General features: G+C 36.5%; 8 protein-coding genes across 17 annotated transcripts; 2 read left to right on the top strand and 6 right to left on the bottom strand.

Annotated features, from left to right (window-relative positions):
• Positions 1-16,907: 16,907 nt before the first annotated feature.
• Positions 16,908-36,054, bottom strand: LOC113494464 (digestive cysteine proteinase 2). The gene is made up of 16 exons (XM_026872811.1): positions 35,913-36,054; positions 35,583-35,664; positions 35,009-35,096; positions 28,496-28,601; positions 28,083-28,206; positions 27,615-27,756; positions 26,823-26,938; positions 26,255-26,369; positions 25,563-25,643; positions 21,524-21,645; positions 20,661-20,762; positions 19,938-20,064; positions 19,375-19,480; positions 19,065-19,154; positions 18,684-18,781; positions 16,908-18,324 (listed from the first exon to the last, which is right to left on the bottom strand). The coding sequence occupies exons 2-16, from the start codon at positions 35,638-35,640 to the stop codon at positions 18,138-18,140; spliced, it is 1,662 nt and encodes a 553-aa protein (XP_026728612.1). The 5' UTR covers positions 35,641-35,664; positions 35,913-36,054; the 3' UTR covers positions 16,908-18,137.
• LOC113494463 (gastrulation defective protein 1 homolog) lies at positions 30,941-39,965 on the top strand. 4 transcript variants are annotated; one of them, XM_026872808.1, is made up of 6 exons: positions 30,941-31,348; positions 32,117-32,238; positions 36,715-37,221; positions 37,399-37,510; positions 37,738-37,933; positions 38,246-39,965. In XM_026872808.1, exons 2-6 carry the CDS (start codon positions 32,143-32,145, stop codon positions 39,372-39,374), a joined length of 2,040 nt encoding a protein of 679 aa, XP_026728609.1. In that variant the 5' UTR covers positions 30,941-31,348; positions 32,117-32,142; the 3' UTR covers positions 39,375-39,965. The 4 variants fall into 4 exon arrangements, with proteins under 4 accessions (XP_026728609.1, XP_026728608.1, XP_026728607.1 ...); XM_026872807.1 differs by having other exon boundaries at positions 32,074-32,238; XM_026872806.1 differs by having other exon boundaries at positions 30,941-32,238.
• A 384-nt stretch (positions 39,966-40,349) lies between these two features.
• On the bottom strand, positions 40,350-43,854 carry LOC113494465 (39S ribosomal protein L39, mitochondrial). Of its 2 annotated transcripts, none has more exons than XM_026872812.1 (8): positions 43,692-43,854; positions 43,437-43,616; positions 43,081-43,181; positions 42,533-42,674; positions 42,012-42,230; positions 41,568-41,681; positions 41,049-41,164; positions 40,350-40,506 (listed from the first exon to the last, which is right to left on the bottom strand). In XM_026872812.1, exons 1-8 carry the CDS (start codon positions 43,762-43,764, stop codon positions 40,435-40,437), a joined length of 1,017 nt encoding a protein of 338 aa, XP_026728613.1. In that variant the 5' UTR covers positions 43,765-43,854; the 3' UTR covers positions 40,350-40,434. The 2 variants fall into 2 exon arrangements, with proteins under 2 accessions (XP_026728613.1, XP_026728614.1); XM_026872813.1 differs by having other exon boundaries at positions 43,695-43,854.
• Positions 43,855-44,981: 1,127 nt separating this feature from the next.
• LOC113494461 (EKC/KEOPS complex subunit TP53RK) lies at positions 44,982-45,936 on the bottom strand. Its single transcript, XM_026872805.1, has one exon. The coding sequence runs from the start codon at positions 45,726-45,728 to the stop codon at positions 45,018-45,020; it is 711 nt and encodes a 236-aa protein (XP_026728606.1). The 5' UTR covers positions 45,729-45,936; the 3' UTR covers positions 44,982-45,017.
• Positions 45,937-46,497: 561 nt separating this feature from the next.
• Positions 46,498-73,883, top strand: LOC113494460 (coactosin-like protein). Of its 3 annotated transcripts, none has more exons than XM_026872804.1 (5): positions 46,498-46,824; positions 67,475-67,557; positions 68,766-68,876; positions 69,916-70,045; positions 73,143-73,883. In XM_026872804.1, the coding sequence occupies exons 1-5, from the start codon at positions 46,771-46,773 to the stop codon at positions 73,257-73,259; spliced, it is 495 nt and encodes a 164-aa protein (XP_026728605.1). In that variant the 5' UTR covers positions 46,498-46,770; the 3' UTR covers positions 73,260-73,883. The 3 variants fall into 3 exon arrangements, with proteins under 3 accessions (XP_026728605.1, XP_026728603.1, XP_026728604.1); XM_026872802.1 differs by lacking the exon at positions 46,498-46,824 and adding an exon at positions 65,213-65,737; XM_026872803.1 differs by lacking the exon at positions 46,498-46,824 and adding an exon at positions 65,217-65,692.
• On the bottom strand, positions 71,400-73,080 carry LOC113494459 (origin recognition complex subunit 5). The gene has a single exon (XM_026872801.1). The coding sequence runs from the start codon at positions 72,854-72,856 to the stop codon at positions 71,468-71,470; it is 1,389 nt and encodes a 462-aa protein (XP_026728602.1). The 5' UTR covers positions 72,857-73,080; the 3' UTR covers positions 71,400-71,467.
• A 436-nt stretch (positions 73,884-74,319) lies between the features above and the next one.
• On the bottom strand, positions 74,320-85,564 carry LOC113494458 (probable aminopeptidase NPEPL1). Of its 4 annotated transcripts, none has more exons than XM_026872800.1 (13): positions 85,353-85,564; positions 82,940-83,103; positions 82,258-82,440; positions 81,669-81,819; positions 80,985-81,154; positions 80,477-80,704; positions 79,821-79,966; positions 79,199-79,263; positions 78,775-78,866; positions 77,784-77,960; positions 77,178-77,288; positions 76,734-76,861; positions 74,320-76,642 (listed from the first exon to the last, which is right to left on the bottom strand). In XM_026872800.1, exons 2-12 carry the CDS (start codon positions 83,093-83,095, stop codon positions 76,754-76,756), a joined length of 1,587 nt encoding a protein of 528 aa, XP_026728601.1. In that variant the 5' UTR covers positions 83,096-83,103; positions 85,353-85,564; the 3' UTR covers positions 74,320-76,642; positions 76,734-76,753. The 4 variants fall into 4 exon arrangements, with proteins under 4 accessions (XP_026728601.1, XP_026728598.1, XP_026728599.1 ...); XM_026872797.1 differs by lacking the exon at positions 85,353-85,564 and adding an exon at positions 85,184-85,330; XM_026872798.1 differs by lacking the exon at positions 85,353-85,564 and adding an exon at positions 85,184-85,330 and having other exon boundaries at positions 80,483-80,704.
• Positions 85,565-88,255: 2,691 nt separating this feature from the next.
• On the bottom strand, positions 88,256-123,828 carry LOC113493943. The gene is made up of 25 exons (XM_026871987.1): positions 121,530-123,828; positions 118,286-118,384; positions 114,919-115,075; positions 114,107-114,236; positions 113,327-113,547; positions 112,850-112,947; positions 109,050-112,595; positions 107,972-108,064; positions 106,598-106,719; positions 105,023-105,157; positions 104,553-104,634; positions 100,746-100,912; positions 100,144-100,261; positions 99,433-99,512; positions 98,979-99,107; positions 98,537-98,633; positions 97,303-97,526; positions 96,667-96,879; positions 95,893-96,063; positions 95,437-95,550; positions 94,705-94,843; positions 94,222-94,336; positions 93,736-93,858; positions 93,381-93,501; positions 88,256-93,069 (listed from the first exon to the last, which is right to left on the bottom strand). The coding sequence occupies exons 1-24, from the start codon at positions 121,564-121,566 to the stop codon at positions 93,399-93,401; spliced, it is 6,513 nt and encodes a 2,170-aa protein (XP_026727788.1). The 5' UTR covers positions 121,567-123,828; the 3' UTR covers positions 88,256-93,069; positions 93,381-93,398.
• Between the last annotated feature and the right edge of the window lie 12,446 nt (positions 123,829-136,274).

The following is a 136,274-nucleotide window of genomic DNA, read 5'->3' as shown; positions in this document are numbered from 1 at the left end:
TCGCTTTTGGATCATGGAGTGAAGGAGTTTACACAAACAGGATATCAGTGCTATGGGTCGCAGCTTAGTATCTGCACCGCTGCTGGTTTTGAGTATTGGAACAATATAGATATCTCGCCATTGGAAGGGAATCGATGATGTTTTAAAAATTAAATTATATATTTCTATTAAATACTGTTTTGCAATAAAAGGCATCCTGGAAATCATTGAATATGTAATATTATCTATCCCGGGACATGTATCTTTCGTTTTGAGGCAGGCTTCGAATTCTTGTTTTGAAAACACACAATTTAAAGGTGAGTCTTCGTCATTAAGAAGGGGAGTTGGAGGCATCACGAAATCGGGGGTCAATGATTTTAAAAGTTGTTCTTTTCTTTCATCTGATGAACTAATTCCTGTCTGTCTAAAGCCCTTCATCCAGCGCATTTTCTTCCACATTGTACTTGAAGTCGTGTTCTCATCAATGCTATCGCAGAAGTTATGCCATGACTTAGATCGAGCTTGTCTTATTAGTTTTTGACATTGAGAAACTTTAACTTTTAACAATACTAAATTTCGAGGGATGGGGTTTTTCCTAAAGTTGACTAATGCTAAGCGTCGTTCAGCCACTATTTTAGAGATCTCTTGGTTCCAATATCTTTTTGGTTTAAATTTAGCAATTGGGTTGTGACACAGCTTAATGAACGGGATTGTTTTATCCGCGGCTTTATTAATTTGCGCAATTAGGAAATCATACATGTTTTGAACGTTGTCAGAGGGCGGCGAAGTTTCTAAAAAATAGCTGGAGATGGTTTGACAGTATTTGGCCCAATCTGCCTTCAAAAAATTTCGCTTTGAGGTGATATTGTAAGAGTCTTTATATTTAAAATTGATTTTAATTATTAAATGATCGCTTCCTAGACTTTCATTACTAACACTCCATAGACCATTAACAGCAATATCTGTAGTGCAAAATGATACATCAGGAGAGGTTTTTTGCAAAAAACCATTCACGAGTTTCATTCTAGTAGGGTCACCATTATTCAATGAATAATAATTGTTTTCTATTGCGGCTTGAAATAATTGATTTCCGCGCGAATCACTTTTATTAGACCAGCAGGGGTGGTGTCCATTAAAGTCTCCTGCAATAATAGAGTTAGTCGGAAATTTTGAAAATATATCTTCCCAGTCCTCTTGAGAGGTTCTCACAGAAGACGGACAGTATACCGATACTATATTGGTGATTAGTTTACAATTAATTATTTTTATATTAATTATTTCAATGCCTGCATTAGCCGCACTTATAGCAACTAACAATGTTTTTAGAGATTTGTGAGTAAAGACCGCCACTCCTCCGTACGAATCAAACCTGTCCTTTCTATAAACATTGTATCCACTTATATTGATGTGAGTTTCTGCATCTAACCAAGTTTCGCATAAAATGGCTATATGAATATTCTCCCGGTTCAGTAGTAATTCTAAATCAATTAACTTCGGCTTCAGACTCTGAGCATTCCACTGATAAATATTGATGTTACTATCAATATGAACATTATTATCCATCTATAAATAACATGCACAATCTACTTACAATGTCGTAATTCTTAAAATATGAAACAACAAAAACCGTAATTTCTTCTAGAACTAATTGCAATCCCTTCTTCAACTTCTGTTCCGTTGATGAATCCGATAAACATATCTCTTTTACCTTATTGTAAAAAATTGTCAATTTAGATACTTTCTCACTATCATCTTGTTTTTTTAAATTTCCTTCCGGTGTACTTTCAACTGGACGTATTTTTCCAAAAGAACTAGTTATATTCAAATTCTTAGTACCCATAAAGACGAATCAACAAACCCTAAACTGGTTTGCGTTTTACATTGCTTATTTTTTTTTATTTCACCATTATCATCATCGGCCTAGCCTTTTCCCAACTATGTTGGGGTCGGCTACCAGTCTAACCGGTTTCAGCTCAGTACCAGTGTTTTACAAGGAGCGACTACCCATCTGACCTCCTCAACCCAGTTACCTGGGCAACACGATACCCCTTGGTAAGACTGGCCGTCAGACTTTTCAAGCTTCTGACACTGTAACGTCTGTCAGAGATGTAGGAATAACAGCCGGGACCCACAATTTAACGTGCCTTCCGAAACACGGAGGAACTCGTTATGGCCGATTGTATCGTGTGTAGCTTAACCTGTGGTCGTTTATCTTGTGCAGTTATAGTTTAGCCACGAGCTCCTCCATACCATTAGAGACAATCATATATCACTACATTTGATATTTTTTGTTGCGATGTAAATACAGAATCTCTTATCTCGCTTAGCATTACTTTTATTTAAGTCCGAATCCAGAGTCAATTAAAATGTTGCAAACAACAGTACGATACAGACGACAAACATAATATAGCGTAACATAAAATAAAATGAAGTTATTATATTTAATGTTTATGGTTCTAACCATCGGTGTAGTAAACAGTGAACAAGGGAAACCGAGACTAAGGCATCACCATGTGATCAGGCGTCGAAATGTTGAAAGACTTACTGCAGCAGTTGAAAATAACACTAACAGTGATGGAGCAAATAAGGCAGCTACTAATGAAACCGAGAAAACCGTTGTTGTTCATAACAATATAAATAATTTAGAAACAACAATGAAACCACCTTTAAACAGTAACGAAACGTATGCTAGAGAGAAAATAGTGCACAATAAAGCTAAATATAATAAATGGAAAAGTCACGGCAAGAGGAAAACACGTTTCAATGTATTTAATGTTAATCTGTGTTTGGAATATACAGACAGAACTGCCGATAATAGTTGCGAGCCAGTCGAAACGAGCGCAACTTCTAGCGAAATATATGATTTTATAAATAATTAAATATATGATCAAGGAATGAAACAAGATGATAAAAATGCGCCATTACAAATGAAACCAGATACAGTCGTAGTGCTTTGAATCGATTATCTACGCATTACGATACCAAGAAATTTTTAATAATGTCCAGAATTAATAATGATTAGGGGAAATTATAACTTGTACTTATATCAATATATCAGAGAGGTAACGGTATGCTAAGGTAACCACAATTATTATTTTATTAGAAAATGTTAACAATTAATACAACCTATGATACTTAAACAAGGTAATGTAAATAAAATTAAATCACAATAAAATTTGTTTTATTTTGGACATTAAACTAAGATATCAATATCTTTTGGTTCTGATGCAGAAACATTAACTTAAATTATATGAGCAAGACTGTGACAAAGGAGAAACCCGATTCTGGGCCTAGCCGTTACACGAATGAAATATGTACCAAAAAATTCTACTATTTTTCTTAGTAAACCCATTTAAATCTTAGCCTCAATTACAATGGCCAAGTCTTAAAAAAAAGTACATTTTTATTTTTCTATTTAAAACAACCTTTGTGAACCGTAAAATAGTCATTTTGTTGCACATAACTTCATTTGCAAACACTAGCATAAAACAATAGAGTGTACCTAGAATATAATCGATTTAGCGGATATAACATTTTTAAAACTATATCATTATAAAATGAAAAAAGTTTTATGTAAGTGCGATTAAAAAGGAAATAAATAATTGAAAAAATCGATTTCAACGCATCGATTCAATTATTTCACGTGGATTGATCCCTAGTAAATGGAAAATGCCAATGTCAAAATTCCAGCTCTGTAACGCCAGGCCCAAGTTTCTATGGAGTTTGGTTTTCTCCTTTGCATTAGGTACTAAGATTTTCCCCTGTAACCCTTTGAACTGACATCGATAAGCCCTGCAAGATTCCGCTTTACAATGGAACTCCTCGTGCATTATTTCCCTGCAACTGCCACTATCAGTTCGCATCATGAAGACAGTTATAATTCTTCTCATATATATTGCCAATACCGAGTGCGGTCTTCTCAAGCAATTATTAGATCCGAAAAATGAAACTGGTGCTATAGTTACAAGACTTGTTGATGATTTAGGTAACATAATAACCATTAATAAAAGTGATTCTAAATTTATTAACAAAGATACTGATAAAACAAATCCTACTGGAGACAAGAAACAGGACTTCGAAGAGACAACACAATCGATTGCATCTGTCGACTCATCTAGAAATGATATAGACAAAATAGAAGTGAACGAAAAGGAAAAACTAAATGAAAATCAGAATAATACAAATCCAGTTACCAGCAAAGCTAACTCCGGTGTAAATAAAGAAGAACTTAGTTTTTTACCAGATGACAGTGGCAACTGCACGGTTTATAACAATTGCACTGTACTAACTGGGACTAGAAGAATGCTGTTCCGAGCCAATTTCTGTCCTGTTGGGACAGGCAGAGCTGATGATGGAACCTGTGTTGCAGAAGAATAAAGAATAATGGTTTGGTGGTTCCCAAAATCAGTTTTCCTGAATCCGAATTTCAAAAAGAAATAATTATTGTATTACAAGTGAAAGTTTTGTATTGAATGAGTATTACCGATGTTCTGTATAAGTAATATTTGTGGTCAAAATAATTACACAAAACTTTTATAAAATATTATAATTTTCAACCGCATTAAGACTTTTTTTCCTGTCCATTAAAAATATTTTAATTGATTTTACACGAGTATACAATACAAATACAGTCACTATAAATATGGTCACTTTTAAACATTACGTCAACTCTTCAAATTGTTGACCGATAAGGTTAATCCATTTACATCCAGTTTGGTTTATAAATACAAAACTCTGTAGAAATATAATTCAGTGTACATTCATCAACCATGAAGTGGCTTGTGCTTTGTTTATTTCTAGTTAGTGGTGAGTCCGGAGTTATTAAAAATAATTTAGACGATGACAAAGAAAGTGGTACTGCACGTTCGATTTTAATAACAAAACGTGCTAACATCGCCAATTCCACAGATATTCTAGATGATTTAAATAATGCTGCAATTAAATTAAATAATACCAATATAGAAAAACTTACAGCTGGAGCTACCAATCAAGACACAAGTGCAGATGACACGAATGATGACAGTAACAGTGGTGTGCGTGGAGGCATCTACCAAAGTGAAGTATCTACAAATAGTGTCGTGTTTGAAGGCGGCTGTCCAGCTGGACAAGAGAGGGCTGATGATGGATCCTGTTGCCCAGTAGAATAGAAACTAACGAAGATGATTAATTCGTTATTATTTTCTAGCGATGGCATCTAAGCATGTTATTCCAGAAAGTAAATATAATATACCTATTTTTATTAATTAAGTTTTATTTTATTTTTTGATTTTGATTTTGATTTTTCTCATTAGTTCTCTTTATTTTTAGACCTTCTTTTTAATACATATATCTTATGCATAATATAGTGATATCAATTGTATTTCCAATAAATAGTTTAGAATTACATAAAGTTTTTTTTCTAATCGTCATCCGCGCTTTTAAACTCGCTTTTATCCTTGTATTTCAAACACTCAAGTCTCATGCACAAAGTCACCCAGACTCAGAACAAGAATTCGTAAATCACACACATGGAAAGACTCGTTATTCGTAAGTGTGTGACATTCCACAATCATTTTTTTATGGGCTTCCGTGCAGACTTTTTAAACTTTCTATTATAAATCGCACCCCGTATTGCCCAGCCTTCACCGCTTCATTAGCGCTCTACTTGTTGGGAAAAAATGGCCGCGGTGCAACAAGCGCCACAGCTTAGGACGCTACCTCCCATTTAATAATAGTAAAAAAATAACAGTTAAATTAGGAGGCCGCCCTAAGCATTTGTTTAAAGGCCATGTAGTAAGTATGACTTAAAAATGAGATAAGATTTCTTAAGTTTACGCTAATGTTAGACATTGAAATGAAACTACTTTTACGAATTTTATAGCGGTTTAATTTTAGATTTTAGTTCCCAACGTTTCGACACCTTTGCAGTTCATGCATGGTCACGGGCAGTGCAGGAACTAAAATGTAAAATTAAACCGCGATAAAATCCGTAAAATTAATTTCATTTCAATGAGATAAGAGTTATAGACCAAGGTCAGCAGTACGACCAGTCACCACAAGTAGAACTCCACTAACTTACAGGAGAATTGTACTGTAGTAGGGTATTACTGAGGCAATTTCTGTGTTGTACCGGTACTGGCAGAGCTCATGATGGAACCTGTGTTGCAGAAGAAGGCATGAAGAATAGATCTGTTTGGTGGTTTCGAGAAGCAGTTGTTGTTAAACCGAATTTTAAAGAGATTATTTGTGTTCTGTATAAGGTAAACTTATGGTAAATATAATTATTCGAAGAATTAGATAAGAGTTATTGATATTTATGTCTGTAGCTAAATGATTTATAATGTCTTTGCGTTTAAATGCAATCAACCTATATTCTAAACATGCCACAGGACTTATTATAAAATTTCATTATTTTCAACCGCATTAAGAGTTATTTTCCTGTCCACTTATCTATACATATAATAAATCTGTAGAAAAGTAATTTTTGTACATTGAAGAAATTGAAAAAAAAAATAGCCAGCGTGTGAAAAGATAAGTAACAGAACACATTTCCATCATTTTTGAAATTTTTGTCTGTTTGTCTGTTTATCTGTTTGTTTGTGCGCGCATCACGTAAAATCTACGAATTCAATGCAGACAATGTTTATATACAAAAATTATACGCAACTTGAGGTATAACTTAGTTTTTATTTCATCGAAATCGGTTCACTCTATCAAAAGATATGATTAATTTAGTGAGTTCAAGAAGTGAAATATTACGTTACGCAATTCAGTATAGTACTTGCAACGACATCTTAAGACTAAAAATAGAACTAATGTTGATAGTTGAAATCCAAATCCGATAGATGGCGTTGTGCAAATGACGTCATTTTCTGAATCGCGATGTTAAGAGATTCCGCGCGAGAATCACGTCGACCGTGTTTACTTGAAAAATTGGGTTTCGTTTGGTGTCTTAAAAGTTCTGGAGTGTGTCGTAAAAGGTCTTAGGTTGCTTGGAAGATAATCGTTGTTCTAAATTGGTCGAAATATAAGTATTGGCTGTTTGGTTTCGTTTGGTCATTGGTTTGAAGTAGGAAAGTAGTATTTTATTTACTTCGTAGTTTGTATCTAATAGTGCCAATCGTTTTACAGTAACTTAGCCAATTCGTTGAGTCACGACAACGAACAGACGATTCGTTGTCATACTTAAGGCGCGTACGCACGTACGAACACGAACATAGCGAACACAAACACCAGACCCGAACATTTGGTTCGTACGTATGGACGGCATATTCGAACACGAACGCAAACATAGTTCGAGTCGAGTACGCGAACAACAGTCGTGAACTCTATCTTAGTAGCCATGACGGCGCCGTTGGAAGTGGTCGATTGTGAAGTAGCGGAGAATTTTTTGATGTTCGCAGTGATTCACGAAATGTTGTTTCCTAAAGCGGATCCTAGATGGAACCGCATTGCGATAACAGGCCCGCACCCCGCCCAGATCTAGGTATACGAACAGTTTTGTTGCGTAACATTATTTTATTAAAGCTCTTCGAACAGAGTGTTCGATGTTCGATAGTGATACGCACGTGCGAACCAAGTTGTTGCGTATCATGTAACTCAACAAATTTGTTCGTACGTGCATACGCGGCTTTAGACTGTTCGACGCACCGTTCTTTTACGTTTGTAGGCTATTCGGTCATAAGTGTTGTTGGTTTTTTTATTGCTTAAATTTTCCTTGAAAATGCCTCAAAGAAAAAAGCTAACCTTTCGCTGCATAGCCGAAATGCGAAAAGGATGAGACTTAGTAGGTCTCAGGAATCGGAAGAAGATCGTGAAGCACGGTTATCTGCTAACCGAGAGCACATCGCTCTTTCACGTGAATCTGAAACGTTCACCGAAAGGGAGTCACGTTTAAGTTCACAAAGAACACGGACCGCAACTTGGTGGTCTCAAGAGAGCATCGAGACGCAAACGACGTTGTTTTGTTCTCAACAACCACGCGAACGAAGTCGCGGGCACAGCTAGTCACAAATATATTAATAACGGTTTCACACGAATACAGATGTTATATAAATATTATCACTTTTAACTTTTAACAGTCAAACATTTACTCTTTGAACTGTAGAGAGATAAGGTGAATCCATACTGTGGTTTATAAATACAAAACTCTATAAAAATAATTTAGTGTAATATCCATCAACCATGAAGTGGCTTGTGTTTTGTTTATTTGTAGTTAGTTGTGAGTGTGGAGTTATAAAAAACGATTTTGATGGTGACAAAGCAAGTGACACTGAACGTTCGAATGTAATAACAAAACATATTTACATCGCCAATTCAACAGATATTCTAGAAGCTCTATACAATGCTGCAATGAAATTAAATAATACCAATAAAGAAAAACTTACAACTGGAGAGAATGATGACAGTAACAGTGACACTAGTGAGATTAATTCAAATAACTTATCATCAGAGTTTAGTAACTTGTTTCTTAGAAATTTTACAATAACTCTAAATGGAACAATGGTTACAATAAAGGAATACTTACCTAATGTAAATTGCACCAGAACACCGACCGATTTGAATACTGAAGTAAATACAACAGATGATGGGAATGCATGTGGCCCAATTAAAAACTCACAAGTTACCACGAGTTTCTTCGTAGGTGATAGCTGTCCATCTGGAGAAGACAGGGCTGATGATGGAACCTGTGTCTCAGTTGAATAGAAACAAACGACTGGGAATAACTCAATCGATCCCGAAGATGATAAAGTAATAATTATTTTTCAAGCGATGGGATCTCAGTGAGATGTTGCAGAACGCACTGGTCTCAAACTAAGCAAAGATTGTATTATGAGGACAAGACTTATGATAAACATACTTATATAATTGTAAAAATACTTAAACTTAAGGATCTATATGATCAAACATGTTGGAAGCCGATTTGAAGATCCTACACATCAAACTGATTAATGTGCGAAATTGCTATTTAGCAAGTGAATTTTTGACAAATCCATCAATCTTATTTTCTAAGCATGTTCGTGCTAAAATAAATTGTAGTTTTTAGGTAAACATTTGATATGGATCGTTTCAAAATCTTTGAATAGAACTATATCGTTGTGAACTATATATTGTTGATTTCCGAGGACTTTTTATCCAGTGAAAATTGTGTTATAAGTAGATAGCAAATCGCTGTAATGGTGCGTAAAAATTGAAAAAAATATGATTAATATATTATTATAATTAAAATAGGCTCTCATATTGCATTTAATTTATAACATTCCTTCTTTATTAATATTTTCATTAACTCTTAACTTTCATTATAATATGTTAAATTGCTGTTAAAGACATTTAAAACATCTCGTAAGATTGCAAAGTAAAGATGAAACGAAGGTTCAAAGTAAAATATGAAGTTGTGTCCGGGGGAATGAAGGAGTTTCTCTGGAACTTGTTAGTCTATCGTTGGCAAACTTTAAACTTTTGCAAAGATAAAAAAAACTAACAGAAACCGTTACTTTTTTGCTTTTTTAAGGTTATGCTTGAATGAGTTTATATTTTAAGGAAGTTTAAACGAGCGTTTAACATTCAGTGTACTTACGCATATTTTTAGTGGAATTAACATTATTATCATCTAGCATTGTCACATGACTTAAGAGTTATTTTCGATTCGTTATCATTCTAAGATAAGAGGCCAAAATATAGGTACATGTTAATTAATAACAATATCATCAAGAATTTAAGTTACGATCTTTTACTTCACCGTTTGTCAGTGGTGCCTTGAAATTATTAACAAAGTAAATATAACGATTGGGAAAAGTCGAACCCGCACCACGTTCATACCATGCCTATTTTACATTAATTTATTAAATTACATTTAACAAACAAAAAAGGTTTTGTTTAAGTCCATAAAACTGGTGTAAATTAAAGCAAGCTGAAATAAGTCAGGTATTTAGCAGGGCTACTGAAACGTCTAGAAGTTTCAAACAAAAGCACTTAAGGAACAAAACGTAGGCGGTCGAAGACGACTTTATTACCTAAGAGGAGGGGGTTCGATTCTCGGAGTTTAATCACAGGAAATTTAGGTAAAATGATTCATTTAAACTTTTGATTTATAATTTATGGTCTATTAGTAGATTGTATAAAAGGGTTTCGCAAAAGTTAAAAAAAGATTTTTTATAAAACGCATACGTAACAAATATATTTTTGCTAAATTAACCCAGCCACATTCCAAGTAACGATATTAGAAATTAATATTCTCATTTAAAATTAATGATAAACCTAAAAAACCCACTGAGATACAAACACATTTATTTGTAAACTCATGTAAACAAGAAGATAAAATTCACATTTTAAAAATCCCCGACGATTAAAACTTAAATCATCGAAATTTTTTATCTAAGAGCACTCGTAACACACCTTCATGCAAAATAAACCGAATGGAAATCGCTCAATCCATTCAGGAACTATGATGCCACAGACAGACTGACAGACAAACAGACAAATTTAACGTCAAATTTATGGCAACTTTCTGCGTCGGGTTGTTTTTTTTATAAAATGCTTTTTATATGTATGCACTAAAATAAAGTAGTAAAAATATACTCAATGCGTCTTTTGTTTATTCGCTCCTTAAACCATAAGAACCAACGCTTCGAGCGTCACCCTGTATAATACCGCATCACCCAAGATTTCTCTTAAATTATCGTTAAAAGCTTTTGGCGGGCTGAAACTGAATTTGTCCGCAAACGACCTATGACTTGATAAAAATGCTACAAAATTGAATTGCCGATACTACAGACTGTTGTCGAGTAATGTGGAGATTCTTCAAAATGTGGTACCTAGGTACGTAAACTACTACGTATGCAGGACGAAAATGATAGAATATGTAATTCCGAGTGAGAGCGAGACATATCGGGATTTGAATGCCGGATGATGGATGAAGGAAGGTGTCGTGTCCTGAAGACATCACGGTTCATGAGATACAGCCCAGGGCCGGACGCAGGGACAGTCAGCGAAGCCTTATATAGGTTCTTTCTTAATAAGATTCCGTTCTCACCCGTTGGGTGCGGAATCCTGAAAAGCAAATAATAATAATGTTCACCTAAAAACTCTCAATAAAAAAGCAGCGCGAAAAGCTTTTGATCAAATAAAAACATACATAAATTAAATATAAAAAAATACGAACTCATTTCTAAAATAAAAGAGTTATGCAAACAAACACACAGGGTTTTCATTCAATTATGATAAAACTTAATCAGATTGATAATTTCAATACGAAGCCAAATCGGAAAACTCATTGCAAATTTATTAACTCGACGGAGCTGAGTCACAGGCAGTTTAAATATTCAGGACTTTCGTAAAATGTCCAAGTTCCTCTTCAAATTTTGTTTTAAACGAAGTCTTTAACTGAGGGTTTAACTTAAGTAAGTATTTTATTAATGTTTAAATGATACTCACTATATTCCCTCTTTTTAAGTATAGTAAGATCTGTATTTTGAATACTACTAAATATTATATGCTTAAGGGATTAAAGCATGAAAATCAGTGTTACCTTACCTTTAAGAAATACTTAACTTAAACTATAAAACTGAACAAAACTAAGTATTTCAGAGCACGGGTTTCAAAGAATCCTCCCAGAGGAATCCGGATATTCAAACGGTTATCTCAATCACACAAGATGTCCAAAATCACTTGTTCCACTTGATTTATGAAGATAGATTTACTAACGATGTTCGTGACAAGCGCACGAAACAACTGCCGATGCACACAGCGCGAGGGTTTTCAGGATTTATATTGTTTAGCTAGCTTACCGCATTTTCTTTTATTCAACTTATTGTAATATAAAACTTTGCAGATAGCCAAGACAATTCCAGTCTTTGTACAAAAAATATTTGTTATTATTCTAGACATATTATTAAACGGCTAATGGCTCTTAACTAACTGCAACATGAGCGTAAAAATATTTGCTTCTCAAAACTATTCGTGAATATTTTACCATTAAATACTAAAATCATGGTTTGTTTTAATTGGAAATTTAATAAATGTTATTGATTCCTTTAATTAAATATATTTGTAAGTACTTAAGGTTTTGTATAAGTTAGAGATAGTAATAATGTTTTGTTTTGATTTCATTTACGTACATGTTGTTATGAGATGGTATCAAGCAGCAGCACGGCGAGTAATACTCGCTTGCTCGTACTCAAACCCCTAAAATACTACAATATACCTATTTTAATATTGATCATAGATAGCGATCGTGATTGAGCGACTCCTTGTGTGAAAATATAGGTATACTCTAAAACATTAATGAGTTCCAAGAACATCTTTGAGTAAAAAACCAAAGAGGCTCAGGAACTACCAATCAGATATTTTAAGCATGTACTTTATATTTTTTTGTCTTAGTAGGTAAATTAGTTAAGTAATTACTGAAAACATTTTGAATTTAAGACGCGTAGTATTTAGGGATCCATATACAAAAAGCAAATGATAACATTGACAGCACAGTGGTTGATGTCACTACGCCAAACACATAGCATAAATGCAATTACAAAAATGAAAAAACCGAATAAATTAAATATTTGTCGCGACTCCAAAAAACTTTTTTAACGCTTTTGTACATAGCGTTATGGATCACTTTGTACGCAAGTCCTGCCCACACTTGTCCAATTTTTAAATACCTAACCAGCGAGTGTAATCCGTTTAAATAAATCATGTCAGAAGCTGTCTAAGTTTGCCAAAGTCTATGTTACACCATCTTGAAGTAGCCAATTCTAAATTAATTTCAAACTTCCAACTGTTCTAGAACGTTCCACAATTTTAAATTCAATTTTCATGTAACCGAAGAACCGCGAAAATCTTTAACGAGTTTAAAAAAGAATTTTAGTTTTAAGTTTGGAACACTGTTAGAATAATTTTAGATAACATTTATATAAAGGATCTAGATATAGAAATATAGGTATATCTGTCTGTTTTGCTCAGCTGGTGTGTGTGGTGAATGAACCTCTTGCCTAGAACAAAAATCGATCAATAAAATCTGATTTACAGTCAACCACAAAAATGTTAAAGTTTAAATTTTGACAACTTGTATCACTGCTGTAATTCCATGGTGTACAATAAAGAATATTCTAATCTAATCTAATCTAATCTAACTTGAAAATAGATTATTTCTACCCGAGAACTTTACTAGTATTTTGATTTTCATGATTGGTTTTAACATAACGTGCAATGGATTTTTATTTATCATTTTGCCTGAAACATCCTTATTTTTCTTTGCATCATAAATCATGTATTGCCTTCCAGACAGCGCATTTTTCAAATATATTTGGAAGCTATATTGATCCTCGTATAGAGAAATTATTAAAGATGAAAGCTTTGCATACCTAAGTTATTGCCAGTGGGCAATCTGCCAGACGACCGCAGTAATTCATTTGTGCAGCAACTAAAACTGTTTTAAATAGATGTATGATGTATTTTAGGTAAAATGTAAGGAATCGCTAGTACCTACAAAAGATGTACTGAAGCTACTTAGCCTTAATTAATTTATTCTAAATAAATTTTTATCATAGCTGAAAACATATTTCTGGTCAGTCGTTATTATAAGAAAAGCATGGACATACTAAAATGACAACTAGAATTCGTTGATTGCCTAGTTTTCAGTTAGCAATAATTTATCACACTTTTATTATACATAAATGTGTAAGTTTGCGATTTAGATAAAATTGGAAAAATATGAGCTGACACCTTACATTGCCACACAGGCTACTTTTATCCGACTTCGTTAAAGGAGGGGATTTTTTTGCAGCTACAGCCAGCATCCAGGCGGGCGAAGCCGCGAGCAACACCTACTAGTATTATAATACTTCACCTTTATCTAAGGGAAACATGTCAGTACTAATGATAATATTAGTATCATCTAACATGTATCACAGAGATGACCATACAGGATTAACACAACCCCGTCCCCAAATACTGCGTTATCTGAAAACAGGGAACAAAGTAAAATGTGCATGGTGCAACCTTAGCGCCCAACTGGCAGAATTAAAAAAACAAGCTGTCAAATCTGACATTGACAAGGGCGGGAAACCGACCATTATTAATCTGTTCGATATTCCTATTTATGCCTCTGCTATGAAGAAAAATAATACAAAAATAGATAGAAATAAGTTAATGAAACTTGTCGATCGGTTATATTTACATGAATTATAAGTTTTAATAAGATTTGTTGTTTTATTGAAAGATGCCAATTGATTAAGTGAACATTCTAATAAATAGTATGTTCTTACAATTAATCATAATTTTTGTATGTTCAGTAACATAGCCCTAACTAGAGGCAAACTGAATGCTATTCCACGCAGTGTTAACCAGCAGTTATCTTCGACAGTGGCATTATTCCTATTAAAAAGTGGTAGTGGCACCCAAAGGGCAATACCAATGTAATCCATGCCCTACACATATTTGGACCACGATACGGACTACTTTCGATCATGGATCGTAATGAGATCTGAGGCTATACCATCACGGCATATGTAATAATATTATGGTTGTAGAAACGTGACAGCGCTATACACGGCGTAGAGCGTCATCTCTCTTCCAGATCAGTTATGATCAGATGAACGTTACCTCAATAGTTTTATTTAAAATAGTAAAATATTCGGTCTTGCCTGAAAATCGGAAATTATAATCTAATAATATTTCATCAAAGCATATGTACATATGCTTGCAACCACGTGTCAACCACAGACGGTTACGATCTAGCAATATATTAGATAACTAATCCGACAGGTAGGTTTTGATGACTTTTGTAACATTAATATCATGCATGGCAGCACGTTGATTACAGGCCACCCACATATCGACACTTGGCTGGTACCATGTACAAACGATTGAAAATACCAATATGTATTTTGATAATAACAATTTTTCAACCATACACTCAATCACTGCGTTTGTATCAATTAGATTCTAAAGAACAAGATGAATTGATACCGAAACTGAAACATCTGTTAGGAGTTCATAAGAGCGAAGATTCTGGAAGCCTCAAAAATGATCTTTTCGAGAGAAGAGAACAAACCAACGGGCGGGCGGAGCAGCCCTTCGGGAAGTCGATATTCGTAAAGAGGATCGTCCCGCACGGGTACCAGGCCTCCAACTATGAGTACGACTCGAAACTGAACACCCTCTATAGACCACTAGTCAGGTATCACATCAGGAAACCGATTGACCAACAAAACAGGGACATACTGAATGACATCGAATCCGGTCAGAAGGGGCAGGACGGCTTCAATGATGCGCTGGTTGTACTCGTGAAAAAAGACCAGAACGAAGATTATGACCTGAACGACCAAGACCGAGAGGTGAGGACAACGAGTAGAAGCGACAAGGAATTGTTGAGACAAATACAAAAATTCTTAAACACAAACGTGCGCAAACCAAAAGGTAAAAAGAGGAAATTAAAGAAACGTTTCAGAGGTCTCCTCGGGTCCCTGAAAAATGGTAATCTAGACTTGAGGTCCATGTTCGTGCAGAAGTCGGGAGAGGAGCACGACCCCTATGGCCCCGGCAAGGTGCCAGATTACCTGAAGTCCGAAGAAGCGCCTCCACCAAAACCAAAATTCACGATGCCTAAATATCCATACTGGAATTATTGGACGGTAAAATATTTATATGACATCTATTCCAACATTAGTAATATGAGCACGGACTCGTCATCTGAATACTAAAATGTGGACATTCATCTCACTCTCCATCTGAAAAGAAATGGGTCTGTAAAGTAGATACTACGCATATTTTTACCTATAACATAAAATTCTCTCTACGGTGTAGGAAATTGAACTCCTCCCAAACGGCTCGACCGATTCGCATGAAATTTTGTTTGCATATTGATTCACTGAGGACAAAATATGTTTTTCATAGCCCTATTTTTTATTCCCTTAATCTCATTTGTGTGGTAAACAAAGATTGCTGTGATCTCAATAATAATCAAAATCAAAAATTATTTACTGGAACAAAAACAAAAATATAACATTAATAAATTATGCGTTAGTTAAGAAAACTTAACACACCTCCGAGATGGGGAGTGCTCCGACATTGGAGATAATTTACATTAATAAAAGAAAATTATTAAATAGTTATTATGATCATAAAAATATTGAATAGGCACCCAGACTTGTAGGTCTATAAAATGTTTGTCCTCATAATTATTCACAGTCCAGTTACATTTTACACATTTTCTATGTAACATGAAGATTAAATTAGCTTCTTATTTTCCAGTACCAAAAGAATATAATTCAAGATCCATGCAAAGGCCACCTGATTAAAGTTGGCAACATGTGTATAAGTTCCATAGGACACCGCAAATCAATGGGCCCGATAAAGAAAATTGCTCCTATAAAATCAAGAAAATTTCATAAACCTTTAAACAATATTAATTTGAAGAAAAAGTAATGAGGTTTAAAATAAAGTTATTAAAAATACATTTTTTTTTTAGCGCTCTGTTTTAGTATTATGTTTATTGAAATTATTTATATTCTGCTAGTCAGGTGGACAGTCGCTCTGTTAGACACAGTATTCGGCCGTATCCTATGCTGATATGTCCTATTTCCGAAGCCGACTGTAAGGTTCTAGACAGGGCCCCGATTCTGCTAATTACAATGGCCGATGAATTAATCGCAAATTATTCCTATTTTCTTAAGAATTTTGCCAACACTATAATTGGAAGTTAATTGTATTGACCTTAAGTGAACCGTCCCGTACTGAATATCCAATTATGGTGTAGAAAAATGTAGATACGAAAATTGTCATTTTAAGCCAAATTTCATTCATTCATCGGCCATTATAAATAGCAGAATTGGGGCCCAGGCGGACCGCATTCCAACTGCAAATTGCAGTTTAAAAGCGTCACGACTGCAATCGAACTGCAAACCAAACGTGCAGTACGACTGTAAAAAGTTGGCAGTGAAAATAAAACAGCGATATTATTATAAAAAATGTATTACTTTTTACAAGAGAGCTAAGCTACACAGCTATTAGAATCTCGCATAAAGAGTATTTTATTACATTTCAAACAAATTGCTCCTCTTTCAAATGAAAGCAACATTATTAATCATACACAGTTCTTGCAATTCTTCATTTATGTACTAAAACAGCGTCGACAATGTTAGGACGCGGACAACCATGTCTGGAATATTAGTTTCAAATATTGGGGCGTATTGTTTGTATAAAACACAAAGTATTACATAATATCTTGAGATTCGAAAAACAAATATCAATGCTGCCTATTAGAAATCACTGGATTCGATTAAGATTTGTAGATTGATTATCTCAATCAATTTTAAGGCACTTCCCAATAAGCTAGCAAGCTGGAATTTTCAGGGTAGCTTCATACAGGATAACAATTATGCCGATGCAATTTACAACTATAGAAACGGCTGGACTGATTTTGATAACTAAAAACGTAAGTTTTCAGTTTTCGTTCTGTAACCCTTTATTTTTTTATTTGTTTTACTATGGTTAGTACATGAATTTAGGTAGTTTCGTGAAGTTAACGATCGCATGACCTTCAACCATGTGAACGTGTATCACTGTAGAAGACTGTTTTATTGGAATGATATTATATGAAAATTGGTCGGCCTACCATTATTTATAACATAGTTTTGTAGTTTACTGGTTGCTGAAGCAAGAAAGCGCGCTACAAAGCGTAGAGCGATGCTTTATATCTAGTATATGTCTTACTTAAAGTGTCGGGTGGCCACCGGTGTCCGAAACAAACCCTGTTCTAAAACTTGAGTAACTTAATTTAATTTTTGTCTTATATTCTACTTATCATGGAGATTAGACTGGGAGTTTATTAGATAATTGCTAAGTTTGATGTCACTGATAGGAGAGATTCTTTAAGATTTCGTAAAGAATTATAAATATTTAACAGAGTGATATCGGCCATATTGTCATAACAACATTTTTAAACTTTAGAGAAGTTCTACATGATTAATGATTTTTAATTGATATGTACTTTATAAGGTAGCCATAGGAACTTCAAAATAAGATGATGCAGCCATAAATTATTTACCTTAGCTTTTGTAAGACTAACCGATCTACTAGATAGTATCCATCGGTCGCCCGTGACCGACATGCCTATCGGGCACCGGTGACCGATCTGTTTAATCCAACTCTAGACCCAGTCTATTCTCCGGCCTATCTTATTTAATCTATATTAAGACGTAAGTGGGCGCTGCTTGGACCCCGCAGTTGTTGTCCCTCGTGGACATGAGCACGTATCCGTCGTTGCCCCACATGTTGGACCACGAGTTCTTGATGAGCCAGTACTTCTGACCCTTGAGGATCCCGTAGCCCACGGCCAGGACCGCGTGGTCCAACTCCTCGACCTTGTTGTGGCTGGAGACAACATATGATATCAGGCTCTCATATGGTGTGTTTTTGCGTGACTATAATTATTCTGATCATGGCTAGTTAAACCCCTGTTTTATAGGTAGTAGTGAGTGATAATTATCAATATTTAAAAAAAAAGAAAAACACTCACGCACTCAGGAATTTAATCATTGAGTCGCGTGAGATTTCACAAACATACAATTCACATGCACAAAGACACCCAGACTCGGAACAAGCATATGCGTATCACACAAACGCTATCCTACGCGGGGATCGAACCCGCGACACGTTGCGCACAGTGGATTTAGCGTGATGACCTCAACCACTCGACTATCCGTGCAGTCCGTATCATAAACCAGACTCACCATTCGGGCTCGTAGTAGACACCGTTCGAGTAGAAGCTGAATGTCTTGTGCGCGGCGTCGATGGCCACGGAAATAGGGCCGTGCTTGAAGATCGCCAACTGAAAACAGATGAATATAATGCATTACAAGACATACAAAAAGATTGTATGACTTGTAATTTTTTTTAACGTGAATGTCGATATTACTATTTGATACTAGTTTTGCTAATTTACGCTGTTTTTGCAAACATTATATAATAATGTACAATGTTACTGTAATATTTTATTTTTAAGAGTAATTATGGAGTGTCATAAGAATGGCACTTTAGAAACACGCAACTAGAGTCACCACTGTAACGTTTTAAAAGTGCCAGGAAAACGGCCTATTTAAAATAAAACTTACCCTGAGTGCGTTTTCATTGTTGGTGGTCACGTTCACCCAGCCCTTGATCTTAGTCGCGATAGTCACGTTGTCCATGTGACAGTAGCCGTCCTACAAGAATAACACTTAATTTAAAATATTGGTAATAATAATTTTTCTCTAAAAATTTCAGTCTTTAGAATGATGTCATTTACTCATGCGTATGTATCGGGAGTGCCTGACTAGTTTCGGACCCAACCGGAGTCCTAAATCACAAAGTACGGAGATATTACAGTTAGTTAGTAAATTGTCACTTCAGACTGCAAACGTCGTTCAGAAGACTTATCGTTACCTGTCCCAAGTACCCGCCGTAGGCCTCCTCAGTGGGCAGGCCGTGCTTCATGATCCACTGGTAGGCTCTGAAGTCCTCGCCGCCGTCGCAGCCGTTGTTACCGAAACTGACAACCACAAACATTGTTAGTTTGAGATCGATGGAAAGGTTACGTCCTGTGTTCGTGAACGATCGGGAGGCGCAAAAAGTTTTGTGTCAGAATTGAAAATCCATTTATGTACTAAAGCTTTGAGAGCCGTGTAGGTCACCGGTCGCCGATAAATATCGTTTTTAATGATTTAACACTCTAAATTTGAAGCATTAAGGATGACACGGGGGTAAGATGCGGTCGAGTGGCGTACGCACAGGTTTAAAGATGGAGCTCTAAGGTTCCGGGTTTGATCCCCGGTCGGGTTAATGTAAACCTCCGTTGTATCTGAATTCCATAACACAAGTGCTTTAGCACTTTGGTTTCTGAACAATGTATGTGATGTTGTCCGCTTTGATAGCTTAGTGTGACGTTGTTTACACCCCCCCCCCCCCAAGACCTGTCGTATCTAGTTAGTCTGTGTAAGGCTACGTACCCCCAGGAGCAGTCGACGAGCGCCTGCTGCGAGAGCCTCTCCAGCTGTCCGCCGTTACTGAGGAACAGCGCGCCCTCCACCGCGCCAGACGTACCGAACGACCAGCACGACCCGCACACGGACTGGTCTGTGGGACAGGCAGGCTCACGTGAGCGAGGACTAGCTGGGAGATAGGTTAGTCGGACCTGATACAGGTCAGGTTGGAATCTCCGGTTAAGCTAAGAAAGCTTGTGTTAGAGAAAAGGTCAAGACTCATATATTATAATGCGATTAAGACAAGAATGGCTTCTAAAATTAAACAAATCTATTAAAGCCGTCTTGTTAAATAAGTTCCAAACTACCATACCGCGAAAGTCACACGCGACGGGATAAAACTTAAAAAAAAAATGATTGATTGATAACTATTTAATGACAAATCAAAAAACAAAATCATTTAAAAACCGGATGGTACAGAAAAGTGACACTGTATTGCCGTAACGGATTTTTGTTGCACCTCCTAGCAGCGCATAAAGATTTACTTCAAAAAAAATTTAGCTTATTTCTCGATAAAGTTACGGGTTATTTAACCTTAACTTTTATTTTAGATTAACATTCACAAAACCTAGTAAAATACTATCTACTTATACTGATAGAATAATATACAAAATGTGTACTGTAAATACAACCCTACATTTACATTCATAAGCTTTACTTTTAAGTACAGTATAGACATGTAGGTGTTACCTTTAACGGGCGTGACAGCCCCGAACAGCCTCCAGTCGTGTTCTGTGGGCAGCTTGTCAGCCTCCGCCCGGATCAGGGACTCGCTGTACGGGAACGGGAGCCCTGGGGCCACAATAACACATAATGTATAACAATAACATACACACAGATCGTTCAGTGTTATATTTCGAGTGAGTGAAGAATACGGTAATATTTTATTTTTAAAAGAGTTAACGTTCTTACCGGTTCTTCTATATAAGAATGACACTTTTACCGTGCAACTAGAGTCACTATTTTAAAGTTTCAAAAGTACCTAGAAAAAGGCCTATTTGAGACAAAAACTTTTGATTTTGAGTGCATGAGATAAGAATCTATTTTTTTTTTGTTGGAGGTTAGTAAGTCATCACATAAACTTGTCTATACTTGATATAAGAATAAAAACCACATGAAGATATACTTTCAGAATCTGTATAACCGAAGACCTACGTCAGCATTCCACAAGTCCCCTGCTCTTATAACAATTATTTTATTTGGGGTCGGCGCAACATGTCTTCTTTTTCCATACCTTTCTATCTGACGTCATCTCACAAGTAACACTCTGCAGCCATTTCGTCTTTTACACAATTCACACGTCGTTTCCATGGTCGTCGTCTTCCCCTATCTATATATATGTGTTCACATTCATGCTCAACATTTGTCTCACCACATGACTCTCATTCCTCTGCATAACATGTCCATACCATGACAGCCGGTTGCCGGGTAGTTTCTCTGTAACCTCGATCTATTCGGTTGTTAGGATGCCAGGGACAGTTAGCCAGACAGATAGTCAGACAAACAGACGGACACGTGTGAGCGTGTGTAGGGTGTAGTACAAGTGAGCTCACCGCTGTTAGGTCCGCTGTAGCGCCTCCCGCGCAGCGCGGCCAGCTCGGTGTCGCTGCGGTCCGCGAGGTGATTCACGGCCAGGGAGAAGCCACGCCGCGCGCGGTTGTGCGAGTGGATGAATCTAGGGACACACATACGGGTTAGTCTGCAGAATACATGACAACATTAGTGCTCATACAGGTTTGACCTTATAAATATTTTTTTTTTCTTTAAAAAAAACTGGTTTCTTAGGTTTACGCGAATGTTAGACATTGAAATGAAGCGGTTTAATTTTAGATTTTAATTCCCGACGTTTCGAAACCTTTGCAGGTATCATGGTCACGGGCAGACTGAGATGGCGTTCGTCTTGACAGAAGATGTTGTTCGTTCTACCTTCATATTTTAATTAATTATTTGTGGTCCGACCTACGCAGTATGAGCTCACTGTGTCTTGATGTCTTGCAGCTCTTGGGTTTGGCCTTGAGTTTATTTATTATTGGATCCCAAGTAGGTCATATCTTCCAGCCATCTTCTCTATTGAAATTAGGGTGTTTTTTAATCTCAATAGCCTCGCGAAACATCCTAGGTAGGAATTTGGATTCTTTAGCGAGGATCTGTGGTTGGTCAAATCTAATATAATGGTTGGAACCTTCAGCATGTTCGGCGACTGCAGACTTCGTTGAGCGGCGGTGTTTGACGTCAGCTATGTGTTCTTTAACGCGGGTCCCTATGCTTCGTTTGGTTTGACCGATGTAAGAGAGGCCGCAGTCACAATCTAGTTTGTATACTCCTGCATCTTGTAGAGGTATGTGACACTTGACGGATGGTAAGGACTGGCTAAACATCTTGGGCGGCTTGAAGTATGTTTTAATTGAAGCTCGCTTCAGGATGTAACCAATCTTGTCAGTGACTCCTCTGACATATGGTAGTACAGCAGGCAAACGATCAACAGTGGCTGGCTTCAGTCGGTTTCTGTGACGGGGCCGTGGAACTTGGAGCTTGTTGTCTCGCAGTACTTGCTTGACGTGTTGAAGCTCAGCGGCAAGGTGTCTGTCATCACAGAGTCCGTGTGCTCTCTGAAACAAAGATTTTCCCACGGTAGCTAACTGTTTAGGGTGGTGGTAAGATTCACCGTTTAAGTACCTATCTGTATGGGTCTTTTTTCGATACACGGTGTGACTTATGGTCTGATCAGGATTTCTTTTAACTAATATGTCTAAGAAGGCAAGAGATTTATTATCCTCCAACTCCATAGTGAAATGAATTTTGTTATTGATGGAGTTGAGATGTTTTAAAAATGCATTTACTTGACTAGATGGTAAAACTGTGAAAGTATCATCTACGTACCGTTTATAGAACCTGGGAGTGAAAGGAACTGTTTTTAAGGCTGTCTCCTCGAAGTCTTCCATAAATATATCGGCGACTACAGGGGATACAGGCGAGCCCATCGCTACACCATCTATTTGTACATAGAATTTATTGTTCCACAGTAGCTAGCCAGATGTGAGGCAGTGCTCGAGAAGTTCTGCATATTCTAGAGGTAGGTTGTTCTCTGCTAGCTTCTTGGAAACAATTTCAATACAATCCTTAACTGGTAGGCATGTAAACAAGGATTGTACGTCGAAACTAACCATTACTTCATTGTCATGAAGATGTAGATGTTTAATCTCATTGACAAAGTGGTATGAATCCTTCACAAACGCTGTAGTGTTGCCTCTGAGTGGTGAGAGTGTTTTCGCGACGTGCTGAGCCAATCTGTAGGTTGGTGTGTCGTACTACAAAAAGGTTTAAATTTCGCTGTAACACCGCGTATAATACCGTACGAGGACATTATTTGCAATGTTGAGACTTGCCTGTTCAACAATAACGTGAGGAAGGAAGATTTGGAGGCGATACGCCAAGATATATCATCTGTTTTACGTCGAAGTGTAGTGCCCAAACCAAACCTCCCTAAAGCCGAACATCTCGCTTTAAAGAACCTCAAAAACAGACAAGATGTAACTATACTCCGTGCAGATAAGGGAAACGCTACGGTCGTCATGGATACATCGGACTACAATGCTAAAATAGAAGATCTATTGTCGGACGCAAGTACATATAAACCAGTGAAAACTGATCCTACCAAAAAGGTGTTGACAACTACCACCGCCTTGGTTAAGAAACACTCCGAAGCATTAAGTCTAGATGTTACCTACTTAATACCTACATGCGCAAAACCACCTAAACTGTATGGGTTGCCAAAGATACATAAACCAAACGCCCCGCTACGTCCTATTGTAAGCCAAATCGACACACCAACCTACAGATTGGCTCAACACGTCGCGAAAACACTCTCACCACTCAGAGGCAACACTACAGCGTTTGTGAAGGATTCATACCACTTTGTCAATGAGATTAAACATCTACATCTTCATGACAATGAAGTAATGGTTAGTTTCGACGTACAATCCTTGTTTACATGCCTACCAGTTAAGGATTGTATTGAAATTGTTTCCAAGAAGCTAGCAGAGAACAACCTACCTCTAGAATATGCAGAACTTCTCGAGCACTGCCTCACATCTGGCTAGCTACTGTGGAACAATAAATTCTATGTACAAATAGATGGTGTAGCGATGGGCTCGCCTGTATCCCCTGTAGTCGCCGATATATTTATGGAAGACTTCGAGGAGACAGCCTTAAAAACAGTTCCTTTCACTCCCAGGTTCTATAAACGGTACGTAGATGATACTTTCACAGTTTTACCATCTAGTCAAGTAAATGCATTTTTAAAACATCTCAACTCCATCAATAACAAAATTCATTTCACTATGGAGTTGGAGGATAATAAATCTCTTGCCTTCTTAGACATATTAGTTAAAAGAAATCCTGATCAGACCATAAGTCACACCGTGTATCGAAAAAAGACCCATACAGATAGGTACTTAAACGGTGAATCTTACCACCACCCTAAACAGTTAGCTACCGTGGGAAAATCTTTGTTTCAGAGAGCACACGGACTCTGTGATGACAGACACCTTGCCGCTGAGCTTCAACACGTCAAGCAAGTACTGCGAGACAACAAGCTCCAAGTTCCACGGCCCCGTCACAGAAACCGACTGAAGCCAGCCACTGTTGATCGTTTGCCTGCTGTACTACCATATGTCAGAGGAGTCACTGACAAGATTGGTTACATCCTGAAGCGAGCTTCAATTAAAACATACTTCAAGCCGCCCAAGATGTTTAGCCAGTCCTTACCATCCGTCAAGTGTCACATACCTCTACAAGATGCAGGAGTATACAAACTAGATTGTGACTGCGGCCTCTCTTACATCGGTCAAACCAAACGAAGCATAGGGACCCGCGTTAAAGAACACATAGCTGACGTCAAACACCGCCGCTCAACGAAGTCTGCAGTCGCCGAACATGCTGAAGGTTCCAACCATTATATTAGATTTGACCAACCACAGATCCTCGCTAAAGAATCCAAATTCCTACCTAGGATGTTTCGCGAGGCTATTGAGATTAAAAAACACCCTAATTTCAATAGAGAAGATGGCTGGAAGATATGACCTACTTGGGATCCAATAATAAATAAACTCAAGGCCAAACCCAAGAGCTGCAAGACATCAAGACACAGTGAGCTCATACTGCGTAGGTCGGACCACAAATAATTAATTAAAATATGAAGGTAGAACGAACAACATCTTCTGTCAAGACGAACGCCATCTCAGTCTGCCCGTGACCATGATACCTGCAAAGGTTTCGAAACGTCGGGAATTAAAATCTAAAATTAAACCGCGAAAAAATCCCTAAAAGTAGTTTCATTTCAATAAAAAACTGCTCTCACAGTAAGGAACTTAATCCTTGTGTCACGAGGGTAATTTTTTCTCCACAAACATTCCATTTACATGACTCAGGACATGTATTCGTGGAACACACAAGGATTGGCTTACGCGGGGATCGAACTTACATCACGTCGCGCACAATGGTTTTGACATGGTTACCTCAACCACTCGGCTAACCGCGCAAACATTTTAGTTGTAGGGATAGTTGGCGGTAAATATACAAATCAGTACATACCTTAAGTTCTGTCTAAAGATGTTCAGTCTCTTCTCGTGCTCGACGTCGGTAACATATTCTTTGCCGTGCTTCTTCTTAAACCTTAACAAAAAACCATTATAACATTTAAATAAAAAACTAAGTTTTAACCAAACTTTGGAGAAAGATAGAGACTTAAACATTGAAAAAAAAATAGAGACATAACAACTTAATTCCCCTAAAAAAAAATGTTTGGGGCAAACACTTTATTTTCTATTCCTCTCACTAGTAAATGCAGACCAGAAACAATGCCCTAACCTTTTCAAGTAATCTTATTTTGCAGTTAATAAAAGGAGGCACCGTTCTACTCCATATAGTGCGCTATCACACTTCCACAACTGCAATAATATAACCTTAAGACCTTATTAGCTCACTTGAGACAGATCATGTCCAGCAGTGAGTTTCAACAGTGCCGTATTATCCATAAGGCACTTTAGGTCAGTGCCTAGGTGCCCACTATGACCAGGGACCCACCACTATGACTAGGAGCCCAGCACTCCCGATGAAATAAAAAAGAAATGAAACCACGGTAGAAGCCCACTTCTTAATAACTGTGGCCAAAGTAGGCATCTTAAAAAAAGCTCGATATTTTTTTGGCCTAGGGGCCCCTGGGCCCCTGGATCCGGCCCTGGGTTTCAATGCTGAATTGATAAAGCTGCTGATATGATATTTACCTGGCAAACTCATGGTGTACATGTTCCTCGTTGGCGGGATGCATGAACTCCATCATAGGGTTGAAGGTGGCGTAGTGGCGGTTACCGGGGCCCGGGAACGATGAGCACTGCATGGCTGCACAGACATAGATGAAATACATTTATAACATAGTTTTTACGTGCGGTTCTGCCCGCGTAAGTGTTATTGCCGCAACAGAAGTTGAAAAAAAGAAAGTTATTTGTATTTCTTAAATAAGTAAACAATACGAAGATGAAGCGCGTCAAGAACGGTAAAACTATGTAGGAGGGGGGTTAGTAACGTCACTTGTCTCAAAAAATACTGGTAAGTGACGTCACTCAAGATTTGAACTAACTACGAATCCGATATTTTTTGGAAATCTATCTGACGGTCTAATTTGTAACTTTTTTATCAAATTGACACCCAACTGACTGTAGTCTTAAAGAAAGTTATTTCCAAGAACAGTGTGGGAGCAAACTCAATAACACACTGTTCTCTTATATACACCAACATAATAGTTGTATACAGGTAGTCAGCACCCTGTATAACGTACTGTAGAGTGTTACTCACACGCGTCGATGGTGAACACCTCGGGGTCAATCTCCTCGACGTCATAGTCCGTGTACTCGATGTAGTAGTGGTCGTAGTGCGAGCCCAGGAGCGAGTTGTAGCCTTTCATCTCGTATCTGAACCACAAATATAGGTATACAATCAACTGTACGGGCAGACAATTGTTATATATGAGGTAAAATTGATATAATTAACAAAAGAGAAATTATTATAGATGTGAGTTCAATTATCCTATTATCTATTTCTTTTGTACTTAACTATTAAGTAAAAAGTTATTTTTTTTATACTGGAAATCCAAGGATTTCTTTGTATATTTTTTCATCCATGGAAATATCCTTTTTAAAGGTGTACAGAGGGGCACAGGTACAACCCATTAGGTTCATAACGACAACTTCCCAAAACGTTCACTCTGCCAAAACGTCCAGTTCAGAAAATGTTTATTTCCCATTTCGTCCACTTCCCAAAACGACCAGTTCCCAAATAGTGAGTTTCTCAAAACGACTACTCCTAAAACGTCTAGTTCACAGAACATGCAGAGGCCTCGATGAGAACTTTAATCTTAGATGTGATGGGGAATCTACTAGGGACCGTCCAGCCCTATGCAATAGAAGAACAGGTGTGGTCGCCCTAAAGTAGCTACATAATTAATGCAAATTGTGGAGATAACTAATTAGGGCTACGTACTGTATTTCTTTTTAATTATAATAAATGGAATCGTTTCCTTCACAAAGTATGGAAGACTATAGCATGTGCCTTACAATAAATGTTTATTGATTTTTTTCTTATAGTTACCTGACTGGTATAGGTATGGACTCTCCCTTGACTTTGAGCGACTTCCTGTACTTCACCCACATCGTGTATTTGTTCAGCTTCTGACCTATTGTCGTCACCATCTGCCATTTAGCTGTGTCCGAGTCTTGCATCGTTTCGGTTCCTTTAAATAAAAAGATGATGTTTTGGTTAATATTTGTGACGGATAATATAGTTTTTGGACTTTTAGCAGACAAGGCTCTGTCTTTTTTAAAACAATTTTCGTCAGGCGACCGCAATATTAGTTATGAATATTTGTGAAATTTCATTTCTTTTTTAAGATTTATCGCTTTAAAGTATCACCTTTTGAATTTAGTCCATTTCTATATTATTTTATTTCAAGCCAAAACTCCTTTTTCTTAAATGGTTGGATTAACTTAAATACAGTACTCAAATTTTACGGGAATAACTTTAACGGGATGTACATATATGCACTGAATAAACCCTCACCAATAAACTTGAAGTCCTTCATGTTCGGGAGCACCGCCTGTATTTCAATTTCATAGTTCTGCGAGCCGTTGACTTGCAAGCAGGTCTGCTGGTTCAGAACCTCTTCCGTGGTCACGGGGGCAATCTGAAGTATAGTTAAAAACAGTTTATTATCTAGCGTATATTAAAGAAGAACATTCTGATGTTCAAATGTCAGGCTCATACAACTGCAAGAATTTTACTTTTAGATGCGGTGAAAGACTCCGAAATTGGTAGGAAAGAAATAATCAAAAATGTTCATTTTGGAGATGTTTATCAAGAAGTAGGGCTACATAGATCGAATCAAAATCCAAGTAAACCCCGGGAATATTTTCAAATTATCACAAAAATTATTTACACAGTAACAACCAATTAAAATGTATATCTGCACCTACCTTAATAGATGTACCGTAAGGCTTGTAGGCCGAGGCGGCGAACTGGTAAGTCTTGACCATAGTGCCATAGTAGTCGATGCGAGATTTACCCGCCTTGCTGTCATACCTGAAGAGTAATGAAGAAGGTTAATAAGTCGACATTTCCTAGCTGGCTACCCTGAGAGAAAAGGTCGAACTTAGGGGTCATCAGATCTTTGTGTATAAAGGATTGCAACGCATTGCCATACAAGGACACAAAAACGCGGATCGTCGTAGCACGGCGGTTCAGGTTTAGTCAGAAAGAGTCTGACACTATCAATATCCTCCCCCGAGGGAGTAGGTGTCCGTGAGGATTCCCCCACCTTAACAATAAAAAAGAGGGTCATCAGATCTTTGCTTTCTTTGAGAGACTTCTTACATTTCCATACACCGAAATAACATTTCAATGTGACCATACATGTTTGTGCCACGTTGTTTTATGTCATAGGTTTTGTCAACATAGTTTGTTAGGTCACCAGCTAGGGCACAGGTGGTTGTGACTAAGCGACTTGTCATCAACTTTGTTGTAGGCGACCGAAATATGTATTTGTTTATTAAACATTACCGATATTGAGATACAAGTCTTTTGTGTATTCGTTCCATTTCTCATTATGACCTTTAAGGTTAGGCCGATACGGACAGATGGATAACAATGTTTAACATGTGTTATGTGTATTGTGTAGGTCTCTCTGGATCTAGGTTAACGCTGCTATCCTCTACTTGGAATCCTAACTTACAAAATGTTTAGTTTAATTACAACAATAATTTGTGAAAAAAAAGTATATTATAATTTTCCTGTGACCTCTTTTAACATACAGTATTCGTGGATGTTCGCATTTGACATTAGCGCGCCCAAAGACAAAGGCAAAAGAATAGTTTAAACTATAAATCAACTCAAGGAACTAACTAATACTTCAACCAGGGACCGGCCGGTGTACTCATTGAAAGGGTTTTTGAAGGGGTTTTTTTAAGCGCTTCAAGAAAAAACCCTATGACATATGTTACACCTTCGAACGGATTACTGGAACCCTGTTCCGAACAGGTTACCCTTTACTACCCTGTAACACTGTAACAGGGTAACCCACTCCAACCTAACACAATGCAATATGCACTCTTTATCATAGACATTAGTTTGAAAATAGTATAACCACGAGCGCACGTGGCATCTTACCGCCCAGCGGCGCCATTGTTGCATGTACCGAGCGACTTGTAAACATGGAATAAAAATCATTGTGGATATGATCTTACAGTTTAATTTTGCTTGTCGCACTTTTCAAACGTTGTGATATATATTTTTCGTGTCTATACTTGAAGACCAGGGTCGATAATTTTTAAAACCAAAAAAAACAAATGGCAAAGTTCTAAAAGAAAAAGATCTAAAACTTTTGTGTTTACATTTTTTTCACATAACCTCAAAATTTATGTGAAAAATCTAAAAAACCAAGATTGTGGGTTTTTATTTTTATCTTTTACAAAAAATTATTTTTGTAACGAAATTTGGTGAAAACGTACTTTTTTGTGTCCCAAATATGCTGTAATTTATTTGATTAAAAATATTTATTTTTTCACCTTATTTTGAATTAATATAAAAAAACACTCTAATTTTCAATCGAAAATTCACCCGTCAAATCTTCTCAGAAAATGCAAAAAATGAAAAAAAAACTTGTATTCGATTTTTTTTTTTAATTATTATAAATAATTTCATCTAAAAAATTTGATCTCATTTTGTGTTCAATAGACCAATAATCGAGGAAGGTTTTAGGCTAGGTATATAAAATTACGCTGCAACTAATAGGAGCGAAGATTTAATGGAAAATGTGGCAAATACGGGGAAAAATATTAATCTTCGAGGGCTTTCGTTCAAAAATTCCTAATTTTATATCTTCTAACCACGCGGACGAAGTCGCGGGCAACAGCTAGTTACCTATATGACGTTTCTCGCGTAGGTAGTTTGTCCTAGAGGCGCGAGTCGCGGCGCGACGCGTCGGCGATAGAAGAAAATCAGCTGTAGTCTTAGTGAAGCAATGAGGGGCCGCTAGGGTGCAAGTATGCAGCTCAAGTTTAGTGGGTAATTCAGGGTAACACGAATAAAAGCCTTTCGTGAAGGTAACCACTTCAAAGGGTTAAGTTATTGAAGGGGTTAACCCCTTCACGTGGTTACCATAATGAAGGTGTTAACCATTTCGCTGGGTTTCGAGGATAAAAGGTAACACTGCGATATGAGTTACCCCGTGTACGGGTTACCCTGTCAAACGGCTTAACTCTAAAGTGGGGTTGTCCGGTCCCTGACTTCAACTTACATAAATTATAGAGGAAGAATCAGTAGAAAAATAAAAACTGCATCTTTATTATACAGTAGTATCGGTGGCTATAAAAAAAAGATCTACAGAATATAAACCAAATTTTCGTCGCGAAAAAAAGCCAATAAACGTTTGCAACATACGGCTAATAATTAAAACAGATGAACAAAGGCAAGGGATTTGTTTACAAATATTGAACTTTATCTAGAGGTGACAGGTCGACGGGTCGACAGATATAGCGTCGTAATATAATCTGTGTACGTAAAAACATTCATGTTATAAAGTCGCGCCTTGATCAAATTAGGTTTTAAAATATTTTAGCGGTCATCGAACTATGTAATACATTCTTTTAAAGTCAGACACGAATCTAATCGATGATTAATGAAAATAATATACTTTTGTTATTTGATTGATGCTCCGAAAATAACGTAAATTGTTCTTGCGACAGACGTGACGTCACTGGACACTTTTGTTTGCCTATATTGTCGTATTTTCAGTAGTTCTCCTACGGAGACTATCAAACCGTTTGAGTCACGTGAGTTTTTTGGATTTCAGTTTTGTTATTTATCATGTTTTATAATCGGTACAAAATAATTTATTCAAATTAAACTTATAACAAATGCTTATTGACGATCAGTTACATTGGGCAGCGCCCCGATTGTCCGACGCTACACCACTCCCTAAATGCTCTTGGTGTAAAGTGTTGGTTTATATCAATAGAAGTCAGTACTCCATACTCAATTATTTATTGCATTCAATATGTTAAGTACAAGAGTGGTAAAAAGTCTTTAAACGTCGTTAAACTCCGTCTTCTCAATTTGTAATCAAGTTCGTCAATCAATCAACGCAGAGTTTTTGCATTGATTGTCTACTATCGCAGTTCATTCTTAACAGATCATTTTTATATAAATAATCGCAGACTACAAAACTCAATAATCTTAAGAAACAGTTATGTATAGTTTTGCGTGTTTCAGCTGAGTATCAAAATTGGCAACGCGAGCACAGCCTCAATACATTTCGGCGTGATATCAAATTATCGCTGAATCAGAACTATTATGCACATGCGATGCTAGCGGTGATGCAACAACTTAACGTGTACCGACACTTTACTTGAAGAACTTAAACTGTAGTTTTGTGTTATTGATTTCTCTGCATACAAAAAAAGGAAATTTGATTTTATAGACTTTTTTGATAGACTGACTTCCGAAACTGGTTTCGGTCCTAACGAGCGTATATATTTTGGGGTTTTATCGGTTCCAGAACTCGATGACAATTCGATTATAATAGAACTCGATTCTTTAAGGAGCAAGCCTACTAGACAACTACCCTATGAGTCACCGGGAAGGGAATCCAGGATATCCACGTGACAACAAACAGTGGAATTGGACAAAACGCATTTCCAAATTTCAAATTATGGAAAACTTTGTAAGTGCTTACTGGAAATTTTAAGCTTTCTTCCAATCGAAGATTATCGTTGCATCCAATAAAATTAACCGTAATACAGTTGTGTCCATATTAAAGAAAAGTTGATCTAAATGAAATGTAGGTTATTTAAGAATTTACATGAAATTTTCTTTATGATCATTAACCCCATAAACCCCAAGTCCATGTGAAGTGGTGGACTTGGATAAGCTGAATCAATTGAATATGATCATGATCCATGCTCTATTTGTGAAAATGACTCCAGTATTGGGGCATTTATAAGCTAGTTTTATAACATAATCAGTATAGCAAAAACTAGTGCAATAGCATAGACTTTAGAAACCAAGGTTTTTTAGGTCTATACTTTGTACTTATGTTAACTAGACGTTCTAAACCAAGTGTTGCTCTAGTAACAGTGTTTGATATAATAATCACAAAAATATGTCTACCAAACAGTGTCAGTGCCCCCGTCGTATTCACAACAGTTCACAGCATGTAGGTGTAACGCGGTAATGTTTATAAACTGTGCGAGGAAATTGTCAACAAGACACTGTTGCATTGTTCTTATCACCTAAGTTTACATACCTACATCCTGTAGATGACTAATGTTTGTTGTCATAATATTATACTGTTAAAATTATGCTATAAAGGTGAAAGTTTGTGACTGTTCGTGAATTACCCAGTCTTAAACAACTAGATCAATATCAATGAAATCGGACGACTGGATTAACACAAGCTTATAGGCGAGTATCATCGCTGAAGGGTAGCTAATATATTCAGAAATCTAGCAAATATTAGATTAAACAATGAAAGTTATTCTTTTACGAGATCTTTCCAAAAAAAGGTTTGTTGTTTGGTTATTATATTTTGTCCCCATATTTTTGAGAACAGAAATAACGCGAGTAAAACCGCCGCAAGCTACAAGTTATAATCATGTATACAATACGACATTTAATGGTACTTTATTTAACACTATGATCAAAGAATTATAAGTAAATACCTAACAGAAACATTATTGCTTTTATGATACAGGTGATTCAATAACAGTTAAATACATCTGTTCATGTAAATAGTTTATCTCATAACCATATTTGTTTATTTACGTAATACACTATATTTAGTTATAACTATTTACGTTATTGACAGTTTCTATGTATGTAGGTGTAAAAAACTTCTGAGTTCTGATCAAGTTAGGTTTGTCAGAAGTTTTTACACCCCTATCTAAAGGAGTAGGGCCCGAGCTAATTAGGTATAAGAAATAGGTAATTAAATATGAGATTTATGGTTGTCTTTGTGCATTTGGTGTTTGTGTAACCCCCCGCGATGCAAGAATTAAAATCCTTCCAGCGGAAGCCGTTATTTTTAAGGGTAAAAAAAAAGGTTTCAGATAAAATTTAAGACAAATTCATGTCAATTTTGTATAATTTGCGCAAAACTTTAATGTACTATCAAAAGTTTCTGAAATCAAATACGTGTTAAACATTTTAACAAATATGATCATCAATTTAAGTATAATCTCTACCGATACTGAATGACCATTACCATACAATAGGTCGCGTGCAAAGGAATCACTTGTGTGGCTTCAATACGCAGGTAATCAAGTAATCAGGCCAGGTAGTACACAGCAAACGTCAACGGGACAACTTTATGACGTAACAATACACTATATGTAGGTATCCATATGTGACTGGCCTGTTGGTCTAGTAGTTAGCGGCGCTGACTGCTATACCGGAGGTCGTGGGTTGTGTTCTACTCAGCGCAAAATTTTGTATGATGGCTACAAGAATTTGTTCCGTGTCTGAATGTAATTTATATAAAGTACGTATGTATTTAGAAAAATGCTTTCCTTATTTTGGAACTAGACGGCATTGTGTAGCAGTTTTAGGATATCAATATTAGATTACAAACAATTTTTTGCTAGGTGCAAACTGGAGATCTGTTACCAGATCAGATATTTTTGTATCAGATACAAGGTAAAGGCAAATATTTGATCTCCATAAAACCAATAAGAAATAATCTATTCCCTGATAAAAGCTACATGAAACAGCAACTTGAAGTGTCTAGGTACGTTTGCGCAGCGACTTCTTCTTCAACGATCCATATGGCAATAAAATTCATAATGAGTGCGACGTGCTGCAGGTTCAAACCCCTGGGGACTGTTCTATCGTATATTCTCGATTCTATTCGTTTTAGGTCTGGGTGTCCTTTGTGCATTTGATATACATGTTCGTGACATACAACTAAATACAGCACTATATATATACAACACTAAACAGTCTCAGTGTTAAAGCAGCATGAACTATATTTACTAACGTGTTAAAAGTGGCGATCTTAAACATTCCCCTATTAGTTCCACCACATAAAAACCACAAGTAGGTATCACAACAATGTATGTTGAACTTGCTAACACCTGCGCACATATCAAGGAAAATATGATTCACTGATAAAGAAAACCTATTAAATTAGAAAAAATATTATTTTTAATTACAACATACTTATTTTATTTATGCATTGGAAGGTATATAAAGCTAACAAATTAACTGTTGGTCCAGTGATTAGTGGATCTGACTGCTTTAAAAGAGGTTCTAGGTTGGATCCCCACCCAGCAGGGCAAATCCCTGTGTTATGAACACAACTATTAGTTGTGTCTGCATGTATTTTTTCAATATTGTCGAAAATATTTAAATATGTTCATCAGTGGTCTAGTATTCGGAATACAAGCTATGCTTAGTTTGAGACTAAATAGTGTTGTGTGAAAATTAAATGAACTCACCAAGTATAAAATGGCTCCCGTAATTCTGCATAAGGAATGTACAGAAGACCCTTAACTGTGTACACAGGGTTCCATTGTGGAGGAGAATCTACAACACAAATAGTTCAATTATTAAAAAATTAAAGAATTGGGCAGAATACTTTAGTAATTTGATCTTAAAAAATATCTACCCTCAAAAAAACATCTAATTAATTGAGTTTATAAACTGATTGAGAAAACTATTTACCTTATTGTTTATTACAGAAGAAGTTTAAAAATAGTGATTGATGTCTGGATATTTATGATTAACTAAAGCATTAAAACAGCTTTCTGCAGAAATAATTAAAATATTTAATCTTGAATAAAAGGAAGTAATATCAAATAATAAAATATCTCTAATTCTATATCAAAAAATTAATAGCAAAAAAAGTTGTTTCCACTTTTGCAACAGTAGGTAGGTACATTGAACTTAAACATGACTCCATTTAGAACAGGGACAAACATTTTGCCGATAAACTTAAAATAACAACATACGTTAATTAATTACGTTATCAACATTCGAGAATATTCATAAATAAATATATGATTTGCTTACCCTTATCGATATGCCCAACCGCCGCGCATATGAGCGCACAAAATATCGGCAACAGCATCGTTGACCACTTAGGACGGCAGCCCTGCGCAGAATGAAATAATGACAGACAATTTTAAAGACCTCTCATTACGTCGCGAACTAAAATACGTCGAAATTAAAAGAATCTAAACCGTTCACTTGATAAGTCAACAAATATTACAAATATTTAAAACTTATAAATGGGTAAATATTTCAGTTATTCTGTAAAAGTCTAGATAAAAAAATGTTTATATTTTTTTACTGCTTTATAATGGTTTGTTTGGATGTTGAAAGTTATCGGATTATACTCACTTTTTATTTTATGTTTCTGTCACTTTATTTGTAATTTAAATTGACTATTCATCGGCTATACACATCGGCATCGGCAAAATCAGAATGCTTTTTGTTTGACAAATCAAAAACTTTATGATACGGAGATCGACACTGTATTCTGTAAACTGTTGTTGCTTGTTGTTATTGAATTGATGTCAATAAAACGTTGCATCAACATTTAGGTAAAGTTTGTTTCCATTAAAAAACTTTTGATTACAAGTAACGTTTTTATTCAATAGTTCTTGAAATAAGAAGTTAAATTTCTTATATTGTTCAAGATATAATTTAGTAAGATGTAAGCAACTTTCATTTTTGGATTGAGGTAAAACAAAACGTTTTAGTATCGAAATCTCTGTCTCCATTTCCTGGTTGAGTTAGAAAAAGATGCAATGTATTTAATGCAATTAATGGGAACAATACGGGACTGTACCGTCGCTGATTTGATATTTGATATTATTTGCCAAACGTGAAGTTGAAGCTGTTGAAGTTGATATCTTTGCAAAACAAATAGTTTTACAATCGAGATACTAAATAAAAATAACTTCTTTTTCAATTGAGATCAGTAACAAACACTTCTTAAAACTTCGCGAAATGTTTTGTAAATAATACAAAGTGTACAATTTTCGCGATTTACTTATATTCGTGCTAATTAATTGAGTAATGTAAAATACCTTATTTGTCATTTAAATACAAATAAATCGTCACTAAGTTAAGCATCATGTCTTCAAAAATGAATAAGAAACCTATATCATTCGGTAAAATCAGTTTAAATGTCAAAAAGGCAGGCGACGGCAGTAATAGCAGTGAAGCCTCGTCATCCGGCTTTGGGACTTTTGGACGAACTCCTATCCAAGAACACAAGGAAATTGAAGAAATAGCCGAAGATTTGGAGAACCAGCACGTCCAACAAGTCATGGGTATCAAGAATTTCGGTAAAAAGGCGAAAAACTTTGACCTTGACCAATTAGTCGAACAGGCAAAGATAAATGCGCAGGAAGCCAATAAAAAAAGGTTAGAGGCTGAAGCGGCCTCCTTGAAAGAAGCAGAGAATAAAGAAGCTGAAAGTGATGACGACCTTATAGGCCCACCATTGCCTCCTGGGCTGTCACAAGATGATGAGGATGAAATTGGACCTCCAATCCCTCCAGAAATCTTAAATAAAATAAGTGGAAAAGACAGTAAAACTAAAAAGGGGGACAATAAGGATGGTGATGATAGTTATGATGACTTGAGTGGATCTGATGATGAGGAGCTTCCATTAGAAAAGAGAATACCAAATAGTCATGAGGTAAAATTGCTTTCAAGATATCTAGGTAGATTAAAATCCTCCGCCCCTAAGAAGACCCACTGACCAAAATCTAAGATTATTTTGTAGTATCCTTATGAACATTATTTGATTTAATTAGTGCAATATAACATCTTCCATAATATACAAAGGCTAAATATAAAATGGTACTTTTTTCAGGTGGAAATGCTCCATGGCACTAAAGCTGTAGTGGCTCTGGCAGTTGACCCATCCGGTGCTCGGCTTGCAACAGGATCCATTGATTATGATGTATCCTTCTGGGACTTTGCAGGTATCTAAATGCACAATTATAACATTGGTAGGGCTAAATTTGTTAGACAAGAGAAAAGACATTATTGTATAGTAGTATTTTATTTGTTTATCAATGCAATGATTGTCATCATTATCATTCTAGAATAATCTGTATAAATTAAGATACAAACACATGTAGAAGAGACATTGAGAATACAGGTAGGTAAATAAAACAATATAAGGAGTAACTTTTCTCTCTTCATCCAGGTATGGACTCGTCAATGCGATCCTTCCGTACTCTCCAGCCGTGTGAGAACCACCCTATCAAGGCCCTCCAGTACTCCACCACAGGAGACTCTATCCTGGTGGTCAGCGGAGCCGCCCAAGCTAAGGTGCTCGACAGAGATGGGTTTGAAGTACTCGAGTGTGTGAAAGGAGACCAATACATCAATGACATGGCAAAGTAAGTATAAGTATGTAAATTATTTGCAAGGATCAAAAGAAAAGTCATTTTTAGACTTAATCATGATAGTTTTTTTTTGTTTATAAATAATACCCATTCATAACTATTAAATTAAAAATTTCTATTCAATGTTGCTCTATCAGTTAGCCAGCTTTACTGGTAAGCTACAATGACTTACTATATTTATATACAAAAAGTATGATATTTAAATATTCTTTCTACCAAGAATGGAGGAGGGAAATGGTAAAGAACAAAATGGTTCCCACAGTAAAATCCATATTCTCAGTCACTGAATCCTTTTTCCTTGTTTAGAACAAAAGGTCACACAGCAGCTCTGAACAGTGGCTGCTGGCATCCTCACATCAGAGACGAGTTCATGACTTGCTCCCAAGATGGAACCCTCCGCCTCTGGCTCACGGAGAACCCTAAACAACACAAGGCCGTCATCAAGCCGCGCCAGCAAGGAGGCCTCAAGACCAACCCCACAGCCTGCACCTTCTCTAGGGATGGCAACACTGTCGCCTGCGGGTGTTACGACGGCTCCATACAAATGTGGGACCACAGGAAAAACTTCGTCAACACTACAGCTTGCTTGAGAGATGGACATCAGAGACAGTCGGAAATCTCCAGCATATCGTACTCTTACCTCGGGTCCTACCTAGCAAGTAGAGGAAACGATGACACCCTCAAATTATGGGACTTACGAAACTTCAAGAAACCTCTAAATGTCTTTGGAAACCTATTTTCGAGGTATGAACAAACTGACTGCGCGTTCAGTCCAGACGACACTTTAGTATTCACTGGCGAGTCGTTACAAAGAGGCCAAGACACCGGTAGGTTGATATTCTATAACACAAAAACATTCGAACAAGTTAGCCATATAGATGTGACCAAATCTCATGTTATAAAGGGCATTTGGCACGCGAAGTTAAACCAAATCTTCGTTGGATGCGGAAATGGGGTCGTCAAGTGCTATTTCGACCAGAAAAAGAGTCTGAGAGGCGCGAAGCTGTGTATAGTCAAAACTCACAGGAAGAAGCACTCAGTAGAAGTGGTCAGCGCACAGCAGATCATAACTCCTCACGCTTTACCACTATTCAGGCAAGAGAAGTTAAGAACGAGCAAGAAGAAGATGGAGAAAGATAGACTGGATCCAGTCAAGTCTCATAGACCTGACCTTCCGATTACATCTGGACAGGGTGGAAGGGTAGCAGCTTCTGGAAGCACACTAAGCTCCTTCGTTATTAGGAACCTTGGTTTAAGTAAGAGAGTAGATGATGAACAGGATCCAAGGGAGGCTATCCTGAAGTATGCAAAGGAAGCAGAAGAGAATCCGTTCTGGGTCGCTCCTGCGTACAAGAAGACACAGCCGCAGCCTATTTTCCAGAATGGGGCAGAGGAAGAAGGGCCTTCTGATCCTAAGAAGCCAAAGACATCATAGAGAAGTACAGAAACTATACTTACCACTCTTTATTCCCCAGCCAGTGATACCAGAACTGCAACTATGTTAATGATGTTTTAATACAAATGTCAATGCAAATTGAACCTTAAGATCACAAGTTTAAATTCTGAATGGTACCCTATAACCAGGCGAACCATATAGCTTTTTCACGATTAACGTGAACTACCCACCGTATTCAACTCCGTGTTTAAAAATCCGAACTGTTTTTTAATATAATCCCTCCAAATTGCTAATTGAGACAAACAATATCGTATGAAGCGAAACTGGTGTCATCTTGACATAAAGAGCAATTTTCTGAAATTTTCGGTGAGCGCGGTATTATTTTCCCTCAATGACAACAGCTACACTGTCTGTTCAAACTGACGATTCAAATGGTACTATTCAAAAGACAGTAATTATTCAAATATGTAGATAAAATGAGTGGTGCCAAGAAACAAGTTGAAAGTACAATAAAGTACTTTACTAAAGGTTTTCTAATTCTCTGACAAAACCGGTAGAAAATCGATAAAATAAGAAATAATATTTAAATATCTATCATAGATTTTTGTAAATAAATGAAAAATAAGTGTATGTGTCATTGCTTTTTATTTATTGGGACATTTCATGTACCTAGGCTTAGGCTAACACCAGCACATACCTATACAGACAAAACCGTTCTATTGGCTCGTAAATGCGCACAATATTTCACCAACGACATATTTACGTGTGGACGAATATGGCCAGATGATTGTGATAATAATGATTTGACAAACATTTACCTTGGGTGGGAATCGAAAAGACGATGTCCAAATTTGGAGTAGCAATAGGGTCACTCCACACTAGGCCAACAGACCAGTCAGCCCTAAAGTTGTAAAAAAAGTATGTATAAAAGGAAACACTAAAACCTGAAGGTAACCTTAGCTTGCAAACTCTAAAAGAGGTTAAAAATAAATAAGGTTAATTAAAACAGTGATATCACCTTAAAACATTTTATTGGCTTACAAATAACTATACTATTTTGTATTATAAGTACGTTCTAATCTAAAGAAGGTTGTGAAGTCTATGCCTTCATGGCTATACTCTCTGACTCCTCGCAGTCAGCTGCTCTCTGGACTGGTGATCTAGCTGTGTTCTGAAAACATATTATTTATACATCAATCGGTACAATGGTTTGTCGTAAGTAGAGTAAGAAACAATATTACTAGATAACTAGTAATCTTAATATATATAAATCTCGTGTCACAATGTTTGTCCTCAATGGACTCGTAAACCACTTAACCGATTATAACAAAATTCGCACACCATGTGCAGTTCCATCCAACATGAGAGATAGGATAGTTTAAATCTCAAGTTATAGTCGCAATTTCTTTTAACCACGCGAACGAAGTCGCGGGCAACAGCTAGTATACTTATATTTTACATACATAAATAATTATATATTAAAATAAAACTAGTTTCAACTCATACCACTGCAAAATTTGGCGCTAGCATCAGGTTTCAGAACACAAAAACAATTTTAATTCAACAGAAACAGAACTTTTTTTTTAAACGCCCCTCGCAGTAAGGAATTTAATCCTTGTGTCGCGGGGGGTTATGTATGACAGAATTGATAAATATTTATACAAGCTGTGGCGGTATAAAGGTAATTAATAAATAGTCCTTTAAGTAACTTACCAATTTTCTGGCTCTGTCAGTAAGTATGGAGAAAGCAAAGTGGTTGATGGTTACGCCAGTCGGTAAGGCAACTCCCTGGAACCTGTACAGCTGATTGGCGTCGTTGTCTTCTGATCCTGTGGCAATAAGGTTCAAAATTGAGTGAATTAAATTTTAACATAAATATGTAAAATATTATAGTTCGTGCGTTCTAAGATGATGTGGGTGACAGGTAATAGTTGACAATCGTAGTGAAGTTGCCTAACAAAAATTAATCGATTCTTTAAAAATATCGAATAAGTTCGTAAAGGGAATGAAATTGGATTTATCGATTTTAGATTTGTGAATTCAATTGCCAAGAAAAGAGTAAGCTTTTAAACAAAAAGAGAATGCTAAAATAATTAAATTCTATAAGATGATATAAAAATGAAGTATAGATTTCATTTTAAGTAATTTCATCGTGATTTCTTTCTGTCTGAATGTCAAGAGATTTTAGACCTTATTACACTATGTATAGTGTATTTTTGTACTGATACATACCATTTAATTTATGTACAGCTGTGACGGCGACCCTGCCGATCTGTCCAGTAGTACTGATCATGGGGCCCTTGGAGATGTCCACATGTTTACCCACTTTGTATAGAGTCACTTTGCCTGCAAACAAACATTATGTATTATAAAACATATTTTACTACAGTGTAAATAGATTTAGTAATCTATTATTGTTTTTCGACACTACTTAGCCAAGGAGAAGGAGGTTTTCAATCTGATTGTGTTGATTTCGACACGACAGGATATCAACGGAAATCGTGAGACATTTTACGAAAATTTTTGTAAAACAAGATAATGAACTACTTAGTTAAATAGGTTGTAGAGGTCAGCCAGCCTGTCCCTCGGGTATAGAGAAATAAAGACATTTTGCTTAGCTTCACGAGAACAAATCTTTGTACGAAATACAACTTTAAATTAAAGAAAACCACTCACCATTAGCCTTAGCTATGCTAGGTATCTGCTTGGTCTTATGTTCGTTGTCCACAAACATTTCCAGCGCCAGGTCCTCGCCCACCTCCAGCCGCTCCAGAGGCTCGTTCAGTCTCGCGAGCTTCACGTACTCCGCGCCCAGGGTCACCAGCTCCTGATGAGTCGGCTGCCAGTTGCCCAGCGAGGGAAGGTCCACATCGTAGATGAAGGAACCGCTGCGAACTAAGAGGGAATTTGGCTAGTTTATTGTGTGTGAGATTGTGAGCATCATATATCTTCATAAAAAGTAATAGAAAAGAATGTGTAGAACGAAAATATTAGTATTTTGTAGATTTCATGTTATCTATAAAACTAAGATAGGGATAAAATTAATTTCAAAAGTTAAATCAATATTTTTCAAAAGACTGTTTGACCTGTTTCAATTTTTATTCTTCTCGTTCTTCTTTCGTGCACAGAAGATAAATTTAGTTATGTCTATAGTCTTTTTAAACACGTGGTATAATTGTTTTAATATGAACGCTTACTGTCTGGTCCGGGGAAGCTGTGCAGTTTGACGGGCACTGAGTCCTTGAAGGCGACGGTTGCGCACGCGCCGAGCATGAACGAGCACGTCCGCCAGAATGCGCGGTTCACTTGGTGAGGGTCCGCGCATGTGAAAGATTGTAGCTGAAAAATATTATACTATTAATGTTTTCTTATTTTTTAATGTACTTGCTATGTATGTAGTATATTTATTACAGATGAATCATATTTTGATTTATAGCGGAAAAAATTGTTTCACGAAAATTGTTTTAGAAACTTTCTTTTGTTTATTTTCATTATTTTTGATTTAGACCAAGACATGCCATGCATCTATAGACCATTCAGAATAAACTATTTAGTGCAATTCAATTTTTAAGCTTTCAATCATGTATACATCTGTATTTAGGTTTAAAAAAGACTAGTCTTTGATTGACATGGGGGTAACTAATGATCTACAAACAATACATATTTTATTGCTTGGCAGTCAAAGGATTTATGTTATTATCGGTCATGTCCATTCAGATAATGTTTATTAATAATAACAGCTTACTTCCAATGTGCAGTTTTCTGTGAGTGGTCTGTGCATGTCCCAGTATATTGTGTTGTCAATCAAAGCCAGTGCACTGGTCTCCATGTGAAACTGACTTAGATCTGAAATAAATATTACAATAATTAATATCAACAACCTAAAAAAATGTTGATGCCATTAAATTAAATCATTTTAATTTGCATCATGCTTTGGTTCTCTTAACTAACACTAGTAGGAAACATGATAGTAACCAAATATTGAGAGTACAAATAAATTTCAAAAGTACCCAGTCCCTGACCCCAGTTACTGCAGCAAGAAAATTGATATAAAGTCCTACTTCCATCGTTTAAATATCATATTTAAACACTATATCTTACGTCTAGCGCAGTCGTAAGGTGTAGAAATATCCTTATTCATGATCAGAGTGCACTCATTTGGCAATCCCTTATATTGTACTTCAATCTTCTCGATTCTTCCAACTTTGTCATACTGACGCTTCTTCTCCAACATAAACAAGTGGTAACGACGATCTATAGCTTCTTTCGAACTTAAAAATCCTGGAATTAGAGAATATAAAACTTTTATATTACGAAAACAATTGTTTATGTTAAGTTATAGAAAATTTTACTTACTGCTCAATGGTAGTGTTTTTATAAGAGAATTTTGAGTCAATCTGGTCGTTAAACATAAGATATGGCGCTTCATTTTGTTTAATAAATGCAATATTTTCTTTTACTTCCAAGATATTTTTGAGGTTATCAAGCAGACACAGATGAGTTTGACACAATTGACATTTGACAGCTTCGAACGAGCGGCGTTTCCTTCCACAAGATAGGATTTTAAGCATTCTATCGGCATCAACCAGTTTTTATCCAACCACTTTGGGCACTAGCCCAGCGTTTGTGCAGGTGCAGTACCAGGTGGTTCGGAAATATGTCCTATGCTTTTACAAAAAAACACTTAGAAGAAAAATCAGCACTTCCCGCAGAGTAAATACTGATATACTCCCAGATTGTCGCCAAACTTTTATCGACTTGCACTCAAGATTAACGGAAAGAGCTCCCCAAAAAGCTATTAAATTGCTTAAACCGCTTAACGCGATCGCTTGTTACCGAACGAAGACGAAGAAAAAGGGCTGAGCCCTAAGTGCATGTTTCTTTTTTTTCTTCAAAAAACGACTCCCGTAGGAAGGAATTTAATCTTGGCGGGGTTCGAACCCGCGAAACGTCGCGCGTCGCGCCCAGTGGATTTGGTATGGTGACCTCAACCACTCGGTTATCCGTGCAGTCAAAGTACCTACCCTCTAATCCGACAAATGTATTTAGTGTACGCAAAGCAAATTGCAGTTCAATTTCGTCTGAAATTCGCTCCGTCTGTCCAGAGGCTGATGTTGGCGCGTACATTTCATCCTGTTTAGTCATCCATTACCGACAATAAATAATGTGTTCGGCATTTCGGATTACAGGAGCGGGAAAACTGTATGTCCACTCTCCATTTCCTTGCACGCACGCCCTACAGCCCACAAGGCTATATTTTGGACGTATTACTAGGTAGTAAGTAATGTGGAATTTACCAAATTATCAATGGGTTATTTCTAAGTAGACTTAAAAATAATACAAAAAGGAAGTGCTTTTTTATCTATTATTTTTTTTTTTTGCCTAGCAATAAGGGTATCAGATGAATTTGATTAACACATGTCATAGCACATACTGTTTATATTTCTTTTATAATTTACTGCAAAGACCAATGCAATGCCAAATTAATTACATTTCCATTATCAAGAGTTAAGTGCCTTATTTGTCTATTCTTCTATAAAGCAGGAGTGGTATAATATATGACTAAACACATTTTAGATTAAAGTTCATCTGCAGGGGGTCATTGGGTCGTCTATTTTAAAGGAGTCAAATAAATAAAAAAACAGATAAAAGTAGAAACACAACACATTTTATTTGTAAAACCTAACCAATCATAGTTCTCTTCCTGCCTCTGGCTCGAACCTCTTCAAACTTACTGATAGTTTCCTCCACTCCACCTTTAGGGTTAGCAGTCTTGTAAGCTTCAAGGATAGTCTCAAACAAATTCTCATAATTACTGTGTGTACTTAATAAAGCTCTTTCAAGGACATACAGGTCGACACCTTTGTCCTCAACACTAGCATCAATGTACGACAGACCAAAGTCAATCATAACCAACTCAACCTGCCCTTTTGCAAGCCAAGCAGGATCAAACCAATCCCCGTCGTTTTGAACTTTAGGAATAATCAACATGTTTGATGACGTCAAATCTCCGTGAACAATATTATAATCGTGAAGCTTTCTCAATGTTTGACCAATCATTTTTGCTATTGTATCAAAATGTTCATTAGCTGATCCATGCTTTATTACAAAATCTTTAACTGTGATATTGGTTGCTAAATACTCCATGTATATTTTCCGTCTCTCAAAATCAACAAGGTATAGTGCTGGTGTCCTAATATTAGCATACTTGCAGCGGAGTATGGAACGTGCTTCGTTTCTAATTCGCTCTTTGACTATTTCGATATCCAAATCAGGATGCCGATATTTTTTCTGGAATCTTTCTTTTATTATAGTTTGTTTTCCAAGATACTTGCAAATGTAAACCCTGGCTTCGGCACCTTGCTTCAGTAGTTGCGGTTCACTTTCATCCATATTGATAACCAATATAACCTCGTAAACAAGCGGTTTAAAGAGTACTTGTATGAACTTATTGTAAACTAGTATTTCTTATAATTTAACAACAAACACGTTTTGTTTAATATCTTCTTATTCTTAAACTTAGTTATAATATACGACTTTGTTTTATTAAAACAAATTACAAAAAACAATAATTTTTGTTTGTCGTCTGACATTGACAGAACAATGTTATTGATTTTTGACAGTCGCTTCGTAACGTTTTGTTTTATTCAGATGTATAAGATTTTTATTTAACTCGTACGAAATATATTACGAACGACTTACAAAAATAAAAAATCTTACTTACGACTGAATAATGCCTGCAAAGAATATACGACGTGGTCGAAAGTAAAAAACACCGGTCAAATGAAAAAATACACACATTAACGTTTTAGGTGTCTTTTTAAGACTCGTTAGTTCGTGATTTCATAGGCATATACTTATAAAATATAATATGATATGAATGCGCAAGAGGTACGAGAAGAAGAATCGTTCCTGAAACTGTTATAAACTTTTATTTTTCTATAATTCGGTACTTTTGTAAATAGTAAAAAGTTGTTTTTTCTAAATCTTTTACCTCTATTTACCAGTTAAAACAAAACGAATTTTATTATTTATATCAACGTATATTGGAACGTTTAAAACACCGGGAATTTAAAATCGTCGTACACAAGCCGCACCTTACATTTACACGTAGGTATTGTATGTTTATCTACTTTCTATGGATATACATCTGTGTGTATTCACTCACTGGAGAGCGAGGGAGGCTGTGGGCGTGATATTGGTTGCTGCACCCGGGCCGGCCGCCGGCACCACGTTATAATTTCATTCAAACAATAATTCCCATCAAATACTTAATGGAAACAGTGATTTATCTCTGTTAGATTTAGTGCCGGCACGACGTTCGAACGCTCCGCTAGCTCTACGTGAAACTATAAAACCGTATAGTGTTAAAAACCGGTAAAAATACCAAAAAAATAATTTTAGTGTTCAATTGTGATTTAAATAAATTGTGAGAATGATGTCGGAGGGTTTAGAATACGAGACCATTGTGCAGAATGGACCACGAAAAGTAAGTGGTTTTTTTACCTTTTTTAATTCCATTCGTGGCATGAAAGAACAATGTTGTGCCTCTTAGTCATGGAGAGCGTGCCTAAGTTATATATATCGCTAGGTTTGGATGGGGGGAGGTAGTGTCCTATACAAATGTCTGGGTGCATTTTCGTAGTTATAGGATGCAGCCGTCTCGAAATGCCGGCTGATGCGATTTCCTGCGTTCCCGTTTTAAGAGAAACGTTGGCGGGAAATTACGTGGGATGGGACTTATTATATGCGGAAATAAATCGTTAAGGCGTTAGTGTACAGTATAAATAAATTATACTGCCTAATAAATTATGATTTATTTCGACCATAAATTATTTTTTTAGGACCTCATGTATGTTTATGATTAGGGAATTTTGAAGAAATAGTACCTAAATATGAATAAAAAAAAATGACATCCAAGTCCAATAAGATTCCTCTTGGAACGAAATATTTCTTAAGAATTTATTGATTAACAGACATTCTGCGAGTACATAATATATCTAAGACCAAAGTGATATAAATATTTCCCTGATATTTCTTACCAAGTTGTGTAATAACGATTATTTCGTGCGTCGGGTGCATATCGGTTAGAAATGTTCGCAGACATGCGGTCTAGACAGCTTTTCGATGGGAGACACGCCTATATTGTCAACGCTCCGAGTTATGGTGGATGATAGCAGTAATTAGCGAAGGGTTGGGCCCGACATGATGCGATTATTGACTGGCGCGTCAAGCTTTTTGTGGCATGTGCATTTTACTGAACGTTTTGAAAAGTAATCTGTTATTATTAAGAAGAATTAAACATATATTATAATGCCTTTTTTGCTATTTTGAGAGTAATTGAGAGCATCTTTTTTGTGATAAGGCTGAATGTTTCCTTGTCATGACTTATGACTACTAAAAAGCGTAAAGTGTCTACAAAATATCGCGATTCGCGTTATCTTCGCAATAACTTTGATATTTGTCACTAGGTACAATATAATACTAATCTATTGCAGTATCTATTACTTGACGAGACAATAGACTAGCGGAATGATAATAATCCTACATGATCCATCTGTTATCATAATAGATATAAACAATAACATCAATAGGGTATTATGGCATTATGCCGATCTGACAATAAAAATATTCAGGATGTTTATCGTCGTTGTCTGTGCCTTACGACCTTTTAGATACCATAAATTCATTTTATAAAAGTATTTTAACCTGGTATGACATAAAAGTCGCATTTTTAAACGCTAGATTAAAATAGCAACAGCTATTTGCTTACTTGTCTATCGTTATTGTTTTCTTTTATTTATCGCTTATTGGAAAAAAATCCTTAGATGAATGCAGATTTTAGATTGTTCTGTAAACATTATCTTTAATAGACATGTGGGGGTGAAAGTTAAAAGAAAAGATTTATTTTTTTGTAAATAAATTATTCATGTCCTTGCTGAAAATAGAAATTAAGCAACAGCCTAATTAACGTCGGTGACCAACTTTTAGGTCTTCGTACACAAGCAAATATGGCTTCAGGAAAAATTTTAATATTGGATTGATATTAATTAAATAATAAGCTTGGGCCATTGCCATGGTTATAGTCGCGGTTTTCAGGAGAATCGGTTCAGATTTTTTTTATAGATTAGGTAAGTACTTAGGTGATACCTGTTAATCATAATATTTTGCCGTTTAAAATGTAATTTTGATGGAAACGTCATTTTGAGCTCTTGTAAGTACATCAGTCAATGACCCGTGCCTATGACATTTATAGCGTAATAAAACGAGTAAATATTCAAACGATACTTAACGAATGCCATTAAAGGGAATATAAAAGTCGCACACAAAAATGTCACCAATCCCATTTGTTACCTATATCAACGTAAACATTTTGACCTAAATAGGGGGTTCACTTTTTTGCCGCCTTTTTTCCTGTCAACTCTAATTAGAAGCTTCAATATTTAAACTCATTAGCTGTTTTTTGTTTTGTAAATAGAACAGGCGTATTCTATTTTTAAATCGACTTTTTAATGGATTTTATTTTTTTTGGGGTTCCGTACCTCGAACTGAAAAACGGAGCCCTTTTAGAAATACATTGTAGTACGATCGTCTGTCTGACTACAACCTGTCAAGATCCCTAGGGATTCTCTGGAACGCGAAGAGGTATCAATCTGTATAGGTATATCAAATACTTACTCGGCTGCTTCCAAAATAAATTTCATCGGGTTAAGTTATTCTAATAACGTTAAAAGAAAAACGTTTGTGCCGCAAATTTCCGGCACTAGCAAGGCCGCAAGGGAATCAAAACCTCTCGTGAACTTGATTTTTTTTTCAAGAACCGTTAATTTTCAGTAACCCACCATAATGAAATTTTGTTTATAATATTTCTGAACTTTTACCTTCATAACTACATACTTGTAAAAAATGTGTTGAAATTTGCATGAAAATGAAACCTTACCTAGCTGAAACTGCTGTAGAACATAATTGACGTTTGAATACAAATTTTTAAACTGTAAAACATTAGAAGAATAATCTTAAAATCCGGGCAAAACGGGGACAAATCATGAAGTGACGTGAAACAGTTGTTTGTGTAAAGTAACCTCCCACATAATGTTAGGTTATTTAGTAACGGTGCTAAAATAACCGTGAGATCTAACGTTGACTCAGTTAACTAGGACAGGTTCAAATTGAAGATCGAAAAACTACAGATCAAACTTTGTGATAGGCAAATGGAGTTAAATAAATCTATAGACAATTAAACGACTCTAAAACTTGTTATAGTTGTTATCATACATCAAAAAATGTATTTAAGAAATAAACTACAATAGTCATTATTTTGAAAAAGCTTTATAAACATAAAACGATCACTTATATCTACATACATATGTGACGTCACAACTTAGGTATTTTAATCTCTATTCATAAGTCGTAGTGTATTATTATAATTATAAAAAGCGTATGTCATTAAAATATATGAGTGTGCGAGTGAAAGTACCATCAACACTGAATACCACACGAGAAGTATAGAAAACAAAATTATCGAGTTAAACCGTTAACAATCTTCATTACTCATCAGAGTTTGTTCCACCCAGGGTATGAAGGAGTCTTCATCCAGTCCGCAGCTAAATACCGTTTTGCACACAGAAAACTAACCATCAACTACTCTAGCAATATTTCTAAACTGTTTCCCGCGGCCCCTCCCGCTAGAAAATCGGAAATAATCCAGAAAATCCAGGAATAAAGTTATGCTAAGTGTTAGTCTAGCTGTGTACCAAGTTTCGTCTTAATCCTTTCAGTAGTTTTTGTACATACAAACTTTGCGTTTACAATATTAGTACGATAGTAACTTCTATTGTATGAGTGAGATAGCGCTACAGACGATGTAGAGCGACCTCTCGCTTCCACAACCGCAACAATCTCATTGAAGAGGTGTGGCAGTTTGACCTCAACCCTGTTACTAGGTAATACAGTAACCGTTAAGATTATTATAATGTAATCACAAATGTGTTTAATTAATGAGTTCAATCCACTCGTCGTGGGTCGCTGCGCGTGCGCTCCTGAGAAAGATAATTTAACTAGCTGTTACCGTGGCTGCGCTTAAATAATCCACGTTCTATACTATTTAGTTAATTACTGTTTTAAGAGTTCTGAAAATTAACCAACCCTTAGGGGCAGTCTCATAGAGGGTATTATTGATATTCCTTAAGTCACTGCATTTCTGACATAATTCGACGGAATAAAATAATACCAATATGATAATTTTAGGATAGAGGGACTAAATGGATGTCCTTTAATGGAACAAAACTCAATACGATGGGACTTCGATACTTGGGTGCTTTAGCCTACGAAAGATAGTAGCCTTCCCAAAATGACTACTAAAATTGAATGAGCAAAACATTGAATGTTGTTAATCATGGTCGGGATATAGACACAGAGGAAAAGCGGCTACTATTAAGCACAAAACAGGACCAAGTATTCCGCACTTTAAATGTTTGCCCGGGCCAACACAGCTTGTAGGGAAATCCGCTCCTGGACCAAACTCCTCCATTAAACCTCCTGCTATCTCTTCTCTCTTTGACTCTTTTATAGGTGTAATGTATAGAATTAGAGACGGATAAACAATGCCTTAAAGCCACGTTAATCTCACGGCCACCACAGTTAGACAGACATATTAGTTCAGACAGTACAACCTGTGAGTAAGTAATAACATTGAACAGCCTTCCAACCGGAAGCGTTATCAGCTCGGAGTGAACTTTATCAGCGCACCTTATTTTACGCCGAGCCGCGCCGTGATTAGCAATGAGCGATTTTACTGCCATTTAATATAACCTACGAAATATGTACATAGGAGCTTTATGCTAGAATAGCTTGCTAAATTACAATGTGTCTTAACAGATCTATCGAAGCAAGTTTAGGTTTTGTTAAATAGTAAAATGTAAACATGTTGACACATAGGTTGATCCAATCTCGACTGTTGCCCAAACTGACTTACCAACCCAGAAGGTGGGTTTTTAAGGCCCAAATTAAGGCAAAAAGGTGTGCTCCTACCAACCTAAGGTAATATGGTAGGTTTTACCATACTCTTAATTAGTTTTTTCGAATCAGAACAAATTGGATAGGTTTCCGAAAAAAACCCTAGAAATTTTTCTTTTGAAATCCGATGATCTTTTACGTCCCCATAAAACGACCATCCCTTATAACACAGCGCTACAAAACTTGCAAATGGCAAGTCTTGTGTACCACAAGCATGGAGATGAAACAGAACGTGTTGTAAACCAGTTAGCGGCACGTGTGTGACGTGTAACCTCGGGCCGTGTGTGCCGTGTGTGGCCACTTGACGTTGCAGTCTGCTCCGCGTCTGTAGTGGCTACGAGCTGTATCTAACTATACTCTTTAGCACGTGTTTCTGCTTTAATATGTCACTGTCAGCTGTGTGATATTGGCAGGATGATTTTGCAGCAACTTATATTAGAAAAAAAAGTATGGACAGTGCCACAGATACAAATAAAAGAAATGGTGTTTACAACCTGAGCATATTGCGGTCCACTGCAATTCCTATTATATCTTCTTGCTCTGCGACTCCATTGACGGTTTGGTCAATGGAGTAAAATAATACATTAGTAGTATGAAAAAACAACATTCAAAACTCCAATTATTATTTAAAAACTTTGAATATTGTGAAGTGGTATTCATTCATCCTACTTCTTGTACGAATATACCAGTTAAATATTTATAATGCGTATTTGAAAAAAAATATCTTAGCTATTCAAACCGCGACGTAAAAACTTTTTGTTGTTGTCTCACATAAGGTCAACGATCTTAATCTACGTTTGTTTATAAAAAAACATCTGCTTTAATGACCAGAATCACATTTAGCCTTGTGCTTTTTAATTTTTACACGAAGCTTGTTTGTCTATCTTGGATAGTGAGGAAAGGGCTATAAGGAACAGGCATGATAAAAAATTAACAGGATTTTATATTAGCCGATTTTCACTCAGATTGTCCAAATGGTTGTATTACATGGGTACGAGTAAGCTCAAAATGGAGCATGGAGAAATTATGGAGAGGCCTATGTCCAGCAGTGGACTGCTATAGGCTGAGATGATGATGATGATGATGATGAGTAAGCTCAAGGTGGAAAGCTTTAGCGAACCCTGATCAAATTTTAATTAAACATTTTTTTTACTAGAGATCAATTTCAATTATCACAGCAACTTGTTCGCCTACAACTGATACTATTTAAACTGAATCAATATAGAACATATGATCTCCTGTCACACGAGACGACTCCCCGGGACATAGCAAGTTGATCTGTGCGCCCACAAGCCGCGGGTCGTCGACCTTCACCTACGAGCTACCTATTGAACTGTCCGATCCGGTATTTTAGGGGCCCGTAACCAATGACAGATGTCATGGAAATTATCTTAAACAAACTTCTAGTGCAGGGTTTAATAGATACGTAGGTGTGTTTGTCAGAAATCAAAATAATATAAAGTTTGTAAGTGTGTATGTATGTTTGGGTCTTCTTGAGGCTTAAACGGCAATACCAATTTCGTTTAGCACATATTCGGTCCGATTAATTAAAAGGATAATGTTTTACAACTATATCAATTTTTTTTTTTGCTTTTTCCCTTGCGATAAATTTCGTTCATTCTCTACATCGGCTGGTGCCGTCTAGTCCTTATTGTAGTTGTTAATTTTGTGATCACTCAATGATATAATATACATAAATCAGAAAAAAAAACAATTCATATTAAAGAATGCGTCACATCCCACCCTTGTGCTTTCGTTAATTATTCAGAGATACATTATGAAGCGCTCGCTGGTGATCACCTACAATAATTGAAGATAAATTATAAATACTGATAAACCCATTTGGATAGGTTTACCTGCGAGTACTTCCTGATTCGGTAAAAAATACGTTTCCTACTACTTAATATTATACCCGAAAATGTTTGTAAGTACGGATGTCTGTTAATATTTTGCCGCAAAAACCACTGAACGGATTTTAAGGTACGAGTAATTATGTACACAGATAGTTTATAACCTGGACTAAAGTAGGATTTATGCCTATTTTATGTTTCTGTGGGAATTCATTTCCGATTTCTAAAAGGAACGCTGGCAACTGCTAGTATTTGTATTAATGAATAAATAGAGGGCGTTTCCCAGAATCCCGATCTACGTTATTAAAATATTAACCTATTATATTCGTATTCCATCACCGGAACAAGCGTCGGGCTTATTATTTCAAAGGTGGTAAAACATCTTATATCATGCTTTGATCAATACGTTTTCTCAGTTGTGTCTAAAGAGATCCCGTTTGAATCTGAAAACTTGCGTGTCTTTCATACGGTTTGATCTTCATGGATCCCTTAAAAATAATAAAAAAGCCATAAATATGTCCTAGGGTATTATCTGCCTGATTCATTGTATATGGGTTTTTCATTACATCCCCAGGCCAAGCTAAGTACCACTCATTTTAAATACCACACACCACAAAGTGGTGTAAGTGGTGTCACGCTATTCCATGTGGGATAGTTAACACATTAACTCGGTCCTTTTAATTGGCTTAACGACTTTCAGGAAGGCGTTGTAAACTATTTGTTTTGACCTCTTTAGATTAATTGCAGGGTATTGTCATAATAAGGTATGAAAAACGCTTTCCTATGCAATTTAGTTTAAAGACATTTTTAACCTTATATAATTTACTAATGTGACGTATAAAATGGTTTAAGTTTTAATTAAAATTCAACATACCGGTTTTGTTATTAGGGTAAATTGTGTAGTAATTTGTTTATTGTTGCTTTGAATATTAAAAAAACAAACATTACATCTGTTATAATATATGTATTTACTATTTACATACCTATCTAAATCTTACACATTTTGAAAAATTACACTTTTATTTTTCTTGTTTTTCTTTTCATTAATACTTTACGGCAGCTACTTTTTACTTAAGTACATACTTTCATATTTATACAGTGCTGTGATAAGTTTTACTATGCCTCTTAAGTAGAAGATAAAATCAACATAAGTAATTATCAGACCCTTTTTACGTAAATGTGAAAAGTGAAAGTACAATTACAATCGGTCTAGTCGGTTTTGAATAAGACGTATAAAATAATTCATACGCTTTTATCATTCGACATCTAAAAAAAAATAAAGATTTTATCTTTTTATTTTCTACTCTATGAAGGTTCCGGATCCATGAAGTTTTTATTGGACTTGGGTATGTAGGAGATTTAAGATTGGGTATAATCATTTTGGATGTTTTTTTTAAACTTTGAATGTGCCATTGAAACAATTAATCTTGTGTTTCTTTATTAGATAATGTTCATCAATCTTTAACTATGGACAACTTTTAACTGTCAGGGCCCCGGTTCTGCTATTTTACAAAGGCCGATGAATGTATGGCAATTGGATTAAATTTGAAATTATTCCTTTCTCTTAAGCGTTTTGCCAATAAAATAATTGGAAGTTAATTGTATTGACCTTGGGTGTACCGTTCTGTACAAAATTTCCAATTATTTTGCAGGAAAAAATACAGAAAATGTCATTTTAAGCGAATTTTCATTCATTCATCGGCCATTGTAAATAGCAGAATTGGGGCCCAGATTTAAGGTTTAATGTTTATGACACAAAAGTATTTTGGAAAAAATTCATTTAAATTTTGGCATTTTCGTTTCGGTCACTCTGTAACATTCTGGTTTAGTATAAATAATTCTTTTAATTTTTCATTATTGTCAAATATTATTAACTACAAGGAAAACTTATTAACAAGGAAGAAATACATGTTTACCTGTGACTAACTAAGGCAAGAGGTAAATTTTCAGTGTATGACATAATAACAAGTGGAAATAATAATGACTTAATTTTCCTGTTTTTAAATAACTAGGTAGGTACTATTAATTTAAAACAATAGTACTTGAAGTAGCTACGAACTTGTGTCACCTACTCTACAGATTTAACAGGATGTGTCAATAAATAACGCTCAAATGTACGAAAATGACGTTTCGACAAATCACGTGACTTTGATCTGACAGCTCCATACATTCGAGGATACCTCTCACATAGACTTATTTTGAGTACGAATCTTGGTCCCCTCCAACTCTTTTATATACAGTGTAAACACAATTATAGTATATCATATTGGATTGCGTTGTCAACCATTAGTTTATTTACATAAAAAAATCATTTAAAAAGTGAAGATAAGATTACAGTATTGTGATGAACTAATTGCCCATCAAGCTATTACGGAGTACAGAGATTTGACAATTAACAATCATTGTAGATAATTTGTCGATAAGTTTTACTTGTAATTTCGTTTGAATGGACATCTCTATTTCCAAACCGGTTCATAATTTCACTTTGTTAATATCGTGGATTCGAACCTGTATAAATCCAGTCATTGAACCTAGCACCACAAGTCCATAGTTACTACAAATAACTGAGCGATTTAACTTACTTCTATAGTTAAATGAAACGTTCAACGCTATTCACTTAAAAATAACACTTCGTAAGCTGCACTATTAATCTTTGGTTTAACTATTCAGAGCTTAACTTTTATAACTCTGTATCCAAACTGGAGTGAGTTAAGCAGTGGTTATGGACTGACTATGTTAAACCTGGCTTTACATGCATTCGCAGTTAAATTTAAGATTTTAAGGAATTTGTATGTCTAAAAAACATGAGATTGACTGGAGGTTTTGACATCTACTACTTGACATCACATATACTTCTATATCTAGACTGTGTTGTATAATGCCTAGACTGAAAAATATCGATAATAGTTAAGTAAATTAATAACAGCTGCAAGTGTTCATGAACTTATCCCACGACCCCTAACTAAGGTCTAAGTATTGTTCTCCTTAGCTATCCGAAACTTGTGATATTCTTATATTTGAAACACTCTTTCAAGATTGAATAAGATTAACATGAACCTCGCAAGCTAAGTTACAACTACTTTTTTATGTCTGAAGGCCCAGTGGACAGTTTGGAAACAGGACGCACAATATGGTGTAGAGCGGAGTCACTCTTGCATACACCTATGTCAAAATTTTTGTAGATGCCTACTACCTAATTATAATAAATGTGAATGCAGCGAACAATACTTTAACCGATCGTCATGAAACTTAGATGAGAAGTAAAATAGGGTTCGCTTTACTCGATTTAAATAAGAAATAGGATGACGAGTATGCTCTACAGCGATATAACAAACGGGCGGAGCAGCGGGCGACCGCTAGCACTCATATAAAGTTTTCAATTTATAATAGGTGCTCAAAATGTCCGTCCACCTACCCAACTTATTTAAACTTTTTAGGTTAACTGGTACATCCATGGCTCAAATCGTACTTGACCGCTTTTGCAACAATGTAAGGTAATTCTCTGCCATATATGGTGGGCCGGCGGCCTCACGCACGCCCAAAACTGGACAAGTCACCAAGGTTGAAAAGAAAAATAATATTTAATGTAATTTGTGTCACAAATGTTAAGCGTTGCTCATATTATTGTAGAGTTTTCAAGTTATTATAGAACTAGTTAAGCTATTAGGGTTTACCCGCATCTGTGGTCTTGACACTAGTAAGAACAACGATCCTTAAACTTATTTACGTACATACCTTGTGTAGCGAAGCTTACTTATTTTAAATATGTACACACGTATAAAGATTACAAACACTTTAAAGTGAAAAACAAAGAAAGCTTGATTCAAACACTCGTCACAAAGTCCTACCATTATCTACAGGAATACTCAAAACGCCTTAACAAAAAAAGACCAAAGCTAAAATCAATCCGTCGACGCATATTTTCTAAAATTAGGGGAAAATGCATCGACCCCCACAAATAGTGAGTCGGGCATAGAGGGCCGACCCCGAACTTCACCGCGTTTGGATACACGCCAGCATAATTCTTAGATTGTTATTAAAGGATACACAGGTTTTCATACTTCAGGAATGGAGTATTTTAGCTAAAATAATACTGATAATCGCGTTGTTTGGTGGCTAGTACACGCTCGTATGTTGACTGTTTTATGGCAAGGAATTTTAATGTAAAAGCCAGATCTAAATTCAAAGCATTCTTGAATTTAGATAATTTGCAAATTATTTGTGGAGCGAAGGTTTATAACTATTTTTTTTTATAAGTGAGCTTATTGATAAAAATATCTGCTTCTAAAATTGATATTAGGTACTTAGAATTAGATCAGAATCTAATTATTGTCATTTTTTTCTACACTCGGCTACACTAGAATATTTGTAAATGAACAACTTTAAAACAGTTAAATATTTTCTATGAACTCATAGAAGAGTGTAAACAACCAAGGACTACAAGGAGACATTCATTACACAACCACTTAGTCCATCCATAGTCAAGCCGCATGTAAAAGTAAAAAAAAACGACTACGGAAGCGTTCATACTCACATGTGTTACGGACAAAGCAATCTTTGTCTCGGACCACACATTTAGAAGATGAGTACGCAAACCCAGTGCAATGAACCAACAATAAAAATGTTGACAGATAGAAAATAAACAGTCATTTCGGAGTTATTTTTGTATTACTCGTAAATTGTTTTGTTTTTGGCTGTATGTGGAAGGACGTTGCCTTACATGACGTTAAAAATAATAATCAGCTTTAATTTTTCAAGATTGAGATTGATTCAGTATCTCACAGAAATATACTATATTTTTGCTACTTAAAACATATTATTAACAGGTTTAAGTTCTGCTCAAAAAAGACATTGACCTTTTTAAAGTCCAAATAAAATGTCATGTTAATTGAAACTTGCGTACCCATTTACAAAATGCAACATGTCGTGTATTTTGCAAATATTTCAATGCTTTCTTAACATTCACTTAAAACCCAATCGTAATGTCATCATCACGTGATACACATAATTGTTTTAGTTAGTAATGTAAACATTTGAGTGTGGGTATCAATTAAATAATTATCGAGAATCACGGCAGATAAACAATGATCTGTGGAGAGGTATTTGAAAATTGGAAAGCGTTCGTTCCGCGTCGAACCGCATTGTCTCGCGAGGCAGGCCGGCTGCACGCTGACGACTTATCAAAACATATTTGTAGAATATATCTTAATTCATTTGTTCATTTGAAATATACAATATACCTATACTGTGATAAAATTGTTACAACTATTGGTACTCTCATTGTACCAATAGTTGTTTGTTAGGACTCTACGGTTAAACGCCTGCACTGAATTTGATGAAAAACTTGGAGTAAAGAGGGACAAGGTCTAGTAGTTGATTTTTCAACTCTGCCCGGACATTGCTTCTTCCATCCATTTTTTGTCGTATGCATCCCATTCATCGCGCCATCTCCCTCGGGCCAAAAATGAAGTAGCTAATAAACATTGTTGATGAGAAATATCTTCCCACTCATTCCCAGTGTTTGATATTCTAGGAAGGGCACAGAACGCCACGCATCATAGACTTCTATTGTGTATTATTCATTCATGTACAACGATTCGGTTCACGACTATACTATACTATGACGTTACCCAAAATAGTTGGCTTACATGTTCGTTCTAAATTTGTTACCACCTAATGTAAATTCGTCTCTACGTCATGATATAAGCTTTAATGATAATAATAATTTAATTTACACAAATCCACACTGCCCTTTGACTTCCAAAACCTGTGCTATGTTTAGCCCGACAGCTAATTATTGCGTCTGTATATGGTTTTTTTTTTAATATTATTTATAAAAGAAGACTCCCGACGAAAGGAATTTAATCCTTGTTTCGCGGGGATTTCACGAACATAAAAACGTGCCCAAAGACACCCAGACTCAGGACAAGCATTCGTGGGTCACACAAACGCTTATACTACGCGGGGATCGGGGATTTTTTTTATGGTAGATGAAAATCAATCCTCGTATTTAGCAGTCAGGGTCATTTACATGCCAATATAACTGCCAATATGCATAATATAACTGTCAATACTTCTTGTAATGTATAAAACTTATGATCATCGTACCTAAACATGGTTTCCTCCAAAATAATTGCAATAATACGAAAGTAACGAGCTGATCCACACCATACTGCACAACCTGCGCCTACGCATCGCCTACGAGCATTACGTAACTTTACTTCAATTGACTTTAACGGATCCTGCTGTGTGGTCTTAAGTAGCACTTTTACTTTAAAGGGGTTTACTATAGTGTCATATTGGTGGAGTCTTGATCCTATAGTAGCATAAACAAGACTAAACCACAAAAATACCGCAAATTTAAGCTTGGATCGTAGTATCAGTGGCTAGTTTACACAAGACTTGCAAGGGACAGACACTATAACAATTTTAAGTTTAGAAATTCGAATGTTTAATGTCGTTTAAGTAGTCAGTTTTAGTTTTTTTTTTTTTTGAGGACCAAACCATTTGTACCTAGCTTTACCGGCTGATTGTGTTACGAAGAATGATACAGTTGGCTAGAATGACCTTCGGCTGACTAGCAAAGAGTACTACGACGCTAAAATATTTACAAATTAGTTTTGTTTTATTATGTCACGCGACCTAGACTCATGTCACTTTCATGTTCTTGTATGGCATATTTTCGAGACCGCACGAATAGTTTCGGCCTCTACCTTAGTCTGAGACTAGCGTCGCGTGCGTGTCGAACGCCGTCACCTAGACAGCTCATAATTAACCCGTTAGCATAACATAACACTGCACTGTAATTATGAATCTGCCGCATGAAAGTTATGATAATAACTATAAGCGATTATTTATTCAATCTATGCTAGTATTATAAAGCTGAAGAGTTTGTTTTTTTGAACACCTATCTAACCTCAGGGACTATGGTCCGATCTGAAAAAATATTTGATTTTCAGATAGATCATTTATTGGGAAAGGCGAGAAGATATTTTCCATCGGCCTTTGATTAATTAGAGCAGTGCAGTAATAAAAATGTTACGAAAAACACGGAAAATTTGTGTGCACTCTAAAACAATTGATTCGATTATAAAATCCTAACCTATATTTTCTTAAACACGTTTACAAAGTCGGGCGCAACAGCTAGTATCTATATTATATCGTAGAACATAAAATCGTGTTATTGTTGCTAGCCTAAAAAGAAATAATATACTTGTTTATATTTCGTCGTAATAAGAGGTTTCACTCGTTACACTTTACGACGGAAAACATTTATAAAGAAGTATCACTGCAATGAAAATGATTAATTGTGAAGTGTAATTAGAAAGTGCTGTGTTTTGGGCAGCTCTTGAGTTGTAGCACCGGGGGCCATGCGATGTGACTTATTAATTAACTTGTATTATATTGAAATACTAGCTGGCCCAGCAAACGTTGTTTTGCCTAATAAATCATGTCTAATTGTATATATATTTTTAATGCCACACTTATCACTTAGGGGTATGAAAAATAGATATTAGCTGATTCTCAGACCTACTGAATACGCATATAAAATTTGGTAAAAATCGGTAAAGCCGTTTCGGAGGAGTACGGTAACTAACATCGTGACGAAGTCTCAGAATCGAAGAAGAAGATCTTCTTTCCCTGTTCTGATTGGATATTATGAATGTATATGAAAGATACCATATTTTTCCATTCAGGTCCAAGTTGATGATTTAAGTTTTTCAATACAAGAATAATATAAATTTAGGACCAAGCATCAATTAAAAAATGCAATCAATGAAACGCAGTCTATTACGAACTTAGGAACAAATAAAACTTAATTATGATAGACGGATAATAAAATCATTAATACGATTTCAAATAATTGAAATTAAACAACCAATAAAATTTATTGTTCTGAATAAAAGTCATGATTTCACCTTTTCATTATTATGATATTAATCTTTATTACACGAATTGTTATCAGTAATTGAATTGGCAATTAATATTAAAGCCGACAAAGGATTGTAAATCTATCGCATTACGATAAATAAGATTGCAAGTGAAGTTTCACCGCCTTAGTTACTCACAAGCGATGCTTAGTATAGAGTCGCCCTTAGGTAGGTAAGTGTCATGCTGTCACAATGTGAAATGTTCTGACAAATATAAAAATTAAGGAACATCATTCAGCAAAGTATATCTACCATTATTCTAACTTAAAATAAATCTCGTTAAAAATGAGGAAAAAAAGAGAAAAACAAAAGAGGTTTTATAGTTTCTAAATTAAAATCAACCTCCAATTGAAAGTCCAGCCTCTCCCCCGATAAAACGGATTATCAATGAGGATTCACCTGCGAAACCAAAATGAAAGGCCACCTGAACCTCCAAACTGTTTTAATACGGTTATCTATTCAGTCCTGAAATGTCAGAATCCTTTAAAAACCGAGTTGGCCAAATAGTCTGATCAGCGTAGTTTCAATGCATGTAACACAGGTAGCGCTACTGTCAGATATGAGAGTACCTTTTGATCTCAGTGTCGGGAATAAGCTCGTTCCTTACCTATACGAGACAAGTAAAAGTGTAGTAGTTCTGTCTGTCTACCACTAAACCGGTTTAAACGATGTTGATAGATAATTTAAAACTATTTTCTTTGTGGTTGAAAGACGCACGCGCCGATCTCGACCAGACCACAATAAGTTCAAGATTTACTGCGGCGAGTGTGGTCTGTGGGCGTCAGGTGTTAAATGAACGGTGACCGAATGAATCAATAATTGTAGCATTTTAAAAAGTGAAGGAAAATTCTTTTGTAGCATCCAATTTTGGAGTTAAACAGAAGGTTCCAAATTAGTAATTTCTTCAGTATTTATAATACTTTTATACCTTGTTTGTTCTTCTATGGAGGCAAGCGTGGATAGTCCCTGGAAGATGCTTCATTACATTTCATATTAATTTAAAACATTTAGTCCTCATCATGTTGTTCCTGTCTCTTTTTCCCCAAAAAGTCGATGAGTCAACAGTTATATTTCACCTATGTTACTAAAACCATTAAAAAATACGTTTAAAATTAAAAACAAAATCTGTCTATACTTTCTTAAACCTATAACTGACACATTTCTTAAATTATTTGAGTGAGTTACTATCAAAATGTAACCAGTGCCGACATCGCATCTTTACATGCACTGATAATATCTTATCAGTATTATAATTCATATCTTGATGCAATTTATATCAATCGACGTTTTCTTTAGTCGATATCTAGTAAAATAATACTGGATCACAAGGTTTGCTTTGAGGAAAATCATCGTAATTGTAGGTTGAGCAATAATTGTCTGCTATTTAACATTGTACTAAGTCTAGGAGCCTACCTGCTACCAGACACCTGTTCTTGAGACTGCTGGAGTCGTGGATCAGAGAAGCCCCTCCACGCCATCCAGTGCACCCTCACGCTTATACATCCTCAAGTTTAAGCGGTGGATGACAGACGTGTAATAAAATTAGGACTAAACTAACTTTACTTTGGGGATCACTACATGAATACTCGAGTGTAGATAATGTTTTTTTTATCGAGCCTGTGTGAAATCAAATTCCTTCCTTCAAAAAAAACCTTCCAAACCTCTAACTTCGCGATTTCTGGCACAAATCACGCCGCGGTCAGCCTCTAACGCAGATTTAACAAATCTTTCGTCACATAAATCCATTTCTTTTGCTCTCTCTCCATATTTAAGCGTCTAGACTAAATTTCAAAGTTATGGCCATACGAGAGGGAGACCCAAGGTTAACTCGCGATGGATCTAAATAAACTCAATGACGCATGCGCAAGAGTTGAACGAACGGACGACCGCGTTAGGTCGCCTGCAGACGGGGTAAGACCGCGTGTTAGAAAATGTTAGACGACTTTTTTGTCGCATTTCAATTGAATCTTCTAAAGATGACTTAGGTATTATTCAACCACTATCGTGGTGGGTTAAGGTAAGCATGCGTGAAGGATCCTAAAATAAAATAAAAGAAAAGCCAAACTAGGTCTTCTAATTAAATTGCTAATATTTAAAATGATTTAGGAGTATTTGTATTGAGCTAGTCGCAAAAGATTTTTATAAGAAACTAGATAAGAATAAATTTCATGCAATTGTGAAATAAAATGTAAATTATATCTCTACTATCAGCTCCAATTAATTCGTTGCTTAAGGCTACCAGCCCACTTCGATTCACTTCATCATAGATCGATTAATTTTACAAACTTAGGAAACTTAGTTTGTAAATGACCTTATTATAAAACTTTAGATGTTATAAGGAAAATGTTACTAGTGCACTAAATTTAGGCATTTTAAAAGCGAAGTTAGTACAGATAATCTCTCAGAACAATTAAATCTTCGGAATTATTGCTGAAATCTTATTGAAGGATTTTAATATCATGACACATTGAAAATTGGTCACCCATTTAAATTCACGACCCTAACACGTTCATATTTATTTTCATTATTTTAAGGCCTAACGACAACAGAAATACATCTCCTGGGAAAATTTTATAATTCTAACTACAGTGGTTTATAAGATGTTATAAAACTAATGATTTAGCAAAGAATTGGCATTGAGGTCGTAGATAGAGTAAAACATTATAACAAAACATGTGTAATTAACTCCTTGTGTCATACCTATTAATATGTACTGGATATTATTATTTATAGACATTTCCTGTTTATTGCGGTCGCGCTAATTCATAGAATAAGTTAATTAAAATGTTTTCAGAAACCGATAGTAAAAATCTTCGTTAAATTTAGTTATTTTACAAAATAGCGTCAGTTGAACTAATACGTGGGTTTAAGATGCAATAAATATTACATACAATGTCTGTACTCTTGATTAGGTACTAAAACCTTGCTTCCATAAACAGATATAGGAACCAAGATTTAGATTCACTGTTAAAAGTTCGTTTACCTGTTTTTTTAAATTCCTTTCTAGTCAAGTAAGTATAACTAGTAAAATTAGATAGCGGTCGTTGTTTACCTTTTTCTCATTTTTGCTTCAACAAGAACATAAAATCTTTTAGAACTCAGAAAAAGAAAATCTGGTCTTACAAAAACACTGTGAACTAAAATAAAAATACATTTACGGTCCTAAAACGGAACGTCGTCATTATAAAGTTATGAGAAAAACATTCCAAAGAATAAAACCCGATTCAATTACAGAAAAGTTTGTATAGAATTATTTCCGTTTGTCATCTGCAAATAATTCACTGTTTACTTACTGGTGCAATTCAAAAGCGGTGGGAGAATTGAATAATACGTGGAAAAGATAATATGTGAGACTTGATAACACTTACCGGCTCCTATAGACGCTGAATGGATACATCTTATGGAGGAATTGGAGGTCTTCTCAGCTAGTGTTTGAAACGCGCTGGAGCCGATATATCTGAATTTTTGAGCGCATTTTTGGACATTATATAATGGACGGAACCCCAAAATCAGGAGAAAGATTTATGATAAACTCAGACAAATATTATTAAACAAATCTTGTGCACTATACCTATTTGCAGTTATGATACTGATGTGGACAACTCCCTCTACACTTGGTCCACACATCGTTTGCTCCAGTTTCCGAGATGTTTTCGCTCAAATGAAAGTGATCAGCCGCATATGGTCGCGCTCGGCCGCTCGTGCCGTGTTCGAATTGATAAAGTTTTTGCAAAATAACAGCTTTTTTTGTCTCGCGACTGTCTCGCAAGATGGCTGCGGTATGTCAAGCATGCGATGAAAGTTTTAAACGTTTTTTAGTTTTGTAAGTGCGTGTGCTGTGTATGCTCGGGGTTTAATGTTAGGAGTCAGATTGGTTCAAATCCTTTACATGTGAAGAGCTGACGACTTACTAGAAAACCACCTCTATACTAATCTTAATTTTCATTTTTGGAATTATACCTTTTTGTTGAAAATCTACCAAATAGTCACAATTCGTTATCTTCCAGCCAATATAATTCTAAAGGTCTATGGTACCCGTGTTAAGTCATTTGAAACTTTTAAAAAGATCAAGCAACCGTAAACCTTCTTAGTTCACTGGCCAAAACAAACTATACTCAAGTAAAAAATAAACGTGAGCCGCGTCAAATATGACACCCCCTTCAAGAAACCTACAGTTATAATAAAATATGCAGAAATTCTAATCCTTGCTGTAACTATGGACGGCGAGGAGACGACCCATGTGGAAGGCAGTTATACGATACTACAGGACCACATCAACAAGTTGACCGAGAACCAAACTAATATCATAAGTAAATTTGAGGTTTTGACTAAAAATGTGGACGAACTCAAGAAGATTTTGGCTCAGTTCTCTTACAAAATTGTCGCGCTGGAGGAAGTGGCTCTGGATCGAAGAACGCTAAAGACCGAGATCAAAGTCCTTAAGAACAGGATAGATGAGCTCTATGCCATCGTAAAGGAGGGCAAAGAGGATGACTCGTGTCCCAGTGACGACGTGCAGGACATAGAGTCCTGCCACTCGGGATTCTCCTGTTCCTCTAAGGTACTGTCCGTCGTTCTGTGTGGAAAAGTGGATCGAAATGTGAAAGTGTGTAAAGCTTTTTCAAACTCATAAGTAGACGTTGGAAGACAAGTAGATAATCCCCGCAACACATACACAGATGGGTATATATATATGTTAAATATTCTAAGAATTTTCAATGTCAGTTGATTAATATTTTAAGGTTGTCCTCTCGTATTCAATATAAACTGTTAACCTGTTTAAAAAGCTTTTGTCAAAAAACACGTTAAATTACGGAAGTGAAAAGTGTTCATTCACCGCCCGAATCAATCATAAAAACGCTTAACTTAATCACTATAAGAGTGGTAACACACTAATCAATTAACACCAATTATCAAACAAATTGTGTGAATCAATCAATTATACAGATACCATTTTAATTGGTTTGGCTTCTAAATTATGTAAGGAATTTAATTTATTCATTTTTTTTATGATGTTCAATTAAGTGTTCCGATTTACTACATATTTTGTAGGCTCATTTTGAAACAATCCTTTGTAATTACGAATAGTGTTATAGCATTACACGAATATTGTTATAATGATATTGCGCCAGTCTGTAGACGATAGTCATGCATGTAGGAATAAGGAAACAAATTTTAATTACGAGAATTTATTTTACTTTTACTTTTATAAAGTTTAACTGCTCAGACTTTTTTAAATAATGCTTTACAACTAAAATCGATCATGAGAGTTACTCCTTATACTATATACTAGCTGTTGCCCGCGACTTCGTCCGCGTGGTTAGAAGATGTAAGTTATAATTTATACCTGCACTGTCTTTTTCCACATTTTTCATTGTATCTTCGCTCCTATTAGTCGCAGCGTGATGATATATAGCCTAAAGCCTTCCTCGATGAATGGTCTATTCAACACAGAAATATTTTTTCAATTTGAACCAGTAGTTCCTGAGATTAGCGCGTCCAAACAAACAAACAAATTCTTCAGCTTTATACTCGTATATTAGTATAGATTACGCGTTATAGCGCACTTCACAGTAAAAAGCTGCGATTCTTTAACTCCAGTAATATTTACTACATTCGGAGTCGTTATTAGGTTCCTGACACACTCCTAAAGAATGTAGATTTGGAAATATTAGTGGAAAAATTAACTGCTATCAAGATATTATAATTTACGTTATTTTCGATGATAATCATAAAGTCGTATGATTCAATGAGTCAGTCTTCATTTATTCAATGATATCTACATACATCCGACGATTATTAATACTATAAGTAAATCTAAATTACTTATCATTCAACTTTGAGTCATTTCTTTGATGCAGTGTAGTGCTTCAATTGATCGAGTTTACTTGTTGGTGTAATTGATTTAGGTACATACATTTATTTAATACCTCTTAATATTTAGAAATAAATAAGATATTAGATTCAAACCAGCGTTTTTGGAAACAGAGTCCAAGCTTATGGTAGGGCTCCATAGAGTAGATTCGTACCGAGTCGCGATAAAATACGAAATTATAGAATACTCCTTACATAAGTTATGGGCAACGTACTCGTTACAGGTAGTCAGAAACAACACTGGTACTTAGCTGAATCTAGTTAGACTCCAAGCCAACCCCAACATAGTTGGGAAAAGGCTAGGTTGATGATGATAAGTTATTATTGTCATCGTAATTCATCTTCTGGGAAAACAGTCACCACTATTCTTTCCACGGATCTCAGACTTGTGCTTCTTTTTAAATCCCATTAGTAATGTAATTTGTGTTGTATATTTTCGTGTGTAACACGTGTGTTTGTTTGTCTGCAGGTGACGATGACGACCGGACTGGACAGGGACACGATACGCGCCGCCTACGAAGACGTCAGGTCCGACACAACGCCAACTGAATGGTTCGTTTGTTAATTGCAACTTCATTATAACTTATAAGACATCTTCTAAATTGATTGGGGGGGGGGCAGGGTTACCGCGTATCTGGCCATTAGTATCTGCCAAGTCGAGTGCATGTGCATATTATAAAGTGATTACTACTTGCTACAAATATCGTGAGCAAACCAGAACGCCTGAAAAATGTATGACACCAAAATACAAAACTGGTTGTGCGGTTTAGCAGAAATCTATGCACTTCCTTGGTTAAGGATAATTAAATAAATAAATGCGGACAACATCACATACATTGTTCTGAACCCAAAGTAAGTTGCTAAAGCACTTGTGTTATGGAATTCAGATACAACGAAGGTCACACTATCAATGTAGAAATAAGAATTTTTACATTGACCCGACCGGGGATCGAACCCGGGACCTCAGAGCTAGCGACACCTTGAAACCGGTGCGTACGCCACTCGACCACGGAGGTCGTCCTTACAAGTTTTGTTCTTAGCCTTAGCCCAAATAGTTATGATTTTATAAGAGATCACCTATTGAATTGAAGCAAAATATCTGAATTGATTGAGTATAGATACTTCATTATAACTTTTCAAATGTAAATACTGTTTATATTTAACTCAGCAGTTCACTCGTAGCCATCCACTTAGTATTTGAGGAAATGCTAATCAAGATAACAAAATCGATTAGCTCACCCCATTTCAAGGAAAGGAATAGTCATCGCTAGAATTAGGGTTTAGCACTTAATAGCTACCTAAGCAATATACACATACCCAAAGGGGAAAAACTCAATTTAATTTTATGTAATCAAATAGATTCTTTAAAGTTTAATTAATGCATGCAACGTAAGCTGTCCTGGATGGCTCAGGAGTCAGGATAATCATGAAAAGACGTCAGGAAATATTTTTGCCCAGCTGTGCGGCACTGTGGAATAAATATAAAAACGATTATATTAAATGTATTACCTATATATTATTCTTAACTTTCCTGATTGATTTGGAAAATTTTCCCAGATAGTTACTTATCTATATGACTATTATTGCAGCTATCTAGTATAACTTTAGAACTAGGGATGCTAGCCGACGTAAGTGGCCTTCGTCGTAATACACATCTACAATTAGTACGTGAACATTAACCACAACCCATTAACTGTTGTACTAGCTTCCTACATACGGTCACACACCATGTATGTTTTATCGTGCGTGTTGTGTTGCAGGGCGGTGTTCAAATTCGACGGCGCTCGCATCGTGTGCTCGGCGCGGGGCTCGGACTTCACCGAGTTCCGTACACAGTTCTCCGACGATGACCGCGCTTTCGGATATCTCAGGTAACATAATAACCTAATATTAGTACTTTTATGACAATAATTGTTAGCACTGTCCATGTTTCTGGTGTGGAACTGTTGAAATATCTGGATCAGACTAAATTTAGTCAATTTAGGCCAGTGCGTAGTGGCCAACGATGACCAGGGGCCCAGAAGTCCCGATTAAGAAAATTCCAAAATTGCGTTGCTGTTGTATGAAAAAGGGTGGCCCGAAACGAACTGTGCCTAGGGGCTCTGAGATGGTTAATGCGGCCCTGAATACAGTCTTAGTAAGATAGTAAATTTATTTTCGGACATGGACAAGGTTTGACACATACTTAAGAATAGAAGAGCTAAGTCTATCAAATTATGACAAGATTACTAACATAGGGGGAATATTTTTCCAGCAAACTTAGAAAAAGGTATGCCAATACCGAAAGACGGTTAGGAAACGGTATCCACCGTTCCAAATCTCTTTGTTCCTTTAGAGTAGGTTTCACTATCTGAGGGTTTCCCCGCGATAGGCCCGCAGACACGTCTCGAAACAATCTGTGTGACTGTGTCATCTTGTCACAGGCGATCAGCCACGGTCTATTGCAGCCGGCCTACTTCACTCTGATAGTAGTTGCGTCAAGCTGGGTGACCGCTTAGTTACGGAGACAATGTTACGTCAAAGATTACTGTGATCTGTTTCGAAATTGACATTTTTTTGGGTGCTTTTTGTCTGAATCTGGTGAATGGATTTTAATGGTCGGTAATCGAATCGATTTGAATATTGAACGGTTTCTATAGTACTCAGTTTTTGATAGGTGATTGATGCTCGGTTTATGCAAAACAAGAGGAACGTCTGAGACCTCTGAGAGAAGAATTATACAAGATTAGATATACCAATAGATACATGAAGTTATTTCGACAAAAGATTAAGAAGGCCCTTGTCCAATAACACTACAAGAACTAATGATTAAAATGGGATTTCACTCCTTACTTTGTTTCATACTTTCGAGTGGATTTTTCTTAGTAGATTCTTACTTTATATGATAAAATAATATTTGTTCGTGTCTAGGTTGCAAATGGGCGACGAGATGTCTAAACGTAAGAAGTTCCTGTTCGTCACGTGGGTGGGGCCAAACGTGTCCGTCATCAACCGCGCCAAGATGTCCACCGACAAAGCCATTATCAAGGATATCATCTCTGTGAGTATAACTTGGAATTTAAATAAACAACAACAACCTTAGGACCCTAAATGGAAAATTTCCAATAAACCCGACCAAATAGTCTATAAGGCTTCTTGAATCTTTCTCGGACAAGACTAGAAAAGGCAGTTTCAAAATCTATCATCCTGTTTAGGGAGTTGCGATGATTCAGAATAGCAAATCAATTTAAAATTAACACGACGCATCTATTAAGTAGTTATTCGCATTCGAGTTGGAATTAAATAAAACCAAAAAAACCCTTTTATTTAAAACCACCGCTACTCGATCTCCTTACACCATGACTGAACGTTATAGGTACACTTAATCAACAAATAAAAACTACATTACTTGCATATACCTACTTAAATTTCGTTGTAACCGCTGCAGTTTGTACGGCAATCAGTTTGTTTCTGTTACGGTACTTTAAATCTGATGAATCATAGTTTTTTGATACTTTACTGTTTGGCGTCGTCATGGAAACATTGATTGCATTATTTCTTTGAATATGAATAGTCGTGGATGTAAGGAATCTCTGCAAAAAATTCCCGTAAATCTTTAGAGTGCGGGCTATTACTAGTCAACATTTTATTAAAATTAGTTTTGTAGTTTATCTGACCGTGCTACAGAAAGTACTTTTCGCTTATTAAAGACACGAATGTTCAATGCTATAAAGTAAATATATTATATTTGAAAACAAAAATAATTAACTTCAATATGACTGCTTCGATTCCGTAGAAATCGACTATTTGGGCAATAGCCTGGAGGAAAAATGTTTTTTCCTATGCTGAAAAATGAAGGTTGATCTTGTCTAGCGATCTAATCATGACACGATGTCTTTCGTATGTGACACGTGACAGACTAACGGTAAATATATTGATAGTATTGATACAGATCGATTTGCTTTATGAAATGATACTGGCTTGGATGGAGGAAGGTTTGAACCTGCAATTTGGAGTAGGTTTACAACGCTTATTCCGTCATTTTAATCATTATATTTATATAATAATAAATAGGCTCGTATTGTCTTTAGTCGCCTAAATACATGCATTAACACATAGCGACGAAATGTGACTAAGGGTCGTTTCGGTCGACTGTGTCACTCCAGCAAATTGTTTTGGCAATAAATTAAATTAATCTGCATGATTCATTCATTTGGGAGTGACTGGGATGGGTACTTTATGTTACGACTTATGGGGTCATTGCAGTTGGAGATGCTGACAAAAATATGTTTCACATTAGAATGAAGGAAAATGGGCACACCCAAATACATAGTAGAAAATTATTTTACAAACTTTAAAAAAAATATTGTAAACCTTTTACAAAATGTAATGAATCAGTTTCTTCTAAAACATTCGAAAGAAAACACATTTTGATTTTTAAACCTTTTATAAATAAAGTACAATAAATAAACTTAAATAAAAATCACATGAAATCATACAAATACTTCCTTACATTAAAACCAACAGTCTGAGCAACTGCTGCTATGAAATCATAACCAACAATACATTTGTACTTAGCTGTATCCAGATCTATTTCCTTGCTCCCAGCTATCAACTTCAATTCCACTAAAGTAGCTATTTGTGCCAGTAAATTACTTGTCAAACCAATCTTTTCTTCTAATATGGCATAAAATATGGCCAGTAATCTGTGTAATGTGAAAACTTTAGGACCAAGCTGCGTGTTCAACTTCTCTGATATCTTAGCCTTGGCTTTAATTTGTTGTAAACGCTTCCGTTGCTTCCCATGATTCTTCATGAACAGTCTTTTGTCCTCCATCGGTGAGTTGTAGCTAGCTAAATAAGCAGCAATGAGTAAGAATTTGGCATAGTAGGGTAGTTCAAAACTTTGTGCAAAAGTTTTTGTTGAAGTCAACTCTTCTTTCAACATATTTTCAAAGTTGTGTGGTGTGCTGTCAGTATCACTGTTCTCTTTGCCTGGTGAAGGTTTAACAGATTTAGCATCACTTATACGCAGGTAGAGCAGTTCCAAACTAGATTTGAGAATCGGAGAAATGTGACGCCACAGTTTTGTCAAGTCTGTAGCACTTATCTCATTTTTTATGATTGGCTCACAATATTTTATGAAATTAACGCATGCCATGTGCTGCAACTCAATCAGATCTCGACACGGTCTATAAAATACGCTCAAAAATGCGTTGAGAAAGTTTGCAAATAGCTCTGGTTTCTCTAATTCACCTTTGATTTCATTGTCCACTTCGTAAGAAACTAGCAAGTGATGTATAAAAGGTTTTTGTTGAAGAAATATTATTCTGAACAGCTCTTCTTTGTTGTAATTCGAGAAATAAAGCTTTATAGGCTCACGGGCTCCTCTTCTGAAGTTAAAGTTTTCATAAATTAAATGTGTTACGAAAATACAGCAAATATTTAAATTACAGAGTTCTCTTAGTTTTAGAAATGCGCTCATTATGTTTGCGTCTAAATTCCTAAGTCTCTCAGCCCTGTCGAACACTAAAACAATGGGATCATAACCAAGACGCGTCTCTTGCAACCGATTCAAACCATTAACAAGGTCCATTAGTGTTTCACATTTAACTTCGATTTCCTCGTCTTCCAGTCCCGATAGAATAGTCTCGAATATAATTTTAGGTGTGTAACATTCTATACAGTCAATAATAACGTGTTTGTAGTTCAAACATCGGAGTACCGAGTTTACACACAAAGTTTTTCCTGTCGCCATACTGCCGCTGATAAATATAGAACAAGGTAAACATTCGTCGCCATCACCGAGGAGATTAAACAAGTCGTTCAACTGCTCTTCCCTGCAGGGCACTTTGTTTTGTAATTGTTCCATTTTAATTATTTAATTCTGGTTTCTAACCCAGCAACTTTCGTGATTTACTATATTTGACAGCTGTAGTTTGCCGCCGGCTAACTGACGTTTTACGTTCCGTTCCGCAAAAGCAAGTTTGAATTTGAGCAATTCTAAGTGCGGTCTCGCTATGTTGTTTTTAATGGCACGTCGCGCCCTTACTACTCTTCAATTCATTCCACAACTGTGTAATATTATTGGTTTTATTGTTGTTTCATCGTTTATGTTGTAAATAATTAATAATTTTAAATATGTGTTTTATTTACAGAATTTTGCAGTCGAGTTACAATTGGAAAATCAATCCGAAATAGACATCGATCAATTCAAAGACGCTCTTAACAGAGCGGGTGGAGCAAATTACGGGACTGGGGTCAGGGATTTATGAATTGCACAATAAATTATCCGCCTATAACCTAAAACATATCAATACTTTGATTTTAATTAATCTATCTCTTAGTACACTTGCAACATAAGAGCTTTTTGTAAGTCATAAATTACTGGGATAGTAACAGCTAAAATCAAAGTTCTGGTAACTTTTTTTAATAAATTAGGCCATCATCAGGCCCTAAATTGTTTTTTCTATAAGTAGGAATGTGCTTTTATTTTTAAATTTGTATACTAGTGTGATTAATTTCAGCATTAGTCTTTATCCTGATACGTTCGGAAAAAAAACCTATTTATTTTTTTACAAAATTATTGGAACTTATTTTTATTTAGGAAAATTGTAAAATTTCAATAATTTTATTTTTTAAAGTCATTGTGCAATTATTATACTCGATAATGTAACGTAAGGATTTGCCAAAAAAATCTTTAGTGAGTGTTGCCATGTATAGGGCGCGATAAGTGCATTTATTTTTTTGTCTACCTGTATTTTACTGTGACGAAATTATACAATGTATTGTATACAAAAGTATTTGGATTTTAAACTGGCTTTTATATACATTGACTAGTGTCTACTCAGCATTATTGGAAAACGAATTGAAGTAAATACATACATTAACCAAACGACTATGGTTTGTTTTATTGAAATATCACCACCACAGCATTCTTTTCTTATCATAGGATAGACAAAAAAAGGCGGTATCTGCTATAAAATATTGCGTTAGCAGTACTTAGAGGTCTCTGAACAGAGGAAATGTAGCTTGGAAAACTACTACGGAATATAAGAATGGAAATAATATGGTAAAGCGAGGTGAATAGGAACGAATTTCGTAGAGGGGATACATTGACTTCATTCTTGTCACGTATATTTATTTCTAAATGAAAACAGCTTACAGTTTATTAAGCAGCCGAGAGTCATCGGTCTATCTATTATTTTTAAAATAATTTTAATTTTATTTGAAACCCCGCCATTCCTGTGGGGTGTACAGGAATGGCGGGGTTTTAGGGTTTAAGGGCACATAAATGTTATAGTTGCAGTCGAGTAAATTAATAAGACGAGCAAATTATATTCAAATACATTTTATTTCAAAAAAGTTAACATTTTCGCTTATACTAAATGTGTTCCAAATGAATAGCATCTCGGCAGGTTAACATTATTATTGCAGTTAGGTTTGAATGCCTGTTATTAATTATAGGGCGTAAAGAAATACTTAGCGCCTGTTTCACAATCACTGATTTTTTGTATGAAAAATCTGTCAATTTAACGGGAACTTATGTGGCGGTGGTGAAACAGGCCCTATGACTTCTGGTTTGGTTGACATTAGTTATTTCTTAGTTAATTCTAGCTCCACACTGCTTGAAATACATAAATTCAGAAAATCATTACAACAATAGACAAATATAACTCTATATATTAAGTATATTGCTTGGTGAGTAACTAGCATATTTAACAGTATTTATAAACTTATAGAACATTATTGGTTTTACAACAGATTATATTTTCATATACTTATTCATTGTTAAGTTGCGTAGGTACAAAGCTAGCTTCACTCACTCTTAGTAATAAGGATAATGTATTAGCTCATGGTAATTTGCTGCATCATCTGAGCTTATAAGCCAGACACATTATGACAAGCAAAGATGTTTTTAGAACTCCTCAAACGTAAGAAAATATAACGTCTTTCGCGCCTTATCCAGCTATATTGAAAATTACAGCTGGCTAGTTACTCATCAATGAGAAATATCATTACCATTCATTTGAGCAATTCCATTAGAGTTAACGCTTGAAAAACATAATAACTGATTATTGGATGTTGCATACATTAAGAAATAGAATCTAGGAGAATAAAACCTCCTTAGTTTTGCTGTAAGTATTTATAATCTGTTGTAATAAGTGTATAGCGGACGGTATTTATATTATATTGTCAGAAATGCAAATAACTCTAACATTATTATTATTGTACATTATTGCTTTAGTTATAGCTTTCGTGTGGTGGTGCCCTTACTTAGGGCTGTCAAACATCTGTGACATTTCATTAAAAATAAAAATCATTTTTGCTTCACAAATCCAATGATGAAAGTTCAGTAACGGAAAGAGATGAAGTTATATTTTAGATAACACTATCTCTTTCTTGCACTTGAACTATAGTGGCAATAATGTTACCTTGGTGTTGTATTGTTGTCTCCGATTATTGACAACCCTAGTAAGGCGTGATTAGTAACTATATCATTGCTTAGCTTAAAGATATCTTTATACAGGTTGTTATAAATGTGAACATTTCAAGTAACAGTGGTAATGTAGTCTTTATTCATTATGGTTAAATGCAAACTCAGCAACTTTTTGAGAGTATATTCTTGTAACAACCTGTATAATAACAATTAAATCCTAACTTTGAGACGTTTTTCGGACTGTTACTTTAAGGTGTAAATAACATTACAAACAGACATTTAAGGTCCCAAAGTTAAATTGAACCTGGTTTAAACTACTCCCATATAATCTTGCTAATTCAGTGTAATATAATCTACAGCTAACAAGTTAAATATTGGTTTAGATTCATAATTTGTTAATTGACAACATATCTTTATAAAATCCAATACTAAGTCACACAATTATAATCGAATTCGACTAAATATAAAGGCATAATATGATTGGTTTACCGCTAAACGTAGTTTGACGTTTATCTGAGTTTAATACTTTAACCAGAGCAATAGAGACAGGAACTAGTGGATAAACTATTAAAATATAAGGGTGAGCAAGCCATTTCCCTCAGACCTTGCTCTTTAAAGATAAAGGTTCTTTTTTAATGTTTCCTTACAGACATTATTAAGGTAGTTCCTTAAGACAATTAAGGTGAGCGAAAGATCCGATGAATATGGTTTGACGAATAGTAGAATACGCAAACATTTCTCCACCTTTTGCTCTGGCCTTTAATTCAAACTCTCTAACGTTAAACTCCATTCAACGGTAAACCTTCTTTCTTTGATATTCCCTTTATAAAAATATTATGCTTAGAACTATGATTAACTAATATTAAGTTATAAAATGAAAGAAACACATTATAAGGCATTGTTTTCTGTCCGCGACGATTATACTGATCTCTCTTTGTATCCGACTGACAGAAAAGGAGGGTAACATTATCTTACATTCCCAATTCAAATAGCTAAAGTCATACTAACTCTAAGAGGTTCATAAGACACGCAGTGTTTAAGCCCGTAGCCGTCGGGGATCGCACACTTGGTCATTCGAGTATTATTATGATAAATAATACCACTTTGTCTTTTAGAGGTAGTTCTGCAAGGTACATTGTTCTTGTAATATAGCTTATTGGTGGTTTTTTGTATATCTGGTGTCTTCTACTTCAATAAACGCTGAACCTTATAACATGCCTGGAAAGGAAAGAAAAGAAAGGTTTTATAGTAAAAAGACCTATATATTAAAACAATATGATTCGATATGTGATATGAAATAACAACTTACATAGTTGTTGGTGCGTGGTGTTATCCAATAGCGGGAGCGGGCGCGAGCGCGCGTAGCAGGCGCGACTGTGTGTGCGCGCCGAACAGGACCGACAGTAGCGCTACGCCGTAGCCCGTAGCGCGCTCGCCCTGAGGACATACAGCATTCATATTTAGTTTCAAAATAGTTATGACTCAAGTTTAAATGAAAATTAGTTTTCTTTGCCTTGATAAACAGCACAAATTGCGATATAAATCTGGTGGTGTGTTTAACAGTTTTTATTTTGGAAAAAAAGCTAGAACAACTTTTAGCAAACACAACACCTGAGCAGATGTTTTAGAAAGCTGATTAACAGAGAAATCTGCATCAAAATCAGTTACAAGTACACTTCGAAATAAAAGTTAACGTCAACGATTGTCTTGAGGCAGTTTCTAGTCAACATAATGAAGTGGTATGTGTCCGTACGGAGTGTGCGGGCGCGGCCATGTCGACGTGCAGCCAGCGGCCCGGGAACTCGAAGCCCAGGTGCGACAGGATGAACAGCCCCGCGCACGACGGCTGCGCGTTGTTGCGGTCCTGGGGACATCATGTTATGTGTTGTAATATTAAATATATAGTTTTTGTTTTGAGTGCTACAATATCATAGTTTTGTGTTAGACAATATAAATAACTATAAAAGACAGAATATAATGCGCTTCGTCTTGTCACTATTGAGGTAAGGAAAAAATATTATATTTTCATTCTGTGTAGCATTTGGTTTAACATTTATATGTATATGGCTGAGTCTTATATTTTAAAATTAACTCGATTTTATTTATCTCAGATCTGAGTTACTTCCTCTTTTGTATGTTTACTTAAAAATGGGTCGATCTTATCCAGTATAATGAAATTGGTACAAGTGTTAGAGCTATGCCAAAAATCAACCCTGAATTCGCAAATCGAAAAAAACATTTTTTTTTGTCTTTCGCCATGGAGGGAAGAGGAATATTTTTGAATGTTACTGTTTCATTTTGTGGTGGGTTCGAAGGCAGTAAATTGTTAGTTGGATTGCGTGTGACGTGCGGCACTCACGGCCACGCTGTTCTTCATGTCGGCCACGGCGCTGGTGAACTCGCAGTAGTGCAGGTCGGGCGCGAAGGGCAGCGCGTGCGCCAGGTCCCCGCAGCGCAGGCCGGCCGCCACGCACAGCGCCTCCAGCCGCGCGCTGTTGGACACGATGCCCGCGTGGTACTTGCCCGTCGCCGTGCCCTGCACATACCATATGACCATCAGGTGTTTAACCAAACCCACTGACTGCTATGTCACGGGATCAATCCCCGGATGGAACAACTAATTGTGTAAAATACAGGCGGTTATTCTATGTTTGAGTATATTTGTGTTTTGACTCGTCTGCGAACCACACTGTCTTTTCTTATAAAAAAAAATATTATTGAAATATAATTGTTGAATTATAATCTGTGTCATCTATTACTAATATTTAAAGCTGAAGAGTGTGTTTGTTTCTTTGTTTGAACGCGCTAATCACAGGAACTACTGATCCAAACTGAAAAATTCTTTTTGTGTTGAATAGACCATTCATCGAGGAAGGCTTTAGGCTATAAACCATCACGCTGCGACTAATAAAAGCGAAGATACAATGGAAAATGTGAAAAAAACAGGGCAGGTATAAATCATAACTTATATCTTCTACCCACGGGGACGAAGTCGCGGACAACAGCTGGTTCAAGATATACTTGTAATAAATAATGGATCTAAGCAAATCCTAGAAAATCCTCATCCTCTGATATGGCATGCAGTGATTGCAAGAGGGGAGGGAAAAACACTAGACACACGGGTCAAATTAGGCTGGACTCCAGTGAACCAGAACCCCAATGAATAGCTACAAGCCCCCTCTACCACACATTCCATCATCTTAAGTACTTAATACTACTACCTTCTTAATTATGTGATAAAATGTAAAATACTTTTTATAAATCTCTTACCGACATACCCTATTAAACTATACCTCATTATTTCGGTTGTCACTCAATCAAAAATACAAATAAAGTATATTTCGCTATACCTGGGCTCCCGTCAACGTAGCGACATCTACGATCGTCTCGGCCTTCAAGTCCCGGGAAGCGTAGACCACACCGTCACTGAGGACCAGGCGACCTGGTAACAGAAACATTTAGGTAAATAGTCTGAAAATGTACCGTAAATATAAGTAAATTTGGTACAAATAATAGAAAAAAGAGATTGTGTAACCATCACACGCGATTGAAGTAACACTTCTCTGTTATTGTACTTGTACTCAGGTTGATATTTTTTTTTCGCTTTTTTTTTATAAACTGTCTATTGAAAAAATCAAAAATATTTCAATACCATGATATATGGTACAGCAACGTGGCGCCATATTGCCGTAACGGGCTTCCGTTGCATTGTCGTCCAGTTACCGCCTAGTCGCGCATAAAAAGGTTTTACTTCAATAAACATTGTTATCTTACCCTCAGCGTCGGTGTTGTTGATTTCCACAGTACGCCCCGAGTAAAGCTGGTGGATGTCGTCAGGTCTGCGGGATGCATATGCTCATTACAAACACACATAATATCTTAGATAGATCATAGAAATCCTTCCATTTCAACTCGTGGTTAAGCTATAACTGCATAAGTGAATCGAGGTTAACAGGGTAATCGAGGGTAACAGGTTAAGCTACGCTTGACGAGGTTGATCTCTAGATGAGTGATCATCTTTACGAATTATAGGTAGTCAGAAGCTTTAAAGTTTGACAATCAGTCTAACTAAGGGGTATCATGTTGCCCAGGTTGAGGAGATTTGGGACGCGGTGGTGTCCTTCTGCGAGGACGTGATGTCGCAAAAGGAAACTGCGGAGCGGGAGAGGGGGATCTCGACTCCCTTCCCCGGCCGCAGAAAGCGCACCGGGTGCAGGAGGAGGGCGGACAACGCCCTCTTCCAGCCCCCATGAATGGGTCCAAGGACTCGGGGAAGTCCCCCGCCCCCTATTCCATGGACCCGAGGCGGAGGCGCGCACCTCTGAGGCGGTGCACGGGGTAGGCGAACACCTCAGTACCCCGTGCACTAGTATAACGTAAAGCAGCAGGCAGTGACCTGGTGGCCCGCGGCCCCACGGCGTTCTCGGCCAGACAGAGCACGGCGTGCAGGCGCACGGTGGGGCGCGCGCGCACGGCCACGCGGAAGGCCGCCAGCACCGCCGCCGCGCCCCCGCAGTCGCCCTTCATGCCCACCATGGACGCCTGGGGGGAGGGAGTTAGGCAACTAGACCCATATGTTTGAACATATAGTGGTACAAACGTGTGAAAACACAAAAGCACATGTACGAAAATGATGATTTTAGTTCGACTGACTTTCTTATTCCATGTTGTTACGGAGTCCTTAATCATGAGCTGACACGTCAGGGTGTGGTGTCACCCTAGTCGGGTAATAACGATAAATACGCTTGAGTAAACCGTTGCATCATTTAGTAATAAAGCATTCTCACGACAGTTACTATCAAAATACTGGCTTTTTTAATGAAGACCAGTTAATTCCTTAGGTACCTTAGGAAATTGAGTTTTCCATACAAAATTGTCAACTGAATATTTTTTAAATGAGACCAGTTTTTTTCTTTTTTTAAATGCAAATCATTTTCAATAACTTTCAGAATCTTTATAAAAGGTGAGTAACGAAAATAGATGATATTGGAAAAGGTAAGTTAGCGAGGAGGAATGTTGTTGCAACAAGTTAATGTGAATAGTAAGTCTTACCCTTGCCTTGATGCTGAGGCCGCCGGTGTCGTAGACGATGCCCTTGCCGACCCAGGCCACGGCGTCCGTAGCGCCGGGCGGGCAGTGCGACAGCGCTACGAGCGCGGGCGGGCAGGCGGCGGCGCGGCCTACGCCGTAGATGCCGCCGAAGCCGCGCGTGCGCAGCTCCTCGCCGCGGATCACCGTGGGCTCGGGGATGTCCAGCTCTTTGGCTACTTGGAACGCTTCCTACGAATAAGTGTTAACACTACTGTAGATTGATGCTTTTAATATTTAATTCCTAAATTAAAGGATTTTTTTTAAGTTTATTCCTGGGGAAAAATCTTAACATTTTGAGAAATAAAAAAATCGATGTTTTCGATTCTCAGACCTACCCAATATGCTCACAAAATTACATGAGAACCAGTCTTGCCATTTCGGATAAGCCGGGAGACGAGAATTTTATTGCTCTGCATCTTGAACATGCAAAATCAACTATAAATTAGATATACCATTTCTGAATACGTACCTCAATAAACTTGTCGACATCCATGATGTTGGCTGGCGTGTCTGTGATCCTGGCGGCCAGGCGCGTGGCGTCGGCGGCGTCCTGCAGCGTGCTCAGCTCCTCGGCCGACAGCGCGTTGTCGCACAGCGCGGGGTCCAGGCTGCCCACACCCTCGTCCTCCGACTCGCCACCTGAGGGCATATATGGGTTATTAATGTTGTTTGTCAAAGGGCAGAGTCATCAATGACAGGACTTGTCAGTCAGATAGAATTGCTCTAAGCATTAGTAAAATAATTTAAGATTCGAGGAGGAATAATTTCAATTACAAATATATAATTATTAAGAAAACGCAAAAGTTTTATGTATGGATGTATGAATGATCGTTTTTCTTTCACGCAAAAAGCCCTTAACGGATTTAGATGAAACTAAGTACACAGATACTTTATAACCCGGATTAACACATAGGATAATTTCCATCCTATGTGCTAATCTAGAAAATCTAAATCTGTTATCCATTATATTCGACCCGATTATATTTTCCCATGGTATCACTTTCGATAAGTAGCGGTCGGGCCTGTGGGCAACAGCTAGAACATATATACAAGTATATGACGACGATGACGTCAGGAATTGGCCTTACAATGACCCAAAAGTGACTTATTTAGATTCGGCGTCATCTCCCTAGCTACTACAGATGTGACTGACCGGCCTTGTCCTCGTGCACGAGCAGGATCTCGACGCTGACGGTGCGCGCGGCGGGCGCGGGCGGCGCGGCCGCCGAGCGCGCCGCGAACTGCGGGAACGAGCGCGCGATACTCACCGCGCTCGCCAGGCAGTCGCGCTTGCGGCACACCAGCTGCGCAGGGGACACAACAGGTCACTTGTTGACAGTATGGGTAAGGGAATCAAGTTAGGTTCCTTCTCATTCATGCTCTCCAAAATTCAAAGCAACTTCAGCATGTTACGATTCACAACTTCTTGAGTCACGTTACGGTTAGAATCAACTAACAATGAATCAACGATCTTCATTAAGTCAGATCAAGTTATAGATATAGGTAGGGCTGTCACATCGCCAAACCTTATAGCCGGATAGACCTACTAGTTCGATATGCCACTCGTAATACGCCTCCTACTTTATCGAGGGTTTTGTCTTCGAAATTAATTGGACGACACAAAAAGTAAGCAAAGCTTTGATTATTGGCATAAATCTTGTTAAATTCAGTTTATTTCCCAAAATCCGGATATTCATTTATTTAGGGCCGGTACCCTTGACAACGCCTGACAACACACTGACCACAATGCTCTCGTCGGAGTTCCGCTGCGTGCCGCGCACGAGCTTGGCGAGCGCGTGCGGGCGCGCGGGCGCGGCGTGGCGCGAGCGGCGCGCCGGCAGCCACGCCAGCGTCGCCGCGCGCGGCCACAGCTCGCACGAGTCGCCGCCCGGGCCCGACATGCACTGCAGCCCGCGGCGCCAGGCCTGAGCACGACGACCATTATGATAATATAATAATAAAAATCAAGCATTTATTAGTTTCAATATGTATTACAAAAATAGTTACACCCACCAAACTTTGTGTCAGTTTGTCTGCGGCTTTGATATAAGGCTTAGATATTTAGCTTCGAAACAGAATATAAAACATTAAAAGGCAAGTAGGTATAAAAATAGATCACAGGCGGCTAGATTTTTCAAAGAATAAAATTGTTTGGTGCAATTTTTGGAAAATGCTACACTTACTAATACTAGTCACAAGCCAACCGAAAACGGTTAGCCAGAGGTCGGTTTTGATGTAAACAGTAATATTACTGGACCAGCTGGCTTCTGTATGCCGCAGGCAGTTAAAATGCCCTTTTAATCTTGGCTTATATCAAAACTGATTGTAAAATTCTCACTCTTGAACAATCAAGTCTTTTTTTTTCTTATTTTTAAGTATAAAATTAGAAGTTAAAATGTTTTAAGTGATTGTTAAGTCCCTCACCTCCTCGCTAACCCTGGGCTCCAGCTTGCACCTGACATCGTCCCAGGTGAGCGTGTTGAGGTGGCTCGCCTGCCCCACGATCAGCACCGGCTGCTGCTCCGGGTCCGAGGGCGTCAGGCCCCACCGGAACTTTATGCTCACCGACGCGTTTGACATTGTGCGAACTACAAATACACAAGTGTTATTATTACTTATTATACAACATACACACAATTCAAAAGAAACTATTGTTGTCGTTAACAAATTAAAACATTTTTCAACCAACTTCAAATAGGAGGATATTCTCAATTCGTCTTTATTTCTTTTGTTAGTTCCTCTGAGAACTTCCGACTGGATGCACCGATTATGTTAATTCTTCTTTCATTTAAGGTCAATCCTTTTAATAAAACTTGCGAGTAGAATTAGAAGATGAACAATCTTTTAAGTCGATATTAAAATTTTAACATAATACACAAAGAAATCACAGTCAGTTTATTTTCATTAAGGCAAAATTTAGGACTCATAAGCAATCCATAGTTTCAAATTTCAACTTGTTAAGCTAATAAAATGTGTCTGTATTTCCTTTTGCAGGCTACTAAGGCATATTTAAAAAGACGCTGATTTTAAGTCATGTTAGGCCTAAGTCAACAATAAACCACCTTTGCACAAAAACAACATAAAAACATTACTTCGCGTCGACGATCGCGATAAGTTCAGTTGTTTGAATGTATAATGCATCGTACACACCAGACTTAGACAAATGACTGATAAAAAAGGTTACCTCTACTATTTATAGTTTATCATTTTGTGAATAATTAAAATTCAAATGCCAAAGAACATGTTTGTAATCTATTTTAATTTGGTCCAAGTTAAATGGCCAATTTTCATTTAATTTTGAGCTGATTTTGAATTTTACAGCTTTATCGTCCTCTTGTTGCTATGCCACACCTCGATAAATAAAACAAGTGTTTGCTCTCAGCTTCCACTTGCATTTAGTTTCATGCGAAGATGTATCTCAAAATAGATAAAATATTGATAAGAAACTATTTACAAGAATTTAATGATAATCTCCATCAGACTTTCACACAGAAAATATAATATTTATAAGTTACCTTCTTGGTACACCTGAACCATCTATTCCATGTCACTCACATCACATTACTGACACAATTCCAGTAACAAGCAACATTTAAACTGCATATAAAGCATTTACAGACAATGCAAACACATAAAACTAAACTTTATGACCTATTGATGTTGTTGCTACGGCAATTTGACATCGCATGGAAAATAGATTACTTTGTAGTTCAAGCGATGTAATTACTTTCATTGTTGATGAGATGAGATCGCAATTAAATCTGTAATTGTCTATAGTTTTATGTAGATTGGTTATTAGATCAGCTGATCATATGACCAGATTACTTTTTTGATGGACTACAATGGCTGAAGTTAGACTGGTTGGACTGTTAATCAATATTTCTAAGTCCATTAATTTATTGCTGTAAGGTTTAAACATATGTTTTAATTGCTTTAACTACTTTTCATTAAGATTCATTTAGTTGTGCTGTGCAATATTGAGACGATAAAATATTTTTAACTTTTTTGAAACCTTTGAGTATTTAAACATTAATTTGCATATTGGTTTGTGCTTACTAAGAATCAAGACTGACTAAATAGTTATAAATAACTTGTATTTTTTATAACAAGGTTGTCTACTTTATTAATGGTACACAAATACTATCATCTGTTTTAGCATATTTTACAAGGATTATTCAGATTTTTACAATCCGGTAACATTTTAGACATAATCCCACAGAATTATATTTACATGTGCAGTATATTTAGAATTATATTAATTTGCATGCAGTTAAGATAAGATAAAGATCTTGATCACATATCTTGAATTAATTATTTTTATTACACTTAAGTTAGCAAGAAGTCAATATGCATATTAAATGTAGGTTACTTGTTTCTGGTCTGTTGTGAATATGATATCAAAAGCAGTTTAGATAAGCCCAGATAGTATAGTATATTTATTTTATATATAACTGCACGATATACAAATAACTGCTTTGTGACACATATTAACAATATAAAGCGATTTCATTGCAGTTTGAGTGATTTTTTATTCATAATTTTATCGAAAAGCACACCTGCATGTCAACAATTATCGGGATATCAAAATGCACATTAATTTCACGTCAATTTACGTTTCTAAAAATATGACAAACAGGACAATATGAAATAAACGTTTGGGTCATTCACCTGCAACATACGTCGGGTGTTTTACTACACTTATATACGTATTAAACACTCTTAACAACAGCATGTTGACTTATATAACACTTTTAACATGACAATATACAACACAAACAAGGTTTTCGGGCATCGAAACCAACTTGATAGTCGAGCGCTAACTTTTAAAATCTCTTACCGTTTTTCACGTTCACTTCCTAGAAGAGACTTCTTATTTTTTTCAAAACATTGATGGATAGTGTAAAAGTTTATAAGTAGTGTTTATATTAAAATCTAATGGGATTATTGTATACTTTTTACAAAAAGAAAGTGAATGGCATTAGTTTATTAGGCACTTTCTCACAACTTGCCAAATCATTAGGAAGTTTCGTTCGGTACCGAATCGACAAATTGACGTGCTTACATTATTCTAAAAACAATGTGATAATAATTTTCTCATAATTTAATGTAAGGATTAACTTGTAAAATTATTTCAGCATTTTGATTTTTAAGATTAAATGTGTAAATAGTACAAGTTAAAACATTTCTGAACGAAATAAAATTAGTTTTACGCAAGCTAGCCCGCATATCAGGCACCAATTTAAAAAATCTAGATTCCTAATATTTTCCAAAAGCTGTACACCGTGCGTTTTTATATTAATTTTGATCACTGCATAGAAGGCAACAAAAAGATTTACCGTTGCCCTAAAATTCCGCTTGTCGCCGTCGTCAGGGTCACCATGGCGCGTAATTCTAATATCCCTATGGTGCGTGTATAAGTTTTGGAGTGAGAAAAGAGAGCAGTACGAAGTTTCTAAAGGCAGAAGAGCAGAATAATTGTACTAAAGTAAGATAAATACATTTATTAGATAGACATTATAAAAGACCACACAGAAAAGGAAAATGTTGATAATAATTGAGAGTTTTAGATGGAACGTGATTTTATAGAAATCGTTTTGTAACAAATCTCTTCACTTCACTAGGATAACTTAATAATTAAGCATAATAAGACTTACAAATTGCCATAGTCTCCTTCACTCTTGTAATTTCATGTGGTTACAGAGTGTAAGAAATAAAACGACGAAAATAAATTGAATTTTCCTTTAATCATTTCTTCATTATCGCTACAGAACAAACCCATATAACAAATGTCAACCGTAGCACTTTGCGTTAGCTTATAATTACGTATCATTAAGCATTTAATTACACATATTTAGAATTGTCGAGTTCTGATTATTGCGGTGCAGTCAGCCTTTTTATAGACTAATTTTAAATTAATGTTTTTTTTTCTGTGTGTAATGGAAGTCGTGCAAGTATAACGTAATTTGGTCGCAATAAAAAAATACTATTGATTCAGTGACTAACTTAAACAATTGAAGTTATTTTTTACAAATGACTAATGTAAATCCATTTATAGCATTTCCTTTTTGTCATTATAAAGATTGTTGAAACATTGTACTTAAGACTTCCATTACAGTCGGTCCCTAATGTAATTATTTTGTATTAACACAAATTACAAATAACTTAAGTAATGTGTTACTTAGTTTACTATGGAAGCGCCTTTTGTATTTAATGCTGGCTTAACATTAAATTATTTATCGCAACTACACCGCAACTTACCGTAAAAATGTTATAAAGTTGGCATTACGAACCCAAGGAACAAAAGTTATTTTTTGGAATTTTATGTATTGCATTTTAAACTTGGTTTTTTTATTTAATAATTTCTTAATCAATACTATGTTAGTATTGAATAACAAATTATTATGTTGCCCTCCTCAAAAGCCGTACATGTGTAAATATTTTTAAACATTCCAGCCCCTTGAGTTCGCTTTAAAACACACATATTGACAAAATAAACTATAATCATCGTTTTTATAGTCGAAATTGACCATGAATCTCTCATAATATTAACTGGAAATTATGTAGATAATTTTGAGATTTTATCATATCCACGATCTGATTATCATTATAATCATGAATAGATTATTCTATAGTTATGGATTAAATGGATAGTTTTGTGAAGCAGTTGTAATGTCAATATGTATGGCAAAAAATAAATGTCATAGATAATGCATATGGCACTTCGTGTTTAAAAAAAATAATGGCTGGCAAAGGCACTTATATAATGTGTAATAAATAGTAAAGATAATAATATTATATAATAACAAGTAAACTTAAAACACAAAAATTTGAAAACAATTTTATTTTTTACAATCGATATCAAGCGATAACGTTTAATCCCAGGAAAGAATAAATAACGAAAAATAAATATCAAAATAAGACTAAGTTTTATTAACATTTGAACGAGATTTACAATTTCATTAATATCTTAACAAAAAAAATATAGTAGTAACGCACCATAACAAAGCAAAATTATTTAGATAAATAGTGTTATCGATTTTAAGTACATTAAAAAATACTAGTGTCTTTATTTCATGAGAAGAAAATAAAATATATTTTAAGAGTCAATTCTATTGATTAAAGTGGTACAGTTACACATGCAACATATTACAACTTTAAACTATGTATGTCGAAAATCAATATATTGATGATATTTCTTATCCTTGTAAAAATATACATTTAGCTCTGTATTTTTAAGAAGCAAAATATTATACCAAGTTTTTCCTTTACTAAATAAAAATACTTATCAGTAGCTGCCTGTACCAGAAAAGAACTGAGGCCCCCTTTCCAAAACTATAAAAATACACGACCGTTATAAAAATGGCGACAATTTTATTTAAAAAGTAATTTCGATAAAAACACTGAAACTTTAAAATTGTACTTGTAAGTATTTTAAACACTTCTAGCCACCCTAAACATTAAATTCACTAGCCACGATTTTATAATTACAGTTGGTATTCATAATTAATAACGATTTAATTAGTTACATTACATTACTGACCAGAAAACGCTTGCTATACTTGTTACACAAAAAAAAAAGACAAAAATATGGTATTACCATAAGATGTTGTCTTCTTTTAGTGGCAACATCGATTGTGAGAATGTTTAAATCTTTTAGCGCAGGCTATTATTTCAGTAAGATTCAAAGTTTGTTTTTCTGTAGTAAGTTTTCTGTTCTCTCATGGTTCCTAAAATTTCGAATTTTCTCTAACTAAACTTTTCTATGTCTAAATTTCTCTGTCCCTGCACAAATAATCTACGTTTAGCAATACAACTTTTCTGGCCAGTACATCAATTTTCTGTCATCAATGCATCACTCCCTTGGTGAATTCAAGGGAACACCGATCACAGTTGTATATCTATTACTATAAAAGTAACAACATGCATGGACACATTGATAAATAGTAGGAGTTGTTTCAAAACGTTAAACAATATATATCGAGAGAGCAATATATAGCAAGAAATTGTGGTTTAACTTTTGAATACTTTACATACATACATACGCTCAGATGTTAAAACGTGTAGAATTTTGAATGGTAGCTTGCAACTAATTGTAGTTTCAGTATTAATTTGACATTGTTTTGGAATTCACTTTCATAATAAGGGGGATCCTTATTATGAAGTGATTTTTATTGAAGTAATAGTTAGTGAGCAATGTATTTAACTTTTCTTGAAGAAGACATAGGTATTTCAAAAGTTAAATCAAATTTTAAACAATATCATGCCCCATGCTTGGTAAGAACAATTCTGAATTTATATTAACACAGGACAAATTGGCAAGCAGTAACATTACTGATATATTAATAGCAACAGTTACATTTACACACAAAGCATTATTGTCTTTGTTATTTTTAGAAAATGGTGTATAGTGCGTTTGTTAGTTGATAAAAAATATCTATCTAGTTCAAAGTTTTGTATAAGATTTTTTCCTGGATCTGGCATTATCAGTTCTATACAATATTAAGAATATTACAGTTTTAAGAACAAAGGAACACGAGGCAACGATCTCCGATACTAGACAATTTTAACCTTACAAGCGACTATTGTATTGTACACTCAAAAAGTTGTATTTACAAACGCTTTATATTTTCTGTCACCGCGTTTACAAATGGGCAACAAATAGGAAACAAAACTATGACCGAGTCATCATCACAAAATCTACATTCAATAACATAATACTTGGTGTATAATTCTCTCTCATTTAACACACAACGATTTAATTATATTCTATCTTAAATATGATCATATTTAACTAATATACCCACGACTTATCAATTTGATATAACTAAATACATCGAAGCGACGCAACACTTTTCGGCGGAAGCGTACATTTTTAACTAACCAGTATTATTTATAACTTATCGACATAATTTCGAACGTTTGTTCACAACTGTATTTATTTTTAATTACTTAGCAACCTTGCGTCATGGTTGCGTACGCGCATGTAAACATTTGTCCCCGAGATAGCGACAACGGCACATCCCCGATGCCCGACGATTTTAATCTCCAAAATAATATCACCTTCTAAACTGACAGGTTCGAATTGACAAGCATCATGGTGACTAGAGTCGTTGGCCACCGGAGACTGTGTTGCATTTCCGAATTGATGTAAATACTAAAATAAACACTATATACCATTTTCATTAGTTGATTAGATAACACTGTGACCTGTTAACTGTTTATAATTAACGAAAAACAACCGAAACACCCGTATGGTAACTAAAATATTTAAACTATTTAATAGAATGCGTTCGTGTCATATACTCAGGTTAAATAAACGCAAGATAGCATAGGTGCAGATAACACCATAGTCGATCAATAAACAGCTTATTAAAAAGCCCTGGAATATTTCTGAAGTGTTTTCGAACTAAGTTTGCTAACTGTACCTTAACAACAGATATTAAGTTGACATAAAATAGTTGTAAAAAGAAAATAAATCTCTTGCAAGTTTGTGACAAGGTTATCAAGGATAATTTGGTTAATCATAAAGTTTCTGTACACACGTATTTATTTCATCATGTTCAATAATAAATATGACACCAACACATTTCGAGAATAACGAAATGAAAACTTTTACCAAACTCTTTTAGTAAATATGTCACTCAGTATGTAAGTCATTTTACAAAACAGCATTACCAATAATTATTAATAATCTGAGGCTTCTTTATCAGTAGCGGTACACTGAGGTTGGCCGCTTATTTCGTTTTAGAATACAACCACGTATGTCGATCATAAGGGGCTGCATTCATACAAAAAACGGAGAAAACAACCAGCCCCACGAGACCGCTACTGCTTAGTACTGAAGTACACATTCACTAAAAAAACTCACCTACCGTCAACAAAAAAAGTAACTTCATTTTCACCGTAACAACCAAGTGACTTGTGTTGCAGACCGTACATCGGTACGATCGAACCTATACATACTTATAACTAGCTAACGACACAGACAGCTCACATAGACGAACATTTATGGTACATAAAGCATTACCTATACATAACTGCAGCTCTTTATACAAGATATTATTGAGTGATTTCAGCTAAGTATGTAGCGAAGAAAATCTTCAACTGTTATTAGTTACTTCAATCGAATAACATTAGTTTATTATATTTTATTTCGTGTAGATATCGGTTTTCGAGTTGTAATAAGGGCCAAGGGGTTTCGCAAAACTCGACTCAATACCAAGCTGTTTAAATTCTAATTCAGATTGAACGGTTAAAGATTTCCTCCACTACATTAATTTTCCAATAGTAAATTGATTCTGTCTTTTATAGTTCACGAACCCGTAATACCCACACCTTGTAGCCATAACGAAGTATTTTATTGTGCTTCCGTGTGCCATTCATCCCTTAAGTTAATTGACGACAATTTTAAACTAATGTTTTAGTTTAGTTTTTAGTAAAAAACCGTTTCTTGACAAAATTTTGTGACATAAGTTACAGGACTCAATAAGATTGACTAATGTAAGGTAAATTAATCAAAACAACCTACAAAGCAATATATGAGTAATCAATGATCTATATGAACAGTTGAAAATCGCTTTAAAGTCATAATCCTATAAATATCTTTAGATAGAATATTTCAGAACTTTCCAATATTTTTTTTTGTCTTCTTTGCTAATACTTTATTTAATAAAGAAATCATTAATTTGTGTAATTATATTTCGCGAAAAAATATGATATAATCATTGTTATAACACATTCAAGTGGCTCTTAAAAAAATAATGTAAAATCAAAAATATTATATATTCTCTTTCAGTAATGGAAACGGACTCACAGCCAAAAATATTTCATAAAGCGTGTCACTGTTTTTATTTAATAATATCCATTTATTTCTGTACATTATTTCTATTTTAAGTACAGTCAAGCTCAGAATCAATAACTTTGCAGCGCCACGTGCATAAGGCAAGGTATCCGAAACTCAAACAGCATTGTATTCAAATATCTTTGGATATTCAATAGGCCTTACGTAGTGGACCTAAGATATAACTCATGTATCATTTCTGAACTGGACTGTACAATAAGAAGCTCTTATCAACCACAATACAAGGTATATTTCTTAACGCACTGATAATATTATTGTCTAAACCAATCAAATAGTATATTTAGTTAAATAGCTTGAAGTCGCCGTTTTCTGATGGGTGGTATATTTTTTATCATTTTGGCAATATACGAAATGAACAATGGCGTTTAAAAATAAACCTTATACAAATGAATAATGGTAGCATTTACCAATTAATTATCACACCATATACATAGTTATATATAAATCTGTATTTACATCCCTTTTTGTATCTATTACATCAAGAATCATATTATCAGTTAGGACCAAATAATGATGCTATGACACATCTATGTTATGTCTCCGGTCTAAGTCGCCGATCAACATACAATAGTTAAGTTTAAAGCACTTAGACACCAGAGTTTTCACTTTCTTGGTACTGTTAGACCGTTTGCCCACCTTAGTCGATAACGAGACAATTTATATGTGGCGTGGAATTTTCTTACATCGGCGAAGCTTTATCGATGTCGGCCGCGGTGGACAAACGTTCTAAAGTAATACGGTCTAGCTAGTGGAACATCAAGATAATTACTGTCAAAGTTATATTCAAATAGGTTTTTTTTTTGTACTAATTCCCTAGTCCTCGTTTTTTTATTTATAATGCATTTGAACGTACCTTTGTTTATTAATGCAACATACATCTGATTTATGAATCATTTTAAATTACTTCTTTTGTATAATGACCTCACCGCCAAAATGAATATCACCGCTAATATCAGAAGTTTCCTCTGTCTACCACCGAAACCGTTACAAAACATTACATTAAATTCAACTAGCAACACTCTATTTAAATTAAAACCTTCGTAAATATATCTTCAACAGTCTACAGGTAACTGGCGCTTTATTTTAATAATATTTCGAATTATTCTTAACATTTTATTCTAATTACAAACTTTGACGTCACATAAGGCTGTTTATGCACGAGAGTGCGCGCGGGAAATGTGCTGGTTTAACGATTATTCCAATCAATTAACTGAATAGATTAAGAAAACTATTCTTTTTTACTGTAAGAATTAGATTTTTTACAACCTATGTTTCGGTGATATAGAATTTGATTTGCAATATAAATTTACATCTTTATTAAACGGCTTTTAAGTATGTTTTTCAATATCACAAGTGGTACCAAAAAAACAGTTGCTTTACAACATGTTTCCCGCGCCTTCTCCTGGCATCGACTCCCCCAGTAAGACTATATACACTTTCGAGTTCCCCATAATATCACTACGAACAGTCAAATTTGTGAACTACCCTCGATACACTGGCAACCCCAGCAGCGCTAGTTAACAAACTAACCCCATATTAATAAACAAAGCGTCCGAATGGGGTGAAGTATTATTTAGAAGTTTAGTTAAACTACCCGCCCTTAATATTATAGATAAAGGCTAGGAAACTAGTTAACGCTAAGCGGGAAGCGAGACACAACCAACTAACAGAGCACTTCGCACTGCGGTATACGCTGCAAAAGAAAACATTGTCGGCATTAGTATTTACATTTTAGCCATAGAAAACTACTCGATACTTGGTTGACCCTTTGTCGTTAGTCACTTAAAACAGCTAAATTGGATTTGATTGTAATTTAGATTGATCATGCAAGATCAAATGAAGATTTTGGACAATGGAGGTGGTAAAAAAGTCAATCAAAAATTTGTATGTTTTGACGAAGACGAAGCAAAAAAGAATTTATTAAGATGGCTCTCTGAATTACTTATTTTATAATCAAAAGTATTATAATTAATCTTTAGTTTAACTAGAGTGTGTGTAACTCACAGGCACGAGCCTGCGCGGTCACCAGATGGCGGGCGCGGAGTGCGTGGGGAAGCCGGCCTCGCGCGCCTTCCAGTACTCGCCGCTGAACACCCAGGTCTCCTCGCCGCCCTCCATGGTTTTTCTGTACGAAAATCAAGAAATCAGAACAATATCTAAATAAAGAGTGAGCTAGTTTTGGAAATTAAAAATTTGCGGTCATATATTAACTTCACTTCAGGAAAAGTTTGCAAATCGCCAGATTCTCTGATTCTCTTGAAATTTTGGTTCCATATTGGGTAGGTTTGAGAATAGGACACCTAGTTTTCATAGCCCTACTTTATTTTTGTAACGGGACATAGCTAGCAGTGTGACTGACCGGAACCAGGCGGGCTCGTGCGTGGCGTGGTCGCGGCGGCGGTCGCGCTGCGCCTGCTCCAGCTGATGCTTCAGCTGTTCCGCCGCTTCTACGTCGCCCTCCTCCAGTGCACGCTGGTCCGGCCTGGGGACCACAATTATATTGAGCATTATTATACATTCGGGGTTAATATTGAAGTTGTTTTTTAGTCTTTTGTATCATAAAACATGTTAATCAGCTAGCGCTAGAAGGTAACATATCCAGACCGGGAATTCGTGAAACCCAGACTTGGTTGATGAGAGAGCATTTTTTTATAAAAGTTAGAGTCAGAGTCTTCTTGCGAATTGTAAGAAATTTTGACAGGCACGGATAGCACTGACTGCTTAATCAGGCGCTACTGGGTATATGTTTCCTCCCCTTGACCCCTTCTTGGGGTGTCTGTCATCCGGGTTCCTAACACAGAGTTCGTATATTTTCCAGTTTATTCAATACATATCCGTTACATACCTGAGCCTCGTGTCGGTGTGAGGCAGTGTTTCCCTCATGGAGGGCTCCAGCTCATTGAGCTCCATCGCGAACCTCGTGAACCCGTAGTACAACTCGTGCTCAGGCGGCATCGCACCTATAGTACAAATAACAAGATCAGTTTCAACTATAAAACTGACTGTCAATTCACGACCATATTGGAGGTTACTAGTTTCGGGATTATATTTTTTTGACGATTTCCAGCAACTATTAAACATGTTGTTTTGTTACAGCGCGAGTATCATAGGTCACTATCAATAGTTAATATTGGTTTGATAATTTCTGTGATCTGAGTGATATTTGACTGGCCTGTTGGTCACTCAGGACAAATGTTTGTTTGATGAGCATGGTCATTTGTTCTGTTTGGGTGACTGGCTGGATGTATGTTTATCAGCTGTCTAGTGGTCATTATATAAGCTTTGCTTAGTTTGAGACTATAGTAGAAGTTGTGTGTAGTGGTGGTACCGGGCCTCCACAGACACCTGGCGGCGGGCGGGTCCCCGGCGTGCAGCGCCTCGGACCAGCGCCCGGCCAGGCGCAGGCGCGCGCCGCCGCCGCTCACGAAACCCCGCACCTCGTGGCGGCTGCTCGACCACGAGCTGGCCTGGGGGGGGGAAATACAATACAACTAACCTAGAACACATCCCAATAGAGCTTTTTTATAAATCAGCGTACTCATCCACCATTCAGCTGCAATATATGATCAAGTCCAAGTCATCTTAATATTGCATTATCACGAAATAAAATTTGGTTTGCATGCACCATAATTAATTTAAGCTCAATCGAAAAGCAAGAGTAAGGTAAAATTCTTCCTACATTTGAGTACAAATAGAGGAACAGGTGACACTAATTCCACCAGCAACTATCTATACTCTATACTAATATATAAAGCTGAAGAGTTTGTTTGTTTGTTTGAACGCGCTAATCTCAGGAACTGCTGGTCCAAATTGAAAAAATATTTTTGTATCGAATAGCCCATTAATCGAGGAAGGCTTTAGGCTATAAACCATCATGCTGCGACTAATAGGAGCTAAGATACAATGGAAAATGTGAAAAAAACCGGGCAGGTATACCTAAATCATAACTTATATCTTCTACCCACCAGGACGAAGTCGCGGGCAACAGCTAGTTTATTTACATCTGCCCACATGGACAATTTCCCTTTAGTTACAAAGTACCTGTATCAAGATTACCTACCTTAATAAAGTTAAGTTTGCATGTAATATCAGTTCCATGGCACGTGATATGCATGTCCCCGTACTGGTCCACCCACCGCTGTCCGCCGAACAGATTGTGAACACACGTCGTCACCTGAACACAAAAAAAGAGGATTTAATCATTTACAGTATGAAATAGCAGGCTACCTACAGAAATGAAATGTATAGATACTGGAAGAAAAAGAAATGGACATGGAATTTTATAAAGTTTGTATGAATGTTTATTCGTCTTTCACGCAAAAACGTGGTACACAAATAGCTTATAGTGTGTATTAACACGTGTGGATAGATTTTATCCCGATTTTATGTTCTCGTGGGATCATTTTCGATTTATAACGTTGAGACCCGCGGGCTCCAGCTAGTCATTAATATTTTTTCTCAATAACCACATATACAAGCATATCTCAATAGTATTCGACCCCCATCCAGCACTCACCTTGTTCCAGCTGTAGTGGTCCCCGGTGTTGAGCAGTCGCACATGCACGCGGCCGGTGGGCTGGAACTCCATGGACTTGCCCCAGAACTTGGTCTTGATGCGCGCCTCCTGCCAGAAGCACCAGCGGGAAGACTCCGCGTGGCACGCAGAGATCGGAGGGTGGTGAGACACCTACGGGATGACAGTTCATTAAATCACTCAATGATATAGTTAAAAGTAACTTACATGTCAAATTAGATTAACAAATAATTCTGCCGTGGTATAATTAAAATACCGTTATCCAACATCTGGTAAATTTTTAACTTTTGATGCTATATCAATGAGAAAACAAAAATCTATCGATCTGTGTTGGCGAATTTTCAATATCTTGAATAATAAATAAATAATAAATAAATATTCCACAACTTTCACACAACGCCGTCTAGTCTCAAACTAAGCAGAGCTTGTATTATGAGTACTAGACAACTGATAAACATACTTATATATTTCTAAATACATACATAATATAGATAAATTACACCCAGACACAGAACAAATGATCGTGCTCATCACACATTCATTTGTCCTGGGTGGGAATCGAACCCACGACCTCCGGTATAGCAGTCAGGGTCACTAACCACTAGACCAACAGGCCAGTCTAATAGTTTTGGAAGTTCGCAAACGACAATGATAGTAAACGTGTTATTCAAATATGGGCAACTTTTACCAACATTTGCCCGATAAACAAATATATTTTCAGTTCTGTTTATTGACGCATGTCCCACTTCATCCTACCTGTTCAGCTATAAAGCGGAAGCCCTTATCGTCCCGGATGCACTCGTAGGTCTCGGCCAGCAGCGGGTTGAAGGGCTTGGAGGCGGCGCGGTGCGCGGACGAGGCGTAGGCGGACACCGCGAAGGCCGCCACCAGCGCCATGCGCTCCCCCGCGCTCGGGCACTGCGCCGCCGCGTCCAGCAGCTCCGAGTACTCCAGCTCCTCACACAGCCGCTGGGGTTACAACGTCAGGTTAATATCCTGTTAAAGGACGCCTCCATTCTCCGGAATAAACATTAACCTTATATACCTATGTAGTGATTGAGTCAGATTATTACAATTATTGTTTCTGAATCTGGGTATTGAAAGGTTTTGGGAAACTTTTCTCCATATACGTGGCTTGTGAACTTTATTATTGAGTTACTTCTTGAAAAATATTCTTACTACGTTTAAGGTTGTTAATTCGATTAAAGTTTCATCATCATCTATAGCCTTTGTTTTCCTACTACTGAGCACATTCCGCCCTTTCTCGTGCCAATTTCTATAGTCTTGTGCCAGCCTCACCTAGACTTGGTCCGAGACCTTTACTATTAAGGTTCAGTATGACTGCCTTAAAAGAAGCGCTTAATCGCGACAATGTATAGGTGTGGTACACACCTGCAGCATATTGAGGGGCTCGTTGATTGTGACGGGCATGGAGATCTGGCTGAGGTCCTTGCCGATGTTCTTGTAGAGCAGGTTCCAGAGACTGGGCCCGCCCGGCGTGGGGCGCGCGGCGGGCAGGCGCGTGCGCCGCGCCCAGCCCTCGCCCGCGCCCCCCGCGCCCCCGCCCGCGCCCGCGCCCCCGCCCGCCGCGCGCAGCGTCACCTGCTCCGCCGACACTACCCGCACAGGGTACCACGTTACGACGAGGCCATGGCAGGGGACTTGAATATCATGTTTCAGCATTCATTCGTAGGAATAATAGTAAAATCGCAATAGTATTTTCGATTGATCTTGTTGGTGAAGTTTTTGAGTTATAAAAAATACTAGGGTTTTGTATTACTGTGACAAAAAACTCACAAATATTTGTGAGTTTATGACCGGTGCTTGGGAAATACTGACCAAAAGTAAGGATAATCAATGCTGAAGACATAATCTTCAAGTATAGCCAAATTGTTTGATGGTAACAAGGGATATCTATAGCTACTGGGTAATGCCAAAGTGAAAAAGGAGAGAAAATAGGTTACAGAATTATGATACTAGCGTATTCTGCCTTATTTTACAAATTGATATCAAAAATAGAAAATTTGTTGTTTCATAACAAATGAGATATACTGAAACCAATAAAGCAGAAAACGCTAAAATACCAAATTTCATGACATAGAATTTTGGAAACAATACACAAATTAAAAAGTTTTATGAACAGAAAGAAGTAGATACAGAAATTTGCAAAACAATATCAGAGTTCCGCAGTGTTCTCGTAAAAGCCTAGAATTACGGAAAATAAACATGTAGCTTTGCTGCTCCCTTGCCAAAAAATTGTCCGATTCATAATCCCTAAAAAATTTTGATTTGCCTAAACGACCAATTAGTTTACCCAATCAATTTTGACACGTCTGAAGGCCAATGTATAGTAGAAAGAAAAACAGATATCATTCAAAGAAATTTTGAATTCAACAGACATTTGCACGTCGTGAAATGATCAGTTAATTTGGGAACGGAGTTTAGCAATTGTGAATAAAAACCAAAGGCAAATCGGAAACGAAGGATTCAAAAACACTCGAAGAACGAAGAGTGAATGTTCAGAGCGGAAAGGAACGAATGATCTAGTCTACTCACTCAGCTCCTGTGCAGTACTGTACGGAGGAAGAGTAGTGTTAATTCTGCTGCATCTAGAATATAAACTCACTCGCACCGTCAGAGTTGTCGGAGCTGGCCGAGCCCTCCTCGCTGCTGAGGGAGCCCGCCTCCGAGGACGAGTCGCCTTCCAGCTCGATCACTCCGGACTGGAACAATGGTGACAGAAATATTACGTTTTAACATAAACTGGGTTTCTAAATATCAGTTGTTGTATTATTGTGTAGTCAGAGGTATTTTGCCGTCTTGCCATGTTGGTAAAAAACTGATTTGCATTTAATTTTGTTTACTGACAAATCTTGTCTAGATGAAATGGGATGGTCGTCTTTGACATTTTGATGATTGCTGGACTATTTTAGCAATTTGTTTTTTTGGCTATGTTTTATAATATTTATGGAAAACTCATGGAAGACTTGGTCATTAAGTGAGAATAAGGCAAGAATATTAAGTTCAAAAGTTTTGTCTTATAACGTTATTAGTTTAATAGCCAGTACCTCATCAGCGGCTATGATCTCGGCCGGCTTGAGATCTATCTCGTGCTCCTCTGCGTCGAAGAACTCGGAGGCGGACACGCAGGACGAACTGTAGCTCAGCGACTGCTGGAATGGACGGTTGTTCACCTGCTACACAACCAATAGAAAGGTTAACTCTAAAAAAAGTTCAAGAATTTAAGTAGAAAGTTGCAAAACGAGTTCCTCTAGTCCAAGCACTCTTAAAAAGGTTTTTAGATAGTGTTCATGCCGAATCTATTGCGGATCAAACTTTTGCTTATGGATAACACCAATTGTACTGCGAGGCATTAGGAAGGCTTATATTTTTCAAAAACATTATTACTTATAACAGGTATACAACTATAATTGATTTAATCTGTTATTCTAAATTTTCGTGACCAGATATCTATTCTGAAACCATTCTTCCTCAAATATAATGTGAGAGTAGTATACTTACAGCATCCGAGTTGGGTCCGACGGAGGATATCTCAGCGAGGTCGGAGGCGTCGTGTATCCGCGACAGCCGCGAGCGGAGCTCTGTACGGAACACTTCACTCGTCATTATTTACGTTAGAATACTGCCGGTCACACGGTAATATACCCTGTGCCCTTGCTAATACAGTTCAATGTTAATTTTATATTGTAACTAGAATTGATATATGCTGCTTGCATCCTTTTTGTTTGCCTTCTTTCAATATTTTTTATTGTTTAAAGTCTTTTTTATAACTTGTTTTTACTCTCGGAGTTGTATTCAACAAGTAGGCTCTTTAAATGATTTTTAAAGTGCGTGTGAGTTACTAAGATTCGAGCTATGACGTGATGTTGGAGGTGGTGTAAAGTGTCCGTTAATTTCTAACATATACTAAATTTTTCAAAGTTAGTCTCGGAACGTACAAGTTGTATTTATAACAGTAGGATAAGGGTGAACTACCGGTAACTACTATGGGTCTAAGCTAACTATGATATCGTGCTATATTTGTGACTGTGAAGAGGAATGACAAATCATAATGTCTTTTACAATGTGTCCTTTTAATATGGGTGCGTGTATCGAAGACTGCTTACGAAAAGGCGTCATGCGGTAAGTCTTTTAAAAATGCAGTATTATCGAAGTGAGTGTAGTGGTCGGGTAGTGGGTGCCTGGTGCGGGTTGCGCATGCGGCGCTCTCACCGGAATTCTGGTGCAGCGCGGTGTTGAGGCTGGTGCGGAGCGCGCCCAGCACGGCGCCCGGCGCGCCCGCCGGCTCCGCCGCCTCCACGGCCGCGCGCAGCCGCCCGCGCTCGCACACCTGACCAGCAGGAACTCTTATAATATAGCTTACTTTTATAAGAGAGATTTTTCTTTAAAAAATAACGTCTGTCGCAATAGGAGTTAAATCCTTGTGTCGCGGGGGGTTAAAGGTACCCAGCCTCAGGATAAGTATTCGTGGATCACACAATTTAATGCTTGTCCTTAACAGCGATCGCATCCGCGAGACGTCACTGTTAGTAGATTTGGCGTGATAACCTCAACTTCTTGGATATTTATGTTATTAAACCTATTTTATAAACGAATGTAATTATTGTTAGCATTAACGCAAAAAATATAATTGCAATACATTATTTTGAGTTACAAACTGACTTTACTCATATTTTGTATCAATGCATATACCTACACACCCAAAAACAAACACAAAACGATTAGATAATCAAAATCAGCTGAGTTGAACCTACAAAAGGCGTTACCTACTTTCCCTAACAAAAAAAGTAATTCTCAAATTGATCTAAACTCACCAGTGTAGACACAACAGTCTTCAAATTGGCCACTAGATCCTTAGCTAACACGGTGAAGTCTTCCCTTAACTGATGATCAGGAGTGAGGCTGGTGAGGGAGGCGGGTCCCTGCGCCGTGACCATGGACTCTGCGGCCGGCAGCGACTGCGGGCGGGCGGCCGCGCACGCTGTAACGTAACGTGGGGGATGATGACGGGATCACGACAAGGGATTATAGTTCCAATGAAGAAGGTATAAGGACTATTTTTGTGTGAATCGGTGGAGTGATTTATTGTTAAATGGTAGAAACAGCAACGAAAGTTATTGATGATTTCAAATCTGGTTGTGTATGACTTTTATTGCTGTCTGTACTTGTTTCCTGCGGTGAAATTTGGTGCAATTTGCAGCAGAAAAGCTGCGTCAAAATTATAGCTTTGTTGAAGTGTGCTGCTTTGTCGAGCCAGTGTCAGTCGTAAGCTTCATAAGAAATATTCATTTTTTTTTTTGCTTTAAAATTACTTAAAGCGAATATTTGTACTTTAATAAGGACTTCAATTGGATGAAAAATAGCCAAACTTTTCATGGCGCTAAGATAAATGAACTCTTTTAGGGCAAATTAATAAAAAAAGAGAATACTGAATGTCTGGAAGATATAGGCAAAATCATATAGAATCAAGCATGAGGCTAAGCTATGCCAAGTTTATCTAATCTCCAAAGGCTTGCTGTCAGCTGTAGAAAGAAATAAAAATCTAGACTACAGACTAGACCTTATCTTAGCTGTGTTAGGGTCAGTTTTCAGTAACTTGACTTATCTGAAATCAGTTCTTTACTTTCATTGGTAACTATCTAGCCAATAATCCGAAATAATGATTCGATAATAATCCGAAATAATAATGATTTTCTGAACTGTTATGTAGTCATGTTCAATGACTGTATGCACATCTCAAAAATAAAGATTACTATGACAAAATTTTACATTACATTTGATGTGATATGACGAAATAGTAAGGTCCTTAACAACTTTTTTAACACAATGCAAAATTTATAAAACCATGCTTCAAAGAGGTTTTCAAATGGGGTCGGCAAATGGCTTTTTAATTATTGAGTTTCATGTTAGTTATCAATATGGTAATTTACGACTCACTACTACGAAGGCAATAGGCCAGTTTTTAAGACTTTATAGATGCATGTACCAAAATAAATATAATAATATTAATTCATTTAAACTTAATTTTGCCCTTATATCTGCTGAAAGGAAAACATGAGGCTAAGAATCATGATGTCTAACTACGACTAACACCGCATAAAGATAAAAGCATACCTATTTACAGCAAAGTGATATTTAATGTCTTCAAAAACTAGTCAAAAAAAAAAACTAAAAAGTATTATCTTGAAAGGGGGACAATTAATGGACACAAGATATAATTCAATTAAGTCATATGTATGATCGGTAAGAAGTACAATTTAATAGTAAACCTAAGACTCGTAGTAAGGGCTCTGTTGGTATTTGAAAAATGTACTTGGAGTTTTTAAAACTATTCCATACGATACAACTTACATTTATCGAACTATATTTCTAACATAAAATTATAGTTTAACAATTAAGTAATAATGCTCTCCATCTACTTAAGGTTACAATACGATAAACTCACAGTGACGTTCCGTTTCTTCTCTTAGCACTTGCGCTATGTACTGGTAGACGATCCGTATAACAGGCACTAAATATCCACCACTTTCCACAGACATTACTTGAATACTACTCTCACAAAACTATTTGAACATTCAGGATTAAAGTTCGGAATATATAATGTAATTAAAGCCTTATTTTAATGAAGAATTAAGTTCAAATTCGTTTAAGGCTAAGAAGTATATTCAAAAGACAATGTTAAACTGTTTCGGATACAATTTAATACATTTTAAAATCACGGAACACTGCGTATTGTTATGACACATAGGTAACGTATATGGTTAAATTTCTTATTGCAAAATAGACTTAATGTCAACTGCAAAAAGTATTTTATTCTCTGATACCGAGAATGCAGTAAGATGTGTTGAGATCACTGATAATCTTAGATTCTGTTTATCATAGATAAGAGACGCAAGAGATAATTGTCAAGGTTATTACGGTATTGTTTTGACATTGAACTTAATGACAAGATCATAAGGATGGTATTTGCTTGTAGGGTTTAATTAAACTATGTCATTTAAGATTTGTATCGTACATCTGATCGGAGTGTGACGGCATAAGATGTATCACAACCGGAATCACGAACCTAATCTTAGATTCCTCTTCGGGTTTTCTCCCTAGGTATAAATCAATCTAGAAGCATATTTAAAATTTCTGTTTCTGAATAAACTACTACTTTACTGAACATATTTCTAGGACATGGAGATTCTGGACCTGAATTTAGAATCCACGTGATCGAAACTTACATAAAGTAGATAAAAGTAGGGTAGGAAGCGTTACTAATGTACTATTCTTTGGCTCAAATACGTATGCATCTGAAAATACGTCCGGGTCATCGTAAAATCCTCCCTAAAACCTTCTACATTTTTGCGTATCCTGTTATTCACCTATTCTTTTTCGTTGTACATCTAGCAGTTCCTAGAATTCGCATCTATTCATGCACTACACTTAAGCTAGCGTCGTGATATATATACAGTTGTCAATGGCGATGCTGATAGGACCAGAAAGGGGTTGAACAAACGTAAAATAAAAACAGTCTTACGAACTAAGGTAGAGGCCAGAAATGTAGAAAGAAACGCTGGAACGGAAAGAGAAGATATTCATTATAGTCTGGTAGCTTCTAGAAGTTTCGAGAAAAACAAAATGGAAGTTACGATATGTTGTTAATGCGAATGTGGATTTTTGAAGATGGTTTTTTTATGGTGTCGGGTTTGTATGGCAGCTTCTAGTCATTTATTGATGAAAGTTCAGATTGTATTTTTGTTCTATGTTTCTGTCGTGTATCTTGAAATTGCACCCAAATTTATGAAGTCAATTGAATGAATTGCTTCATCAGGCCAAAAATTTTTTTTACATAAATATTTCTGCAACCATTTTATTTGGTTGTCTCTTAAATTTCTTCATTTTTTATACTTTTAATCAGTTAACAACTAATTTTTTTTCTTTTCGTAAACAAACATTCTTCTAATTATCTTTTTATCAATATTTAATTATGCCAGAACATGTAAGTTTCGATATCTGCATGATATTATCCATGATCTGATGCAGTCCATGCTGTTAGCACCTCTACCGGGGCGACACAAGCCTAGCTGATGTCTCGTGCATGTACAGCGCCATTTCGTATCAACAGCCATGCTAACGCGGCGCTTCCCGACTTACCAATCTCGTAAAATCCTTGCAAAGACATAATTTATAAAATAATTATTGTTTTTATAACAAAACAAACGTATATTCGTACATTTCACTTTACAATAATATATAAAACATGATTGTCTGTTATTTATGTACATTTCTAGAAATATTGTGATTCTCTTGGTTGCTTTCCAGTTTCGGTTAGGAACAAACAGGGAGTGGGGCTTTGGGGTTCCTAAAAATAAAATGTTAATTCACATTTATTGTTTAAAGAAATGTAGTGTAAAAACCTTGCGTAAATAAACCCACCCATTGAGAGAATGAGGTATACTGATTTAAAACACATCTTATAGTGAACTTTGTTAAACTGGTAAAGCATGGTTCAACTTTACGCGAAAGCTTCATAGTTTTTACAGTACGTATCTTTATGCATGAGTAAGCGTCTAGACACACACGGGCTAACACCTATATGTACTATGTGTGGTGTGGTGGGGGTGGGGGACACTCACCGATGGGCAGCGAGGCGGCCGAGTTGGGCGCGGACGAGGCGCCGCCCCCGGGCGACGGCGGCGCCGTCAGCGCGGACAGGGCCTGACGCATGAACAACATGTCTATAAGTAACAGATACTGCTTTCTAGAGAGTTTTAGTAGTCGCAGTAATGTGAGAGATGCCGCTCTAGGCAGTGTAGTGCACATGCCCAAAGAGACCCAGACTCGGGACAAGCATTCGTGGATCACACAAATGTGTGTCCTACGCGGGGATCGAACCCGTGACTCGCCACGCTTAGTGGGTCTAGCGCGGTGACTCTAACCACTCGGCTATCCGTGCATTCAAGTTGAGTTAGGAGTGGTTTTCTTATCGATTTTTTTTAAAAGTTTAGTAACAGCTGATCATGAAGGTATTTTATAGTGCCTCTCTCAATACAAAGAGTATATAACATTATAAAGTAATAGCTAAGTAGTATCATGTATTTCGTACCATATGCGAGGTGGACGGGTCTATATGCGGCGGCTGCAGCTCTACAGAGGCACACTTGCTGTTTGACTTCTTCTTCCTCAGACCGAACTTGCGACGGTCCTTCTTCACATTCGGGGACGCACCTTCTAGCGACACCTGGAGAATATTAATAAATTTAATTAGTTAGACGAAAATAGCTAATATTTTCATCTAAATGTAATTCGTGTTTCGACTTTTCTTCTCAGGGTAAATATAATGAAGTCTATCCTGTTTGCAGAATAAATGATTTCATTTCATTCAGGCAATTTTTTTATTAGCACACCAATGTGCTAAAGTTTAAAATATGTACGAGTAGGTGTAAATAAGTGAAAAAAAGTAAAATTAACACAATTACTAACAGTACACAAATTCCTCAATTTCAAAGACTCCAATATAATTATAGGACATCGACTTCAACTTTGGATAACATTAAACGAACCTGCAAAATTAAAGAAATAATATTTATCACAGATCACAGTTAGAATTAAAAATATACTAGTTTTGGGGCAGTGCCTTGGAATCATCGTGATCTTAAGATCGTATCCATTTTTCCCATGTTTTTCTACACTCACTTTTCTTGTTTGTTTGTTTCTTAGTAGTTTTGATTAGATTTTGCAACTCAATTTTGAGGCACTTCCTGATAAGCTAGCAGGCTGAAATTTTCAGGGTAGCTTCAAACCCGATGACAACCTAATTTACAAATATAAAAATGGTCTGGACCGATAAAACAGATAGTTTAGTAAGTTTTTAGTTTTTCTAATCTATTTTTTTTTTGCCTTTTTAATACAATATCTATATCATAACTACTAATATCATCCAAGCTTGGCGTGTTGTCCCAGGAAAACGCGACGAAACATAGCAGTCATTAGGTACAAGCCAAGTTAAGTATTGAAATGAAACGACTTTTACGGATTTTATCGCGGTTTAATTTTTGGTTTTAGTTCCCGACGTTTCGACACCTTTGCAGGTATCATGGTCACGGGCAGACTGAGATGGTGTTCGTCTTGACAGAAGATGTTGCTCGTTCTACCTTCATATTTTTAATTAATTATTTATGGTCCGACCTACGCAGTATGAGCTCACTGTGTCGTGATGTCTTGCAGCGCTGCTCTTGGGTTTAGCCTTGAGTTTTTGTATTATTGGGTCCCAAGTAGGTGATATCTTCCAGCCATCTTCTCTATTGAAATTAGGGTGTTTTTTAATCTCAATAGCCTCGCGAAACATCCTTGGTAGGAATTTGGATTCTTTAGCGAGGATCTGTGGTTGATCAAATCTAATATAATGGCTGGAGCCTTCAGCATGTTCGGCGACTGCAGACTTCGTTGAGCGGCGGTGTTTGACGTCAGCTATGTGTTCTTTTACGCGGGTCCCTATGCTTCGTTTAGTTTGACCGATATAAGAGAGGCCGCAGTCACAATCTAGTTTGTATACTCCTGCAAAGGTGTCGAAACGTCGGGAACTAAAACCAAAAATTAAACCGCGATAAAATCCGTAAAAGTCGTTTCATTTCAATGTCTAACATTCGCGTAAACCTAAGAAACCAAGTTAAGTACTCACATCAGTATCATGGTGCAACTGTTGCTGCAGCTCGAGCGCGTCGAGCAGCCGCTGCAGCTGTTGCACGGACAGCTGCGCCTGGCCCAGCTCGCGGGACGCGTTCTCTAGCGGACCGCCAGACTCTGAGGGAACACATACACGTTACATGTTGTACTCTGATCATGGAGCCAAGTTAAATAGTGTTGATTCAGTAGTGTAATACGGTGGCAAGACTCTCAAGTCTCTAGGGTTCATGAGTAGTGTGGAACCCAGTTAAAAACTTCCACGCCACGCAACCAACCACGTCAGAGATCTAATTTTCCATGGTTTACATTGGATTCGTTCTTACCAAACAGGTTAATTGCGACAATTGGAATAAGAGCGGTGTGGCTTTTGCCCAGCATTGGGACATTCTGGGCTAGTAGTAATTAAACTTAATATTGTTGGTTGAGAAGGAAGTCCAGATTCGATACTTGCATAGGGAGCCTAAAAATATATTGGCTATATACAGGGCTGGGCAAGTGCCTCTTCTTACGTAAGGAGCATTGACCACGCCTTTGCTCAATTGGGATTTAAAGAGCACTTAATCATCAGATTCTAATCAAGGGTTCCTTCAGAAAATTACCTACAAAAAGTATTGTTAACGTACTTTGGTTTTAGCCTAGGTTTGCAGCTTAACATATTTTTATACATTCTTTTGGTAGTCTCTAGGTAGCGTTCCTTTACGGCGAAACGTCAACTTTTTCGTCAGAATTAAAGCAGTCTCCTGCAAAAATATCTCCATCATTTGTACATGGTCATCTTTTATCGAAATTCTATTGCCTTAAAATTGTAACCACTACATTCTTAACACAAATTTATTGAATCAATGCGTGCACTATCAACAAAACATTCTAGTCAATAATCGTGCAAAGTATTCTTCAATAAATGCAGACTATGTACGCATGCTTCATTCACTAAGATAGGTCGGTGGGGAACAAAATGTGTGCCATGCTTGGGCATGTATGACACGGATGAGAAATTACATCAAATAATCAATCCAGCGATTCTGCAGCTTCGATAAGGCAGAAACAAAACTGGAGTATTTTTAGTTGGTCCCACAAACCCACGGTCTTACGAAGAGGGTTGAATTCTTACACTGTATTCAAATATGAGGTTGCAATTATTTGTTAGCACAAGAGTGAAAACTGATTGACGAATAACTACCACATTTACTAACACTTATTTATCAAAAGTATTGTCGTTTTCCTGAAAAAAAAGGTGTGTTTACCTCCTAAAACTATACGGATAATTTAAAACTGCTTATTTCATTCAGGTTTTTAACCATTGCTTGAACTTATTTAGTTTATACCAATAAAATAGGCAGCTTTTTGTCATGATAGGGATGTGACATACCTATGATCCAGCCGGCGAGCCGTCCGCCGGGCGTGCCGGACACGAAGCCGGCCTGCGGGCCCCTGATCGGCACGGCGGTGGGGCTAATCAGCCCTACACACCAGACACGTCAATACGAGGACGGGAATAAAGCGATTTGGAATATATATCGACATTTTATTTATATAAAGAATAAGGCTTAGGTGTTGCTCGCTGATTAATGGGCATGGATAGACCAAGAAATTAAGCATGATATAAGAAAAATAGTGAGGTATAAATGAGGCGAGATAAAAAATAAAAAAGAATTGCCCAATTTGGCGATACGTTTTACCACTTTAAAAGCAAAAATAGCAATTTGCTCTTTTCGAAGTGTAAATATATTTTAAAATAGTCCAATATATTCCAAAACTCTCGTAACACAAACTTGCATGAACAGAGTTGCATGAGACAAACTGTTTTGAATAATTAATAGCACGGCATCGCGCAATTATTTGCATCTAAGTTTAGGAGTGAAAATCAATAAAACTATTTCTGTCCCTCGATATTATGACTGTGATAAATGATGAATACTTCGTCATTGAACACTTTTTTTCTCAATGAAGGACCAAATTAAATGTGGACTAACTTTTCTCTTTTTTCCTGTGCCTGATAAATATTCAAAACAATCCATGGGAAGGAAAATCAATCAAAAGTCATGCATACAAGATACTACACTAGAAAATACAAATATTTATTAAATTACTAGAGCTAGTTGTTATTAACAGTTAGGGCTACATCTAAACGTAAAATAACCTCTTCTATTTAACTAACTAAATAACACTAACTGAGGAACAGTTTTCAAACTAGAACTACTCAATATTTTGGTAATAAGCAACATTCGAGGTTTTAAAAGAAAGGACGTTGTATTGTCATCGCTAAAACTTGGAATGCTAACTTATTTAAAGTATTGCTCTCTCCCTTCAATTACGTGATTTCTGCCATAGGCTACGGGGCTATGTCACTTGACTACAGGTTTACCAGTTTGCTATGACTACGAGAAACTAATATTCTGTAAGAAAAAACACTATTTGTTGACACTACAAAAACATGGCGGTCTAACCGGAACAGTACGAGGGGTCACTTGAGCATCTGTACAGCGTCTTCATCTCATCGCTCGGTATTACTTCTACGTTAGAATCAGTCATAGAACTCGACCGAGTCGAGGAAAACTTTTTACTTTGATACAAGTTGTACACTTTGAAATCTTTATCGATCCCCTTGTCTCGCGCAAACCGAGGCCCTTTCCTATCAGTCTGCGATTGAGTTGAAACTTTAAAGGAAGGCGATAAGAGCGCAATTTCTTTGATCAGATCTTGTCTGAGTTTATATTGCTTCTTTTTCTTAGATTCTGATTTGGATTTGTCTCTGAGGGGAGTGGGGGTGACGCTGCTCTGTCGCGGTTGGAGGCGGAAGCTCTCAGTGTTGGAGTCGAGAACGCATTTGATCATGGTGGACATGGAGCAGTCCCGGGTGCAGAACCGCTGGTACCAGTTGGGGTTGGAGGTCGCCTGCTCCGTGGTCTCCAGCTCAGCCGCCTGCACACTGTTCGCCGACTCTGTTTGCATTAAAGTTGACACCAACGACGTATTATCGGCAGCCTGTTGATCGTTGTGCACTTTTGGTACTTTTTCTTCAGATTTCCACACAGTTTGAACTTCGTTGTCTATGATCAGCCTAAAGTCTATAGCACTTATTTTGGCATCGACCAATTCTTGGACCACTTTGCTTGTGTTGATAGCCTTGTCTTTGATACGAAGGTCCCTGTGTTTGTCGTATGCATTATAAGGTACGAGGTCCCATTGTGTCATAGCATCTTTATTGTTAATACTTCTACAAGCGTCCTCGTTATAGATCTTCCCTAAGAGACTTAGCCCTCGTATATTACTACAGCACTTTATAACTTTATCGTGTTTCTTTCTTAACTTTAAAAATAAATTATTAATGTCTTTGTGTAAACTAGGTATGTTTTTAGACAGCAGTGACAAATTTTCTAATAGTAAGAGTATAAATTTTTCATCGATAACTCTAGGGGTTGGTTTTTCGAATATCGACAGTTCTGGTTGTCTAGTGGGCGAGCGGGTCGGGGATATCTGATGAGGGCTCAGCAGTACACCGTTACACTCCTTCAGGCGGACTTTTTTCAAAGACTGTAGCTTCTTCGCGAAAGATTCCTTTTTAAAAGACATCACGTAGCATGAATGTGAACCATCGTTATCGCAGGACTGCCTTGAATTTGAGTCTCTGCGCAACGAGGTGCTACTTTTAAACGATAGGCCTAAAGAGTGTTCACTCTCGTGGGTGACGCGGTAAGCTTTAGACGTAGCGTCGCTGCTACTTAAATACGGCTTCAGATCAAACTCTTTAGGGAAGTCAATGAAGGGATGCGGCGGGGACGCAGTTTTCTTACGGAATAAGTCATTAGAGTTGGTGCTAACAGGCTGCATGAAGTTGAGCCAGTTCTCTCTCCTACTGTCTTTCCTGTTCTCAGCCGCGATTTGTTTCGAATCTGCGAATTTGAGGCTCAACTGTGTGCGTTTAGACTCGCCAATATTGAGTGGCTTTTCTTTAAGCTTAATAGTTATAGACATGATCCCTTTGATCGACGGATCACTGAACATTGAGATATGTTCTAAATCGTACCGAGAGAGGTCTATAACAACGGAGTTCTCGTCATAATTCTCGTAAATAAGATTCTTCCCAGGGTATCCCTTCACAGTTCTCCCCAATTCATCCTTTTGCTCTTCGTGTTTAAAATGACTTGACTTAGTGTCATCGCTCGACTTCTCGTTTTTCCAGTTACTAGACTTATCATCGACTTTCCTAACTCTAGAGAATATAGTCGTTATTTTATCTAAAATGTCTTTCAAATACAACTGTCCAGGATCTACGTTTCGCATGTCGTTCAGTTTCGCTTCCTTGCTCTCTGTTCGTAAGGTAGTGACACTTCTAGAAACTCGTTTTATGACAGCTTCAGTCTGTACTTCGCAGGACAAGTCCGCTTTGGAGTGAGCAGAATGTTCACTTGACTTGGAGCTCGTTTCCGTGAGACTTTTGCAACTATCGTTAAGTAACACATCTAGGTAGGCGCTGAGAAACTCCTTGGCAACATCTGGCGGTATGGAGGTGTCACTTATGAGATGGTTTATAGTATCTTGTATTTTCTCAGTTGAAGAGTTAGACGTGTCGTTCTTTGGCTGTTCGCTTTGCCTGTTTATGCCTGATCGTGGCGACCTCGGAGACAGTTTCCCCAAATTATCTATTAACGTTTTAGTAATTTTTATATCTTTATCCTTACTATGAGTGCTCCTAGTTGTTTCACATATGTACACTGTGTTTTTCAGTAACTTTTCAAGTTCTTGAATTTTTCTCTCCTTTTCGAAACTCTCCGTGTCTCGTCTCGGACTGTGGGTTTTGGGCACACAGCGTTTTTCTGATTTATGTGCAGTCGTTGTCGGCCTAGGCGGAGAGGTGGGTTTTTTCTTGTACTGTACAAGTAATTCGCTTAGCCCATGGAACTGAGTTTCCTTAGAAACGTTGCTAATATACAGACTTGAGAGATTTTCGTCTTTAGTGAAGAATTTATTAGATTGTCTGTCTACAGAGCGGCTTTGTGTCATAGCAGCTTTAATAGGTTCATTAGAAGTATTCTTCAACCAGTATTCCAGAAGGCACCTGAACAATGCTTTGGCTGGATGCGCGTCCATAAACTTGGCGTCATACAAATCTTCTATGACCTGTTTGATGTATAATTTGATTTCATCGTTTGGAAGGTTTTTAGGATTCTGGAATATGGATACCATTAGCCGTTCTGTTATGATATCGTAGTCTGCGATGGTCATCGCGTCTTGCAGCGACTTGTTCTCTATGATGGTCACCTGCACCTCGTTACTTTCCTTCTGTATGGAGTCGCAGGCCATGGCCTTGTTCGCTGCCTTCTCCGGGTCGGAATGCTTCGCCACTCGGTACTTATAGTTCCCTAACAACATACACTTACTTAAAGGCTTTTTCAAAGTAGGCTCCGTCATTAAGTTCCTATACCTGACTAAGTTCGTTGACTTCCTGCTCCGTTTCATCGGTGAATTAGGGCTCGAGCAACGAGATTTGTTACGAGTGAAGAAAAAATATGCCGTCGTCGGTGGAACCTTATTGTCAAGGAATAAGTGTTTATTTGTTTCCGGCAAACGTTCGTGCAATGTTTCTGGAATGTTTTTGAGATCGTTTCCTTCTGGGGGTTCAGCGCTTCGTATAGACACGTCTAGATCAGTGCTGTGCATTTGTTTCTCAGCCTCTGTGCTGCCTATAGATATGTTTGGAGATTTCCGCCTTTTGAGGTCTTCTTTCGTGAACCTGGCGACGCAGTTCATAGAGCATAAGCTTCTATGGTTATTAAATAGTTTATCGCTTAAGTGAACGTCCAGCATTTGTGGGTTGTCGTCGTCGACCGAGTTTTCGAACACTTTTTCTTCGTCTATAGGGGGGTAGAAGGTTTCGTGACAAAAGCAAAAGCTATCGTCGCAATCTTCATGTCCGCACTTCATTTTAGTGGGGAAGAGAAAGTCTTCGCTCGAGGTTATCGTAGATGTTTCTAAGGTGTCGTGGGATGTACCTTGGGGATGAAAGGATTTTAGGATAGGTAGGCATAGTTAGATTTATTTTCGTATTGATCGTTTCCCTACAAATTATAATAAAATTTTCCCATTACACTGAAAACACAACTGTAGTACCCTAAAATTAATCTCATACGAGTCTAAACCTACCCCACAATAATTTATCTTCTATATTTAAACCGTACCGCATGCTTAAAGCGAATAATGGAAGTATACCAATTAAAATAAGCACTTGATGTTGTGTTGTACTCACGAGAGGACGTGTCTGTGGGCGGCAGGTCGTCCAGCGGCGCGTGGATCTTCGGGACCGACTCCCGCGCACCAAACGTTAGCAAGTGCTGTCGGTATAACCTATAAGACAAGTTTACTTTTATAGATATAGACCTCAGAGGTAGCACACAACACACGACCGTTACGAAGAGAATTATGGACGTTTTTAATAGCGCTCAAGTCAATGATCAATGATTTTATTCTTTTTTACAAAAACTATCTAGTTTATCATTGATAATTCTCGAGCATGTCATGAAAGCATTTGATCTACTAATGGCAAAACTAAAAATTAATATTTTTATTGTTTGAAGAAAGGCTAAACTAGCTCATTAACATGTTTCTCTCTGACTAAAGATAGGAAATGAAGACTCCAGCGACACGTAAAAGTGATGACATATCGTACTTGGAGAATAAATTATTTACTTTTAATTTACTTATTATACAAATAATATAAAGTGACCTATGAGCTTTGAGCACGTTGAGCCAGGTCCGGAACACGTCGGGGGTCTTGGCGCGCAGGTGGTAGATGAACTCGTCGGCGTCGATGTCGATGCGGCGGCGGCGCGCCTTGGCCGAGATGACGGACAGCCCCACGTCCACGCTGCCGTGCAGCCGCCCGCGCGCCACGTCCGTGGGCGAGCGCGCGTACACCAGGATGCCGCCGTCCACCACGAAGAAACGCTGGGGCCAGGTGATCATTGTAATAAGTAGTATTAGGGGCCTAACGTGTGGTCCTAAATGTACAGTCATCTGTCGTAGATGTTAGAGGCCACTGATGTTGATGATGAAATATTCAGTATACAGCGTGGCCCTACAATGGTCTCATTAATGATGTCATGCAGACATGCTACATAAGAAAATCTCTGTCCGATCCTTGAGGGACATAAAAATGAATTGCTAGAAAAGTTAAAAAAGTATGGAAGAAATCTAGGTCTTTATAAAAATCTAAATATATATTTTTTTGCACAGCATTATCGATGAAATTACCCTGAATTTTAGGGAATTGCCCTCAATTTTACCTTGTTTTTATGGTTAATTCGTTTTTGTAATCGTAATCATTTTACACTATAACCCCTTAATTGATTGGACAGATTTTTAAATACATAGTGTATATACCAGTAACATGCAGTCCTTGAGCTATGAAAACACAATAAAAAAATATAATAATATAAATATATGCCTGTACAATGTCATTGCTGGGTAAAGTACTCCTTTCATTCTCATTTTCCATAAAGTTTACCTTGTGCCACCCCTTGAGAGGCCATTTCCTCTTCTTGTGTAGGTAACCGTTGAAGACGTCGGGTCTCTTGTCGAACCTCTGGCCGTCCTTCAGACCCTCGAGCACCTCCCACTCACTGCCCCGACGACGACTGTCAACAGGTTATTAACGAGATTGTGAAAATATTACCATTTGCAGTTCGGTAGGGTTTGAAACTAGTCAGACGACTTTTATAACCCGGAGGTATTTACAGCCAGGAACTTAAGTTTTAAAAATAAGTTAAAAGAAACTTATGTTAGATGTTAAACTCATCTAATTAAATGTCGTTCAGCAATTCATAAGGCAACTTTTTTTATTTGATTTTAATTAACTGTCGTACTGGTCTTGTATATTGAACCAACTCCCAAAATAAATAAACGCTTTAATTTATTTAATCAGTTCATGTTAATTTGAGAACAATGCATTGACGTAGAGCGGTCGTTTCTAAAAGTATTTAAAAAGAAAAGTGTTTTTTAGAACAATTGACGTTGATGACGGTAACGAGGGTATTTTGACCTCATTATTTTTGGTTTGGAGTTCTATTTAGGTATTTCAGAGATTGACTGTACGCTTAGCTGAGTGGATGAGGTCACCATGGTAAAACCCGAATGCGACGTGTCGCGGGTTCGATCCCCGTGTAGGACAAGCATTTGAGTGATCCACGAATGCTTGTTCTGAGTTTTTCAGTTCGGTGCGGTACAGAGTTTTTGAAACTTCCCGCGACACAAGTTGAGACAATCCGACTTTTCGGATATGAGTATACTATGTATGTGTGTGTCTGATGTATGTGTTACCTCCTGGTCTTGCCGGCGCGGGCGGGCTGCGGCGGCGGGCGCGGGGCGCGGTCCCCGCTGTCGGCGGAGAGCGAGGCGGTCTCCCCGGAGCAGTCCGAGTCGGAGGGCGCGCGCCGCAGAGCAGCCGCGCGACCCGCAGCGCCACGACGACGCTCACCTGACACAATACCAACACATTATAGATGATGGTTCGTGGCTAAGCTATAACTGTACAATTTGATCGACCCTGCTGTTGCCCTGGGAATTGGGTTGACGAGGTCAGATAGGCAGTCGCTCCTTGTAAAAAACTGGTACCTGACCAGAAGCAGACCCACACATAGTTGGCAAAAAACTAGGACAGTGATAGTTGTTAGAGATGCTTTCCAGTTCCTTACAAAACTAACGAATCAAGAGTCAACAACTATCGTCAATCGATATAATTCTGCTACTCATAAAACTAAATTGTCAATAAAAATTTTAACATCAATATTAAAGTCTTGTCTTGGACACCTGATACACAATGAAGACCAAATGTATCAAGATGACGCTACTAGTCTCCATAACTATGGAAAATATTTGAAGAAAACATAAAGACCAAGATATACTACCGACAGTCGGTAACGGTCCCACTCTACCGGTTCCCAACTTCGGACAGAGGTGACTCCTCATAGAGCGAAGTAACGAGCACTGATCACAACTACCAACTAATAATTTCATCACAAGACACAACGTCTGCCCTATACCGTTAACTAAACAAATGAAAACCGAATTAAAAATGAAGCAATTAAAATTATATTAATACTTAAATACTTCATTAACGCGATTGTAGAGTCATCGAAATCGTTAGAAAAATCATTCTCTAACAACTTTATGACAATAGTTGATAAGGTTGAATATTGCATGTCGCTTGTACTTTTAATCTGTGACAGATGGTAGGTATAAGTTAATTACAATGGCAATCTGACAGAGCAAACGATGTCGTTTGTGTGATCAGGCTGTTTATATACCGAGAACATTAGCACCAGCCGGTCGTTAAATGTGATCAATGATTTTATGACTACCTATTCATTTTATCACTGTAGGCACTCAGACAAATTATATTATTCACAGAAATATGAATAACCTAATGTTTATTGAAAACGACTAGTTGGTAGCTTCTTAATCTTTCCGAAAATCAAACACTGGATAAAACGTTCAACAAGTCATTTCTCAGAAACAACTCTTTCAGACCCTAAATTAATAAGATCATCATATGGGAAAAGACATTACCTAAATAGAATCTCATTAGTACTTTAAAATTCAACAGACAATTGACTGGTAAATCCATGATGGTTCAATGGAGAAAAAAATATAAAAATCAAACAAATAAAAGCATTACCGTACCGCATACCGCATTAGAAAAACCGAGACAAAGATAAACCGAGCTACAATTGGACACGTATCTATATTTATAAGACACCATTCATTCGTTCTCGATAAAGAGTAACAATCCGTGCCAAATACAATCCAAACCGAAGAAATCAGAATCAGAATAACAAAAAGCATTGAAATCGAATACATGCGTTCGTTTCCAATAACTTCAGAAAATGTACCGCAAAACTTGCCAACTGCAAACACCAGTGGAAATGCAACAAAAAGTTTATAAGACCACGGATCAGCTGTGAGTGGCGCACTGCGACATTTGTTTAAGTAGTGCAACATAATGCGATTGCGATCATGGACCATTATTGCCCATTATGACGTCACGCTAACCTAAATAAATTTGGTATAGGTAACTTGGGGGGGGGGGGGCATTTTTATGGCCATTAATTAAGTGTGATATTGTACACACTATTCGATCTCTATCTCATTAATGCGACGACAATTCGATGGGACAGCTGAAAAACACGCGCAGGAGTAGAGCCGTGAGGCTTACCGTGGCATCGGAAGCAACTCTGTGGTCTGCTCGCTTCACAAACTTCAGCACCAGCTGAAAGACATGACTTGACTGATGTTCCGAGAAAAAAACAATATTTATAACAGTTAGATAGAGCACAAAATTCGAAATACTTCTTTTGATGATCTAAAACTAGATGGTATCATTCACATAGAGCTGCGATAAACCTTTTAGGTAAACCCCCAAAGGGTGGCAATGTAAATGAAGAAAATAGCTTATCAATATCAATCAACAGTAACCTCATAAATGAAAAATCATAAAAGATATAAAAATGGCCCAGTGTTAGAATTATTATCGTTTCTCTAATAAGACAAAGCCAATGATTTTCAAAAAACAATTAGAATCTAATCAAGTTTTACAACATCCTTTGCACGCAATCACTTGTTTCTTCGACGTTTCGACCTTGAAGCAGTACCATGAGTATTGCAGTTGAAGACACTTGAAACTATTAATATCTACGAAATTCTGTTTCCGATTACGAAACGGAGGCAGCCACCGTGATGATTGCAATATTACCATGACCGACATGTGACCGGGGGGACGACTGATCTTGATATTCGTACTGATAGGGACCTTTTCATTCTATGGAGAGTGCATTGTTTCTGGCAGCAGAATCATAGAGACTTTAGCTAGACAAGTTAGAGGGGGTGAGAATCCGGACCATCAGAGATTCACAAGCGAATGCATTTACACTCTACCTCAAAAAACGTTTAGCCGGTACATCGACGTTTAACTAACTTCAAGGTGCCTTGTACTGATATGATTTTTTTTAATCACTGTTGTTACTAGTAGGGGAAATTGTTCAATAATCATGATCCGAATTTTGATAAACAAATATTTATTTATTTATTTATTTAATAATCACACTAATCTACCATTACAGGTTACTTAACCTAATGCGGTAGCTAGGACTAAACAAAGGTCTAAGTATTTATGTGAACTAGGGTTTCAAAGATTCAATTATTATGCACATAGTTGCAGGTGTAGATTCCAGCGACTGTTTTAATATGTAATCTTCTGATAATTCTGATATGCATAGGCAATAAGTTAGCCTGATACACATGCCCATCATTGCTCCTCCTGGAGTTGCTTTATTACATAGAAGAACGATAATCAAAGATTCAAAAGTGTCCTTACATCATTATCAATATCTTATCACATCTAAAAATCTCCATTCACCAATCATGGTGCTTGATGCTATCTTCTAATTAGGATATTGTTTATTACACAATAAAATAACATTGTTACACCACTTACATATACGGAGGGATAACAAAAGTTGAGCATGAGAAACCCAATAAGCAGTAAGGCCGAAATCTTTCCAAATTACGATAAACATTACGGTCCTATACCTCTAACATAAACAAAAGTTCATCGTTTCCTCAGAGCCAAGTTGTCGGCATCGTGCTTGTATGGGGCGAAGTTTGAAAGGAGGTCAGATAGGCAACTTACGTTTGTTCTCGAGGCGCGTAGGCTCCGTGACATTCTTGAGACCTCCTTGATTCATGACTTTGCCGCTACACGCGCCTACTAGTAACCATCTTAGTCCAGCTGAAATAAATGGAATACACTATAATTTCTGGATTCAAAAATCTATATGATTGCACAGATAGCCCAGCTGAGGTCATCACGCCAAACCTACAAAGCGAGACGTGTCGCGGGTTCGATTATCGCATGAAGCATTTGTGTGATCCACGATGCTCGTCCTGAGAGTCAGTGTTTTTGTGCATGTGACTTCATCATTGTGAAACTATCGCGACCTAGGATTGCCTAAATTCATTAATTCGGGAGTGGTTAAAAAAAAACTAACTAGCTCATAAAAGTATTTGTTTTGAAGCGTCATGATGAAGATTTTCAAAATCTAAATACAAATTATAACGTTTACATTACAAATACTTAGTTGATAGTGTTCGCTTTAGGTACTCGGCTCCAATACGTGAATAATACAGACAAATCGATATATCAGGTACGTTTAAATCGATACTAGAATAAATCTAGGAGGCATTTGCTTATTGAAATAACATCTATCTTAAAGTACGAACTGTTTTCAGATGAACTGTACTAATGTTTTCATCCTTGATAACTAGACTAGGAATCAAGCTAAGTAAGATCTTTTTAACATTACTTTTACAATTGAATACTAGCGCAAAACCTTAGGACTGCTACTGAAGTTTAATTTGCTAAAAACAGGCGTTCCTAAAGCAGAATTCTTTTCGAAATGGGTTTTATAACGTAATGGAGGCTATCGCAGCCAATTTCAACCGCTCCATACCCTCATTAGCAATGTTGGAACTACATCAGTATTCGCCTTCATTAAGCGCTATCGCAAACGAAAATGAGAACAAAGGTATTACTTGTACATGAAAATAATCATTTAATCAACTTAGGCCGGCAATACAACATGTTATTCAAGTCGATTACTTTATATCAGACTAGCTGTTGCCCGCGGGCCCGCCCGCTACGAATCTTAAACGATCCCACGGGAACTTTAAATCAGAATCAAAATTCTATGTGTTAATCCTGGTTATAAATTATCTGTGTACCAAGTTTCGTTTAAATCAGTGAAGTCGTTTTTCGTGAAACAGGAACTAACATCCATACAAACTTTTGCGTTTATAAAATTAGTAGGACGGGTTTAGTCTCCAAAGGCTCGTGCTCATATTAGATCTTGTATGAGTTTGTATGGCGATGTATGCTTGGAGACTTAAATTGGGCATCTCCCAAGCTTAAGTTTTCTCGAGTATAGGGACTCTTAGTATCAAGTACAAATGGTGTCCCCCAAGTTGCACCAACTTGGACCTAAACCTGTCGCATCGCATCAATCCCGTCAATCAGTCATGCTGCAAACTATACTTTTCAATGTAAATAACACATATTTACATTGTTTACGTTTAGTATCCTTGCTAAGTACAATGACGCAAGCATTGCACAGCTTAGATCATCGGCCGTTGAATCAGCAAGAACATCACGTGGTAATTATACTAATTATCTCGTGATATACATGTATTAGTGATAATCGTGTGGAAAAATTAAAAATAAATACTGGTGTTATCAATTAATCCACATTTAAAAGTGCACTTGCCAAATCGTTTGTGATAAATAACATTGAGACATATTTTTGTAAGGACCGCATTTTCCAAAACTGCTTTTTATGGTCGATGTGCAACAAAATCTGGCAAAGGCTATATTATCATCAGTTTTTACCTTGTTTGATTGTACTTTCTACAGTTGGTCAATACTGGGCTATCGGTATAGAAAAATATTCTTGTGTACGTAAAACAGCGATATGGTTGACTTTAGTAGCTGTCAGAATAATTTCGCATGGGAAAATCGTCCCTTTTGTTCTACGACGCGCGAATTGTTTTAAAAATTAAATAAATAGATCATGTAGACTGACAGAACCTATTCAAGGGCACGAAATCGAAATATTCCGTGGAATAGTTATTCAGTGCTGTATTATCTTTAAAAAGTCTCGTATCAGGTCGCCAACCTGTTTTTAAAAGTCAGCCAAATGACATTGAAGCATCTCGACGACTGCGACTGAGCAATGTCCTGTCGACCTATACTTGTATATTGTACAGCAACGCGCTATATTATGTATCCTTCACAAAATTCATTTAAAAGATTTGACTAAGAAACTGTTTAAACATTCAAGAAAAAAGTGGAAACGTGTTTTCGACTAGAAAAAACAGTTTTAAACAGTATTTGATTTTACATTTTTGACACTAAAAGTCAGTTACTATAAAATGATGATAATAATAACTATGCTTATAACACATCTACAACCTATAAACTACTACGAAAATTAACTATTTTCGTAGTAAACGGTTCTATTGGCAAAGGACTCCTTTGGGTTACATAGCATTAACTTGCAGACATACCCGCATACAAGATTATAATACCAAAGGTTATTCCATACAATGACTTGGTAGACAATCTAGGCAGCAATTAATCATAAAAATAACTATAAAACTAAAGTAGGCCGTGTTACATGGAAAACGCCAATATTTTGTACTCCGACACAAGATACCGACGTAAACATTTGATTATTATATGATAACTCGGTAAGCGTTATCAAGACAACGAATTAGTCACGATTACAGTAATTCAGACATAATAGTATCTGTCACAATGCAGGACAAAGGCTCACAAATAGAGAAGATAGATTTCTGCATTTTCGTACTATCAAAATGTTATTTTGGGTTTGTATCAGGGTATAAGAGAGACCAGACAGCCTGTTTAAAGTGATTATTGCTGGTGTTGAAGAGAGACTGCTCTACAGCGTTTAGTGCGCTGTCACTCTTCCACAAATGCAATAACATTAAGAGGTGCTAGAATTCATAAAGGCGGTTGGTCAAACTTAGAAGTTCTGGTCGCTAGGATTAAGTCGATCATAGAATGTGAGTCAGTTTCAAAAACATCAGTAGGTAAGTAGTCCAATATAAAAAAAAAACATGATTAGGAGCAATATGGAGAAATATTTAGAAACAATGACTATTTTCTAGCGACTGCGCAAGTTGTCATTGAGTCGGTAGCGCTATAAAACTTTTTATGAATAAAACAACCTAAAATATGTTTCTTAAGAAACGTCGGATTTTTAAGATGTTCACCAATGTTATCATTAATAGTCTAAAATTGCAATTAATGACTAATTCATAATCTTGATTAACCAAATAAAAATTTTCGACACACTTACCTATGTTAAACAATTTAATCGGATTCTTTTGCTTCATGACGACTTGCTAACCTCACTTTATAATAACGTCTAAGAGGCACTACAACATTATCACTAAGGTTCGTACACTGTTTTATTACATAAAAACGCACTAATTACTAAAACTGACAATTAGTTAACCATTAATCTAATCCTTGTTTTAATGTAACAACCAATCCACTTAATAGGAGGATGACTTGGACTCGTTCTTACAGAACCTGTCAGTCGTGGTTCACGAGAAAGACAAGTGGAAGAAGAGTGAGTCCGTTGCCCAGCAGTGGGACATTCAAGCCTAGTAATAAACACCAAACATCACTACATTTTACGAGTATATACCAGTAACACTTGAACGCAACTACGGTTCCCGCAGAAATATAACCTTTATTTTAAAAACCACTTTATTTTATTGTCAATTGTTTTATTTTTTATTTACGCAATGCATTCACTGTTATACGACGATCAAGCACTGAAATGTTATCATCATTCCGATAAATGATAATATTATATTTTTATCAATGTTGACAAGGATATCAATAAAACGCAAGTGGTTTAATGATTCTAGTAGTTTTAGCGTTTACATCGTTCCTATTCACCTGTTATCAAGAGGAAAAACTAAATTACTTTGTGGAAAATTAGCGCTTGTTGTAAAATAAAAGCTAAATGTTTTATAAATCCGGTCGTATCGTGGTCAACAATGGCCCCAGATTAGACAAAGCGTTTTACCACAAAGAACTCCTTTCACTTGTTGGCAAAGGGATTTCCTCGAGATCACAAATTAGATAAAAAAAATGTGATAAAACGAAGCTTGTTAGGTTCCTACTAACGGTAGCCCAGAATAGACGTCGCTGAGAGGAGGTTTTTAATAAAATTACCTGCGATATTGCGCTAATTGCAAGAGTAAATTGAATAACAAAATTAATGAAGGGTAGGTACCATAACTTCGCATACATTTTGCCATCATGACTCTTTTGTTTATGCTCCTTTTTATCTCATGCAAGTTATATCCAATAATAATATATCAAATCGGACCTTCATTATTTTCTTTAGCGTCGAGATTAGTAAATTCTGCTTTTACATTCTGGCATCGTTTTTGCTGGCATTCAATATGAATCTCTTCCGCTTTGAGATTACTGAGTAGCGTTTGAACTCGTCTCAGCTCTAACATCTGTCTTGCTTTTTCTTCCGCAACTGACGCGAACGCGAGCCGAAAATGTTCAGTCTATTGATACGTGCAAAACTACATTCACAATTTACACATACCACAAAAATCGTTTCAAACTAATTCAATAGTCAAACAACTAGCATTCATGTGTTATCGGAATTTCCTGACGCCAACACGTTTGTTCTACCACGTTTTCATTGTACAGTCAACAAAAACAGCTTAACTTTTAATATACTCTGAATATTCCACAAGTTGCCTGTCGAAACTGTCTGTAGTCACGCCAAGATGTTATCATGTAAAAAGACAATATTTGGGAATACAAATAGTAAAGGTCTCGCCTCTATTACAAGGGTGTTTACCTGACTTTGGCTCGGCTTAGCGTGGCAGAACACGGGCTTTATGTATTGAAAATATTTTATGTCAAGGTATTTTCTATTTGGCTTTGCACTACAAAATAAGAAAAGAAAAGATTCCATTAGTGATGAAATAGTTTAATTTCAGACCGCACCAAATAATGTAATCAATGAGACTGAGAATTCTGTTGCTATCAGTACCCCGAAAATGAGTCAAGTGTTATCTTAATAAATTCAACATGGAGAGCGATGATGACAGTTTGGTAATGTTTATACAAACTATACCTATTACATTTTGTTATGTCTAAAACATTCAAATAAATTAATTTGCTATGAAGATCTTTGAGAAATATCTCTTGATTTACAAGGCCTGGTTTTTGGCACATAGACTGAAAGTCAACCTAATTTATCTAAAGGGAAAACCACAGATCAATGTTGATGGTTTGACTGATTTTAGGAATGAAAGTAAGAAGGAAAATTACACTCACGTCCCTTCACCTTTCCAATGACGTAAAAGGATTGCAGAACCCAAGACAGCTGGCGTCATTGATATTTCAGTGACCCCAAATGTAACTGTCCCCGTTTGACAAGAAAAGGATACTGCGACATGGTCTACATGTGAAATCGATTTTTGCGGATAGTAGAGCGAAATAGAGATGAAACGGACTGATGGTTAAGTGTCAGCCTTATGAGCTAATTTCGGTAACATTTGGTACTTATTCGTGCCTCGAAAGACACGTTAAAATTAAGTATTCTAGACTGGAAAAGACCAAACAATTTTTAGTAAGAAATTAGAAAATGCGGTGAAAGAAAAAGTGGAATAAAATATAACAACACTTTCATTCGGTAAATAGGTATGGTGTTACACGTAAATGAACACCTAATATCCTATAATTTTCCTTCAGCTCTGAGCTAATTGTTTCAAAATATCCTCAAAACATTTGAATCACGCGAGCCTTGCAATTATGTCATGACGGTGACATCAGCGTCTGGCGTCGCGTTAGTGAACGAAACTTGTGTGGAATGGTGTGCAGGTCGTGTAAGGTGTGAGCCAAGGTCAATTGTAACTATGTGAATTTCGAGCCTTTGCGTCGAGAATAATTTAATTTAGTATTGAGTTTAATAATCGTGAGGTTTTTCGTCAATTACTTTAGGTAGTTTGACATGCGATTGTTGTTATATCATTATGACTTGTTAAATGTCGGCTGCTATGTGAAAACATGGCACTGTCAATTATATTTGAGTCTGTTCCGAAAGATAAGACTACCATCCTCAAATGATATTTGTTTTTGCTAAAATAGATTTTAGTTATTTGATGGTCTTTGATTCAACAAAAGCGTATGTAAGCCAATCCTGTTCTCCGTAAAGTCGGTGTTATTGACCAGTCTTATTTCTTGGGCAGAGTTCCAAAAACTAGACAACCGATGAGTATCTAGAATAAAAAAAAACTAGCTGTCCTAGGAAAGCTATTAAAAACCTTAGTGTATTTCTAGTCATAAAATTATGTTGAAACAGACATGAATTAACATGGCACTCCAGTGAATTGTGACTTTTACAACTATGGGTGGTTTTCGTGTTTTTTTGTCCCCCTGCAAAGCAAATTATACCCTTCGTCTCTCTCACTGTGTCGAGGGCTATAATATGCTTGAGTGTTTGCCAAAAGTGTCAAGCTCATCTTACTATTTCCGCCTGGGCCAGCCGCGATATCTTTTGCCATTCAGAGATTTACACATAGATACTTAATTGCTAGAGGGCAAATTCGGTTTCAGCATCTGGGAAATATTGTCACTCTCACAAATATTTATTTCCTTGTAACTTAATACAATACTTGTATGTAGCCAAACTAAGTACAACAATACTGACTGAAGGTGAAGGAAAACGCCGTTGTAAGGAAAATTGAACATTATTATCGGAAAAGCCATCATGTAGCGAGCGAACGTAAATAAATTCTTGTTCTTAGCTGGGTCTTTTGCCGCCAAGGATTTACAGACACTGTTAAATAAAATGTAATTAGGGTGGCTTTAACAATAGATACACGTACAGGTTTTTTGTAATACGTTACAGTTATTGGTGACCTCAACTATAATTTTGCATCTTGAAGTTTAAGTCCTTTACCTTAGTCCCCTTACTATAATTGAAACTTGACAGCTATGGAATGAAATCTGCCATCACTTATTCTATCTCCGTATCATTCTTAGGCATTTTCATTAAAGCGCCAGGTAAAGTCATTTGAATTTCGTTAAGTGTGCGTCCTCATGCACGCGACTGAGCGAACTCTATTCTTGGTGGATTAGGGTCAACGCAACCCTAGGAGCGAGAGGTGGAGCATTTTCAGATTATAATCTAAAGCAAAGATTGTTAAGAAGGTCATACTATTGAAATTAAAAGAGCACTGACGTAAACATAAATCAAAAATTAGATTTCGAAAGTTCTAAATATTCTCGACAACATTGTTGACCAAATATTTTACATTTCCAATTTATTAAATGAACAGTATTAAAAACAACACCACACCCAACCCTAAGCCCAATTACAGGAACACCTTTGATGGAAAACGTACCTCTAACAAAAGATCAATAAGTCTTTACCCTGTAGGTACAACTTTATCCTACTGACCTTTTTAACTAACCGAAACTAACCCTCACTTCCAAAACAGTGCCCTTTTTTGTTAAACTATTATTATACGAAAATCTGCGTCAAGATTATCTTTATCATAACATAACCCCAGAGGTTAGACTCAATAAAATATTCCAGATAGGTTTTTCACAAGTATACCGGCCTCTTTGGTCTATGTTGACCAAAGAGACCTTAAAAAGCGCTTATAGCGGTCAAGGCCGGGACGTTTTCGGGAGCTGTTTACTTATGTCCGATGTCTCTGGTCTATTACTTAGCTGCGGCTACCGTGTCGCTAAGTAATTGTCTTATGGACATTCGCACCTGTATTTATGAGAAATGAAAGGAACAAATATAGGTACTGTCACAAGAAATGAGGATTTTTTTTAGTGTATACGAGAAATTGGATTTAGGATACAGACGTATGGGAAGAATTAGAATCGAACCCAACGGTAATATAGTACCTAGATGCATGAAGTACGGGCAAAGTCTTAAACTTGTGTAATAGTAATCTGTCGTACTTAGAACAGAATCAGCAAAATAAACCAAATAGAATCTATTACTAGATGTAATCCCCTGTATGGCTACATAGAAGACTTACGTGTAATTATCTCACATATGCCGCGTTCAGGTGAAGACTAGCCGGTACGTAACCCGTTTTAAATACTTTCCTCGCCGTTATGCAATGTAATTGTAATATAATATTACGCAGTTCGTACATAACATCGCGCAAGGCTTACTAGATGTTACCACAACGATAATAAGTTGGAAAAGTAATTAATTATACGTGTTAGGAAAATATATGGCTACTCAATTAAAGTCAACCTATTCGTCACAGCTCTTGAAGCAAACATGTTGCTATTGTGTAATTTACGGCATACTACACTGTATATAGCGGTTTCTCCTTCTGACAATAGTAATTCATGTTTTAAGACGCCATTGGAAATTATCAATCGTTCTTTTTGCTACAAACTAAAAAATCGGATCATTTGAAGTATAGGACCTATGGAAGCGGAATTAATCGCAAGTTGAAATATTCCAGTCAATTTCGTCAAAGTATTCTCCAACCCTTTCCATGTGAAAGCCACTTTGAAACTTAGCATCGAAAGCGATGCTCCTAAGTGCTACTTACTAGTACCTATATCTTGAAGTAAATCCAATTTATTTATGAGCCCAATAAACTAGAAGCGAAAGCCAAACCTTTATTAATTCAATAACTAGGTCGATCTTAGTTGACATCAGATGAAGTAGCTTCATGAACTTTAATCCCTGAAGCCTCGTTGGGATGTTGTTAGTAATTGCTTCAATAACTCTTAACTAGGTGTCTAGATTTTCTAGCTCTACCTTATTTTCCTTCTTCCTGTCTGCTACGTTATGATTTCTTTAACTTTTTCTTCCGAACATCTTTTTGACATTTCATCTTTTAAATCTACATCTCAAAAATTATATTCACGATGCTTTAGGAGACTGATTGTCTTATTATGCTAATATCTTAATAATAAATTGTCTTTTTCTTTCGTGAAATGCTTTAGCGGTGGGAGCCGCAGTCGGACACTTTAGAAACATTTTTTATGGCCCAAAGGAGTTCAGCATTTAGCATTTTGTAGATTAGTTTCAAACGTTGTCTTTTTTGAGTTGCAGGGATTTTAACGAAGATTCAAATCACATGCACTGGACACCTAGATTTAGAACAAGCAATTCGTGGATCACACAAATGTTTGTACTACGCGGGCATCGAACACTTCGAGCACTATGGGTTTAGTATGGTAACTTAACCACTCAGCTACCCGAGACATTAAAGAAATACATGTTATGATATTCTAGATCTTGATAACTCTCCTAGAGTAGTTCATCAAGATCAATATAACAATCATCTTGAGTGGATATTAAAGTCTTGATAAAGGGGCATTGGGGGAGAAGAGTACTGTAATATATTACTCGCAAAATACCTTCATTACGAAAATGGGTTTATAACAGATTATAATTTCCATGTTCTTGAGATCGAAATATCACTTCCCATTAACTTAAATTATTAGAATCCTCCGTTATATTATTAAAACCTAGTTGATAGTCAAATAATCCTAAAACAGTGATTTTCGGGTAGACCTCATTTAATCTTTCTTGGAGAACTCATATAAAAAATATACGTCGTTTTATCATTTACAGCAGAAACCCTCATTCCGTGCAAAGCCGTAGGGAATCAGTCCACGCAATGTCCCAAACTTATTTTTAGAAGGGTTAAATTATTTAACTGTGTTGACAAATGTATAGTAGAAAAGGATCGGGATTAGCACAAAGACTACATTCCGTCGAAGCCAGATACAGCAGGTAATCAAATAAATACGCGAGAAGCCAGGAAGCCGTTAGTTCCCAGTATAATGCGACACGAATTGAGGTCAAACGGTAGGTACATCGTCGGGAATTGGTCTGTACTCGTTTGTGTTCGTATCTTTGCTCTTTTTATTTATGGCTGTAACTATTTTACTGCGGGGTTGAGGATTCGACTAATAGAGTAGGTTTGCTCACTATGACACAATTTAGCGCGTTTCGCCGTTCGCAATCCTCAATGTGTGAACCATCTATATATTTGATATTTTGTTCTGTTTGACGTGTCGATCGGTGATATCATTCGTTTTCGCTATTTAGTCACGCACACAGTCAACATTATCAAAGCTTTGTAGAGGCTTCGCGCAGGGTAGATGAAAAAGAAGGTATTACAAAACAGGAAAGTCTTTTGAGAAATCTAATAGACGGAATAGCGTGTACAAACAGAAAATAATTTGAAGCATGGATGGGATGACTCGGTATCCCCGGAACTCAGTAGGAAGCTGTAATACGCAAAGTTGTAGCGAAATGTCGTAATAACATTGCTGTAAATACGCATTAATACCGTCACACAAATGAGAAAATTGGCGATATAATACAAAACTAATGCGTGCAAATATTATATTATAACGTTCTGAGTCATTTTCAATATTGGTAAAACAATGTTTGAGTAAATAACGTGCTCCAAAATATATTTACCAAGTCATGGCGTAAATAATTGCGGGAAACGAAGAATTATTTTGGTTCGCAATCTAGGTTGGCAGCCTTTATTTTGTTACTATGTAATTTGAACGAATGTAAATAGGTAGCTAGCATACTAGAATGCTAGCTATAAGATTATTACTGTCGTGGAAGCGAGACCCTGCTATGCGCAATGTAATGCGCTGTCTTATTCCCACAACATGAAAAAATTTTTCGCTTCAGGCAAGATAGTTCTAATTTGAAGTTGAGTCAGTGAGTCAGATTGCGACTGGGGATTCCATTCCCACTCGTGAGAATGTTAAAACAAATCTATTTGACATAGACTAATCACTATTTAGTCAGCAACCTCTACTATTACTAATTCCGTCGTATTTATTTGAACTCCTAACGTTAAACTGAAAATGTTTTGATAACCAAACCATTAAAAGCTCAGGCCTAATATTTAGACTTTCGAAAGGTATTTACAATAACACATGTTGGAACTGACATGCCGTCATAACGAAATATTTAAAATTACATTGAAGTTGGAGGAATCGAAATTACTGGAGCAAACTGCGTCATTCCAAATTTTAGACCGGATGGGAATAGCATGAAGTATCATCGTAGAAAATTCTAGAGGATTTAGTGTGATGGGTAACCATAGAAATCTAAATAACAAGGTAATAGAAGTGCCAACGCCGCGTGACCTTGTCGCCACACTGGTGTCTTGGACGACACCAGCGCGCGAACTTACGCTCAGTCGCTCGCGGAACGTCGTCACAGCAAGAACCACTAAAAATGGTGTTTTGCGGCGTTTCTCAGGCTGGAAATTCATCTGCATCGTGTAATAACATAAATAAATAGATAACATTTTATCGGTAAGTAAATTATTGCAGTAATATTGATGTTATTGCAAAATTAAATTTCAAAACATAACCTTCATTATAAACCATATTTATATCGCACCATCCTGCAACAATTGCATTCTTTACTAATCATTGCCTCTGCAGTAAGAGACTTACAGAAATGCACCGTTGTAAAAAGAGAAATGTATAACGAAAAATAATATTTATCAATGTGATCGTATTTGTAGTGGTACGGCCGCACAAAACTGTCGGAAATAGTGATGTGGTTAAGTGCGGACAAATTATCCAAAATGAACATTGTATACGAAAAGTAACAATTTTAATAGTCGTTTGTTTTTGTGAACATATTATTGAATATATTTTTATTTCAGAATCCCGCAGGATGCAAATAAATACAAAAGACAAGTGGATGACTACCACGGGTAAACGAAATTGGTACCCTACAACTTAGGCCGAATATACACTATGAAATTAGTTGCATGCTTGATAACTTGCCGCCCGCGCCCCTCTCCATTTTTACGGCTCGGACCGCGCTCGCAACTGAATGTTTCAAAAAGTACGCCTTGCGCTATAGCATAGCATTGAATAAAAATTGCAATTTAAATTTATCCAAATCTCATAAATACCTATTTTTTTATTATGAACGTTTACTAGTCATTCGATACATGCACTGGGCTGCTTTTGTAAGACGACTAAAAAGTCACCGTATAAACTAAACCTACCTAGGTACCAAGTACTTCCTAATAATATTTTTTTTTGTCAACCGACAATTAGCGATTTTTTTTTTGTAAGTAGCTACATATTATAATGTAATCCATAGAAGAATACAACAAAAAACATTGTCACTCATAATTTCGTCTTTCATTATATTTCGGATCCGTAGTCAATCCCTAGTGTAGTTTACGTAATCACTACAACTAATGCAAAAAAATGCAATGACTGTGTGAGTTAGTGAATCCATACAACGACAAAGTCAACCTTATTACATTAGACGTACGGCCTAGTGTTGTTTGCTTGGTCTTCTCGATGTTAATGTAGTTAGTAGTAGTAGCGTAGTTATTTGCTGTGAATGTGTTGAAGCCCCGCCCACCGGCGACATGCGTTTCGATAGATCGCCGCGGTGTATGCCATTTCTATTACCTTGTTATTCAGATTTCTATGTGGGTAACGAATATTATCGGTATTATGGCTACATAAACTAATACTGGAAGCAGTTAAAGCATTGTCAACTACAGATAAATAACATGAATATTGTTATTAAATGACTAGAAGTTATCGTGGCCCTAGCGTTATTGGCTGGTAATGTGTCCTCTAAAGCCGAAATATGGGTTCTTAGGGGCAGTGGTATAATTTTATCATCTAAGTAACAGTTTGTGTGTTACCCATGCCATAGAAAAATCTTGAATTCCTTAACAATATTCGTTACCATTGAATTTAGCTTACATTTTCGTACTCTACAGAGCTGTATTTGAACATAATATTCCTTAACGTGTGCGTCTCTCGAACAGCCACATATTTGTGTACACAGTAAGATAACACACAATCCACTCGCTATTGTACAACACAATTATTTAAATTGATTCCATTGTTTTCTTATTTCAGTTGAGTAGGTAAATTCATGGTGAACAGCTTTAATGATTTAAATTGGTTTTAGTTATTATGGGGGAATATGACCTCTTCAAAGTACGCATACAGAAAAATGTTTACTAGCGACCTAGCGAAGTTGCATTACTTACATTAACGAGTTTTCAAAACCCTCCAATGTATGAAAGCGACAGGCAAACGTCACGAGACTTAACGATTTCAATACAATTGAGTTTTTTCTATTAACGGTAATGATTGTGGGAATGTTACTTCAGGCTGTAGGACAGGTAGATATAGAAAAGAATCCATGAGGAAAGTGCATATACAGGACGAATATTTCTAGAAAATCAAACATCAGCAGATACGAAGAAAATCACAAATTTATACATAGGTGTTACAAAGTTTCATAACAGTGTCTCCTTACTTAGGTTATTTTCCAGCCCTTATGGAGCCCGTTTAGAGATAGGCAAGTATATTATCGTGTCTCTGTCTAGGGTAGGACGGACGTGACGACATTATCGCTCGTAGCTTCTTATCAGTATTTGCTCAAACAAAAAATCTTTACCAAAATCTCGCGAAAACTGTCATGCATGTGGGTTTGATATAGAATTATAATAACATTAACGGTAAGCCTCCTACAATAAGATAAAATCCTCCATCAATAGAATATTCATGACTAAAGAATATAACAAAAAAATCTATTTATAAATTCACTTATCGTGAATGAATACTAAAATCCCCTTAAAATAATAATGTTTCTGAATATATGAATATATTTCAAAGTGATTAGCATACAGACAATAAGAGAACCAATATAATTAACTGTTATATTTGTAAAACGCCTGCACAATAACACATCGCTTTTAATTTGTTATTGTTACTTTACGTTTTATGTAAAACCAACTAGCTATGTTCCGCGGTGTCACCTGGGTTGTTTTCTATTTCATGGATCGTATACAGCGGTGGTAGAATCGAATTTCTTCAAAATTTTAATAATTTTTGCTCTTTTGATTATATTTTAAAGGTTGAATACCCGAAAGGCAATTAATATTATTAAGGATTCGTCGCCGTCCGTCTGTCACTAAGCTGTATGTCGGATTTTCTAATAATGATTTTTGATTTGATTTCATAAACGGTGATAGCTCTGCCATTGAAATTTTCACAAATTATGGGTTCACTAAGTATTCCTGACTACCGCCGGTATAACATCGAATAATAAAACAGACGGAACACTCCGTTTCGCGAGTCCAACTAGCATATGACCGGGTTATTTATACTATAGCAATCAGTACCATAATAAGCAACCCAATTGGACTTGAAAGGACTTAGTACCAAGTTGGTACTTAGTAATATTACCATGGTTGTAGCTACCCATTTTGAATGGAGATAACAACTAGTCTAATAGCGATGCGGATACAATGCAGGCCTTCATACAAGTTTATAATTAAACATAATTTGCATCTTATATTTTTCTAAGTAATGAAGTTCAATTTATGGTCATAATAGGTGGCAATCATACCTCATAGAAGTACGAAGCGTGTCGCTAATAACCATTAAAGACAGACTTCTCAAGTCACACAATTTATAATGTTTATTTTCAAAATATAAGTTTATGTTATAATGGAGACGTAAAATTGACGACCACTCCCTCTATAGTTACACTCATTTTATGGAATTTCACCAAAACTGACCTATATTCCATTTGTTTAGGTACTGCATAAGAGGTAAACAATGTTAGTGTGTCTCTGTGTAAAGATAACTAAGTTTAAAATAAAACCTGACTAAAAAAAAACCAATGAATTTGGTTTTTCATCAAAGATTACCAAGGTTTTTTTATGAGAAGACACCCCAAGAGGAACTGAACATGAACATGAAACAAGGAAAATTTTATTCAAAAACAATGAAATTATTATTTTAAAGCAATTAACTCTTCTTTTATAAAAACAACTGCTGAGCTAAGGAATTGATTCTTGTTTAGTTCCTGGGTTTCACAAACATTCAAGTCAAAACACATATTACTATGAAAAGTCATAAGAAAACTAGATGAATTCAAACATATAGCGATAGTTAAATATACTATCTTTTTCCCTGTATCCATAACTAAAACACAATAGCACGTCTTCCTAATAAAAATCCTTCACAATCATATAAACTTAATTATTTTTAACTGTCTGTTCAAGGCACTATGTTTTTACATCACACTGTAACCTTGACTTCGTCTAGATTGAGGTGTGCTCGCTTCCTTATGATTACCTAAAACCATGTGTGACTGGCATGATAACAATGTATGTGGTTGTCTAGTAATTGGTGGTTCAGTGATAAATATATCTTAGTTTTATTTTTAAAGAGGTTTTGGATGGTGAGAGGGCTATTTGTATGATTCTTGAAAACCTCCATAAAATATGTATTAAATGTATACTGTATCTACAGTGCTTGTGTATTTTGTTCTAGTTATTTTTAATTATTTGTTTGAAAGAGAAGGGAAAGAACACCATTAAAGAAATTTAATGAAAATAAAAGACAATAAGTATTAATATTGAAATAAAACAATATTAAGGCAAAGTAAATAAAAACATTGTTATCAGAGAATTTATAAGAAGATTAGTAGATTTGTGAAATCCATTTAGAGATTAAAAGAAAATACTTTTAAACAAATAATCTCAAATGTTTCATCTTTTATTTATTTTCACAGTACAAAGGCCAAAACTGTTTTCTTTTTGATTTTGAAAGTTTGTTTTAGGTGATCTTTTAAAATGACTGCACTGATTTTGAAAAGATTTGTAAGGCTGTTTCCTTTAAGGAAATTCTTCTTAGTATCAGAAAAATCTTACAATATGATATGATAATTATTTGTCATGCATAGTTACATTACAATCAATCAAATATTGGTGTATGGTATGTACACCAATATTATTTTAAAACATAATAGAACATAGTTTTAGACAACTCAGCAATACTAATTAAGATGAAAGAATTTGAAATATTCAACATTACTGTCAAAACAGATTAAACTAATATTTATTTGTGAACCCACTTTGATGAAATAGATTCTAATAAACATTTCCGAATGCTATAATTTATACATCTGGCAGAGATCCAACTGTTTTATTATAAGACTTTACTTTTCATATATAAATTGCTCCTAAAATCGCGCATACACACAAAATAATAAATCTAAGTCTATATTAGTTTATTGTAACAATGAATTGGACCACTTAACTGTTCCATGAATAAATAGACATCAATTATGTGAATATATCAAAAATGTGTTCAATGCCAAGTCTAGCTGCGGAAGGAAAAAATAATACGGCTTCCTAACTTATTGGTCACTCATAGCTAAGTATATATCAGAATAACCTTCGTCAGAACTGGCAAACAGGTTTTATCGCACCGCAGACACTAATAAACATTAATTACCATCATAACAAGAACTAATGCCGCGAAAATTGGCAGAAAAAAGGGGTGTCTTCGACAACATTTTTTTATAATCTATTCGGAAAAAACACAAACTCGTACGTAAATCTTGGCACGGTTAGATAATTCTTAACACATTTAAATTAAAAAATAATTGATATACTTACGTAATACACTTTAAATTACAGTTAGAACACAAACATCACAGTAGTAGTAATTGATTTTGGATATCGCCGATCAGATTTTTCTTCACACACAAGATTTGCGAATTTAAATTATCACAAAGAATTTTTATTAAGAATAGTTAATGGTGTTCACTTGTTACACGTATAATTTACAGTTCATTTTAGTAATAATTGATATAATTTAGAGAGAAACTCGTTAGTATGAAACACCATTTTGAAAGATTGAAGAAAAGATCGTCAAGGATTTTTCCCCTTCTTTCTTGTCAACTGCTTGCGTCATTGCGGCAATTTGACGTTTGTTAGAGCGGTGTTACCAGCAACACGATTTAAATCTCCTACTAAATATCAGAAACCGACTTGATGAAATTCGAGTTATTTTTTTCTGATTTACTACTGAAAATTTGGGTATAGATGTTTGTGACATTTTTAAAAAACATATTTTTCTTAAACTTATGTAAGACATAATAAAAATATTAATGAAAAGGTATTTATAAAAAAAGAAAACTAATTCTTCTCCGTCGATCAGTCCCAGTTAAAATAATAACTTCCGATTTCTTATAAATTTTCCTAAGCCTAATGGAAAACTTCATAGTATTGCAACATTATTTTTTCCATGTGATTGAGGTTGCGTTCGTAAATATTGTTTTAGTTACGGTTGCGTTCACGCGACTCCAATATTATAAATTCTTTAATATTATATCAAAAGTAAATTTATTGGATAGAGAATTGATTTGATATCTCAATCACATCCGCATCAACAACAATACAACGAATTGTTGAAACATTATTCATTCTTTCTATATCAACAAGTCAACTCAAATCCTTTTTTGGCTAATGGAAACTCAGCGATTAAGCTTTATCCGTGCCGCAACACAGGTCCTAGAAAAACCTTATCCTATCCTAATATAAAAGAATATATAAAAATCGTCCTCGTTCGTTTTTATAGTGACAACAGAAATGCAGCATCTGCATAATTATCAACTGCCTAGCTATTACGGTTCACGAGTTGAGATTAGTGAGTTTCCATAATATTATTTTACTCTTTAGTAGTGAGTGTAGTAAGAGACGGAAGGAGAGACAGACATGAAGCAAAGATTTAGTAACAGGGTGAGTCGGTACGGAACCCTTGAAAGTGACGTAGTACCTAGTACGAGTAGTTGGTGTAGTACCCACTTAATCAGGATAAAAAATCTTTTTCAAATAAGCCTTTTCAGACTTTCGTAACGGTTTTACGACTCTAAAAGTTAATATAAATCATAGACAACCACATTTATCACAGTCTGTCCAAAATAAAAAAAAGAGTCAAGTTAGAGTTGGAGTCAAGAGAATTCCGTAGAAATAGGGTAAGTATAGAAGATATTTTAACAAAAAAAAACGACTTCAAAAAGTAAACTATTAAGAAAAAACAATTTACTTCACACGCGTGACGTATTTTCATACCGTTAAGTAGAAATGATGAAATAATAATAATTGAAGTCGGTTTGAAGACACTTATCCGACATCAAAATGATCAGAGGAAGCAAAACAAACTATTAAAAGTAAGT

Source organism: Trichoplusia ni, chromosome 5 (assembly GCF_003590095.1).
Source record: "Trichoplusia ni isolate ovarian cell line Hi5 chromosome 5, tn1, whole genome shotgun sequence".
Lineage (NCBI taxonomy): Eukaryota > Metazoa > Arthropoda > Insecta > Lepidoptera > Noctuidae > Trichoplusia > Trichoplusia ni.
Note: the sequence above shows the minus strand (reverse complement) of the source record. Positions and strands in the feature narration are given on the sequence as shown.

Excerpts from the sequence above, each read along its gene's own strand:
- LOC113494460 (XM_026872802.1), top strand. The coding sequence starts at position 65,348 with ATGGACGGCGAGGAGACGACCCATGTGGAAGGCAGTTATACGATACTA. Across the intron at positions 67,558-68,765 it reads GACACAACGCCAACTGAATG|GGCGGTGTTCAAATTCGACG; the intron begins GTTCGTTTGTTA and ends GTTGTGTTGCAG. Across the intron at positions 70,046-73,142 it reads TTATCAAGGATATCATCTCT|AATTTTGCAGTCGAGTTACA; the intron begins GTGAGTATAACT and ends TTTTATTTACAG.
- LOC113494461 (XM_026872805.1), bottom strand. The coding sequence starts at position 45,728 with ATGGATGAAAGTGAACCGCAACTACTGAAGCAAGGTGCCGAAGCCAGG.
- LOC113494465 (XM_026872812.1), bottom strand. The coding sequence starts at position 43,764 with ATGAAGCGCCATATCTTATGTTTAACGACCAGATTGACTCAAAATTCT. Across the intron at positions 41,165-41,567 it reads AGCTGTACATAAATTAAATG|GATCAGAAGACAACGACGCC; the intron begins GTATGTATCAGT and ends TTATTGCCACAG. Across the intron at positions 40,507-41,048 it reads CTGACAGAGCCAGAAAATTG|AACACAGCTAGATCACCAGT; the intron begins GTAAGTTACTTA and ends ATATGTTTTCAG.
- LOC113494463 (XM_026872808.1), top strand. The coding sequence starts at position 32,143 with ATGAGTCACCGGGAAGGGAATCCAGGATATCCACGTGACAACAAACAG. Across the intron at positions 32,239-36,714 it reads TTCAAATTATGGAAAACTTT|GCAGGCGACGGCAGTAATAG; the intron begins GTAAGTGCTTAC and ends AATGTCAAAAAG. Across the intron at positions 37,511-37,737 it reads ATCCTTCTGGGACTTTGCAG|GTATGGACTCGTCAATGCGA; the intron begins GTATCTAAATGC and ends CTCTTCATCCAG.
- LOC113494458 (XM_026872797.1), bottom strand. The coding sequence starts at position 85,247 with ATGCTGTTGTTAAGAGTGTTTAATACGTATATAAGTGTAGTAAAACAC. Across the intron at positions 82,441-82,939 it reads AGCCCAGGGTTAGCGAGGAG|GCCTGGCGCCGCGGGCTGCA; the intron begins GTGAGGGACTTA and ends CGTCGTGCTCAG. Across the intron at positions 78,867-79,198 it reads CAACAACACCGACGCTGAGG|GTCGCCTGGTCCTCAGTGAC; the intron begins GTAAGATAACAA and ends TTCTGTTACCAG.
- LOC113494464 (XM_026872811.1), bottom strand. The coding sequence starts at position 35,640 with ATGCTGTTGCCGATATTTTGTGCGCTCATATGCGCGGCGGTTGGGCAT. Across the intron at positions 26,370-26,822 it reads GGTGTTCACCATCGACGCGT|CCATGCAGTGCTCATCGTTC; the intron begins GTGAGTAACACT and ends ATGTCTGTGCAG. Across the intron at positions 21,646-25,562 it reads ATCTTTAGACAGAACTTAAG|ATTCATCCACTCGCACAACC; the intron begins GTATGTACTGAT and ends GTGTGTCCCTAG.
- LOC113493943 (XM_026871987.1), bottom strand. The coding sequence starts at position 121,566 with ATGAAGCAAAAGAATCCGATTAAATTGTTTAACATAG. Across the intron at positions 112,948-113,326 it reads AACGTGCTCAAAGCTCATAG|GTTATACCGACAGCACTTGC; the intron begins GTCACTTTATAT and ends CTTGTCTTATAG. Across the intron at positions 100,262-100,745 it reads AGACTGTTGTGTCTACACTG|GTGTGCGAGCGCGGGCGGCT; the intron begins GTGAGTTTAGAT and ends CCTGCTGGTCAG.
- LOC113494459 (XM_026872801.1), bottom strand. The coding sequence starts at position 72,856 with ATGGAACAATTACAAAACAAAGTGCCCTGCAGGGAAGAGCAGTTGAAC.